We start from the raw sequence: 144179 nt of genomic DNA, 5'->3' as shown, positions 1-144179 counted from the left end.
TAGTCTTTCCTATTCTGTTCTTTTCCTCTATTTCTTTGCATTGATCACTGAAGAAGGCTTTCTTATCTCTCCTTGCTATTCTTTGGAACTCTGCATTCAGATGCTTATATCTTTCCTTTTCTCCTTTGCTTTTCACTTCTCTTCTTTTTACAGCTATTTGTAAGGCCTCCCCAGACAGCCATTTTGCTTTTCTGCATTTCTTTTCCATGGGGATGGTCTTGATCCCTATCTCCTGTCACGAACAATGTCACGAACCTCAGTCCATAGTTCATCAAGCACTCTATCAATCTGATCTAGTCCCTTAAATCTATTTCTCACTGTATAATCATAAGGGATTTGATTTAGGTCATACCTGAATGGTCTAGTGGTTTTCCCTACTTTTTTCAATTTAAGTCTGAATTTGGCAATAAGGAGTTCATGATCTGAGCCACAGTCAGCTCCCGGTCTTGTTTTTGCTGACTGTATAGAGCTCCTTTATCTTTGGCTGAAAAGAATATAATCAATATGATTTCAGTGTTGACCATCTGGTGATGTCCATGTGTAGAGTCTGAAGAACCCAGGGTTCCTCAGGTGTAATTCGGATGGGAGCTTGTGTAGGGACCCCAGGCACACTCAGTCCCAATTGTCTTGAAAGTCTGACCCTGGGGCCTACACCTTGGAGGGCAGCCTCTTCTCAAGTATGGTCCTTTGTAGACCATAGGGCGACCGGCTTAGATGCCTGAGGCAATCCCGCTTGAGATGCCCCTCCTTTCCACAGTAATAACAAGTCCATCCATTTTCACCTGTGTCCCTCTGGGCATTTTTCCTCTGGCTGTTTCAGAGCAGATCTAATAGCTATTGTTGGGACTTCAGTCTTTCCCTGTCTCTTCTTTTTCTCCTTGTATTCTCTACCATAATATACCATCTGAGCCAGCTGCAACAGTTTTCTGAAGACTGATTTGCTCCAAATGCCTGTTTTTGTAACTTAATGGCAGATACCTGGAGCCAACTGAGTGAGAAATCTATCCTTTAAGGTCATTACTCCTTCTGGACTTTCAGGATCAACATCAGTAAACTTGCAGGGAGCCTCCCACAATCTATCTAGGAATTTATCAGGAGTTTCCTCCTCTCTGTTCTATGTCAGCCAACTTAACATAGTCTAAAGTCTCAGTATGCATTTGCTTGAGTGCTTCAAGAATACATCTGGCAAAGTGGTTCTGATCCCACCTTCTTTTAGCCATGTTATAGTCCCAGTCTGGCTCTGTTGTGTGAACTGCTTGGCTCCCAGTAGGGGGAGGGCTATTTTGTGTTTCCTCTTTCCCCTTGTCTCACGCTCAAGCCATTCATCTCCAGAAGTAGTAGCTTTCCCCCAAACTCATGTTTTTGAGTCAGGAGTCAGTATCTGTCCCAAGACATGCATTACAACTCTCCAAGTAAGGTCATAAAGTAGAGTTGGTCCTGTAAAGGCTTCTGTGGACTTTTTCAATCTTCTAGTCTCAACCACAACTGAGACTGTTAGGCTTTCTACCGAGACTGAGGCAACCCCTCCTGGAAGGGTGCCCTGATTCTCAGCCTGTTAAGTTGGGAGCCCTGAATACAGAAGCAAAGTAAGAGGACAGGAGGGAGCTGAAGATTTCACACCCAAATCTGCACCCTTAAGACACAAGTCTGGCATGTCCCACAGAGAGATAAAGAGCAACATATATGGTACTTCTACCCATTCCTCTTGTTTTCTACAGAACCGATCTAATTGTAAAACAGTATTATAATTGAGACCCTTCAACCAGCCAGTGTTCCCCATCTTTCAAAGGATACTGTGGCCATTCAGTATCACAGAAGAATATTGGGCATGTTTTTTTAAACTCGGGGAATCAAACTTGTCCCAGTTTTTAAAATGCATTTTAAAGGAGTGGTTCTGGAACTGCTAGCTCCCACCTGTAAGGGAGAAAAATGCGGGATCCACAGACATGGCTTCTTTCGGTTGGAAGTGTCCTTCCCTGCTCTAGACTGCTGGGGGGCGCAGGCGGTATAGACAGGCTTTCTGCTGAAGTTTTCCTTCCCTGCTCAGACTTAGTCTGTCCCTTACCGATGCAGGTGCAGTGCTCGTCCCTTCCAGTTCTACCACTGAGGTGGGGTGGAGATGCACCAGGGGTAGACCTGATGGCATCCCAGATTTATTTCAAGTTCCATACCACCAAGACCTTTTTTTGATTTCCCCCTTTCCTCTGACACCTCTTGGGGTGGAACAGAGTAGCTTTCCAGGAATGTATCCCAAGCTAGGACTCCTAGGGGAAGCATCTGTCTTACACGTGCCTGTGCACATTCGTGAGTACGGTCTTGACCACAGCAGAAATAGTGAGTCATAAAGGGATGCACAGCAACCAAGATGTCCCTCCTGAGTGTACCCACGCCAGTATATGTGATAGCAAAAGAGGTGGTGGAGGGTCGGTCTGTGAGGATAAAGTGATTTTTGCCCTCAAGCTACTGACACCAATCCTTCCAGTTCATTTCCACAGTTTCCACAAAAGGAATATCTAGGGAGTGGAGACAAAAGCCATCAGGGAGCCTTCTCTGGTCTGCTAAGAGCTGGTACTACCAAAAGAAGAAGCCCATTGCACTTCCAATCTGACCAGATCCTGCAATTCCCAATCTGTGTCCTCAAAAACATCATGGTCACCAGCAGTGCTTCTATCCACATAGATCAGAGGCACAGTCATGACAAAGACTCACTTGCAGGTCACTGGCCCCTGAGGCAGGCAGCCAAGAAAGTGACCTCTAGCCTGAGAGATGTTCCTGGAGTTAGAGCTCCACCTCACTCCCAAACATGCTCTTGTAACTTTCAGCTCCTAGCAAGGCTAGGTGTTTCCGTACATGGAGTCTAAGTAAAAGTACACAGTAATGGCATGAATCACAAATCCCTTGAAAGCCTATGACCCAGATTGGTTAATAGTTCTAATTCCCCATGCAATTACGAAATGGTCAAAGAGACCAGGAAAAGTTGACTGAGAAAGGAAAGTTTGGCCCACACGCTTTCCCCATCTCTGGCCACTCCCCTCGCAGGGATGTTGGGTGTCTCTTGGCTTTAACAGGTCTATATAACCCCCCAACAAGGCTCCATTTTGAAGACTGCCTTCAGTCATTACGAGGCACCCCAAAACCACAGAATAGGGCTCATCATTTTCTTCAAGCAGGGCGTGTCATTCATTTAAAAAAGCACACTGTAGAGTTAGTAAATTAAAACATAAAATGTGTATACTGAGAAGGCAGAGAGGCCAGAGCTCTTGAATGTTCTCATCTTGTCCTGAAAATCCCAGATGAGCTCCCAAAGTGATAACTTATGGTGAACAGTGTCGAATTTGTGATCTCCAAAGAAGAAGATTTAACTTAGGGACCAGGGACCAGGCTTGATCACTCAAGAGTGATAGCAGAGTTTTACTGAAACATGAAAAAGGGACAGAGAAAGCTTCTAACATAGACATCAGAAGGGGGATGGAGAGTGCCCTGAAAGGGTCATTTTTTTTAACCTTTACATTTATCCTCATTATTCTGAACTGTTTATTAATTTAACCTTGCTTAATCTTCAGGAAATCCCTGTAAGATAAGTCAACATTATTAAACTGAGATACAGAAACATTAAATGATTTGCCCCAAGTTCTTGCATAGAAAACAAATGCCAAGAGGCAGACTTAAGAGAAAAAAGTTTCATCTAATGGACCATTTTCTCTCTGGACTTTGAGTTTTATAATAGACTTTATGTTTTGTAATAGACTATCAAGAGTTTTGAAAGTTGATAATGACATTTTGAAGGTATCTTTGCCTTCTAAAAGAATCAAGTAATGAAAGATTGATGTGACTTCACATGGAAGCAATTATTTCTTCACAGAAGGGAAGTGACCAGAGACTACTGTGTTAGGGCCTAGGATAAATGCAATGGAGTCAGAGACAGGGGCACACAAAGGCATCTTTCTCCTTCAGTGATGATCTGCCATTTTCCAGGGAAGATTAAACAGCAAAAGAGTGGACTGCAACATGGTCAGAAAGCTGAGCTGCTGTCATCTGAGACTCTGGAGACTTGAAGAAGAGGGGAAATGGAGTGCAGGGGAAGTGGTTTCTTAAGGCTCTGTTAGTTTGTTGTGTGTGCATGCTCAGTCGCTGGGCCATGTCTGACTCTTTGTGACCCCATGGACTATGGGGTTTCCCAAGCAAGAATACTGGAGTGGGTTGCCATTCCCTTCTCCAGGGGATCTTCCTGACCCAGGGATTGAACCTATGTCTCCTGCATTGTAGGCAGATTCTTTACCACTGAACCACCTGGGAAGCACAAAAGACGTTAGTCTAGATCAGTAAATAGTTAATTTGCCTCTAGGAAGTTTACCTTTTAAATGAACATGAATTTTTGAGTCTTATGAAAATGATTATTAGTTGGAAAAAAATCCTTATCATTGGGTCTATTTTTGGTATAAAGGGAAGAAAGATGGGATTATTGGATACAGAAAGGATTTAGGAAGAAGAACTGAATAGATTTGAAATGGTGTTTTTTCCTTTAGTCTTGATGTAGTGATATAACATGACTTACAATGAAACTGAAAATTGTATTTTTCTTGAAGTAAGTAAGAGAATTGCTTACTTCGTATATATATTCTGCTCCTTGCTTGGAAGTGTAAGGGTTATACTGAAAAGGAGTCACATCATTAAAAGTTTTTTTTAGGGCTGGAGTGGGGTCTGGTGATAGGAGTGAGGATAGGAACAGGACCCAGATGAAGAAACAATAACATTAATGTCAAAGAAAATCATTACTTGGAATTTCTTTGGCTGAGCTCTTGCTGGGAACTACTCAATGGCTGAAAATAGATTAGACATGCTTAACTTGCTTTAGGTCAAAGTCTTCATTAAAATGAGAATTTGCTATTTATTTGCCTTGAGAATTGTGAAATTTTCGATTCAATAAGAAACAGTGATGGTGATGATCTTAAGATACATTGTGATCCATCCTAGAAAGTATAAATACTATTTTCAAAAGAGTAAACAAGCAATTTGGGAAAAGAACAAGATGTAACAGAACCAGGAATGGTACTAATGGTGCTGTTCTCACATTCTTACAGAATCTCTCATTCAAGCATCTAACATATTAGATACAGGAGACAACTTGTTCTGAGGAATCAGCACTATGTAGTAGAGATATTACAAAGCTGCACTCAGTGACTAGCAGCTTTGGGCTTAACCTTCAGCCACCTCATTTGTCTTCCTCTTTATTATCATCATGTCATTACCATCTGCGTCATCATCATTGTCATCACCTCTGTGTAGAGAAATCTCTAAACTTACTCTCTTCCTTTGGCACTAGAGTTTATCGTCCCATGATTGTTAACCCTTTTGCCCTTTCTTAAGTTTTCTCATTATGTATTTAAACATTAGAAATTACATTTTCTGTTCATTTGTTCATTCTAACTACACAGGGAGAGAATGGGTGAAGCTGGATGTCTAAAGAAAAATGTGTTGTAATTCAAATATAGTGAAGACTAGAATCCCATAGTCAGCAGGACACAAGGATCAACTAGGTATTCTGGGGCCATTTATGCCAATGGATGGAATCAGCTATCTTTTTTATCTCCTCCTGGAAGTGGTCTGCTGGTTAGGTTAGGAGCACAGGAATTGGCTTTTCTCTGTGAGACTATATACTTTCTACTATTTGTGTTTTTTTTTTTTTTTCACTGTCACCATTTGCCCATTTTATTTTATTTTTTTAATATAAATTTATTTATTTTAATTGGAGGTTAATTACTTTACAATATTGTATTGGTTTTGCCATACATCAACATGAATCCGCCACAGGTATACATATGTTCCCCATCCTGAACCCCCCTCCCTCCTCCCTCCCTGTACCATCCCCCTGAGTTGCCCCAGTGGACCAGCCCCAAGCATCCAGCATTATGCATCGAACCTGGACTGGTGATTCGTTTCATGTATGATATTATACAGGTTTCAATGCCATTCTCCCAAATCATCCTACATTCTCCCTCTCCCACAGAGTCCAAAAGACTGTTCTATACATCTGTGTCTCTTTTGCTGTCTCGCATACAGGGTTATCATTACCATCTTTCTAAATTCCATATATATGTGTTAGTATACTGTATTGGTGTTTTTCTTTCTGGCTTACTTCACTCTGTATAATAGGCTCCAGTTTCACCCACCTCATTAGAACTGATTCTACTATTTGGAACACTTAAGACAGAATATTGCTATTTCCTGTTTCATTGTCTGACTGATCTGTGAGTTCTTTGAGGACATCAAATATACTACTTCTTGTTTAATATTATATCTATAAAACTTAGGTCAATACCTAACACCAAGTTGTGGAGCTCAATTTTGTTTGCTTGTTGAATTAATGAATCCCTGGTGGCTCAGGCAGTAAAGAATCTGCAATGCAGGAGATCGGGGTGTGATCCCTGGGTTGGGAAGATCCTCTGGAGAAGGGGATGGTAATCCACTCCAGTATTTTTGCTTGGAGAATTCCGTGGACAGAGGAGACTTGTGGGCTACAATTCATGGGTTCGCAAACAGTCGGACACAACTGAGTGACTAACCCTTGATACTTGATTATATAGTCACTAAACATGTACAAATCATAGTTAAGGTGTGTGCATGTGTTTGTGTGATCTTGAGTTTGGTGTTGGCCTTTGTATTTGCATGTTACATCTAATATAAACATGGAGCATGGTTCTAATTCATCCAAGCAAATTAATTGTGAGAATTATATTACAGCAAATGTTGCTTCTTGAGCAGAGTAGAAGCAAACTGTCAAAAGTGATTGGAAGTTTTAAATGATCCCTCTAGCTTTTAATTTTACATATATACCATTAAAGTAGTTTGAATGAGGCAATAAATGTGGCTTGCAATATTCTTGATTATCAGTGATGGTTTAATTTAAAAAGAGCAGATAGTAAATTGAAATACATTTTACCTCCTCCCAAATTTCAGTTAAATTGAATTGCAAAGTTCAAGTTTTATGTGGACAAAAAAGGCCACTGGAAAGGCCAATATAATTAAAATTTAATTAATATCTTACATATTTTTTTGAGCCTACAACAAATCATCCATTGTATTTTGGCAATGAGTAAATTCCCATTTATCATAGAATTAGCCATTTACTTTCTTCTCCAATTTCAAAATCGAGTAGCAGTCTGATTATATTCATTTCTTTCTTGGTTGAATTCATATGTGCATTTTTCATTCATAGTTCTTGTGAGATTCTTTGATTAATATTTATTTACTAAGCTTTTTGAAATATGAACTTTTATAGGTCAGTTCCATTAGAGAAATAATTGGGTTCTTTGCCAACATCAGAATGTAATAAGTGATTGTAAATCAGCCTTTTGAACAAGGAGAAAATTAAGATAAAGTGTCTATTATGGAAAAAGTGATTGAGTTTGTTTTTAGACTCCCCTCCCAGCAGGAAAAAAATTCCAAGACTTTGGTTTCAGTTCCTTTCGGGTCTTGAAAAGACCTTGGGGACTGATTTGGTTTTACATCAACATGTAAAACCATGGTTAGGTTAGCGTGACAACATTTGGATTAATAATTCTTGTTTGAGTAAATTGAGCAATAAAATGCATTTATAACAAAAATGTACATATTGTTCACTCTATAATAATTGTGTATGCTGTCCCATTTAATACTTACATTTAATCTGTGAGAGGTATATTACTTTTCCAATTTTTCAGATTAAGAAACTAAAGCTCAGAGATGTTAAGCAATTTGTCTAGGGTCAGAACATAATTTTGCTGGCAAGCAGTAAACATAAGAGCCATGAAGTTACATAGTTTGAGCAAACCCTGGGAGGTAGTGAAAGACAGGGAAGCCCAGCATGCTGCAGTCTATGGGGCTGCAAAGAGTTGTACACGACTTGGTGACTGAACAACAACAAGTGAAGTTACACACTTTTCATCTGCTTATTGAATGCTATTTTCATTCAACAGCCTTGTTCAATGCACAGTTGTTCAAACTTATTAAGACTGGATCCTAATGAAAACCTTAAAAGACAAGAATACAGTTGCCAACTCAATGTTGTTAGCTCAATTGTTTTAACACTAAATATTTATCCAATTATGCCTTGCACTTCTTGATAGTAATTTTAAATTTTAATTATACTATCATATTGACTAAATTTGGGGTTATTTCCCCCTAAAATAAACATGTATGTGAGTGTAAATCTGTGGACTTTGGGTGGAATATCTCCTCAGGGCCATTGCTTCCTATCAGATGGCCTTGTAAAAAAGGCCTGGTTGCTATGACTGAATTAGTCTCTCGGATCATTCGTAAATTTAAATATGCTATCTGGTATCTATGCGACATAAATTAGAGCTGAGATTTTTGAAAATTAGAAGCATAAGAGAAATTCCTAACCATCAGCCATTAAGGCATCTTCTGATACTGCCCAGCAATCCTTCTGAGTTTCCCTAGTCTATGTGTTTCATTATTCTCCACTGTGACTATTTGAAAATTTCCTCTCTCATCCTAAACCTCTGTTCATAGCAACTCCTGCTCACTCTCAGCATCCTACTTTGCAGAGAAGGTGTGGCAGGCAGACCATGGTATGATGGGCCCCAATGATCACCACCTCCTGCTGTTCATACACTATTGTGACTTGCATCTTGTGGACAGGCTGTATTACTTACTTGGCTACCATACTTTAATGAATCAAATTGCCTCTGGTGGCAGAATTTCTAAACTGGCCCCTAAAAGATGTTGAGTTCTAATCCCCAGAACCTATGAATATAATCAGATATCACTCTCATGATTATGTCATGTTACATGGCACACTTGACCATAAGGTATCTGGGGGGTCTAATCTAATTGGTTCAGTTCAGTCTCTCAGTCATGTCCAACTCTTTGTGACCCCCATGGACTGCAGCATGCCAGGCTTTCCTGTGCATTACCAACTCCTGGAGTTTGCTCAAACTCATGTCCATTGAGTCAGTGATGCCATCCAACCATCTCATCCTCTGTCTCATCCTCTCATCCTAATCTAATCACACCAGTCTTTAAAAACAATGATCTTCCTTTAGCTGATGGCAAAAGGGGAAGTAAGAGAAATCTGAAGCATGAGAGGATTCACCACTTCATTGCTGACTTTGTAGATGGAAGGGACTATGTGATGAGTAATCCAGGTGGCTGCTAGGAGCAAAGACCAGTCTCCAAGTGATGGCCCACAAGGGAACACAGACCTCAGTCCTACAGCCACAAAGAACTGGATTCTTCAAACAACCTGAATAACCTTGGAAGTGAATTTTCCTCTGTCGAGTGGAAGTCAACGGTAGCCTCTTGTCAACAGCTACAAACTAAGCCCTTCCACCCAATAGTCACTGGGGAACTAAACTCTACTAATGACCACATGTACCTGGAAACAGTTTCTTCCAAATCAGAAGTGTTTAAGGCAAATATAATAGTACATTTAAGATGAAGAACAAGTCCTGCTTTTAGATGGGGTCTTAGGGAAGGACTGATCTGGTACCAAAATTAAGATGTCAGACCAGCCAGGATGAAAACAAAGAGATCACAAATGGAGTCAGAACTTGGAGGTGAGAGTTACTTTCTTGCATCTCAAGGAGTTGACCTCAAGCCACAACAAAGTCCTTACCAAGTGAGACAGAGATACTAAAGCCTTAAGGACAATGCAGAGAAGTTGTTGAACATGGAAAGGCCTGGAATCTTCTGCCCTCCTATATGAAAAATGAAGGCCACTACTGATCTTGATTGGCAGGTCACTTAAGAGAAGGTAATAATCAAATCAGTCTGTACAGTCTTGGGAAGAGACTGCAATCCCCTGACCTAGAATATAGTTGGCACACCAAGAAGACCCAAATGCACACCAACAACCAGAGGATATTCCATTACTTCACCGTTAAGTCATTTACACTGCACTGGTTTTATCTCAATATATTCAATGAGAGTAAAGAAGATATGGTGGCTCAGTGGTAAAGAATCACCTGCAATGCAGGAGCCACAGGAGATGCGGGTTGGATCCCTGGGTTGGGAAGATTCCCTGGAGGAGGACATGGCAACCCACTCCACTATTCTCGCCTAGAGAATCCCAAGGACAGAGGAGCCAGGCGGGCTACAGTCCATAGGGTTGCAGAGTCAGACATGACTGAAGTGACTTAGCATGCACACATGCAAAGAAGATATGATATATAGGCCAGATTTTGTCATCTAAATACTAATTCATTCTCATTGTTGCTCTTAACTGTGAGTCTCACCTGCACCAAAACATAACTTCATGTACAAATAAACCATGTTTAATTATTTGATGTGATGCTGATGTACATGATCTTGTACATATGTTGCTGTTCAGTCGCTAACTCATGTCTGACTCTTTGTGACCCCATGAACTTCAGCACACCAGGCTTCTCTGTCCTTCACTATCTCCCTGAGTTTGCTCAGACTTATGTCCATTGGGTCAGCGATGCCATCCAACCATCTCATCCTCCTTCGCCTCCTTCTCCTCTTGCCCTCAGTTTTTCGCAGCATCAGGATCTTTTCCAATCAGTCAGCTCTTCACATCAGGTGGCCAAAGTACTGGAGCTTCAGCTTTAACATCAGTTCAGTTCAGTTCAGTTCAGTTCAGTCACTCAGTCATGTCCGATTCTTTGTGACCCCGTGAAACATAGCATGCCAGGCCTCCCTGTCCATCACCAGCTCCTGGAGTTCACTCAAACTCATGTCCATCGAGTCGGTGATGCCATTCAACCATCTCATCCTCTGTCACCCCCTTCTCCTCCTGTCCCCAATCTTTCCCAGCATCAGGGTCTTTTCAAATGAGTCAGCTCTTTGCATCAGTTGGCCAAAGCACCGGAGTTTCAGCTTCAACATCAGTCCCTCCAATGAAAACCCAGGTCTGATCTCCTTTAGGATGGACTGGTTGGATCTCCTTGCAGTCCAAGGAACTCTCACGAGTCTTCTCCAACACCACATTTCAAAAGCATCAATTCTTCGGTGCTCAGCTTTCTTTATAGTCCAACTCTCACACCCATACATGACCACTGGAAAAACCATAGTATTGATTAGACGGACCTATTTTGGCAAAATAATGTCTCTGCTTTTTAATATGCTATCTAGGTTAGTCATGACTTTTCTTCCAAGGAGTAAGCGTCTTTTAATTTCATGGCTGCAATCACCATCTGCAGTGATTTTGGAGCCCAGAAAAATAAAGTCAACCACTGTTTCCCCATCTATTTCCCATGAAGTGATGGGACCAGATGCCGTGATCTTCGTTTTCTGAATGTTGAACTTTAAGCCAACTTTTTCCACTCTCTTTCACTTTCATCACTTCCAATGAATATTCAGGGTTGATTTCCTCTAGGTTTTACTGGTTTGATCTCCTTGCTCTCCAAGGAACTCTCAACAGTCTTCTTCAGCACCACAGTTCAAAAGCATCAATTATTGCACATTACAGAAAATTATATCCTTACTCTAATTTTGTCTCTCAAAACCAGAGGAAAACTAGAGGAAAAAGAGGAAGATTCCCTGGAGGAGGACATGGCAACCCAATCCAGTTTTCTGGAATCCAAGGATTCTCTAGTTTTTCCTCTCAAAACTAGAGGAAAAGAGTCTACTATTCCATATATGTGGTGAGAATAAATTAATTTTACAAATCTGGAAGTATCCATTTAAAATCAGATCAACCATGGCTCATATCCCAGCATCAACACTTTTCTAGCTAAGTGATCTTTGAAATGTTATTTAATCTCTCAAATCTGTTTTCTCCACAGGGAAATGAGATAATAATGTCTCCGTAAGAGGATGGTTTATACGACCTAGAGGAGGGAATGTGTATAAATTGCTTCTCAGACAATCATAACTTAACAGAGACTAAACTAGGTCAATTTTCCTTCCCACTTGTTCTAATAAGGACTTATATGGAGAGGGGAAGATCACTGAGGGGTTGAAAGAGTGTTATTGGCCAATGAAAATATGTTTTTCATTAAGAGGGATTCACATTTAAGGGGCTTCCCTGGTGGCTCAGATGGTAAAGAATCTGCCTACAATGGAGGAAACTCAGGTTTGATCCCTGGATCGGGAAGATCCCCTGGAGAAAGAATGGTACCCATTCCAGTATTCTTGCCCAGAGAATCCCATGGACAGAGGAGCCTGGCGGGTTACAGTCCATAGAGTCGAAAAGAGTCGGACACAACTAAGCAACTAACACTTAACATACATTTAAAGTCAAGTCTTGATATATCTATGGACCAATCTCCCTAAGGGATGTTTATCATAATGGTGCCCTAAGAAATCCTAAAGGAAATCAGTCCTGAAGAGTCACTGGAAGGACTGATGCTGAAGCTGAAACTCCAATACTTTGGCCAGCTGATGTGAAGAACCAACTCATTGGAAAAAACCCTGATGCTGGGAAAGATTGAAGACGGGAGGAGAAGGGGATGACAGAGGATAAGATGATGGGATGGCATCACCGATGCGATGGACATGAGTTTGAGTAAACTCCAGGAGTTGCTGATGGACAGGGAAGCCTGGCATGCTGCAGTCCATGGGTTGTAAAGAGTCAGACACGACTGAGTGACTGAACTGAACTGAAGAAGTCAAAACATTTTTGCTTGGATGAGAATTCTAACTTATAGATATTAAAACATAGCATTATTTTTACTGAAGTGTGTTAAGTATGTGAAAAATAATTGCCTGGATGTTATTTTTTAATTCTTGAAACAAAGGAAGAGGGATTCTGTTTAAATGTTAGTATTTGTGAAAATGCCTATGAGTTCCCCTTATTTTTAGCTCCTAGTAGCTGACAGTTCTTGCTCCGGGGGATGACTGTGCAAGTGTTTTCAGTATTTACCAAATAAGACTAAATAAACAAAATAAGTGTCTGATAGGAAATCGTATTCACAGAAGTCAAGCCACTGAAATCTGCTGTGTGAGGAAATGGAAATGAATTAGAGAAGAAGACCATTGAACTCGATCAACTATTCAGTTCCACGTAAACCACGTCCATAAACAGTGAGAGTCCCTTGGACTGCAAAGAGATCAAACCAATCAATCCTAAAGGACAGCAACCCTAAATACTCATTGGAAGGACTGTTGCTGAAGCTAAAGCTCCAATACTTTGGCCACGTGATGCAAAGAGCTGACTCATTGGAAAAGACCTGATGCTGGGAAAGATTGAGGGCAAAAGGAGAAGGTGGTGACAGACGATGAGATGGTTAGATAGCATTACCAACTAATGGACATGTATTTGAGCAAACTCTGGGAGACAGTGAAGGACAGGGAAGCCTGGCGTGCTGCAGTCCATGGGGTTACATTAGAGCCAGAGATGCTTAGTGACTAAAAAACAACAACAAACTGCATCAAAGGGAGTCGAGAACCGACATCTCCTGGATGCTGGCACAAGTCCTGTGGGGATGATGCCTATCTGCGAGGGCTCTTCTGCAGAAAACTTCAGTGTCTCTTAGGCCCTATGCTTGTAAGTGACACTCTGCCATTTTCACCGTATCCTAGAGTTATGCATGTTAGCTTGAGTCTATGTGGGAGGGGACTGCACAACGATAAAGTACTAGGATGTGAGGACCACTGGAAGCCATCTCAGAGGCTGTCTCTGAAAAAAACATCATTGTACAATTTATAGATGAAGGTAGGACTATTGAAAAATAGGGGCAGGGCAAATGAATGTAAGAAGAGGCAACAGGAGGGGTCAACTTCTTCAATTTCATAAAAAGCATCTACAGAATTGATTAAGATGTAGCACATGTATACAGTGGAATACTACTCAGCCATAAAAAATGAAATAATGACATTCAAAGCAACGTGGATGCAGCTAAAGATTATCGTACTAGGTGAAAGAAGCCTTGATGCCAGAGGAAAACTGAGAAAGGGTTAAAAACAGAGGGTCCCCAAGAAGGAGCACCTTCCACAAGCGCTCTTCTTAATGACCCTTTGGGGATGAAGGGCACCCTAGTCTTGCAGCTTTAGGCCAAGATTTAGAGGGATGTAGGGAAGCAAAAACACATTCTGCATCTGGCCCAAACCTTCCTGTTATCTAAATAAGTTGCTAGATAATGTCTTTCATATACTTGAAAATCTCTGCTTTGCTTTTCTGTTTTTTTAACTGAAGTATAGTTGATTTACAATGTTGTGTTAATTTCTGTTGTACAGCAGGTGACTCAGTTAAATATATACATATATATTCTTTTATAGTTCTCTTTTCCATTATGGTTTATCAAAAGGTATTGAATATAGTTTCCTGTGCTATACAGTAGGACCTTGTCGTTCACCTATTCGATTTATACTAATTTGCATCGGCTAACCCTGAAGTTCCAATCCATCTCTTCCCCAACCCTTCCCCCATGGTAACCACGTCTGTTCTCTATGTCTGTGAGTCTGTTTCTATCTCATAGATGGGTTTATTTGTGTCATGGTTTAGGTTTCACATATAAGTAGAATCGTATGGTATTTCTCTTCCTATTTCTGACTTTTAGTACAATAATCTCCAGTTCCATCCACGTTGCTTCAAATGACATTATTTCATTCTTTTTTTATGGCTTAATAGTATTTCACTGTGTGTGTGTAGGTGTGTGTGTGTGTGTGTGTGTGTGTATCTTCTTTATCCACAGAATTTCTGCTTTGAATCTCAATTTTGTTAGCCTCAATTTTAATAGAAGCTAGAAGAATTCTAATCTAGTATTTTCTCTGGGATAGTGGTGGGGCGGGGGGCGGGGGGTGGGGTCGGCGTGCCATGGTTCTGATATTTTATGCTGCTGACCCATAGAGTTTTAGGTGAGGTGAACAGCTTGCAAAACATCTCAATGGTTCTTTTTAATGACTTAAAAGACTTGTCTGTTATTAGAATGTATTGCTCCTTTCTTTCTCCTCCCACAGCAGTTTGTATATGTGTATATCTATAAAGTATTTCTAGAGGCTTCTAAAATTATTTGTTTACAAGTCTCTACTCCATTAGAGTGTTAATTCCCTGAGGGCAAGAACCTGGTATTATTCATGCTTAAACTCTCAGCACCTAAGAAATGACTGATATATGGCAGGTCTTCAATATTTACTTGTAGTGAATAAATAAATTCTGGCATTCCTTTACAACACTTGCAAGGATGGAAAGCCAGGAATGCTTGGAAGGGAATTTTACATAATTTGCATATCCATATATAATTGAATATACATTGAGTTTGTTTTTGTTCAATAAATTTTTACTGAATATCTACAGGTACCAGCCAATGTTTTAGGTAAAGGGGACACACAGATGATTATGATATTACCCCTTCTTGAGAATAGTTCAAAACAAATTATTAACTTAACATTTTTTTCTGGATAAAAGAAGTGGCCTGACATATCTTTGGAGCTGATTGTGTATCTGGTGGCAGTTAATCCATTTGTGCCTATGATGCCATTTGAAAGGGTTTTCTTATTCTAATATAGAAACCATTATCAGTATTACCAATAAAATATTAGACAAAAGGCAATGCAATTTTTAAAAAGCCGTTCATTTCTCTGCACTATATAATTTGGTGAAATTATATACTTTGTGTCATGACTAACTTAAGTAGAGTATTGAAGTTTAATAGTTATCTGTTCATGTATTTGATTTTTTGCTTTGGTTCCATTTGATTAAATGGAACTTTCAACAGTACAAGTTGCTTGTCTCAAAACTCCTCTGGTTATTGAACTATTGCTGCCATCTAGTGGGAGAACTTGGTGTTTTGAAAGGAAGACCATGCCTCCAAAAAATTAGTAATATGATCATAATCAAATTTTTGTTACCATGAACCACCAAAATTTAAATCCTTTATAATACTGAATTATAATAAAATTAAGTCCTTTAAAACATTAACCATTCTAACAAATCTTTATTGATATATACATATATTATCATTGTTTGGCATGTTTTATCCTTGCATTGTTCTGCTCATGGTTATACAAAATAGTTCTTTTCTATTCTTTGGCATTTACTACAGTTAGATGATTAAATTGTAATTCTGTATGATTAATTTCACTCTTCCTTGACATTAATCAGATATTTTACAATGATAAAAGTTATCTTTCACACTTAATTATTCAACCTAACAAATCTTTCAAATTCCTTTATGATGTTTCCTCTCTGAACTGTAAAACCAGAAGACACCCATCTGCTTGAGCTGATGGTTCCAATGAATCAACTCTTGCGGGGAGCACTGGTCATCATTGATCCCCACACTCAGGTGATGAAGCTTAGAGGGAGACCAGGACACGTGACAGGGCTGCATGCAGACACTGGAAGTTAAATGTTGTATAGAAAAGCAATTCAATGGTAATGGGAGTAGTTAAAAAATTTTTTAAAGAGGAGATAAAGATAAGTTATATGAGGGCTCAGCTGTAAAGAATCTGTTTGTGATGCAGGAGCCGTAGGAGATATGGGTTCAATCCCTGATTCAGAAAGATTCCCTGGAAACCCCCTCCAGTATTCTTGCCTGGAGAATCTGATGGACAGAGAAGCCTCATGGGCTACAGTCCATAGGGTCACAAAGAGTCAGACACAACTGAAGTGACTTAGCATGCATGCAAAGATTAGTTTCTCTCAAAGATTGTTAGAAAACAGTCAATCTACTATATCTTTTTCTCCAGGAGAGTCATGTGGATGAATTCACATACTGGCAAATAAACTGTCAATCCCTCTGAATGAGATAAAAAATACTAATGTAAAAATGCAGGTATCTAACCAGGAGAGTGAGGACACTACCTTTTCAGCAAACACACAAACAAAAGTCACCAAAAGTCTCTAGGCACAGAACAAGGAGAATTACTCAGAATAGTATCAATTTTGGCAGGCAAGTAAAATCCATATTGATGATTGATTGATTACCTTTTTATAAGACATTGACACGTGCAATTCTTACGTAACTTAAGTAAAACGTAATTGTGATCATCAGAAATCATTATTGAGCACTTACTTTGTGCCAGCAAACACTGAGATGTGAAAAAGGCTGAGATTAGTCTCTATTATCAGAAGTAAATAGATATAAAGAGTGGTGCCAAAGGAGAGTGGCAAAGGCAGAACAGAAAGAACTTTTAATTGACATTCAACTTTGTTGGGCTTTTCTCTCTCTTTGAAATTCAGACTTACAATCAATAAAACTGTATAAATAAAATACAAGGCAGCTGGAAGAAACTGAGTTATAATTTATTCTCTCATATTCCAATAAACATTTGGTTAGTACAGAGAAAAGAATATGTATTAATATTTTAGAATTGTCTTAGGTATAAGAAAAAAAAATCCCACAAAATTGATTCTTGTGTCAATTTCTCAAAATTCTACAACTAGAACTCCTTTAAACATCATCAAAAATGTTTTGAAATTTTAAACCTGCACACTATCTAGAAATTTTTAGTGGGGAAAAATAGCTTAAGTAATTCAAACATGAGAGAAATTTATTCTTTATTGAAACTAACTCATCAAAGCAAAATCTACTCACTTTTAGAAAATGCAGTTCAAAGATGGAATGATACACACTGTAATTGCAATAGCAACATGTGTAAAGAAAGGTACCCTTGGGGTTGACAGCGTTTACACTGAGACAGTCTATCAAATGGGGATGCATGACAGAAGGTGCTTGGTTTGCAAAGTACTATTGAAATGCTATTCAGTTTAACTTGAGTGGATTGACCTTTGTTCACACATGTGAATGAATGTAGTGAGCCAAAATTCATAGGATCCTTGAGGTACATGTCTTAACAGCAGGAGCAACTAGAATAAAAAATCTGTAATCATCCTCTGCAGAAATTGACCAACCACTCACTTACAAGATAGTCTGTTGACGTGCGTAGTGTTTATCTCTGTGTCATTTACAGAAAAGAATTGTGAGCCTCTATGTATGAGTCTTCTTTTCTCAGCTATTTGTAAGGCCTCCTCAGACAACCATTTGCCTTCTTGCATTTCTTTTTCCTTGGCATGGTTTTAGTCTCTACCTCCTATATAATGAACCTCCATCCACAGTTCTTCAGGCACTCTGTCTATCAGAACTAATTCCTTGAATCTGTTTGTTACCCCCACTGTATAATCATAAGAGATTTAATATAGGTCATACCTGAATGGTCTAGTGGTTTTAAGATGTGTTTAAGATATGTTTAAGATCAATAAGATGTGTTTGTTTTCATATGTATACATTATACTTTTTTTCATTTTATATATATATATATATATATATACACATATGTTATAAAAATAACCTCACATGATGATCACAGAACTGCAGCAGTATGTTGGTGTCTCAGGTGAGTCAAAAGGGAAATTCCAGTCAAAGGCCAGAAGGCTCAAGACCAACAAAAAGCTGATGTTTAAGTTCAAGTTCTAATGCAGCGGGAAAAAAAAAAAATGTCTCAGCTGAAACACAATCAGCAATCAGGCAGGAGGAACTCCTGTTGTCTGGGAGAGAGTCAGCCTTTTTGTTCTGTGTTAAACCTAAAAATTGCAGAGATAAAAACATGGAAGACATGATAAGGAAAAGATACGACCTAACACATTGATTTACCAAATGTTTCCTGAGACTCACTAAGTGCCAGTTTAGTTCAGTTGCTCAGTCGTGTCTGACTCTTGGCAACCCCATGAATCACAGCATGCCAGGCCTCCTTGTCTATCATCAACTCCCAGAGTTCACTCAGACTCACGTCCATCAAGTCGGTGATGCCATCCAGCCATCTCATCCTCTGTTGTCCCCTTCTCCTCCTGCCCCCAATCCCTCCCAGCATCAGGGTCTTTTCCAGTGAGTCAACTCTTCGCATGAGGTGGCCAAAGTACTGGAGTTTCAGCTTTAGCATCAGTCCTTCCAATGAACACCCAGGGCTGATCTCCTTTAGAATGGACTGGCTGGATTTCCTTGCAGTCCAAGGGACTCTCAAGAGTCTTCTCCAACACCACAGTTCAAAAGCATCAATTCTTTGGCACTCAGCTCTCTATAGTCCAACTCTCACATCCATACATGACCACTGGAAAAACTATAGCCTTGATTAGACGGACCTTTGTTGGCAAAGTAATGTCTCTGCTTTTGAATATGCTATCTAGGTTGGTCATAACTTTCCTTCCAAGCAGTAAGCGTCTTTTAATTTCATGGCTGCAATCACCATCTGCAGTGATTTTGGAGCCCCCCAAAATAAAGTCTGCCACTATTTCCACTGTTTCCCCATCTATTTCCCATGAAGTGATGGGACCAGATGCCATGATCTTCATTTTCTGAATGTTGAGCTTTAAGCCAACTTTTTCACTCTCCTCTTTCACTTCATCAAGAGGCTTTTGAGTTCCTCTTCACTTTCTGCCATAAAGGTGGTGTCATCTGCATATCTGAGGTTATCACTAAGTGCCAAGCACTCACTATTCTTGGTGTAAGACAGAAGGCAGTGAACAAAGACAGATCTCTTGGTCTCATGGAGTTTATACCCAGTGAGAGAAAGACAGTAAAAAATTAGAGTATATAGACAATATGATTTCCTGGAGAGCTAAGGGCTGGGAGGAAAAGTAAAGCTTACCAGTGACTGAAGGATAACATGTTAATCTCTCAGCCATGTCCAACTCTGGCCTCATGGACTGTAGCTGACCGCTCCTCTGTCCGTGGGATTCTCCAGGCAAGAATACTGGAGTGGGTAGGTAATTTCCTTCTCCAGGGGATTCTCCTTTATCATCTGAACCGGGGAAGCCTCTGGGTAGGTACCCTAAGACAGGGTGGATGAGCAAAGTCTAAAAAATCACATTATAACTTCAGCTTTATGTTTATAACTTCCCCTTCCTTACTACTCATTGGGTTATATTTGCATCCAGTTAACACTTCAGCCGGTTAGGATTACCTAAATACCCCAAACTTTCATTCTTAAAGGATCTAAGTGAAAGTGAAAATGTTAGTCACTCAGTTGTGTCTGACTTTTGCAACCCCGTGAACTGTAGCCCGCCAGGCTTCTCTGTTCATGGGATTCTCCAAGCAAAAATGCTGGGGTGGGTTGCCATTTCCTTCTCCAGGGGATCTTCCCAACCCAAGGATGGAACCTAGGTCTCCTGCATTGGAGGCAAATTCTTTACCATTTGAGCCACTAGGAAAGGATCTAAGTTCTCAGTAATTTTACCTTAATTGAATTGCCACTGTCTTCTTTAATTGTCATGGATATATCAGAGGGTATCCTATAGAATCCTCTAGACTTCAGACACACCCCTCCCTTTCTGTCCTTATACAGCAACAAACAAATTTCATCGTGCTATTTGGGATCTATAACATTAGCTACCACAGTGATCTCCTTTCTAAGTCTATGTGGTGTTTTTGTTTGTTTTTATTTATTTATTTTTTAACTTATCTGGCAGCATGGGATCTTAGTTAAAGCATGCAGGGTCTTTGATCTCCGTTGTGGCATGCAAACTCTCAGTTGTGGCATGTGGCTTAGTTTCTTGACCGGGGTCGAACCTTGGCCCCCTGCATTGGAAACACAGAGTCTTAGACACTGGACCACCAGGGAAGTTCCTCTTTTCTCTGTTTGTTTGTTGTACAGAATGATAACACACAAATGACTCAGTGGCCCTCCCAGTTTCCAACTGGGAAATAACTGTTACATCCTCAGGGGTTGTATCAGAGTTCAAAGCTATGAAGGTGGGAAGTAAAAATTTTGTGACTGAAGTTATTAGGTATATTAGATAAACTCTTCCTGTTTTCATGCTTGGTCTTAGACTCACATATTCTGACTGTGGGAGGAAACAGAATCAAATGGTTGTTGCCGATTTTATGTACACACCACATCCTATTGTACACTATAGAGAAACTTTGCAGAAAATTAGCTCTATAGCTGAGGTCTCAGTAGGCCAATTCTATCTCTGAGAGCTCAGTTGGTAAAGAATCTGCCTACAGTGCAGGAGATCCGGTTTGATTCCTGGGTCAGGAAGATCTGCTGGAGAAGGGATACACTACCCACTCCAGTACTCTTGGGCCTCCCTTGTGGCTCAGCTGGTAAAGAATCCACCCGCAATGTGGAAGACCTATGTTCAATTCCTGCATTGGGAAGATCCCCTAAAGAACGGAAAGGCTACCTACTCCAGTATTCTGGCCTGGAGAATCAATCAATGTGATACACCATATTAACAAATTGAAAGATAAAAACCATAAGATAATCTCAATAGATGCAGAAAAAGCCTTTGACAAAATTCAGCACCCATTTATGATTAAAACTCTTCAAAAAATGTGCATAGAAGGAACCTATCTTAATGTAGTAAAGGCCATATATGATAAGCCTACAGCAAACATTATTCTCAATGGTGAAAAACTGAAAGCATTCCCCCTAAGAGCAGGAACAAGACAAGAGTGTCTTCACTTTCACCACTATTATTCAACATAGTTCTGGAAGTCCTAGCTACAACAATCAGAGAAGAAAAAGAAATAAAAGGAATCCAGATTGGAAAAGAAGTAAAGCTGTCACTGTGTGCAGATGATATGATACTTTACATAGAAAACCCTAAAGATAGTAGCAGAAAATTACTAGAGCTAATCAGTGAATTTAGCAAAGTTGCTAGATACAAAATCAATACACAGCAATCACTTGCTTTTCTATATACTAACAATGAAAAATCAGAAAGAGAAATTAAGGAATCAATCCCATTCACCATTGCAACAAAAATAATTAAACATCTAGGAATAAACTTACGTAAGGAGACAAAAGATCTATACACAGAAAATTATAAGACACTGATGAAAGAAGTCAAATATGACATAAACAGATGGAGAGATATTCCATATTCCTGGGTAGGAAGAATCAATATTGTGAAAATGACTCTACTACCAAATGCAATCTACAGATTTAATGCAATCCCCATCAAATTATCAAAGGCATTTTTTTCACAGAACTAGAACAAAAAATTTCATGATTCCTGAATAGCCAAAGCAGTCTTGAGAAAGAAGAATGGAGTTGGAGGAATCAATCTTCCTGATTTCAGATTATACTACAAAGCTATAGTCATCATGACAGTATGGTACTGGCACAAAAACAGAAATACAGGCCAATGGAACAAGATAGAAAGCCCAGAAATAAACCCATGCAACTATGGGTACCTTATTTTTGACAAAAGAGGCAAGAATACACAATGGGGCAAAGACAGCCTCTTCAATAAATGGTGCTGGCAAAACTGGACAGCTACATGTAAAAGAATGAAATTAGAACACTTCCTAACACCATACACAAAGATAAACTCAAAATGGATAGACCTAAATGTAAGACGAGAAACTATAAAACTCTTAGAGGAAAACATAGGCAGAACACTTGATGACATAAATCAAAGCAAGATCGTCTATGACCCACCTCCTAGAGTAATGGAAATAAAAACAAAAGTAAACCGTGGGACCTGATTAAACTTAAAAGCTTTTACACTGAAAAGGAAACTAAAAGCAAGGTGAAAAGACAACCTTCAAACAGGGAGAAAATAATAGCAAATGAAACAACTGACAAAGGATTGATTTCAAAAATATATAAGCAGCTCATACAACTCAATGCCAGACAAACAAACAACCCAATCAAAAATGGGAAAAAAACCTAAACAGACATATCTCCAAAGAAGACATACAGATATCTAACAAACACATGAAAAGATGCTCAACATCACTCATTATTAGAGAAATGAAAATCAAAACTACAATGAGATATCACCTCACACTGGTCAGAATGGCCCTCATCAAAATGTCTACAAACAATAAATGCTGGAGAGGCGTAGAGAAAAGGGAATGCTCTTGCACCGTTGGTGAGGAATGTAAATTGATACAGCCACTATGGAAGACGGTATGGAGATTCCTTGAAAAACTAGGAATAAAACCACCATATGACCTAGCAATCCCACTCCTACATATATATACCCTGAGGAAACCAAAATTGAAAGAGAAACATGTATCCCATTGTTCACTGAAGCACTATTTACAATAGCTAGAACATGGAAGCAACCTAGATGTCCGTCGACAGATGAATGGATAAAGAAATTGTGGTATACGTACACAATGGAAAATTGCTCAGCCATAAAAAGGAATGCATTGGAGTCATTTCTAATGAGGTGGATGACCTAGAACCTATTATACAGAGTGAAGAGAGTCAGAAAGAGAAAGATAAATACTGTATTCTAATGCATATATTTGGAATCTAGAAAAATGATACTGAAGAATTTATTTACAGAGCAACAATGGAGAAACAGACTTATGGACATGGGGAGAGGAGAGGAGAGGGTGAGACGTATGGAAAGAGTAACATGGAAACTTACATTACCATGTGTAAGATAGATAGCCAGTGGGAATTTGCTGTATGGCTCAGGAAACTCAAACAGGGGCTCTGTATCAACCTAGAGGGGTGGGATGGGGAGGGAGATGGGAGGGAGATTCAAAGGGAGGGGATATATGTATACCTGTATATATGTATATTTGCTGTATATATGCAGCAAAATTCTGTAAAGCAATTATCCCTCAATAAAAAATAAATAAAATTTTAAAAAAATACAGAAAGGTAGGCGGCTAGAAGGAACTTTGTGGAATTGGGTTGGAATTTAGAGGTATCAGTATAAACTGGTGGTTATGGATAGAGACAAATGTATGTTTATATGCATAATTTATTTCTAGCTCTTTCTTCTGAGTTCTTGAAGCAATGATTCAAGAGAGATTGAGAGGCTGAATGGTTCCAGTAGCAATGAGTACACATAAAACCCAGATCTTGGCAACTTAAAACCATTTGTCACTATAAAACATTATTAGGAAAGTCATTGATTAAGGGACTGAAGCAGAGAAGGGACAAGAGGAGCTTGGAATTTCCCACTGGACCTGAAATTAAGGAAAATCTGAAAGAATGATGTACATGCATACTAAGTCGCCTCAGTCACGTCTGACTCTTTGCGACCCCAAGAACTTTAGCCCACAAGGCTCCTTTGTCCATGGGGATTCTCCAGGCAAGAATACTGGAGTGGGTTCCCATGCCTTCCTCCAGGGGATCCTCCCAACCCAGGATCGAATGATGGGCACATGTCAAAAGTGCAGATGCCACCCTAACTGAGAAATCAAAGGTAACCTTCCCAGTAATGTCACACATGATGAGTCTCTTGTTAAAATGCCCTGAACACAGTACAACTCTCTTCTGAACTTTCCTGGCAAATATGTATATCTGCATCAAATGATGAGGAAATGTCAGCTAAAGCTCATATGGAGGAGGTATTCTACAAAATTATCAAGTCAAAGAAAGACTGGAACCATTGCAGGTCAAAGAATATCGTCTAAAGAGACATGGTGACTGTATACAATGTGTGAGCTTTTCCTGTGTAGCTTTGTTTGCAGGGTTTGAGGCGCTAAAGAATTTGGCAACTTCTGTATTGTTTTCAAATGAACAGAAAACATAATAGGGGGTTGGTATCCCAGGGAGCTATCTGGGTGCAAGGCTTGTTATACTTTGTCTTATAGACAAAGCAGATCTGCCTTATGTACAAAGCTTTATATAAACCAAATTATATTTGTTTTAATCAGATTAATCTCCAGAGTATTTGCCTGTCTTATTTTTCGTTCATCTCTATGTTCTGTTACCTAAAAGGATATAATTTTCTTCCAATTTTATCTTTTCTTCATCTCCACGTACATACCCTTCCCACCATGATGTATAAAAAGAACACAATTTTAGGTTTGAAGAATTTTTTATTAATAGTATATATGTGAAGTCAAGTGGGCCTTAGAAAACATCACTACAAACAAAGCTAGTGGAGGTGATAGAATTCCAGTTGAGCTGTTTCAAATCCTGAAAGATGATGCTGTGAAAGTGCTGCACTCAATATGCCAGCAAATTTGGAAAACTCAGCAGTGGCCACAGGACTGGAAAAGGTCAGTTTTCATTCCAATCCTAAAGAAAGGCAATGCCAAAGAATGCTCACACTACCACACAATTGCACTCATCTCACATGCTAGTAAAGTAATGCTCAAAATTCTCCAAGCCAGGCTTCAGCAGTACATGAACCGTGAACTTCCAGATGTTCAAGCTGGTTTTAGAAAAGGTAGAGGAACCAGAGATCAAATTGCCAACATCCGCTGGATCATGGAAAAAGCAAGAGAGTTGCAGAAAAACATCTATTTCTGCTTTATTGACTATGCCAAAGCCTTTGACTGTGTGGATCACAATAAACTGTGGAAAATTCTGAGAGAGATGGGAATACCAGACCCCCTGACCTGCCTCTTCAGAAATCTGTATGCAGGTCAGGAAGCAACAGTTATAACTGAACATGGAACAACAGACTGGTTTCAAATAGGAAAAGGAGTACATCAAGGCTGTATATTGTCACCCTGCTTATTTAACTTCTTTGTAGAGTACATCATGAGAAACGCTGGACTGGAAGAAACACAAGCTGGAATCAAGATTGCCGGGACAAATATCAATCACCTCAGATATGCAGATGACACCACCTTTATGGCAGAAAGTGAAGAGGAACTCAAAAGCCTCTTGATGAAAGTGAGAGGAGAGTGAAAAAGTTGGCTTAAAGCTCAACATTCAGAAAACGAAGATCATGGCATCCGGTCCCATCACTTCATGGCAAATAGATGGTGAAACAGTGGAAACAGTGGCAGACTTTATTTTTTTAGGCTCCAAAATCACTGCAGATGGTGACTGCAGCCATGAAATTAAAAGACGCTTACTCCTTGGAAGAAAAGTTATGACCAACCTAGATAGCATATTGAAAAGCAGAGACATTACTTTGCCAACAAAGGTCCGTCTAGTCAAGGCTATGGTTTTTCCAGTGGTCATGTATGGATGTGAGAGTTAGACTGTGAAGAAAGCTGTGCCGAAGAATTGATGCTTTTGAACTGTGGTGTTGGAGAAGACTCTTGAGAGTCCTTTGGACTGCAAGGAGATCCAACGAGTCCATTCTGAAGGAGATCAGCGCTGGGATTTCTTTGGAGGGAATGATGCTAAAGCTGAAACTCCAGTACTTTGGCCACCTCATGTGAAGTGTTGACTCACTGGAAAAGACTCTGATGCTGGGAGGGATCGGGGGCAGGAGGAGAAGGGGACAACAAAGGATGAGGTGGTTGGATGGCATCACTGACTCAATGGATATGAGTCTGAGTGAACTCTGGGAGTTGGTGATGGACAGGGAGGCCTGGCGTGCTGTGATTCATGGGGTCGCAAATAGTTGGACACGACTGAGCGACTGAACTGAACTGAACTGAACTGATATATGTGAAATCTTAGTTTCTATCTATGTGTGTGTGTGAGCCTGCATACTCAGTCATGTCTGACTCTTTGCAACTGCCTGAACTGTAGCCCTCCAGGCTCCTCTGTCTATGGAATTCTCCAGCAAGAATACTGGAGTGGGTTGCCATTCCTTCTCCAGAGGATCTTCCTGACCTGAGGATTGAATCCACGTCTCTTGCATCTCCTGCATTGGCAGATGGGTTCTTTACTAGCTGAGTCACATGGGAAGCCCATGTAGGGTTAAAAATGTAAACTGACCTTTCTTTCTTTCTTTTTTTTTTTTTACTTCATTTTACTTTACAGTACTGTATTGGTTTTGCCATACATCAACATGAATCTGCCACGGGTGCACATGTGTTCCCAATCCTGAACCCCCCTCCCACCTCCCTCCCCACACCATCTCTCTGGGTCATCCCAGTGCACCAGCCCCAAGCATCCCGTATCCTGCATCGAACCTAGACTGGCGATTCATTTCTTATAGATATTATACATGTTTCAATGCCATTCTCCCAAATCATCCCACATTCTCCCTCTCCCACAGAGTCCAAAAGACTGTTCTATACATCTGTGTCTCTTTTGCTGTCTCACATACAGGGTTATTGTTACCATATTTCTAAATTCCATATATATGTTTGAAACAGACTTCAACGATGTGGATTTTAACAGTGTTTCTCATTAAACATTATGAAGAAATCCTCTGTCTATGTCAGTGTATGTCAGTGACACACAAAAATATGTTTAATATTTGAATCATTCCTCAAAAGGGTGGATATTCTAACTAGAATGCTAAAAGCTTTGGCGGGTGATGGAACATAAGTTGAAGTAGAGCTTGGGACAGATGAATTGCTCTGCATTATAGATGCCTGAAATTGTGAGGAGGTATACAAAATGCAAGGTCGGCTGGCATCCACCAGATGGGGAGGTGAGCTGAGATGCAGGATGTATCCCAAGCGTAAGAAGTAGGGGATTGGAAAGGTAGTGGTCCAAGAGGAATTTTAGGGCAACAGGCTCTTGAGTGTGATTCATAAATCTCATAAAATGCTTAGTGTACTTGGAGCGGTGGTAGAAACTAATGAAGAGGCGTAATTCTGTGATTGACACGGTGTGGAAATCATAAGGCTTTGTGGATGAGGGCACTGTAGACAACTGAGGTCCGTAAGTGTACTTGGGCATCTGGTAATATGCAAAAGAACCCATCTGTGGATATGTTCCTTTATGGGTCTTGGTTTGCGGGGTGGGGGTGGGGGTTCATGTTTTTCTGTAATATAATGACTGGTCAACAGTCATTTCCTGCCTTTTTCTTTACTAAGCCATTTTTACAATGGGACAGTTTGATAAATTTGGTAAATATCTGAGGCTAGTTCACAGGCAAACAAAGTCATAAGAAGATGGGTAACAGACTGTTCACTGGTTTTCTCTAAATAGATACGATGAGTCACATCTTTCCCTTGGTTTACCATCTGCTGTGATTTAGAAAGCAGCCCTCATTTAAACAAGACTTATTTTTTTTTTTCTATTTCTTTGATTATTCTTGCATGTGAGAAGGATTGGGCTGGGACTCACACTTTTATTTATTTCTTATTGTACATGATAAACCCTTGTTGTGCTGTGTCAACCCTTGTTTTGCCAACGTGTACAAATCACTTAAAGGGGGCATCTATAGCAAGAGTACCACTGAACTGTCTCTACAGATGCAGCCGTGAGTGTGAGCTCATTTGCTCAGTTGTATCCGACTCTTTGTGACCCCATGGGCAGTAGCCCGAGAGGCTCCTCCGTCCATGGGATTCTCCAGGCAAGAACACTGGAGTGGGTTGCCATGCCCTCCTCCAGGGGATTTCCCGACCCAGGGACTGAGCCCAGGTCGCTTAGGTCTCCTGCACTGGCGATTCCTCTCTCCCAGGGAGTGTCTGTGATGCTCCCTCGCCATCACTATCTGGCAGAACTGATTTTACTGTTGATTGTCATAGCAGATGTTTGAGATGAGCTACAGGTCACTTGGGATGATTCTGTAAAGAAATCTTCATGACTGGGCAGTTGGGCAGAGAGGTTAAGACAATCTGAATATAGGAAAGTCCTATCCAGAGCTGTCATATAATTTTCTTCCATATGAGCTTACCCTCTATTTTCTACACACTATGATGAGAGAGCCAGTTCTTACAATTTGATCATGAGTTTCGTTTCATTCTGAGCTTTTCTAGTGGCTCAGATGGTAAAGTGTCTGCCTGCAATGCGGGAGACAATCCCTAGGTTGGGAAGATCCCCTGGAGAAGGAAATGGCAACCCACTCCAGTACTCTTGCCAGGAAAATCCCACAGAATGAGGAGCCTGGTAGGCTACAGTCCATGGGGTCACAAAGAGTTGGACATGACTGAGTGACTTCACTTTCATTCCAAAGTTTTGTAAAGGGACTTCCCTTGTGGTCCAGTGGCTGGGACTTCACACTTGCAATACAGGGGGCCTAGGTTCAATCTGAGCACTGAGGAATTGAAGTTTTTGAATTGTGGTGTTGGAGAAGACTCCTGAGAGTCCCTTGGACTGCAAAGAGATCCAACCAGTCAATCCTAAAGGAAATCAGTCCTGAATATTCATTTGAAGGACTGACGCTGAAGCTGAAACTCCAATACTTTGGCCACCTGATGCAAAGAACTGACTCATTGGAAAAGACCCTGATGCTGGGAAAGATTAAAGGCAGGAGGGAAGGGGCCGACAGAGGATGAGATGGTTGGATGGCATCACTGACTCGATGGACATGAGTTTGAGCAAGCTCCAGGAGTTAGTGATGGACAGGGAAACCTGGCATGCTGCAGTCCAGGGGGTCACAAGGAGTCAGACACAACTGAGTGACTGAACTGACTGACTGGGTTCAATCCCTGGTCTGGGAACTGGATCCCACATGCCACAACTAAGGGATCATGTGCCACAACTAAAGATTCCCAATGACACAGCAAAAATCGAGGGTCCTGCGTGCCTTGACTAGGACCCGGTGCAGCCAAATAAATAAATATATATATATTTTTAATTTGATAAAACTTTTGAGCATCTACTGAATACAGTCATTGAATAAGATAAATTCCTTGCTTTTAAGCAGCTGAGTGAGCAAACAAACAATTTTAATTGCAAAGACAAAGACATACAAAGAACCTGAGTAGGGTGATGTGTTCTAACCTGGGAATTAAAAAAAGAAGTGTCTTAGAGGAAAGGGTGCCTGAGTTGTGCCTGAATAAGGAGGAAATAGTCAGGTGGGGTGTGTGTCTGGGGGTAGGGGTGCCAGACCAAGGTCCTAAGAGTGGGAACATTATGAATAAATCCTCAGAGGTTTGAAAGGAAAGAAAGGAAATGCAGAAAGGTGTTCAGGGAGGAACAAGCATTGCAATCATGGCAGGACAAAGCGTGAGGCCAGAAGGAGAGGAGTCAGGGCTGGATGGTTAGTGCAGTGGGTCATGGAAACATTGCAAGACACAATGCAAGAGGCTTAGCGTTGATCCTTAGGCAACTCGGGAGACATTGGAAGGTATAAATGGAGAAGCTGTCTTTTAAAAGACATGGTTATGTGGAGGAAGGGTTGCAAGTGAACAAAATAAGGAAACATTGAGAAGGTTGCTGCTATGGGAGAGAGATGATGAAAGATTGGACAGGGCAGTAAATACAAAGATGGAGAGAAGGGAGTTGGGTTTGAAAATTATCAGGAGCTAAAATTAGTAGAACGTGGGGATTGATTACATCATGGAACAGTGTGAAGGAGCCCAGTACCTGCCGTGGTAACTGGTTGGCTGTAATACAGTCTATTTGAAGAGCCCACTTAGTGGAATACAAATTTAGCTTTGAGTATTTTATCAGAGCTCCCCAAGTGGAGATATCCACTAGCCAGGGGTCCCTAATCACCAGGCCGTGGACCAATCCTGGTTCATGACCCGTTAGGAACCAAGCTCTAGAGCAGGAGGTGAGCAGCAGGCCAAAGAGGGAAACTTCATCTGTATTTACAGCCACTTCCTAACATGCTTGAATCATTCTGAAACCATACCCCTTCCCATCACTGGTCTGTGGAAAAATTGTCTTCCATGAAACCAGTCCCTGGTGCCCAAAAGGCTGGAGACTGCAGCACTAGGCAATCATTTGCACTGAGAGGCATAGCCAGATCAGGGGTGCTGCTAGGGATTAAGAAATCAACAGCAGAGAAATAGGAATTAAAGCCCAGGGAGAATGTGTAGAACACAGAAGTCAATGGTCAGAAGCAGCAAATGGAGGGAATGACCGAAGAGCAATAACAACAACAGAGAAAGTCCATCAATATAGACAAGTAGGGAGGCAGGGACTGGGGGACGATGTGGTGAACTTTAGAAAGAACCAGAGGGAACTCCAGGAATATATCTAGAGAAAACTCTAATTTGAAAAGACACACGCACCCTAGTGTTCACTGCAACACTACAACAGCCAGGATATGGAAGTAACCTATATATCCACATGCAGGCATGCCCAGTCACTTCAGTTGTATACGACTCTTTGCAACCCAATGGACTAGAACCTGCCACAGGCTCCTCTGTCCATGGGATTCTCCAGGCCAGAATACTGGAGTGAGTTGCCATGCCCTCCTCCAGGGGATCTTCCCAACCCAGGGGTCGAACTTATGTCTCCTGAATTGGCAGGGAGGGTTCTTTACCACTAGTGCCAGCTGAGAAGCTCAGGTAAAGAATGTGGTATATTTATACAATGAAATACTACTTGGACATAAAAGAGAGTGAAATAATGCCATATGCAGCAACGTGGATGGACTTAGAGAATGTCATATTAAGTCAGGAGAAAGACAAATCCCAAATAATATCACTTGTATGTGGAATCTAAAAGAAATGACACAAATGAATTCTTTATAAAACAGAAATAGATTCACAGACATCTGAAAAAAACTAAGGTTACCAAAGAAGAGTGGGGAGAATAAATTAGGAATTTAGACTTAATATATACACACTACTATATACTGACGAGATAAGCAACAAGGGCCTACTGTATATCACAGGGAACTATACTCAAAATTTTGTAATAACCTATAAAGGAAAAGAATTTGAAAAAGAATATATATCTACATATAACTGAATCAATGTGCTATATACCTGAAACTAACACAAAATTGTATATCAATTATACTTCAATTAAAAAAACAATATTGTAAAATAGTTTAATTTGGAGGCAGTCTTTTCTGACTAACTGAACTTAAGATAGTTGCTGCTGCTACTAAGTCGCTTCAGTTATGTCCAGTTTTTTGCGATCCCATGGACTGTAGCCCACCAGGCTCTTTTGTTTATGGGATTCTCTGGGCAAGAATACCGGATGGACTGCCATGAGCAAGCTTTAAACCACAAAGTAACATTGATCCGTTTGATGTCAGGAGAAAAGTTTTGATCATTTGACAAACTCACTTGTGCCATCTAGAACTGTATTCTCCAGGAGGGTAGCTACTACCATAAAAATGAATTCATAGTAAGTCAGAATAAAAATTGAGTCCCTCAGCAGCACCACACACTTACCAGGAGTGCTACCTACTAGTAGTACGAACAGCATCAATGCATTTAAAGTGCTCAAAGGCCACATGTTTTGGACAGAGTAGGTTCCCAGGTGGGTCAGTGGTAAAAAGCCAGCCTGCCAATGCAGGAGACACAGGAGACATGGGTTCGAGATCTGGGTCAGAAAGACCCCTGTAGGAGGAAATGGCAACCCACTCCAGTATTCTTGCCAGGCTCTTGAGAAGAGCCTGGTAGGCTACAATCCATGGGGTTACCAAGAATCAGACATGACTTAGGGAATGAGCATGCAAGATATGATATTACCACCATGGTAGAAAGTTCCGCTGGATGTTACTTACCTAGAAATAACTCCTTGGTCTGTTAGTGCCCAAGGAAGGAGCCAGGTGCTAATCAAAATGCCATTCACTAGTAGAAAAACTGTAGATGTGGTTACAGTGACGGTGTAGTCCTTTGTTCAAAACACAAATCAATACAGTATTAGGATTAGAAACCTTTGAGGATCGGAATTACATGGAACAAAATACAGTATTTAGGCCTACTGAGTAAGTGGAGGTGAATTCTTTTCCTACAGTAAAATCTGGATGCGCTGCCATCATCTGGGGGGTTAGGAAAAATCAGCTAAGTCTAAGCATTTGAAATTTTGCATTTACTTTCTCAAAAATGGCCAAATAAAACAGTAGATGCCTATTGTGTATCAAGGCTACTTTGCTTTTAGGGGAAAAAAAAATCTTTCACAATCTCTAATTCAAACAATGATCTAAACTGTTTAAATTTTCAAAATATAAAATGGGAGGTCAAGAGAGCCCCCAAATACTGTTCCACTAGGGGGGAAAGTAGTTCAAACATTTTAAATATGTTCTTAAATTTGTACTTTTTTATAAATTATCCCTCGTATTGGAGAGCAGTAATGCTAGCTTCTACTGAGAAGCAATCATTAGTAACAACTAAAGTATTATAAGGAAATCAATATTTATTATGGTAATGGATTAGAGGATAAAGGTAAGAGTTCACTAAATAGCTTATTTACTATTATATTGATACTATTTTTAATAATCAAACCATTATCCAGGAGATGCTGGCCAAGTAGAAGATGCTGGCCAGTCTGGATGACCGAATCATGAGGGTTTGTGGTGAATAGTTACTGCCTGATTAACAAACAGCGGACTCTAAAAGTTTAATTGTGTTTTTGTGTGTGCGTTTGACATTAAATTTTGTATCTTATTGCTCAGGAAGGACAGAAGAAAACCAAGAGGCAAAGGAAAAGCTTTGTTCCGAAGGTGTCCAGCAGGTGGCATCAGTGCTGCAGCTACAAGCCTGCTTTCCAGGACCCCAATTGAAAGAGATTGGTTTATGATCAACCTTCATTAACCATTTCTCTTTCTGACACGAAGCAAGAAGCGCAATCTAAATATCGATATCTTCAGGATAAATCTACTTTCATCCTGGGAATGACTGATTTTAAACATAACTTACAGAAAGCTTACATACAGCACCAGCTTCAAAGTCTTGAGCGAATGTGGGGGGCGGGGCTAGAATAAGCACAGTCCAAACAGGAGATAAGACGATGGACCACTTTCCACTCTAGGAGAAGCCATCTGGGAAGAGCAACTCTTTTCTTTTCAAACTCCCCTTTACTGTCAGTTCCATCTCCTCAGCATGTCAGAAGAGAAATACATTTCCATTCTAAAATACAAAATCTGCCCAACCTCTCTTGACCTTTGCTCCCAACCAGCCACCATCCAATTTACTTCTCTCTCTATAAGCCCCAAACTTCTTGAAACCATGATCAACACTTCCTCATCTCTCATTCACTCTTCAGCTCCCCTTAATCTGTTTCCCATCCTTGTGTCTTTCAAATAATCCTCCATGGAGCCCAAAGGGAAATTTGCCCAACTTCAAATCTCCTTGTGGTTAAACCTCTAGTCACTTAGGAAAGAGTCCAGCTCCTAAGCAGAGAATTAGGGTTGCCTCCCTCCCTGACCTTCTCTCTCACTAGCAGTTCCCAGCTGCCTCAGTTCACAGCACACACCATGCCTTGTCTCATTTCTGTGCTTTTGTTCACACTCTCTTCTCTCCCTGGAATGCCTTAACATTCTCCTTTCCCAGATTTGTCTGAATTTTCCTACACATTATTAACACCAAGTTCAAATTCTTGGAGGAAATTTCCCTAACTGGAGGAATTTCCCTAATTCCCCTGGTCCTACATGAGTAACTGAACTCAGATCCAAATTTCTTATAATCCCCTCTGTATCTATCTGGGGATATATTTATTAGTGAATATGTTGATTATCTGTGTCTGTATTATAGTATTTTGCTTGTATGTCTGTCTTCCCTTTCAGACTGAGAATTGCTTTAAAGAGGAGGTTTGGGAGTTCAATGATTCACTGAAGACTCCAAACAAAAACAATATTACAGTAAAATACTTTGCCTTGTACACATTATTGAAAACTTTTTTAAAACATCTGCTACCTATGTAAATACAGACATTTATGGTTATTTCCAAAAAATTACTGTAATGGAAGAATCATGGAATTACTTAATCTAGGAGCCAATTAGGAAAAGGCAGTGGCACCCCACTCCAGTACTCTTGCCTGGAAAATCCCATGGATGGAGGAGCCTGGAAGGCTGCAGTCCATGGGGTCGCTGAGGGTCGGACACAACTGAGCGACTTCACTTTCATTTTTCACTTTCATGCATTGGAGAAGGAAACGGCAACCCACTCCAGCGTTCTTGCCTGGAGAATCCCAGGGACAGGGGAGCCTGGTGGGCTGCCGTCTATGGGGTTGCACAGAGTCAGACACGACTGAAGTGACTTAGCAGCAGCAGCAGCAGGAGCCAATTATTTAGAAAGTAATGGAATATGGTTTGGGGGGAAAAAAAGCAGGCAAACTTTGGAAAATCTAATGGTGAAAAGATGGAAAAAAACAAAGAGAGCATGACAAATATGTAAATAAGGCCACTACTATGGTTACTACTATTACAAAATATCGTGCCCATTGGTATGCTAAAAAAATTTTGGAAATACGGTAAAATAAATATTTTCTGGAAAACTACCAAATTGCTTCAGTATGAAGTATTTATTATTAATGGACTAATAAGGATCAAATTTAAACATTTATCAATTGCCTGCATAAAATACTTTTAATTTTTACAAGTGAATTATCTAAATATTTCCTAGAAAATTTATGTGCCATTAAATTGTTTCAGAACATATGAAGTGGTAAAATTCACAATTCAGCCTAACAAAGTAAACATAACACATACCCAAAACCCAATCCTTAGCCCTCAAACAAAACAGGGAAGATTCATTATCTGGAAAGTCATTAGTATTCAGTATCTCAAACTTGAAGAAAAAATTATACAAAATTTTCAACTTTATCATAATGATATTTAATTAACTTAGATGACCATTTATAAGAAATTTTCTTTTAATAGGATAATTGTCCTTAAATATAATAAAGAGCTTCAAGTATGGATTTTGATAAATTTATCATTTTTTCATTTTTAATGAAAGATCCAATTGTTTCAACTTTGTATCTTGAAAAGAGAATGTGGTAAGATGTTTTGAAATCCAAGTTGTCTACAGTTATTTGGTGAACAACCCCATGTTACAGCTCACAGGACATTTATGCAGACAGTTATTATGCCTGGTTGTGGTTCTCCCACAATAGGTCTAGATGACTTCAAACTTTGTGATTCTTTCCCTGGAAGCTATGTCTACATAATTTTGGAACTAAACAATATGTCTATAAAGTATCCTTATATAATTTGGTGAATATTTTCCATACCATAAAAAGAAATTATATGAAATACTGATGGAACAGTTTGTTTAAAAAAAGATTCAAAGAATTAGAAATATGAATTTTCTCTTTGTCAGGAGTAATCCAATAGTAATTATGTAGCTATGTTATCTTTGCAGCATGATGCTGTTAATAAAAATGAATTGGTAAAATATCTTAACAAAACGTGATGGGCCGCCCCTCAGCCTCTTATTGACCTTTGTTCTTAGAGTTTGAGGGTGGTAAATAAGCATTCCTAGACGTGAGTCAGCCCCAATGCCCCAAATTAAAGCTGACTAAGAAATAAAACAAACTCCTCCCTCCATGGGATTCTCCAGGAAAGAGTACTGGTATAGGTTGCCATTTCCTTCTCCAGGGGATCTTCCCTACCCAGGGATCGAACCCCGGTCTCCTGCATTCCAGGCAGATGCTTTAACCTCTGAGCCACCAGGGAAGCCCTAAAACAAACTAGTGGAGGCGAAAAACATCAGTTTACATGTTGATAAAGCTAGATGGGAGATGTGAGGCCAGGGGAGGCTGCCAAATAATTTCCTTGCTGAGACTTACTTTCTCTCCGTGACTGTATTGCTCTCCTGCTGTGGGCAGAGCCAACCACGGTAAACTGACCTCAGGAAGAGCTGGAACTGCCTCGCCTAAAAGAGACCTGTGCCTGCTGTCTTTGTCCCCTGCGTTCACCAGTGAGATCAGCTATTCTCTTTCCAAGTGAAAGAATGAGTGAGGTACACCTCTAAACACTAGACAGAAGGTGTAAGTTCCCAATTTGTAGAGAACAGTTGCTTCTACCAAGCATATTTTCAGTAAGTTCTTAGAGAAGACACCATTGATCATTAAATTATTTCATGTTTTAAGAAAACATTTAATTTATAAGGTTAAACAACTATGGCTTAAGCAAGAAGGAAGCCAATGTTCCTTTTATTAAAAAGACATCAGACACCGGTAGCACAGTTACTTTAGCAGCTACATAATCATCCAAGGTCCAGCCTTCTTTCTGCTATTTGCTCTACCAAACCACTTCCTCATGGCACAAGAAGGATTCCAGAGCTCTGGCCATTATATAAAATCCACATTGAATATGGAAGGAAGAAAGAAAGAAGAGAAGTGAAGAAGAGTATGTTCTGTCTTATTCAGGAAATTTTCTCAAAATGACACATGACCACATAACGCTTTTGTATTTGATTTCTTTGCCAAAGCAGTAACATGACTGTCCCTGTTGCTAGGAAGGCAGGAAGGTTATTTATCTGTGCCCAGTTAATACTGGGGCCTTATTACAAAGCATGAAGGGGTGGGTGTGTTTGGGAAGCAACCAGCAGAATTTATCATGTTGATCAAGCAACATGGAAAAGAATCAGTTCAGTTCAGTTCAGTCACTCAGTCGTGCCCGACTCTTTGCGACCCCATAGACTGCAGCACACCAGGCTTCCTTGTCCATCACCAACTCCCAGAGCTTACTCAAACTCATGTCCATTGAGTCGGTGATGCCATCCAACCATCTCATCCTCTGTCGACCCCTTCTCCCGCCTTCAATCTTTCCCAGCATCAGGGTTTTTTCAAATGAGTTAGTTCTTTGCATAAGGTGGCCAAAGTACTAGAGTTTCAGCTTCAGCATCAGTCCTTCCAGTGGATATTCAGGACTGATTTCCTTTAGGATGGACTGGTTGGATCTCCTTGCTGTCCAAAGGACTCTCAAGAGTCTTCTTCAACACCACTTTTCAAAAGCATCAATTCTTCAGTGCTCAGCTTTCTTTATGTGAAAAAATAATGGCAGCTAATTTCCTCCACTGAAACGTTTTAAATCAACTTCTCTAATTTATTTATTTATCTGCTTATTTTTGGCTGTTCTAGATCTTGATGGCCCTGCGCAGGCTTTCTCTAGTTGTGGCAAGTGGGAGCTCCTCGCTGTTGCAGTGCGTGGACTTCTCACTGGAGTGACTTTTCTTGTTGCAGAGCACAGGCTCTAGGGCACATAGGCTCGGTAGTTGTGACACAGAGGCTTAGTGGTCCCGTAGGCCTGTGGGATCTTTCCAGACCAGGGATCAAACCCATGTCCCCTGCATTGACAGGTGGATTCTTAACCACTGGACCAGAGGGGAAGTCCCTCAAATCTTTTTAAATTAAGTTTTTACTTTTACCTTGTTTTAATAGTGCCAACAAAGGTCTGTCTTGTCAAGGCTATGGTTTTTCCTGTGGTCATGTATGGATGTGAGAGTTGGACTGTGAAGAAGGCTGAGCACCGAAGAATTGATGCTTTTGAACTGTGGTGCTGGAGAAGACTCTTGAGAGTCCCTTGGACTGCAAGGAGATCCAACCAGTCCATCCTAAAGGAGATCAGCCCTGGGTGTTCTTTGGAAGGAATGATGCTAAAGCTGAAACTCCAGTACTTTGGACACCTCATGCGAAGAGTTGACTCGTTGGAAAAGACTTTGATGCTGGGAGGGATTGAGGGCAGGAGGAGAAGGGGACGACAGAGGATGAGATGGCCGGATGGCATCACTGACTCGATGGATGTGAGTTTGAGTGAATTCCAGGAGTTGGTGATGGACAGGGAGGCCTGGCATGCTGCAGTTCATGGGGTTGCAAAGAGTCGGTTGGACATGACTGAGCGACTGAATTGAACTGAACTGAATAGCATATAGTTATGTGGTAGTTTCAAGCTGTCAATCAAGCTCTTTGTAAAACCAAAATTCCATGAACAGGGGAGCCTGGAGGGCTGCAGTCCATGGGGTTGCAAGGCGTCAGACATGACTGAGCGACTGAGCACACACACACACAACCATTTTATTCACATGATATTTGTGCCAGTTTCTCAAGTCCAAGAGGAAGAGAAAGTGAAACAACAGTTTATATTTCAGTAATGGAAAAGCAATCAGACCCACGTAAGTATGGCAGCTTCTTTCTTTATACTTAGAAACAAGTGCCCCTTTTTAGGATCACTATGCATTTCAACTGTATATGCCAGGTCAAGATCAAACACTTGAACCTGAGCCAGTCCAGGCTCCTATAGGGTTAAATTCAGGTTCTACCCAATCCTAGGAAACCAGTTCTAACTAACTACCCTATAGATGGAAAGAGAAGAATCCTAGAGGTTAATATGCTCAAATCCCCAAGTTCTTCCTATCTCCATAGTGACTTAGAGCTTCATATTCTTATTTAGATTGGACACACTCAATGCTCAGCAGACAGCCTGGGACTAAGCTGGTGTGCATTCAAAATCCAGTGAACTCCAGGAATCTCTGAGCCTCTAAAGAGGCAAGCAAGGAACACTTTTTCCAAATGTTGCCCTCTTCTGTTCAGTCAAAGTACACATTGCAGTTCTCTGCTTGGGTGACTGAACAATGTCATTCCTGACAAGGGGGTGCCATTTGTTTTATTCCTCTGCAAACACAACATTCTTGCTCCCACAGGATTCCCACCTGGAACACCAAATTTCAATATCCTTGACTATAATCTAATTGCATCTGCCACCTACCACTATGAGCCACCTTTGGTTACTTGCCATTCCAGGTAACTAATTAAATAATAGCTTCAGTTGGCAGCAGATGAACTCAGACTTTCCAGTAAATATCAACTCTCATGCATTCTGGAAAAGGAAAGAGAACACAGGAAGCTTTCATTTCTCTATGTGGTATCTGACTGGTGCGCAGGTCATGGCCTTAATGATCCCTAAGCACTCTAAGTGCTGATCATTCTTGTTTTTCCATGACTCAGTCTTTTGCTCAGTAAACCCAGCAATAAATATGACTTGGATTTAAGAAATCTGGATAACAATCCCTGTTCTACCAACTAGTGATGTACTTTGTGCAAGTTTCTAAATTTACTTGTCTGTTTCATTTTATTAAAAAAAATCCAAAAGTTGGATTCTAATCTTTTCAATTCAAAAATTCTGACTTGAACTTTTTGAAATTCATTCCTTGCATGATGTCTAAGAGAAATGTATTTCAACATTTTCACATTTAAAAGAGGCGATCTGCTTGAAAGGAAACAGATGTAGGTGCAACATGGATTTCATTAACCTATTTGTAAATCCCCGTTAAGTAAGAGCTGTAACTTGTTGATTTCCAAAGTAGGAAAGAATTTTTCATAATTCAGGTTGAAATATTGTATCCTCAAAGGAAATTTTGGCAAAAGATTTCTTAACCACATAGCTGATGTGATCATGTAGCCAATGGCTTTCTTAATTTTATAAATCTTAATGCTCTCACTGCTACAGCACACAGTTGTTAGAGGCAAAAAGGAAAATACATCTGTTGAGAAAGAACAAGCATTTTTTCCAAAGGTAAATAAAATCTGATAAACTTGGAATAAGGTTAGAAAGAAATTAAACTGTGTAACAGCATCACCCCATGAACTCTTTCTTGGATGAGTATGTCTGAAAACAAGCAAAGTGAAAGCAAAGTTGCTCAGTCGTGTCCGACTCTGCGACCCCATGGACTGTAGCCTACCACGCTCCTCTGCCCATGGGATTTTCCAGGTAAGAGTACTGGAGTGGGTTGCCATTTCCTTCTCCAGAGGATCTTCCCAACCCAGGGATCTAACCCAGGTCTCCCGCTTTGTAGGCAGATGCTTTACCATTTGAGCCACCAGGAAAGATGAAGAAAAGAAAGTGAAGTCGCTCAGTTGTGTCTGATTCTTTGCAACCCCATGGACTGTAGCCTACCAGGCCTCTCCGTCTTGGAATTTTCCATGCAAGAATACTGGAGTGGGTTGCCATTTCCTTCTCCAGGAGATCTTCCTGACCCAGGGATTAAACCTGGGTCTCCCACATTGTAAGCAGATGCTTTACTGTCTGAACCACTGCTGCTGTTGCTAGGGATATCCAAGTGCTAGTTCTACCCAAATGTGGTACACGGGCACCAAGGATGCAGAAATATCATCATTCTTAGTGATGAAGTATCCTTAGTAACAAACTGAGAAGTGTTAGGCTGGACTTGTAGGTTAGGGGAGCAGAACCCTGACCACAGAGGAAACTCCAGTGAAACTAAAGGCCATGATAGTGGGAATGGAGGGGTAAGGAGAGATGAAGCCGAGAGTGAGTGCACAGGGCGGCTTAGGGCACTGCCTGATTTGCATCTACTTGCACCAGAATTAACTGTAGCCCCCGCTAAGCATGATGGGGAAAGGATGAAAGTGTAACTGAAACTGCTATGTTTGGGAAAAAACACACTTGAACCCTCTATTAGGAGAATGAATATAAACAGACAGATTATTTATTTTTTAGTTGAACTCTAGTTGATTTATATAAGGTGTTAACTTCAGGTGTATGGCAAATTGATTCAGTTATATATTTATATCTTTTTTTCAGATTCTTTTCCATTATAGGTTATTACAAGATAGTGAATATAGTTCTCTGTGCTACCCAGTAGGTCCTTGTTGTTTATCAATTATATAATGGTATACATATCTGTTACAAAATACACATTTTTTAAATTAAAACTTTTTTTAATGTGGACCATTTTAAAACTCTTCATTGAATTTGTTATAATATTGCTTCTGATGTTTGTATTCTGGTTTTGGGGCCATGAGTCACTTGGGATCTTAGCCCCTGACCAGGGATCAAACCTGCACACCCTACATTGGAAAGCGCAGTCTTAACCACTGGACTGCCGGGGAAGTTTCCGTAGACTCTTTATTGAGAGGCAATTAATGATACACTATTATACTTCAGGCACTGTGGTTCCTCCCCTAATCTTCTCCCCAACCCTTACCAAGGTGCATTTCTTAGGACTCAGTATTAGGCTCTCTGCTTTCATTCCTCCTGGCCTACTACCAAGAGCTTTTTTGGATATAATTTCATCTGATTCCCTGCTCCCCAGAGAGGGATCTCATCTTGCCTTCTCTTCAGTCCCCTGGGGACAGGTACTTCTTTCCTGGTTAATTTCACCCATGTGCCACTCTATTTAATAACCTATAAACAATTTTGGGGCTCCAAAATCATTGCAGATAGTGATTGCAGCCATGAAATTAAAAGACGGTTACTCCTTGGAAGGAAAGTTATGACTAACCTAGATAGCATATTCAAAAGCAGAGACATTACTTTGCCAACAAAGGTCCGTCTAGTCAAGGCTATGGTTTTTCCAGTAGTCATGTATGGATGTGAGAGTTGGACTGTGAAGAAAGCTGAGTGCCGAAGAATTGATGCTTTTGAACTGTGGTGCTGGAGAAGACTCTTGAGAGTCCCTTGGACTGCAAGGAGATCCAACCAGTCCATTCTAAAGATCAGTCTTGGGTGTTCATTGGAAGGAATGATGCTAAAGCTGAAACTCCAGTACTTTGGCCACCTCATGTGAAGAGTTGACTCATTGGAAAAGACTCTGATGCTGGGAGGGATTGGGGGCAGGAGAAGAAGGGGACGACAGAGGATGAGATGGCTGGATGGCATCACCGACTTGATGAACGTGAGTCTGAGTGAACTGCGGGAGCTGGTGATGGACAGGGAGGCCTGGTGTGCTGTGATTCATGGGGTCTCAAAGAGTCGAACACGACTGAGCAACTGAACTGAACTGAAACATTCTATTAAGGTCTTGAAATGTCCACTTCTTTGTAAATGTTCTCCGTATTTTTCATTAGGGTGCCTTATGTAGTTCAACAAAACTGTGAACTGTTTGGAAATTGGAGACAGTATTCTCAGGAAAGCCTGATATAAGAGCTGGGTTCAGAGAAAAATTGATCATGTAAGTTAAAGTGCACTTGTGATTGTTGATTCGTAGGATGGTGCCTTGCCTATCAACAACTCAGATGTTTGGAAATCTCCGATTTCTGGGGACACAACTAACAGAAATCAAGCTGAGAAAAGTACTGAGAGAATCCAAGAAACCCAAATAAGTGTCAAGGCATCCAAACACCAGTACTCATGAATATTTCACCTGTGGTGTTTAATCCCATTTCTGCTTATTTGCAGAGGAATCAAAGAAATGTGAGTGCCTGGTTTCTACAGTAGATTAAAAGAAGCAAAATAGTTAAAGTATGTACAAAGCAAGAATAGGTTAATAAGGATATATGCAAAGATACAACATCTAGGGAAAAGGCAGAAAAAAATGAGATTCTTCCATGTCCTGGCCATTGTAAATAGTGCTGCAACGAACACTAGGATATATGCATCTTTTGGAATTATGGGTTTCTCTGGGTTTATGCCCAGGAGTGGGATTGCTGGGTCATATGATAGTTCTATTTTTAGCTTTTTAAGGAACCTCCATATGTCCTCCATAGTGGCTGTACCAATTTACATTCATACCAACAGTATAGGAGAGTTCCCTTTTCTCCACACTCTTTCCAGCATTTATTGTTTGTAGATTATTTTTTGATGACGGCCATTCTGACTGGTGTGAGGTGATACCTCATTATAGTTTTGATTTTACTTTCTCCAAAGAATTATGATATTGAGCATCTTTTCATGTGCTTTTCAGCCATCTGTATATCTTTGGATAAATATCTGTTAGATCTTCTGCCCGTTTTTTAACTAGATGATTTGCTTTTTGATCTTGAGCAGCATGAGCTGTTTGTGCATTTTGGAGATTAATCCCATGTTGGTTGATTCATTTGTAAATATTTTCTCCCATTCTGAGGGTTGTCTTTTTGTTTGGCTTATAGTTTCCTTTGCTGTGCAAAAGATTTTAAGTTTAATTAGATCCCATTTTTGTTGTTGTTGTTGTTTTCTTTGGTTTTATTTTCATTACTCTAGGAGGTGACTCAAAAAGGATCCTTCTGTGATTTATGTCAAACAGGATTCTGCCTATGTTTTCCTCTAAGCATTTTATAGTGTCTGGCCTTACATTTAGGTTATGGAAGAAACCTAAATGTTCATCAACAGAGGAGTGGATAAAGATGTGGTACATAAATACAATGGAATATTACTCAGCCATTAAAAAGAACAAAATAATATTTGCAGCAACATGGATGCATCTAGAGATTGTCATACTGAACGAAGTAAATCAGAGAAAGATGAATATCATATGGTATTACTTATATGTGGAAGCTTAAAAAAGGGTACAAGTGACTTTATTTATAAAACAGAAGTAGTCACAGATGTGGAAAACAAAGCTGTGGTTACCAGGGAATAAGCAGGGGGAGGGATAAATTGGGAGATTGGGTATACACACTACTAGATATAAAATAGATAAACAATAAGAACCTGCTGTATAGCCCAGGGAACTCTGCTCAGTACTCTGTAGTGGCCTATACGGGAAAAGGATAGGGGGGGAAAAAGTGGCTCTGTATATATGTTGGCCTCCCAGGTAGTTTCAGTTCAGTTCAGTTCAGCCGCTCAGTCATGTCCAACTCTTTGCGACCCCATGAATCGCAGCACGCCAGGCCTCCCTGTCCATGACCAACTCCCGGAGTTCACTCAGATTCATGTCCACTGAGTCAGTGATGCCATCCGGCCATCTCATCCTCTGTCGTCCCCTTCTCCTCCTGCCCCCAATCCCTCCCAGCATCAGAGTCTTTTCCAATGAGTCAACTCTTCACATGAGGTGGCCAAAGTACTGGAGTTTCAGCTTTAGCATCATTCCTTCCAATGAACACCCAAGACTGATCTTTAGAATGGACTGGTTGGATCTCCTTGCAGTCCAAGGGACTCTCAAGAGTCTTCTCCAGCACCACAGTTCAAAAGCATCAATTCTTCGGCGCTCAGCCGAACTCTTCACAGTCCAACTCTCACATCCATACATGACCACAGGAAAAACCATAGCCTTGACTAGACGGACCTTTGTCGGCAAAGTAATGTCTCTGCTTTTGAATATACTATCTAGGTTGGTCATAACTTTCCTCCAAGGAGTAAGTGTCTTTTAATTTCACAGCTGCAGTCACCATCTGCAGTGATTTTGAAATCCAAAAAAATAAAGTCTGCCACTGTTTCCACTGTTTCCCCATCTACTTCCCATGAAGTGATGGGACCAGATGCCATGATCTTCGTTTTCTGAATATTGAGTAGTTTAGTGGTAAACAATCCAATCCACATGCCAATGCAGGAGACACTGGTTGGATCCCTGGGTCAAGAAGATCCCTGGAGAGGGAAAAGGCAACCCATTCCAGTATACTTGCCTAGATAATTTCATGGACAGAGGAGCCAGGTGGGCTACAGTTCATGGGGCTGCGAAGAGTTGGATATGACTAAGTGACTAAACAACAATAACAACAAATACGTATATGTGTGACTGATTCCCTTAGCTGTATACCTGAAACTAACATGACATTGTAAATCAACTATATTCCAATAAAGATTGTTTACAAAACCAGACTCTCATGTGAGATTCCAAAAGAACAATTTGGGGCTATTTTAGTGACTTTTTAGTGTAGGGACAAACCATCATATTTTTTGACAGAGTCTCTGGTAATGGCAATAACAAAATCAGAACGAGAGGTTTTTTTATACTGATGAACATATTTTCAACAGAAATTAAAGACAAATAGCTTTTAAAGTAAGTTGCAAAATACAGACTTTAGTTGGGAAAAAATTATATCCAAAGGTTGTTTATTGATAAATAACCTTTTTAAACTTTTTTTTTGTTTTTTGGAGTATAGCTGATCAACAGTGTTGTGACGGTTTCAAGTGCACCTCAGCCATACGTATACATGTATCCATTCTCCCCCAAACTCCCGTTCCATCTAGGATGCCACATACATTGAGCAGAGTTCATAAGCTATAGAGCAGGTCCTTGTTGGTTTTCCGTTTTAAATATAGCAGTGTGTATATGTTCATTCCTAACTCCCTAACTGTCTCTTTTCCCCCACCCTTCCCTTCTGATAACCCTAAGTTAATTCTCTAAGTCTGTTTGTCTGGTTCTGTTTTGTAAATAAGTTCATTTATATCATTTCTTTTTCCATTCTGCTTATAAGAGATATCATAACATCTTACAGAAAAACCCAAAAGAACGTTTTGGCCAACCCAGTAATTACGTAGTTAAGATGAGTAGGATGAGTCCCTAATTCAATGACTGGTGTCCTTATCAAAAGGGGAAGTTTGGACCCGGAGACAGATGCATTCCGGGAGAACATCATATGACAAGGGAAGCAGAGACTGGGACAAGGCTTCTATCAGCCAAGGAACACCAAAGATTGCAGGCAAACCTCCAGGAACCATGACAGAGACCTGAGGCAGATTCTCCGTCACAGCCTTCATCCTGGACTACTAGCCTCCAGAACTGTGAGGCAATACATTTCTGCTGTTTAAGTCACACGGTTTGTGGCACTTTGCTATGGTAGCCCTAGCAAACTACTAGAACCATTGAGCCAGTTCCTTAGGAAGAATTAAAACTCATTACCAGGCTTCTCTGGTGGTTCAGATAGTAAAGAATCTGCCTGCAATGTGGGAGATCTGGGTTCAATCCCTGGGTCAGGAAGAGCCCCTGGAAAAGGGAATGACAATCTATTGTGGTGTTCTTGCCTGGAGAATCCCATGGACAGAGGAGCTGGTGGGCTCAAGTCCATTGGGTCACAAAGTGTCGGACACAACTGAGTGACTAACACCAGAACACTGCTGTATTGCACTTACAATAATTGTATTCCTAGAACAGGATAGATGGAGAGAAGGAAAAAGAGTAGGTAATTAGGCTTTCATTAATTTCAATTGTTTTATTTCTACACACTTATACCTACCTGTCTACCTAATCTCCTTCCATAATGTAGATAACTGCAGAGAAAACTGTCTATCGGTCTTATTCCACACAGTGGGGTCAGTCACTCTCAACTGCTTCTTGCTGTTGCTGTAGTATGTTCTAAGCACTATTAGAGATATTCATCTTCAAGATTCTGTTGCCCAGGGGTTTGGTCAATTAAATGGTGTGCCTCATGGAGAGACACTTTAACTACATTCCCGCTGGGGGTGCCGCGAATCAGGTCCAGGAAATTAAAGAACTGTCTCTTAAGCAACTATTATGTAGAGGGCTCACTGTGAGGCATTTGGGGACAATACATATATTAATAATTAACTACTGAGCTGGACATCAATGGGGACACATATATCATATCTGAAGCTTTTCTTTAATAATATGCTGAATGGAAAAAAAGACCCTGAATCATAGAGCCAAGTCATGGGCTGCCTACCTTGAATTTATGATGGGTTTTATACTTCCGGGTTTTGGCAGACCCAACTACAGCACTTCTGTCCTCCTCCCAATAAAGAGGTCCATTCTCTGGGGTCCCTACTTCCTGCCCAGTGAAGCCCTATCCCCTGGAAACATAATGATAATAAAGGTAATTTATTATTGTACAATTAAAACAACTCATTTACATATACCTCTTCCATTGACGAAGGGCCAGGGTATCTTCCCAACCCAGGTATCAAACCTGCATCTCCTGTGTCTCCTGCATTGGCAGATGGATTCTTCAACCACTGAGCCACCTGGGAACTTACCTTCATATATATTGTGGAAGAATATTTATTCATTTATTCAGGGATAATTTTATTATGAAATAGTCATTTTCCTACTTGTTTTCTTCTATTTTTTTCAGTGACTTGCTGGAAGATGTTTTATGAAACGCTTTAGATGTCATATCTACTCTTCTGGGTTCAAGAGGCACTCGGGTGATAAAAACTTCCCATACATGATATTTGATCTTGCCAGATAAAATGGTTTCTTTTTATGCTCCAAAATAGTCTTCTATTTCAACAGCATCATTTAACTACAATTAGAAGGGGCTTCTGGACTTGAATGCTGATGAAGCTACCTTCGGCAGGAAATAATTTGCTTTATTGATGCAAAGAGATATCAAATGCAATTATAGAAGCAGAGAGCAAAAATTATTAAGATTTTGATGGAAAGATTATTCAATCTGAATCTGTTCATTAGAGTCCACTGTTTTGTTATATAATGGGTTTGTTATATAAATGGGTTTGCATAGAATGTTTTCAAAGTAATGAGAGCCCCTTATATGAATGTATCTGGATCAAGCCATGGGGGAAGCTCTTGATATATGTTATCCCTCAGTTATTCAGCATGATTAAATGACCGCTGTATTCAAGAAATTGCATGATATATGAAGATGAATGATAACTGGAAGTCAAAACAAAATATTTAATTCAGATTTTATAAAGATCCTTAGTTATACTATTTAAAATATAAATTTGTGTGTTGGTCGCTTAGTCGTGTCCATCTCTACGTGACCCAATGGATTGTAGCCCACCAGGCCTCTCTCTCCATGGGCTTCTCCAGGCAAGAATACTGGAGTGGGTTGCCATTTCCTTCTCAGAGGATCTTCCCAACCCAGGGATCAAACCTAGATCTCCAGAATTCCAGGCAGTTCTTTCATTCTTTACCATCTGAGCCCCCAGAGAAACCTCAAATATAAACTTATTGCCTCCATTAAGATAGTCATAAATTCTGGATCCTAAAAATATATTATTAACTTCTACCACCCAAACCCTTTTATTCTCTTTGCTTTCCAATATAACCTAATTTACGTAACAGCGTTAAATGAGGTGCTTTTCTAACTAAAAATGGATAGAAATTATATCTGAGAAAAGCTTAAATGGAGATTTCTGTAGAGTTGGACCTGACATCAAGGTGGACTGAGAGAACATTTTTTCTAATGGGCTTCATTCCAGGAACTCAGCTGATAGCTGATTCCCTTGTTATGGGTGCCACACCCAAAGGAAAAGTGTGCAAATGATCTGAACCCAAGAGAGCAGGGGATGCTCTTGGAAAGCTAATGAGTTTTAAAAGCCTCATCTCCATCTAGTGAGAACCCTGATGGGCAGCATTAAGCCTCTAGAAGATGAATAGTGCTCTCTGAGAGCATAGTTTTAATATTATTAACCCTCTTATAGTGAATTGAAGTTTCTTGTTCAGAGAAGTGCTGAGGAAAACCTCAAGCCTGTTGGCCTGTTGAACTGTAACAATGTAGATACTTGAGGGTGTGGGAGCTGTAGGCAGAGCCTCAGTAATTGGAAACTGATGCAGCAGAGAAGGAAATGGCGCCCACTCCAGTATTCTTGCCTGGAGAAGCCCATGGACAGATGAGCCTGGTGGGTACAGTCCACGGGATCACAAAAGAGTTTAACACAACTCAGCAACTAAACAACTGCAGTAGCAAAATGTAAAGGATTCTCCTAACAGAGTTCAGCATATTGATAAAGGAGAAGGAGGTTGTCCAAGGTCCTCAGAAATTATTCGACAAATCCCAACTAATGGAGGTCATTGTGAGCCACTGTTGGTACATTGTGTCATTTGAGGCAAATCAAAACTTTTAAGACACTAGAAGCAGAAGTCCCTTCTTGATATGTTCCAATGCTTTAGGAGATAGAATATTAACTTTCTTTGGGAATAAAGAAATATTATTATATAATAATTATTATTATACAGAAATATTTATTATTAATAAATATTAATTTTCTTATATCTGGGAATAAGAAGCATTCCCAGAAGGATTCTGTAATCATGTAAGATGAAGACATCCTTATCCAAATGATGTTTGTAGTTTGAACAAGCCAGAGCATTGAGAGTCTGGATACGATGATAGGGTCACAGGTGCAGACCTGGCCTCCAGCTTCCTGCTTTTTGAACCCATGCTAAGAAAGCATCTCTTGACTCCTAGAGTGCCTTTTAATCCTGTTGTTGTTGTTTAGTAGCCAAGTTATGTCCAACTCCTTTGTGACCCCATGGACTGTAGACTGCCAGACTCCTCTGCCCATGGGTCTTTCCCAGCAAGAATACTGGAGTGGTCTGACATGCTTTCCTCCAGGGGATCTTCCCACCCAGGGGTTGAACCTGTGTTTCCTGCATCTACTGCATTGGCAGGTGGATTCTTTACCACTGGGCAACCTGGGAATCCCAAAAACACTTCTAAAAGAGTGTAAAAACAACCCACGGAGTGGGGGAAGATATATACCTGGAAAAAAAAAACAAAAAACAAAACTTTATACCAGAACATACAAAGAGCTCTTACCAATCGATTAGAAAAACATCAGTTCAGTTCAGTCGCTCAGTCGTGTCCAACTCTTTGTGACCCATGAATTGCATCATGCCAGGCCTCCCTGTCTATCACCAGCTCCCGGAGTTTACCCAAACTCATGTCCATCGAGTCAGTGATGCCATCCAGCCATCTCATCCTCTGTCGTCCCCTTCTCCTCCTGCCCCCAATCCCTCCCAGCATTAGAGTCTTTTCCAATGAGTCAACTCTTCGCATGAGGTGGCCAAAGTAGTGGAGTTTCAGCTTTAGCATCATTCCTTCCAAAGAACACCCAGGGCTGATCTCCTTTAGAATGGACTGGTTGGATCTCCTTGCAGTCCAAGGGACTTTCAAAAGTCTTCTCCAACACCACAGTTCAAAAGCATCAATTCTTCAGCGCTCAGCTTTCTTCACAGTCCAACTCTCACATCCATACATGACCCCTGGAAAAACCATAGCCTTGACTTGATGGACATTTTTTGGCAAAGTAATGTCTCTGCTTTTGAATATGCTATCTAGGTTGGTCATAACTTTCCTTCCAAGGAGTAAGTGTCTTTTAATATCATGGCTGCAATCACCATCTGCAGTGATTTTGGAGCCCCCAGAAATAAAGTCTGCCACTGTTTCCACTGTTTCCCCATCTATTTCCCATAAAGTGATGGGACCGGATGCCATGATCTTCATTTTCTGAATGTTGAGCTTTAAGCCAACTTTTTCACTCTCCTCTTTCACTTTCATCAAGAGGCTTTTTAGTTCCTCTTCACTTTCTGCCATAGGGTGGCGTCATCTGCATACCTGAGGTTATTGATATTTGTCCCAGCAATCTTGCTTCCAGCTTGTGCTTCTTCCAGCCCAGCATTTCTCATGATGTACTCTGCATATAAGTTAAATAAGCAGGGTGACAATATACAGCCTTGACAATATACTCCTTTTCCTATTTGGAACCAGTCTGTTGTTCCATGTCCAGTTCTAACTGCTGCTTCCTGACCTGCATACAGGTTTCTCAAGAGGCAGGTCAGGCGGTCTGGTATTCCCATCTCTTTCAGAATTTTCCACAGTTTATTGTGATCTACACAGTCAAAGACTTTGGCATAGTCAATAAAGCAGAAATAGATGTTTTTCTGGAACTCTCTTGCTTTTTCGATGATCCAGCAGATGTTGGCATTTTGATCTCTGGTTCTTCTGCCTTTTCTAAAACCAGCTTGTGGCTCACGGTTTGCTGAAGCCTGGCTTGGAGAATTTTGAGCATTACTTTACTAGTGTGTGAGATGGGTGCAATTGTGTGGTAGTTTGAGCATTCTTTGGCATTGCCTTTCTCTGGGATTGGAATGAAAACTGACCTTTTCCAGTCCTGTGGTCACTGCTGAGTTTTCCAAATTTGCTGACATATTGAGTGCAGCACTTTGACAGCATCATCTTTCAGGATTTGAAATAGCTCCACTGGAATTCCATCACCTCCACTAGCTTTGTTCGTAGTGATGCTTCCTAAGGCCCATTTGACTGCACATTCCAGAATGTCTGGCTCTAGGCGAGTGATCACACCATCGTGATTATCTTGGTCATGAAGATCTTTTTTTGTACAGTTCTTCTGTGTATTCTTGCCACCTCTTCTTCATATCTTCTGCTTCTGTTAGGTCCATACCATTTCTGTCCTTTATCAAGCCCATCTTTGCATGAAATGTTCCCTTGGTATCTCTAATTTTCTTGAAGAGATCTCTAGTCTTTCCATTCTGTTGTTTTCCTCTATTTCTTTGCATTGATCGCTGAGGAAGGCTTTCTTATCTCTCCTTACTATTCTTTGGAACTCTGCATTCAGATGCTTATATCTTTCCTTTTCTCCTTTACTTTTCACTTCTCTTCTTTTCCCAGCTATTTGTAAGGCCTCCCCAGACAGCCATTTTGCTCTTTTGCATTTCTTTTCCATGGGGATGGTCTTGATCCCTGTCTCCTGTACAATGTCATGAACCTCCGTCCATAGTTCATCAGGCACTCTATCTATCAGATCTAGGCCCTTAAATCTATTTCTCACTTCCACTGTATCAAATAAGGGATTTGATTTAGGTCATTCCTGAATGGTCTATTGTTTTTAAGGAGTTGCAAATTCAACCACAATATACCACAGTATTCCTGTTAGAAATATAAAGTGAAGAAAGGCAGAAAATATCAAGTGTTGGCAAAGATGTGGATAAAGTGGAATACTTAGATAATGCAGGTGTGAATATCAATTGGTATAATCCCTTTGGTAGGCCATCTAGTGCTGTCTGTTATAAATGAACAATACACATCCTATAGCCCAATTCTTCTCAACAACAACAAATATAATCAACAACAAAAATATGAGTATACGTTCCTCAGAGGACTTGGCACAGAACTATCATAGTGGCACTAATTTGTAACAGTAAACAACCTGAAAATTTCAAATGTCACTCAGTAGTAGAATGGACCAGTAAATGTTGGTATATTCAGACATTGGAATATATTTGTACAGCCGTGAGAATGAGTGATTTACAACTACCTAAAAAATTTCAAAATAATTCCCAAATATTGAAAAATCCTCCTAATATTGAATTAAAAACCAAGCTACATAGAAGTGTTCCATTTATATAAATTACATAAATTAGCAAAGATATGATGTGAGAAGCCAGGATGGTGATCACTCTTGGGAGAGTGGGCATGGGGAAAGATATTCCAGTAGTAAAAAGGGACCCAAGTGGGGTCTCTTGAGATTCTGGTAACATTGTGTTTTTCCCTTTGGATGCCAGTTTCTCAAGTGTGTTTAAGTCAAGGAAAATGAGATTTCCCTTACCAAGTTTTTTAACAGTAAACCAAACCTGGTAGGCTGCAGTCCATGGGGTCGTGAAGAGTCAGACATGACTGAGTGACTTCACTTTGACTTTTCACTTTCATGCATTGGAGAAGGAAATGGCAACCCACTCCAGTGTTCTTGCCTGGAGAATCTCAGGGACAGGGGAGCCTGGTGGGCTGCCGTCTATGGGGTCGCACAGAGTCAGACACGACTGAAGCGACTTAGCAGTAGCAGCAGCAGCAGCAGCAGCAAACAGCATAATGAACCATTATGTATCCATGTAATCATACTCAGCTACAATGATCAGTTTATGATTAATTTTGTTTCAAAGATACTCCTACTTCCCACTTCCCATATTGCTTTGAACCTAATTCCAGACATTATATCATTCATTTCATCTGGAAATATTTTAGTTAGTTTCTCTAAATCACAATGACTCTTTTAAAATCAGACCTATGGTAACATTACCATACTGAAAAATCAGCAATAATTCCTTGATATTATAAAAAAAAATCAGAATTCAAGTTTTCAAACAGGGCATATACATAATTTGTTTTATAGCTAGAGAAGTTCACCCTACTTGAAATTCACTCTTCGTGAATGAAGTCCATTTCAAATGGGATCTGATTCTCACATTGTTTTCCTGATTTTTTTTTTCATCTATTAGTTCAACCCTACCATCATTTATGGGGCTTCCCAGGTGGTGCTAGTGGTAAAGAACTCGCCTGCCAATGCAGGGGGCATAAAAGACACAGGTTTGATCCCGGGGCCAGGAAGATCCCCTGGAGAAGAGAATGCAATCCACTCCAATATTCTTGCCTGGAGAATCCCATGGACAGAGGAGCCTGGTGGGCTAGAGTCCACAGGGTCACAAAGAGTCAGACACAACTGAAGTGTCTTAGCATGCATGTACCATCATCTATATACCTAAAAGCAAGCTTGCTGCTGCTGCTAAGTTGCTTCAGTCGTGTCCGACTCTGTGCAACCCCATAGACAGCAGCCCACCAGACTCCCCCGTCTCTGGGATTCTCCAGGCAAAAACACTGGAGTGGGTTGCCATTTCCTTCTCCAATGCATGAAAGTGAAAAGTGAAATTCTAAAAGTGATGCAAGTGAGCAAAAGTGATGCAAGTGAGCAAATAAATTAGAAGAAATTGCTTTTTAAAAATCAATATTTGAACTTACAATTAGAAGAGGGTTCAGAAGATAATCAAGGCAGAAAATGAAATTTTTGCTTTCTGTAGAAAATTATAGGGCTTCCCTGCTGGCTCAGATAGTAAAGAATCTGCCTGCAAGTTAGCTTTGTGGATTCAAGTGACATATAATAATACATGGGACATGTTTATTGCTGTGGTTTGGACATTTGTATAAAGGAATTATGGTTCTTGAGTACAGGATGTTTACACCAAATATACTCTCCTTTATGATGGAAAAGGTATTTATATTACCATGACCTGTATTTACTCCACAGGTCGTGATGTTGGGAGCTGTGAGTCATCATTAAGGAAGCTGGTCTAAGCCCTGGAAATATAGTGATGCTTTGCTAGATAATGTTTCCATCAGCAAACTTTTGTGGTGACAAAAGCGGAAGAGTGCTTTGGCAGAGTTGTCAGTACTGACTCTTCCCTCATTGTAACTGGCCCCGGCAAAAAATAAGCAGGGCATGGAAGAAACTCCAGCCAGTTGATTTTATTCTTGACAATATGGGTGAGTTCTCCTGTCCCGAATAAAAAATGAAACCAAAATTTGGGAGCTAATCTCTTTTTAAATTTTAATTGCTTTCTTCTTCTTCCAGCACCCAAGAGGCATCTTCTAAATTTGTGTCATTTTTAGTATGGGGGGGATGATAATGATAAGGGCTTTTTGATGTTGTTCTTTTGTTTTTAGAATGAGTTACTAGTATTCTTCCTGTGTCTTTAGTGAGAAATTGAGAGAGGCTATGTATTAGGAGATGTGATATTATGATTTATTATATATATATTATATATGTATATTTGGTCTTTGTCCCCTTTTCTGTCGGAGAGCTCCTAAAACCATTGGAATTCCCTACTTGTTGAGACCCACAGAGGTATCTTTTGTAGTGTTAATGTGATTTTGGGGAAGTGGGTAGGTAACTTAAGGATGGAGGATGGTGTTCAGTGGAGACAACCACATTAATAGAGGGTTAAAACTTTCAGTTCCACCCCCACTGACCCTAAGGAAGAGGAGGGGAGGTCAAGTTCAATCACCAGTAGCCAGTGATTTCATCAATCATACTTATGTGGAGTTTCCATTAAAACCCCAAAGGAGAGAGTTTGGAGTACTTCCACACTGGTGTACACATGAAGATCTGTGGAGAGTCTAGAGAGGGCATATAAGCTTCACACCCTTTCCCCATAAACTTGGCTTTGCCTGTCTTCATCCAGATGTTCCTGACTTATATCCTTTGATAATAAACTGGTCATCTAGTAAGTAAATTTCTCCTCTTGAGTTCTGTGAGCCACTCTAACAAATTAATTGAACCCAAGGAGGAGGTAGTAGGAACCTCAGATTTATAGCCAGATGGAAGAACAGATAACAAGCTGGACTTGTAACTGTCATCTGAAGTCAAACAAGAGGGTCATTGGGACCTCCAATCTGTAGCCAGTGGGTCAGAAGCACAAGTGACAATCTGGGCTTGCTACTGGCATCTGAAATGGGAGTGGAGGAGTACTGTGGGATTGAGAGCCTAGCCTGTAGAGTCTGATGCTACCTACCAGATGGTGTCAGAATTGACTTGTAGGGCACCCTGATGGTGTCTGGAGAACTGTTTGTTAGTGTGCAGAAACCTCTTCTGCCAAACACTGATACTGGATCCAAGAATCTAAAGAGAAGAACTGTTTTTAACTGCAAGGAAAGGTCTTTATTGTTATACTAACAAAAAGTACTGCTGCTGCTGCTAAGTCACTTCAGTCGTGTCTGACTCTGTGCGACCCCATAGACAGCAGCCCACCAGGCTCCCCCGTCTCTGGGATTCTCCAGGCAAGAACACTGGAGTGGGTTGCCATTTCCTTCTCCAATGCATGAAAGTGAAAAGTGAAAGTGAAGTCATTCAGTCGTGTCCGACTCTTAGTGACCCCATGGACTGCAGCCTACCAGGCTCCTCCATCCATGGGATTTTCCAGTACTCTTGCCTGGAAAATCCCATGGAGTAGACCAGTTTCAAAGTTGCCTCAGTAGCTCAATGATCATGTCATAGACACAGATTCTGTTCCTCCTTTGGTACCATTCATGTCCCAAGCTAACAAAAGGAGGTGGCAGAAAGCAAAGGGCCTTTCATATGGTCCTTCTTCAAACAAGGAGTAAAGTTAGTCTCAGAAGCCCACCACCCCCAGCCAACCTTCTCATGTTTCAAGTTCTAGTTGTTCATGGGCAAACCAATCACTGGCAAAGTAGAACAGGATTATCTGTTCAATTCAGTCACTCAGCCGTGTCCGACTCTTTGTGACCCCATGGACTGCAGCATATCAAGCTTCCCTGTCCATCACCAACTCAGGAGCTTCTTCAAACTCATGTCTGTCAAATTGGTGATGCCATCCAACCATCTCGTCCTCTGTTGTCCCCTTGTCCTCCTGCCTTCAATCTTTCCTAGCATCAGGGGCTTTTCTAATGAATCAGTTCTTCATATCAGGTGGCCAGAGTACTAGAGCTTCAACTTCAGCATCAGTCTTTCCAATGAATAGTCATAATTAGACCTATTATGGTTCAGTCCCTGGGGCTTATCAAACAAAACTCAATATTATCAAAGATAAAGATGGAATGGAATGTCCTGGGTTGCCTCGTGGTTTTCTGCCATGCACCATTTTGAACAAAGTCTTCACACAAAGTTTCCAACCTCGTTAAGTGTCAACATATGTTATATACCAGATGTAGAACAACAGAAATCAACATGAAAAGAAAGAAAACCCAAAACAACTTATTTATTGAAACTTTTCATGCACAGACACAACACTATACTTTGTCTATCTATTTTATGGAAGGTTTATGAGCCATGTCACTTTAGTAAACTTATTCTAGATCAAGCATGAGTTGAGAGGTAGATAATATTTGAGCAGACATTTTCAATCCTACAACACTACAAAGAATTGATAGAAAGGAGTACTAACAAATGAATGCAATTTTATCACTACCATAAAAAATAATTAAACTATTCAGCTCTGATGATATTTCATCTTTAGACACCAAGTCACCAAGACGTTTTCTGGAAATCAAAATAACACTGTAAAAATGTATCAAAGAACTCAAAAGATAGCCCGAAAATCCCCTGAAAGAAGGAAAAATCAACAAGTGGAGTTAGAGATTTTATCTTGGTTACTATTCCGGAAGGAACACATCTGAGCTTATGTTCTCCCCAAATACGTATTTCATTTGCTATGATAGCTCTTCTGATGTTTAAAATTTTTTCATGTGTCTAGTCACCCTTGTGGCTAGGCAATAACCCTGTGAAATAGTGATGAGGCAACTTTACAGATAAGCAGGCAACATTTGGTAATATAAACACCAGCTCTATTAATCCTAATGGAAGATTAACATCGGCACAGAAAGAAAATTAGTAGTTCAAACAGGGAGCATCAAAGCAGGAGGTGTGCAGTGCATCCTTGGTGCCAGATTGGCCAGTATTTTGTGTGACTGCAGTCCATAGGGGAGCAGAGTTTTGCTGTTGGAACAGATGGATGGAACTGGATCAGATTATGCCATGAATGTGACTGAAATTCTCATTAAATGCTCTCTCAAGAGGAAAGAAGAAAAAAAAAAAAACAAACACATAAATCTAGAAACGCAGGGTGCAGGAGAGAAAGTGAAAGGAAGATAGTACTGGGGAGCAACTGGGGGATAAGAAGAGATGAACAGGGCTGCCATTTGCAGTTCTACTGCCCCCAGTCAGACTCTTCTGATCCCCTGCCTGTTGCATGCATGCATACTCAGTTGCTTCAGTTGTGTCTGACTTTTTGCAGACTGTAGCCCACCAGATTGCTTTGTCCTTGGGATTCTCCAGGCAAGAATACTGGATTGGATTGCCGTTTCCTTCTTCAAGGGATCTTCTGACGCAGGGATGGAACCCCGGTCTCCTGCACTGCAGGCGGTCTACAGCATTGCAGGCAGATTCTTCACTGCCTGAGCCACCAAGGAAGCCCTCGGATATATACAGTATATATATACAGTAGGGCCTTGCTGTTCATCTATGAAGTGATTTACAAGGAAAGAGGGTAATGATGGTCACCTTGACTCTCATTCTGATCTTTATTAGAGATTAACTGGTTATCTCCCTTGGGTCTGTGCTTGAAGTCTCCCAACAAGGACAGTACACAGTTTGTCCAATATTCACCCTAACTTGGATTGATTCTGTGCCTTCCCGAGCAAGAACGTACTTTTACTTTGTTTCATTTTCTTAAACCACAACACAGGAAATTTATATCTGGAAGGATTGGCTCTTGGGCAAGCAATTTGTCTGGGAAGATTTTATTGAGTTGAGTCAAGATGAATCAGACTATGAAATTTCAGTGTTTACAGCTGAAAATAACAATTGCATGATTAGAGGGATGAAAGGAGTAGATGAGGTAACTTGTTGATGCGTGGAGATTATTAAATGTTGGAGTTGGCAGTTAAGGATGTCAAGGAATATCTATCCCTGCGTGCATGCATGCTAAGTTGCTTCAGCTGTATGTTGCGACCATATGGACTCCTCTCCCACCAGGCTCCTCTGTCCATGGGATTCTCCGGACAAGAATACTGGAGTGGGTTGCCATGCCCTCCTCCTGGGGATCTTCCCTACCCAGGGATAGAACCCGTGTCCCTACATCTCCTCCTTTGAGAGGCAGGTTCTTTACCACTAGTGCCACCTGGGAAGCCCATCTCTGTCCCTAACAGTCCTTAAAAGTCATATGTTGGATTGGCCAGAAAGTTTGGGGTTTTTGCATAGCATCTATGGACTTTGGGAAAGGCAATCTACCATTATATGCCTGTTTTCTCATTTGTAAAATGGGAAAAAATTAAGGACCTATTTTCATAAGCAGTCATAAGAATTCAATGACATAATAAATCTAAAGTACTGAAATGAGATAATAAGTATGAAATCCCTCTCATTGTGATCATTAATAAATGTTAGCCATCCGTCTAGTGTATACCATCCAGTAATTGTGGTAAATATCCTGTGACTCTGGAATAAAAATCATCAGGTATTGCTTCACTTTTGTTAGAATGATTCAATTAAAAAAATTATAGTCATTTCCTCAATGGTTTATCTTATTCCCAAGAACCACAATAAAGCACCTTTGACTTCAGAAGAGTCCAGAGGAGTCCAAGATTAAATGTTTCTGCATCTGAAAGGTTCATAATGGTCTGTCTTGTATTGAACTCCTAATGCTTTCTTCTGTTACTAAAAGGATCATCAGCATAATAAATAAGCATTTTTGTAATGCTGCTCATAAAACGCAGATTAGGCTGCACAGAATTGTGTAGTTTGAGAGCATTTTCTCATACACTGTCTAATTTGCTTTCAACAGAATGTTAGTGCGGCTGGCTTTACTTCTGTGCATAAAAAATCAGAAAATCAGAGAAATTAACAACCGAGGATTATGGAATTGCCAGATGGCATACTGGGACTCAGACTTTGGTTTTCTTACTTCAACTTCCATGTCATTGCATGACCTTTGGTCTCCTGGCCTGGAAAAAGCTGGATTAATAGAGCATGTGGGGGATCTTCTATGGGTGGATGGCATTTTGGCCGTGAGTTTGCTTATTTCCTACTGGGGCCATGGACCAACTTTTGTAGTGTTCTGTATACGGTCTCAAAGAGTCAGACATGACTTAGTGACTGAACAACAACAACTATACTGGTCTATAGTTGTTTTAATTTTTAAAATGAAATTACTGTATTCATTTCATCCCTGGAAAGTCCACAGAAAAACAACACCAAAACAACTAAATGTGAAAAACAGTTACTTCTTTTTTTCCCCTCTGTAATTGTTGTTCAATCTCTAAGTTGTGTCTGGCTTTGCGACCCCATGGACTGCAGCATGCCAAGCTTCCTTGTCCTTAACTACCTCCCACAGTTTGCTCAAATTCATGTCCATTGAGTCAATGATGCCATCTAACCATCTCATTCTGTCATCCTCTTCTCCTTTTGTCTTCAATCTTTCCCAGCATCAGGGTCTTTTCTAATGAGTGGATGCCTCGCATCAGGTGGCCAAAGTATTGGAGTTTAAGCTTCAGCATCAATCTTTTCAGTGAACATTCAGGATTGATTTCCTTTAGGATTGGCTGGCTTGATCTCCTTGCAGTCCAAGGGACTCTCAAGAGTCTTCTCCAGTACCACAATTCGAAAGCATCAATTTTTCATTGCTCAAACTTCCTTACGGTCCAACTCTCACATCCATACATGCTGCTGCTAAGTCACTTCAGTCGTGTCCAACTCTGTGCAACCCCGTAGACGGCAGCCCACCAAGCTCTGCCATCCCTGGGATTCTCCAGGCAAGAACACTGGAGTGGGTTGCCATTTCCTTCTCCAATGCATGAAGTGAAAAGTGAAAGTGAAGTCATTCAGTCGTGTCCGACTCTTCGCGACCCCATGGACTGCAGCCTACCAGGCTCCTCCATCCATGGGATTTTCCAGGCAAGAGTACTGGAGTGGGTTGCCATTGCCTTCTCCACATCCATACATGACTACTGGAAAAACAGTAGCTTTAATTACACAGACCTTTGTCAGTATAGTGATGTCTTTGATTTTTAATATGTTTTCAAGTTTTGTGATACCTTTTCTTCCAAGGAACAAGCATCTTAATTTCATAGCTGCAGTTATCATCTGCAGTGATTTTGGAGCTCAAGAAAATAAAATTTGTCACTGCCACTTTTCCTCCTTCTATTTGCCATGAAATGATGGGACCAGAAGCAACAATCTTAGTTTTCTGAATGTTGAGTTTTAAGCCAACTTTTTTCACTCTCTTCTTTCAGCCTCTTCAAAAAGAGACACAGATGTGTAGAGCGGACTTTTGGACTCTGAGGGAGAGGGAGAGGGTGGGATGATTTGGGAGAATGGCATTGAAACATGTATGCTATCATGTAAGAAACGAATCACCAGTCTATGTTTGATGCAGGATACAGGATGCTTGGTGCTGGTGCATAGGTATGATCCAGAGAGATGATATGGGGTGGGAGGTGGGAGGGGGGTTCATGTTTGGGAACTCATGTACACCCGTGGTGGATTCATGTCAATGTATGGCAAAACCTATACAGTATTGTAAAGTAAAATAAAGTAAAAATAAAAATTTAAATTAAGAAAAAAACTTACCATAGTAATAAATTGATCTATCAGGCAAAAAAAAAAAAAAAAAAAAGGCTCTTTTGTTTCTCTTTGCTTTCTGCATTCAATGTGGTGTCATCGGCATATCTGAGGTTGTTGATATTTCTCCAGGCAATTTTGATTCCACCTTGTGATTTATCCAGGCCAGGATTTCACATGATGTACTCTGCATATAAGTTAAATAAACAGGGTGACAATATAGATACAGCCTTGTCTTAACTTCTTTCTCAAATTGGAACCATTGTTGTTCCATGTCTGGTTCTACCTGTTGCTTCTTGACCTATATACAGGTTTCTCAGGAGACAGGCAAGGCAGTCTGGTATTCCCATTCTCTTTGAGAATGTTCTATATTGTTATGATCCACACAGTCAAAGGCTTTAGCGTTAAAGAGAAGGCAATGGCATCCCACTCCAGTACTCTTGCCTGGAAAATCCCATGGATGGAGGAGCCTGGTGAGCTGTGGTCCATGGGGTCACTGAGGGTCGGACACGACTGAGCGACTTCACTTTGACTTTTCACTTTCATGCATTGGAGAAGGAAATGGCAACCCACTCCAGTGTTCTTGCCTGGAGAATCCCAGGGACGGAGGAGCCTGGTGCGCTGCCGTCTATTGGGTCGCACAGAGTCGGACACGACTGAAGCGACTTAGCAACAGCAGCAGCAGCAGTCAGTGAAACAGAAGTAGATGTATTTCTGGAATTCCCTTGCTTCTCTATGATCCAACAGATGTGGCAATTTGATCTCTGATTCCTCTGCCTTTTCTAAATCCAGCTTGAACATCTGGATGTTCTCAGTTCATGTACTGCTGAAGCCAAGTTTGAAGGATTTTGAGCAGAACCTTGCTAACCTGTGAAACAAGTGCAGTTGTGTGGTAGTTTGAACATTCTTTGGCATTGCCCTTGTTTGAGATTGGAATGAAAACTGATGTTTTCCAGTCCTGTGGCCACTGCTGAGTTTTCCAGATTTGCTGGCATATTAAATGCAGCACTTTCACAGCATCATGTTACAATTTTAAGTAGCTTGGTTGGAATTCCATCACTTCTACTAGGTTTGTTCATAGTAATTCTTCCAAAGGCCCACCTGATTTCAGACTCCAGGAGTCTGGCTCTAGGTGAGTGACCACACTATCATGATTATCCTGGTCATTAAGACCTTTTTAAAAAATATTTCTTCTGTGTATTCTTGTCATCTTTTCTTAATCTCTATTAGGTCCTTACTGTTTCTGTCCTTTATCGTGCCCATCCTTGCATGAAATATTCCCTTGATATCTCCAATTTTCTTGAGGAGATCTCAGCTCCTTAGGACATCTTAATATACTACCTAGTATACATTTTCTGCACAAAAATTGTTTCTGAGTTAATAATTGACAGACAATGAAAATGCATTAGAAACAGAAAACAAAGGACATAGCAGCTGGACCATCTCCAATCAAGTTGTCATATTTGATGTACAAAGCCAGTGTAACTTAAAAGATACTACAGCTTTCACAAAGTATCTTGGTAATTACTTTCTTAAGAAATTTATTTTTTCTTAAAATAATGGCAGACTCAAATACATGCTTATGGCATGAGGCATTTGGCATATTCTATCTTGGATGATTTTCTCTTGAATAACTCAGTTTTGTCCCCATTTTACTGGTATATAGCACATTTTATACGTGAATGACAATGCTGCAAACTTTTATATTCTTTTCTTGGTGGTCCGTCTTTTATTCAGTAGAAGGATGGTGATTAGTTTCCTGCAGAAGCTAAACAACTCTCCTGAGGGTACCACTTTTAACTAGTTTGATTTGTGATATTACATTATAAGAGTAAGTGAGATAAACTTTAAGCAATAATAAATCAGGTGACTCCTTTTCAGTAGCCAGTAATCAAATTTCAAAGCTCAAAGTATGAAAACTTTGTGTTCACTCATCATTTATATAAGGTAGTCTAATAAAAAGACACAATATTGACTCCTAGAATGAACCACCCCTTGTGTAAATATATACGACTATAAATGTGGGTGCAACCTATGGACTCTGAGAAAAGGAACAGCTCTTTACCTGGGTAACACCAGGTACAAGACGTCAATTTCCATGAATAAAGGTAAGCATGATTTTTATTCACTATCTTGTAACTTTAAGATTTTTAAATGTCCTAACATTTCAGATGTTAGGTGAGTCAAGTTTTCTGATATAAGAAATTAACATAATGATAATACTAATTATATACTTCAAAGGCTAGTTGGTGTTTCAACTCTAAGGAATGTAAGTTCTCATTTTATATTTGATGTTGCTGCTGCTGCTGCTGCTGCTAAGTCACTTCAGTCGTGTCCGACTCTGTGTGACCCCATAGACGGCATCTGGCCTAGTTCCCATCATGAATTGGATGAAATAAAAACTTCATTTTTACATATAATATTATTCAAATTGTTTGAGCTATGGTTGTCCAGAATTACTGAGAAGCTTAATTAAGACCTGGAAATCTAAAAAGTTTTTCTCTTTACAGACTGGGAAATTGAATGTATTCTTAAAACAATAAAATTTTTATATACTGAAAATACATTGAACTACAGATATTATTTGTGTTAACAGCTTAAGATAAATTCAATAAGACATTTTCATGTATTAGTTTATTAAGGTAAGTAGCAGAGGTGCTTTCTATTGTACTTTTACTGCCCCAGTCAACAGTAACCTTGGTATAAATGAATTAAGTGTATAGCAGGTAAAGTTGTACCACAGAGGCTTTTCATAATCATCAGGGAGCTTCAACTGTACTTTTCAAATCCTATAGAGTAACAGTGCTAATATGAGAAATGTACCATTATCTCCTTCATGGGAGACATCTTGGAAATGTATTTTAAATTTTGACTGTTGCTTCAGGTTAAATAGTTAGAAATAAAAATTCAGAACATGAAGATTAACCCACCATCTGATTAAGCTTTATAGAATACAATTTACAGGAATAGAATACAAGTAAAATAAATTTATATATCTTACTTTATTCTAAAATTTGAATTACTATTTCCCAAACACAATTGACTCTTAGCAAGGTTTTCTTGGTCTGGGGGCCAACTTAATTAGCTTTTTAAAAATATCTCACCTTTGAAATAACCTTATCAGATTTGCATTTTTATTAATTGTGCTAATAATCTCTCTAGATCACAGTTGCCAAGGGCCCTGGAATGGGGCTGGTTTGGATAATCTGTGTCTATCAGTTGGTCTTCTGGGAGGCAGAGAGGGAAGAATCTGCTTCAGGCTTCTCTGTATCGAAGCTCATGGATAGTCTCTGATTCCTGATAGAGATGACTATTTCACAGGTGTCCACAGTAATATGTGTATGGTGTGTGTGTGTCTGTGTGTCTCTGTGCTTGGGCATGTATGTGTGGCTCAGACAGTAAACAATCTGCCCACAATGTGGGAGGCCTGGGTTTGAACCCTGGCTGGGGAAGATCCCCTGGAGAAAGGAATGGCAACCTACTCCAGTATTCTTGCCTGGAGAATTCTATGGACAGATAAGCCTGGCGAGCTATAGTCCATGAGATCGCAAAGACTGAGACACGACTGAGAGACTAACACACACACACATATGTGTATAACATCTATATATCTGTGTTAAGCAAAATTTTCCATTTGAGACTTTGCTGTCACCAAACTAATGACATGGTCTAGTGAGAAGTAGAATTTTATTAAATATTAGTTTCTCCCCTTCCTCCCAAACCCAACTCTTTTCTAATATAACTTAATCTTTTCAAGATGCACTATACAAAAAAAAAAAAAAAAAGGACATTTCCACACAAGTTTGCAGACACAGGATAAAATTTTTTAAATTACAGAGAAAATAAGAGAAAGTGATTGAATTAAGATAGTTGTCTGAGACACATCTACTTTCTTTCCTATCTGAAAATGTGAAATAATAAAAAAAACTTTTTTAATAAAGAGAAAAGCCAAATGAAAGCAAGAAAAGAAAAAAATGCATACAATCAACAGTTTAGAAATGTTAAAGGATTCTGGAAAGGTGGGAGGTCAAAACTACATCATAAAATTTTATAGAGCTGATGGAAAACTCAGTGATCATACCAATCGTCATAAACTTGAAAGAGTGGGAGCTTTCAAACGGTAGAGAAATTTCTCTTTCTTGATGAAAAAAGAGATAGAAGAGGAGAGAGAAACAGCTTTGATGACATTCAGTCGCAGATCAATCTGTCTTACACTGCTGCTAAGTCGCTTCAGTCGTGTCTGACTCTATGCGACCCTATAGATGGCAGCCCACCAGGCTCCCCCGTCCCTGGGATTCTCCAGGCAAGAACACTGGAGTGGGCTGCCATTTCCTTCTCCAATGTCTTACACTAGTACACTACATTAACGCAGACTTTTTAGTTCTATGAGCCAATCAATTCTACTATTGGTTAAGCCAGTTTGGGTTGTGTTTTTCTATTATCTGCCATGAAAAGATACCTAATGTTGTAGATACAAAAGAAAAGAATAAATAAAATGGAAGACAATTTTCCAGGGCAAAGAAAATCATTAGATTAGAAGTACCACAGAGTTCAGAACAAGGCAAAATAGAACTGCCTCACTGAGTTACATACTGGTGAAATTTCATAACACTTAGAATAAGAGCAAAATCCTAAAACATTCCAGAGAGAAAAATAAATTACCAAGAAATGAATGATAAACAGATTGATATAAGATACTTTATCTGTAAAAATGAATGATGAAAGAGAAAAATAAAGTCTTCAAATTTTTCAGAGAAAATGACTTTGAAATAGTTTTATATCTATTAAAACTATCATCCAATCAGTTCAGTTCAGTCACTCAGTTGTGCCCGACTCTTTGTGACCCCATGAACCACAGCACGCCAGGCCTCCCTATCCATCACCAACTACCGGAGTCCACCCAAACCCATGTCCATTGTGTCATGATGCCATCCAACCATCTCATCCTCAGTCATCCCCTTCTCTTCCTGCCCTCAATCTTTCCCAGCATCAGGGTCTTTTCAAATGAGTCAGCTCCCCACACCAGGTGGCCGAAGTATTGGAGTTATCGTCCAATAGGAAGCCAAAATAAGGAAAGTTTTAGACATGTAGGGCCTAGAATTTTTTACCACCAATTTCTCTTCAACAAATGTTTCTTCTTTAGAAGAATCACTTATATATGGAATCCAGGAAAAATTCATATGACTCTAAGAAAAGGAATGATAAGGATTGTGAGAAACAGTAATATAAAAAATAATGATACAATTTACAATTGTCTAAATACTTTTATAAAGCTTAATTTTTACATCTGAAACTAAAACCCTGGATATATTAATATGGGTTACAGGGATAGTCAGCAAGAGAGAAATGTACGCTGTTGTATTGTAAATGGGAAGATATAGACAAGCATTAACTTTTGAGATTGACAAAAACCTTAAGTGAGGAACAACAATAAAATTTTTGATTATTTCCCATCAGAGACAATGGAGGTCAATGCAATAACATTTAAAGTGCTTGAAAAATCTTTTGAATAAAAGTTATGCATCCAGAAAAATTATCCATTAATAATTTTTTTTCAAGCAGAACAGCCTTACAAGAAATTCTAAAGGAAGTTCTTCAGATTGAAAGGAAATGATACCAGACTATTATGCAAATCTACTGGAAGAAATGAGGAGCACTGAATATGGTAAATATTCTAACACTTTTATTTTGAATTATATAACATACATAGATATAGTATATATCCATAAATGCATTACAAATAACAATAATAGTATAAAGATGGGAGGGGAAATGGAGGCGTATTGGAACAAAGTTGATATAGTTTACTGGAATTAAATAAGTACCAACCTGAAGTAAACAGTGATAAGCTGAACACTGTAATCACTACACAAAGAAAATAACTTATTAAAAAATCTACCAAAGAATAAAAATAGTTTGCTAAAAGAATTGTTAAATACAAAAGAAGTCAGTAAAAGAGGAATAGAGTAGAAGGGAAAGATACCAGACATAGAAAACAAATATCAAAACAGCAGCACCATAGAAACAATTACAGTTAATATCATGGGTTAAACATTGTAATTAAAAGACAGAGATGGAATTGGATAAAAGAGCAAGATTTAACTTGACACAATGTATTAGAAACACTTTAAAGATACATAAAGGATACAAAAAGGTCTACCATGTAAACAATAAATATAGGTGATCTGCAATAGCTATCTCAGACAAAATAGACTTAAACACAAAAAAATTACTAAACACAAGGAAATTTCATAATAATAAAAGGGGAAATGTAACAGATTAGCAATAATTACAGATATGCATACATTTAAGAACACACAGCTACCCCAAAAGAAGTAAATCCTGAACAAAACTGAAAGAATAAACCAACAATTAACAGTTCTAACTGGGGGCTTCCTAGGTGGTGCAGTGGTAAAGGCTCTGCCTGCCAGTGCAGGAGATGTGGGTTCAATCCCTGGGTTGGGAAGACACCCTAGAGGAGAAAATGGGAACCCACTCCAGTATTCTTGCCTGGAAAATTTCATGGGGAGAGGAGACTGGTGGGCTACAGCCCATAGGGTTGCAAAGAGTTGGACATCACTGAGCACGCAGGCACACACACAGTTATAACTGGAGATTTTAATACTCCTCTCTCAGCAACTGATAGAAGAGCAGACAAAAAGTCACAAGAATATGGGAGACATGAACATCGCTATGAGCCAAATGGACTTTAAAGCGTGCAAAACGCTACCAAAAGAGAGAGAAAACACACTCTTTTGAAGTATACATGAAACAATTTCTAGGAGAGACCGCATGACATCCATAAAACAAGTCTCGGTGACTTCACATTTGAATTTAGATGCACTGAAATCATACAAAGTATTTCTCTGACCACAACCAGATTGTCAAAAACAACAGAAAGAAATCTGGGAAAACCCCAAATACTTGGAAATTAAACACACATTTCCAAAAAAAACCTTATGAATTAAAGAAGAAGCCACAAATGTAAACACAACAAATCATGGGATTTATTGGATGCAACTAAAACAATGCTTAGAAAGTATCTTGTAGCTTTAAATGCTTATATTCAGTTCAGTTCAGTTCAGTTCAGTCACTCAGTCCTGTCCGATTCTTTGCTACCCCATGAATCGCAGGACTCCAGGCCTCCCTGTCCATCACCAACTCCCGGAGCTCACCCAAACTCATGTCTATCGAGTCGGTGATGCCACCCAGCCCTCTCATCCTCTGTCGTCCCCTTCTCCTCCTGCCCTCAATCCCTCCCAGCATCAGGGTCTTTTCCAGTGAGTCAACTCTTCACATGAGGTGGCCAAAGTACTGGAGTTTCAGCTTGAGCATCAGTCCTTCCAAAGAACACCCAGGACTGATCTCCTTTAGAATGGGCTGGTTGGATCTCCTTGCAGTCCAAGGGACTCTCAAGAGTCTTCTCCAACACCACAGTTCAAAAGCATCAATTCTTTGGCACTCAGTTTCTTCACAGTCCAACTCTCACATCTACACATGACTACTGGAAAAACCATAGCTTTGACTAGATGGACCTTTGTTGGCAAAGTAATGTCTCTGCTTTTGAATATGCTGTCTAGGTTGGTCATAACTTTCCTTCCAAGGAGTAAGTGTCTTTTAATTTCATGGCTGCAATCACCATCTGCAGTGATCTTGGAGCCCCCCAAAATAAAGTCTGCCACTGTTTCCCCTGTTTCCCCTGTTTCCCCACCTATTTCCCATGAAGTGATGGGACCAGATGCCATGATCTTCGTTTTCTGAATGTTGAGCTTTAAGCCAACTTTTTCACTCTCCTCTTTCACTTTCATCAACAGGCTTTTTAGTTCCTCTTCACTTTCTTCCATAAGGGTGGCATCATCTGCATATCTGAGGTTATTGATATTTTTCCTGGCAATTTGATTCCACCTTGTGCTTCTTTCAGCCCAGCGTTTCTCATGCTTATATTAGAAAGCTCTAAAATCAACTGCCTCTAGGTTACATATCGAGGAAGTAAAGAAAGATCAAGTCAAATCCAAAACTATCAGAAAAAAAAAAATTGAAGAGAAAAATCTTTAAAACCAGTGAAACCAAAAGTATCAAAATTATAGAGAAAAATCAATGCAATTAATAAGTTTCTTCTTTGAAAAGATCAAAAAATTTGATAAATTATTTCTGAAAAGAGACAGATGACACAAATCACCAAAATCAGGAAGGAAAGAGGGAACTCTACAAGAATTAAAAGGATTATAAGAGAATTTTATGAACTTTACAGCAAGAAATAGGCAAGTTAGATAGACAAATTTCTGAACAGAAACAAATCACCCAAGTTTACTCAAGCAAAAATATAAAATAAAAAAAATCTATAAAATAAAAGTGAATTGGTCATTAAATATATTCCCAGAAAGAAAATGAAAATCCCTCATGGACTACAGTCCATGGGGTCACAAAGAATCGGATATAACTGAGCAACTAAGCACAGCATAGCAATAAAATACTTAAGGATACATTTAACAAGAATAGTGTATGATTTGTACATGGAAAACTATAAAATGCTGCTGACAGAAATTAAGAAAGATCTAAGTAAATGGATAAAAACACCACACTATGGATTAGAAGATGATGGTAAGGTGGTACATCTCACCAAGCTCATCTATGGACTCAGTGCAATCCCTATCACAGTCTCAGCAACCTTTTCCACGAAATTGATGGGCTGATCCTAAACTTATAGGGCAAAGGACTTAAAATAGCCAAAACAATTTACAGAAAAATAGAGTAGGATTTGGAGGACTTACAACATCTGAGTTCAAGTTTGCCATGAAGCTATGAAACCAAAACTGTATGGTATGGACTTAAACACAAATATATCTATCAATGGAATAGAACAGAAAGTCCAGAAACAAGTCTCTATACTTAAGGTCAATTGATGTTTGACAGTAGTCTACGGTTAAACCTATGAAGAAAATACAGGTTTTTTTTCAACAAATGGTAACAACTGAATATTCATATGAAATAAAAAGAAACTTTCGATTCTCACAGCACACACAAAAATTAACTCAAAATGAATCTTTGTACAAGCTAAAATCATAAACCTGCTGGAAGAAAACACTGAGGAGGACCTTATAATCTTAGCAGACAAACATCTCTAAATGTGACACACAGTGCACAACCCATGAGATGAGCAAATTAAATTTTTATCAAAATTTAGAAGTTTTGCTTTTTAACAGACAGCATTAAGAAAACAAAAAGAAGCCGCAAGGTCTAAGACTATACTTGCAAATAACTTGCTTAATAGAATTTTTGGATATAAAGACTTCTATTAAGTAAGAAGTCGTTCTTAGAATAAAGAATTTCAGTTCAGGTCAGTTGTTCTGTCACATTGCCGCTTTGTGACCCTATAAACTGCAGCATGCCAGGCTTCCCTGTCCATCACCAAATTCCGGAGCTTGCTCAAACTCATGTCCATAGAGTCAGTGTTGCCATTCAACCACCTTATCCTCTCTTGTCCCCTTCTCCTCCTGCCTTCAATTTTTTCCAGCGTCAAAGTTTTTCCAGTGAGTCAGGTCCCATCAGGTTCCCATCAGCTGAAGCTGGAGCTTCAGCTTCAGCAACAGCATCAGTCCTTCCAAAGAATATTCAGGACTGATTTCCTTTAAGACTGACTGGTTTGCTCTCCTTGCATTCCAAGGGACTCTCAAGAATGTTCTCCAACATCACAGTTCAAAAGCATCAATCCCTCAGTGCTCAGCTTTCTTTATAGTCCGACTCTCACATCCATACATGACTACTGGAAAAACCATAGTTTTGGCTAGACAGACCTTCATCTAGTAATGTCTCTGCTTTTTAATATGCTGTCTAGCTTGGTAATAGCTTTTCTTCCAAGGAGAAAGCATCTTTTAATTTCATGGTGACAGTTACCATCCACAGTGATTTTGGAGCCCCCCAAAATAAAGTCTGTCACTGTTTCCATTGTTTCCCCATCTATTTGCCATGAAATGATGGGGCCAGTTAGAACTGGACATGGAACAACAGACTGGTTCCAAATTGGGAAAGGAGTACATCAAGGCTATATACTGTCACCCTGCTTATTGAACTTGTATGTAGAGTACGTCATGCGAAATGCTGGGCTGGATGAAGCACACGCTGGAATCAAGACTGCTGGGAGGAATATCAATAACCTCAGATGTGCAGATGACACCACCTTTATGGCAGGAAGTGAAGAAGAACTAAAGAGCCTCTTGATAAAAGTGAAAAAGGAGAGTGAAAAAGTTGGCTTAAAGCTCAACATTCAGAAAACGAAGATCATGGCATCTGGTCCCATAACTTCATGGCAAATAGATGGGAAAACAATGGAAACAGTGACAGACTTTATTTTGAGGGGCTCCAAAATCACTGTGGATGGTGACTTCACTCATAAAATTAAAAGACGCTTGCTCCTTGGAAGAAAAGCTATGACCAACCTAGACAGCATATTAAAAAGCAGAGACATTACTTTACCAACAGAGGTCTGTCTTGTTAAAGCTATGGTTTTCCCAGTAGTCACGTATGGATGTGAAAGTTGGACAATAAAAAAAGCTGAGTGCCGAAGAATTGATGCTTTTGAACTGTGGTATTGGAGAAGACTTTTTTTTTAATTAATTTATTTTTTATTGAAGGATAATTGCTTTACAGAATTTTGCTGTTCTCTGTTAAACCTCAACATGAATCAGCCATAGGTAAACATGGAGAAGACTCTTGAGAGTCCCTTGGACTGCAAGGAGATCCAACCAGTCTATCCTAAAGGAAATCAGCGCTGAATATTCATTGGAAGGACTGATAGTGAAACTGCAACTCCAATACTTTGGCCACCTGATGATGGGCAGAAGTGATTCGTTTGAAAAGACCCTGATGCTGGGAAAGATTGAAGGCAGGAGGAGAAGAAGCTGACAGAGGATGAGATGGTTGGATGGCATCACCAATTCAATGGATATGAGTTTGAGTAAACTCTGGGAGGCGGTGATGTACAGGGAGGCCTGGTGTGCTGCAGCCCATGGGGTCCTAAAGAGTTGGACACGACTGAGTGACTGAACTGAATTGAACTGATGGGACCATATGCCATGATCTTAGTTTTCTGAATGTTGAGTTTTAAGCCAACTTTTTCACTGTCCTCTTTCACTTTCATCAAGAGGCTCTTTGGTTCTTCTTCGCTTTCTGCCATAAAGGTGGTGTCATCTGCATATCTGAGGTTATTGATATTTCCCTGGCCATCTTGATTCCAGCTTGTGCTTCATCTAGTCCAGCATTTTTCATGATGTACTCTACATATAAGTTAAAGAATCAGGGTGACAATATACAGCCTTGATGTACTCCTTTCCCAATTTGGAACCAGTCTGTTGTTCCCTGTCCAGTTCTAATTGTTGCTTCTTGACGTGCATACAGGTTTCTCAGGAGGCAGGTCAGGTGGTCTGGTATTCCCATCTCTTAGAATTTTCCACAGTTTGTTGTGATGCACATAGTCAAAGGCTTCGACCTAGTCAATAAAGCAGGTGTTTTTCTGGAACTCTCGCTTTTTTGATGATCCAACAGATATTGGCAGTTTGATCTCTGGCTCCTCTGTTTTTTCTAAATTCAGCTTGGACATCTGGAAGTTCACGGTTCACGTACTGTTGAAGCCTGGCTTGGAGAATTTTGAGCATTACTTTGCTAACATGTGAGATGAGTGCAACTGTGCAGTAGTTGGCACATTCTTTGGCATTGCCTTTAAATTCTCCGCAGTGTAGCCTGCAGGGTAAGCAGTCAACAACCTTTATTCAGGGCCTGCTCTCTGTCAGGTCTTGGGTTCACAGGGCCCTTATATTAGGCTCTGGAGATTACAGGTGACTATGACAATCCAGAGTGCTTAAAAGAGCGCGAGTGCTCAGTCATGTCTGACTTTTTGGGACCCTATGCCTCCCAGGCCCCTCTGTCCATGGAATTTTCCAGGCAAGAATACTGGAGCAGGTTGCCATTCCCTATTCCAGGGGATCTTCTGAACCCAGGGATCAAACTCCTGTCTCTTGCGTCTCCTGTACTGGCAGGCAGATTCTTTACCACTGTGCCACCTGAGAAGCTCCCCAACTGCTGAAAGAGTGTCAGTTAAATTCAAGGCTGTGCAGAGTCATTAGCTTTGGAAGGAAGTTTTTTCTTTCTAAACTTGTGGCCCAAACATAGTGGCAACATATGGCAAACACAGTTTCAGTGGCTATATTATTTGTAGGTAGATGTAAAACTAACTTCTCTCACAGAGAGTAGACACCTTCCACTCCACAACTACACCAGCTCTGTTGATTAATAAACTCAGCACTGGCCCATGAAGATAAGCCTCTTCAAACAGTGCTGAGGGTAAACAAGTGGACACTAGTCATCATGATTTCTTGTATAATCTAACAGTCATTTTATTAGCCCTGCTGAAACACCAATCCCTGAGGGGATTAGTATTGTTATGCACAGGAAATGGGGCCAGAGGTTCAAAGTGACTTCTAATCCCTCAGCCCACTGCTAGGATTTAATCACTCCCCTTTTCTTCCCTAGTAGCTCAGCTGGTTAAAAAAAATCTGCCTGCAATGCAGGAGACCAGGTTCGATGCCTGGGTTGGAAAGATCCCCTAGGGAAGGAAATGGTCACCCACTCCAGTACTCTAGCCTGGAGAATCCCATGGACAGAGGAGCCTGGCAGGCTACAGTCCGTGGGGGTCACAAACAATCGGACATGACTGTGCGACCAACTGTCACTTTCTTTTCTTTTGGAAAGCTAAGTTTTTCTAAAAACCTCTCCAGCTCAAAGAGCCTTCTACAATGGTGCAGACACAGTAAGCTGAAGCCTGGTGACTTTTAGCTGGGAAAACAAATAAACCTATTCATTTATTTTTAAAATTAGGTTTTGCCACATGGTATATGAGACCTTAGTACCCCCACCAGTGATCAAACACAGGGCCCTTGCATTGGAAGCCCAGAGTCTTAACCACTGGACTGACAGGGAAGTCTCAAAACAAACTTTTTTTTCACTGTGTTGAAATAGGATTTATTTGAAACAGTTTTTTGTTAAAAACAAAATAAAGCAAAATGTTAAGTTTGGCTTTCAGCAGATATCCAGGTCACTGTAATGGCCTTTAGAAATATTAAAATCTTAAACATCAATGAACACTCCAAGTCTTCCTTAAACATAATATGACAAGTTTCACAGTCTAGTACTCTTGAAAGCAAAGCTGTCAGATCTCACAATCTTGACATTTTGTAGTGTTTATAACTTAAAGGATCTATGAAATATTCCCCCTAAACCTGTTGTAAACATCATCATTACTTCAAAACTGTATGTAATACTATGTGCCAGGAAGAGAGAGAATACAGAGGTCTGTCAATACTGCATTGCATAGAAATAAGACTCTACTAAAAGCCTTTCGTTAAAAAGTGTAACAACATTCTGCTTTAGTTTCCAAGAAGCCAGGACTGATCTCAAAATTGGAAGCCTTAGAACACAATGCCTCAAATTCTAGGGTATTCTTTTGATTTACACCCATTTTACATGAGTTGACTGTCCCACTTTAAGAATGGTCTGAGTATTGTGATTTTCTTCTTTTTTAAATAAATATGTGAATTAAAAAATATTTCAATAATAGGAAAATAAACATCTTCCCAGTGTACCCAGCCACCCTCTTGTCATTCCCTCCCCCATCCGTCCCCCTGCTTCCCCCTTCTTTTCTCTCTGATTGCAGGCAGGACTGGGCTCTCAGGGTTTTTATTACAAGTCTAGATTCCGTGGAGACACTCTGATACGACACCTAGACTCAAGGGTGCGCTGCTGCAGCCGGGACGGGCCAGTCGCGCTTACCGCCCGGGGGACACACGTGGCGCGGCCTCCCCCTGGCCGCGCGTGGACACGATGGCGCGTCCCCACCCTTCCATGCCCCCCTCCTGCTTCCTGCCCTACAAGTAGCCTGAGCCGGGCAACTCTGGGGAGAAGTCCTCCCGGCCTCACGCAGAGCAAACCTCTTTTCTCCCGGGGACCGCCGGGGGCGGAAGAGCTCGGAGCTCCGGCGCGGACCCCAGCGGCGCGCGCGCCCCCAGCGCCCAGGCCGCGCCCGGCGCCGGCTCACCGCGCCCGTCTCGCCCTAGGTGCCCGCGCCGGTGGGGAGCAGCTGCCGCAGGTGGCGTCCGGGGCGTGGTCAATGAGGCGAAGCCTGAGGAAGATGCTGCGCCCCGGGGAGAAGGAGGAGCCCCGGGACTTCGTCTGCCTGGGCGTGGAGGACCACAAGGACAACAGCAATGACTTCAAGGTACCCGGGCGGGCGCGCTCTCAAGTCCGGGCGCGGGTCGGCTCTTCCTAACTTTACTCTCCTCGACTCGAAGTTCCCTAGCGGGCAGCCCCGGGATGGGAGGACCCGGCCAGGTGAGGGCTGTCTGCATCGGGGTGTGCGTGCGGTCCAGTATGGACCTCGGGAAGTGGGGAGCTCGGGGAGTCGGGTTCTTAAAAGGCGCCCGCCGGTTGGTGCCGGCTTTATCCTTCCTGTTTGCTTGTTTGTTCACCCTGCTTTTGCTTGTGATGGGCAGCTGTAGCGTGGGGAGACCTACCCCCAAAGTACCGCTAGCGTTTGGCCGCAACTGCCTGGTTCCAAAATCGGAACCAGTTTTGGAGTGTGTGCTGTTCTCCTTTTTATAGATTTTATTTAGAACCAAAAAGCTCGATGGCTGAATCTGGCGGTCGGAGAGCTAGGTACTCAAGAGTCTGGGGTTCAGAAGCATGCGTGTCTCGCGGAGGGAAATGGAAGCAGAACCTAACAGTGAGGTGTTGCAGGGATTGGGAGGACGGCCCTCTCCAGGGGCGGGGGCAGTCAGGGCAGTCAGTCGGAAGGGACTTTGAGGGAGGAGACCCTTCGAAGCTAGGTAGGTGGTCTTCCGGGGTCCCAAGGGCTGGAATGGGGCTTCTGTTTCTTTTGCGGATTCCAAAGTCGCTCTGACCAAAAGGCTGCACCAGGTCAGGTTGCTGGCTGATGGCGCTGAGGGCAGAGGCTGTCGGATGCTCAGAAAACTCATCGTTGGATGCCTCACGTTGTCAGTAGGAGGAAGCATCTCTTTTTAAACGTTAAAAGAATTAAAAGCTCTCTCCAATGCCACCACAAATCTCTTTGCATGGTGAAACCATTTACACTTTGATTTGCTCATGGAATATATTTTAGAATACTTTCAAAATCAGCTGCTGGAGATGTATCTCATTATTCTTAGCAGCTTTCTAATATTCCCTTGTATGAATGTGTCATGCTTTACCAGACCAGCACGTGTGTGTTTGTTTTGTTTGGCTATTACACACACACGTGATTGAGTGTCTGTGGGTGTAGATATGGCTTCCTCTGTCTACAGTACCTTAATGAGTATGTTAAAGGCCTAGTAGGATCAAAAGTCACCTATGGGCTTAATTTTGGTAGAAATTGCCAAGTTGCCCTCTAAATAGGTTAGGTGAATAGACAGTGTTTTTATCCTGCTTGTGAGTCAGGCATGCATAGAAAATTACGTAAAACCACAAACCAGGCCTCCCAAGGTGCATTCAGATTAAATCCAGATTAAATACTTTTCCTCCTCTTTAATATTAGTATAATAACTATCGTCTTTTAGCTTAATACAAAGAAATGAAGTTCTAACTGAAGTTCAAACACTAGGATAGCATCTTTGGAATTAATATTAAGGGACTGGAAAAATTTTTTAAATTTTGAAAATCACACCGAATGTGCTTTCTTTACTTATCAATGTGGTCTGTGTTTTCTAGAGATAATTAGTGAAGGAATTCTGCAATACAGTGTCTCAAACTTACCTTCTTTGTGTTTTGTCTTTGTTTAGTTTTCTTGCCTAAATCGAGCAGAAGCATTTATGTTATCTAAGGCTTTTGAAAACCACAGTCAAGCTTGTAGATTGAGGGATTTATATATTTTATTTTGTTCAGTTCAGTTCAGTCGCTCAGTCGTCTCCGACTCTTTGCTACCCCATGAATCACAGCACGCCAGGCCTCCCTGTCCATCACCAACTCCTGGAGTTCACTCAAACTCATGTCCATTGAGTCGGTGATGCCATCCAGCCATCTCATCCTCCGTCGTCCCCTGCTCCTCCTGCCCTCAATCCCTCCCAGCATCAGGGTCTTTTCCAGTGAGTCAACTCTTCACATGAGGTGGCCAAAGTATCGGAGCTTCAGCTTTAGCATCAGTCCTTTCAATGAACACCCAGGACTGATCTCCTTTAGGATGGACTGATTGGATCCCCTTGCAGTCCAAGGGACTCTCAAGAGTCTTCTCCAACACCACAGTTCAAAAGCATCAATTCTTTGGTGCTCAGCTTTCTTCACAGTCCAACTCTCACATCCATACATGACCACTGGAAAAACCATAGCCTTAACTACACGGACCTTTGTTGACAAAGTAATGTCTCTGCTTTTCAATATGCTATCTAGATAGGTCATGACTTTCCTTCCAAGGAGTAAGCGTCTTTTAATTTCATGGCTACAGTCACCATCTGCAGTGATTTTGGAGCCCCTCAAAATAAAGTCTGACACTGTTTCCACTGTTTCCCCATCTATTTCCCATGAAGTGATGGGACCAGATGCCATGATCTTCGTTTTCTGAATGTTGAGCTTTAAGCCAACTTTTTCACTCTCTTCTTTCACTTTCATCAAGAGGCTTTTGAGTTCCTCTTCACTTTCTGCCATAAGGGTGGTGTCATATGCATATCTGAGGTTATTGATATTTGTCCCAGCAATCTTGCTTCCAGCTTGTGTTTCTTCCAGCCCAGCTTTTCTCATGATGTACTCTGCATAGAAGTTAAATAAGCAGGGTGACAATATACAGTCTTGATGTACTCCTTTTCTTATTTGGAACCAGTCTGTTGTTCCATGTCCAGTTCTAACTGTTGCTTCCTGGCCTGCATACAGATTTCTCAACAGGCAGGTCAGGTGGTCTGGTATTCCCATCTCTTTCAGAATTTTCCACAGTTTATTGCAACCCACACAGTCAAAGGCTTTGGCATAGTCAATAAAGCAGAAATAGATGTTTTTCTGGAACTCTCTTGCTTTTTTGATGATCCAGTGGATGTTGGCAATTTGATCTCTGGTTCCTCTGCCTTTTCTAAAACCAGCTTGAACATCTGGAAGTTCACAGTTTACATACTGTTAAAGCCTGACTTGGAGAATTTTGAGCATTACTTTGCTAGTGTGTGAGATAAGTGCAATTGTGTGGTAGTTGGAGCATTCTTTGGCATTGCCTTTCTTTGGGATTGGACTTTAAATCATCCCGTAGAAATCTCAGCAGTGAGACTAATTACAAATGAACACATGTAGCACTCTGGAGAGTTCTTAACTTTCCTCATTAAGAAGACATGGTGTATAATATTTTCTCCAGCATGCACACACAATATCTTAGGACTCCTGACAAAATCGAAGTATGGCAGAAAACTTAGAAGATTAGAAATGTAGAATATGAATCATCTGACTGATGCTTTTAATCTTTTCCAATGACTTTCTTTCAAGGGAGTTAATACGTCAGCATTTGGCCTTAATTTCTCATTGATATGGGCTTCCCTGGTGGCTCAGACAGTAATGAATCCACCTGCAATGCAGGAGACCTGGGTTCATTCCTTGAGTCGGGAAGATCCCCTGGAGGAGGAAATGGCTAACTACTCAGTATTCTTGCCTGGAGAATTCCATGGACAGAGGAGCCTGGCAGGCTACAGTTCATTGGGGGATTGCATAGAGTTGGGCACGACTGAGTGACTAACACTTACCTTACTTACTTACTTCTCATAGTTATAATCTCCCATTTGTTAAAATTTCTCATTGTAATAATTTCCTTCCTTTTTGCCCCATACTGCATATATATATTTCATTAAAACAACCTAAAACAGGTGTATTTGATACCTCCAGTTTAAAGGACTCAGAATTAGCTTCTTTAAACCTAATAGGAGAACTAACCAATCAATCCTAAAGGAAATCAACCCTGAATATTCATTGGAATATTGAATAATCATTGATGCTGAAGCTGAAGCTCCAATACTCTGGCCACCTGATGTGAAGAGCCAACTCATTGGAAAAGATCCTGATGCTGGGAAAGATTGAGGGCAGGAGAAGAAGGGGGAGGCAGAGGATAAGATGGTTAAGAGAGTGTCATCTACTCAACGGACATAAATTTGAGCAAACTGTGATACCGTGAAGGACAGAGAAGCCTGGCCTGCTGTAGGCCATGGGGGTCACAAAGAGTCAGACACAACTTAGCGACTGAACAACAACAAACGTGATCTAGTCTGTTACATTCTGTATCTAGTCATAGAGTTCAGAAGCTGAAAGAATCTGAAGTGGCCCTGTGACAGTAGAAAACTATATTGACTGAATATGTAATAACTTGTCCAGATGACATCCTTGACTTTCAGTACTTTCTTTAAAGAAATCTCTTTGAAGCCTAGGTAACATGCCATGAACTAAATTCACACAGCACATCTGATGAGCTTGTATAAAATATTTAGATGCTTTGTTATCACTGTGAACTCAGCAGTACCTCATGAGCCTCTGAACCCAGGCCTGGCTGTCAAACAGTGTGTAATTGGGTTTGTGTTGACTGCACATCAGTGAGTAGACCTGTAAATTGCTCTTTTTGACACTGTGGGGTAAATGAGAGAATTCCTTTATTATTACTGGAAGAACGTATCGATTTCAAGTGCTATAATACTTCCTAATGGAGTCAGGTAAACACTTCCTTTGATGGGGTGAGACATTGAAAAAGAGCCTACTTCTGTGAAGAGCTCATTTTAAACTTATTACTGAATATGTGTAAATTTGGAAATTTCATACCTTGTGAGAATGAATCAAAAGCAGAATATCAACACCTTGAAATTTCACAAGGAAGAGATATACTGTCATCCAGGATAAGTCATCTTTAGTGCAGTTATAATAAAGAATATAAAGAGCATGAAGAAAACAAACCTTAGAGAAAATTTACATCTTCTAGAAAGTTCTTGCTCCTCCCCTGACATCAGTGGACATTAATGTCTGTTTGGAATCATACTTTTCCAGGCCAGTGACAACTGCCAACTATGCCCAAAACTTATGGAACTTATCCTGCAAAGTTTGTTCTTATGATCTGGAGACTTTATCACAGTTTCTCCATCACAACTTCAGTCTCCACTGTATGTTGGATTTTTGGCATTCATCAGTCAGACAAAATCTGCATTCCATGTACCTTCCATTCAAATTCTAACTTCGTTCCTTACTGTGTGCCTTTGGGCAAACAATGTAACCTCTCAGTGTCTTGATCTCTGGTGGTAAGTAAGTACACAAATAGTGGAAACAGTGAGAGAAGTTAATTTTAGGGGGATCCAAAATCCCTGCAGATGGTGACTGCAGCCATGAAATTAAAAGACACTTGCTCCTTGGAAGAAAAGCCACGACAAACCCAGACAGCATATTAAAAAGCAGAGATATTACTTTGCCAACAAAGGTCCGTGTAGTCAAAGCTATGGTTGTTCCAGTAGTCATGTATGGATGTGAGAGTTGGACTATAAAGAAAGCTGAGTGCCAAAGAATTGATGCTTTTGAACTGTGGTGTTGGAGAAGATTCTTGAGAGGCCCTTGGACTGCAAAATCAAACCAGTCCATCCTAAAGGAAATCAGTCCTGAATATTGATTGGAAGGACTGATGCTGAGGCTGAAGCTCAAGTTCTTTGGTCACCTGCTGTGAAGAACTGACTCATTGGAAAAGACCCTGATGCTGGGAAAGATTGAAGGCAGGAGGAGAAGGGGATGACAGAGGATGAGATGGTTGGATGGCATCACCAGCTTGATGGACATGAGTTTGAGCAAGCTCTGGGTGTTGGTGATGGACAGGGAAGCCTGGCACGCTGCAGTCCATGGGGTCGCAAAGAGTCAGACACAGTTGAGCGACTGAACTGAACTGAACTGAACTAAACTAAATGCTAGCCCTTCCTGCCTGCAGAGAACCATGAGGCACTGTACCTGACCTGACTTGGCCTGGCTTAGAATCCCAGTGGTCAAAAGAGGGGAGATAGTTCATTCCCAGAGGAGATTGGGCAGCTGTTCTAGATAACTGACCAAGAGACTTACATGACCATCCTTCAATATGATCCTATCTCCATTACCTAGGAACACATTGGGTGGGAATTGACTATCGGCAGGAAGGCCAAAGAAAGGACAGTAATTTAGTTTCTACTTTTACTCCTTGCATTCATGAAAATCTTTTTTTATCAACCAGAATCCCTTATGCTGTGGTTTCAGTACATTTTTCACCTGGAAGAAACAATGCCTCTATGTTTTCACTCTAGTTATTTTCTTCTCAGCTCACATCTATTACATTTACTTCCAAACTCTTCTCAAGGCCTTTATTTCTACAGCATATACAGGTTTGGGATCAGAAAATCAAATTATTTATTTAATGTGCTTATCGATGTGAAAGCATTTGTAGACCCGGCTTTGATCCTTGGGTCAGGAAGATCTCCTGGAGAAGGGAATGGCTACCCACTCCAGTGTTCATGCCTGGAGAATTCCATGGATAGAGGAGGTCGTGGACTACAGTCCAGAGGGCCTCAAAGTCACACATGACTGAGTGACTAACACTTTCACTTTCTTTCTACATGTCTAAGAATCAACCAGCCAATTAAGGAGACACAGGTTCGATTCCTAGGTTCAGAAGGTCTCCTGGCGTAGGAAATGGCTACCCACTCCAGTATTCTTGTCTGGAAAAACCCATGGACAGAGGAGCCTGGCGGGCTACAGTCCGTAGGGTCACAACGAGTCAAACACAGCTGAGCATGTATGCTCTGGGGCATGCTCTATATGTCTAAACATTTTGTGTTCTTCAGAAAAAAATTTGTTTACTTTATCATAAGCACAAGAACTAGTTTGGATGAAAATCTTTTGACAATGAACTTATCATACTAATAAGTTTTATATATGCTTATTTAAGGTAACAATTTTGTATATACTTCTAGGTGGTGTTCGAGGGAAACAAATGCGGTTTACAAAACTTTGTGAAGAAACACAAGAGATTAAAAAAATATGATGATGTAAATGCCTCCTCTTTGCACCATGCTGCAGAAGAAGGTCAAGTGGAGCTGATGGAGATGATTGTCAATGAATCCTCCTGTGAAGGTAACAGAACTTTACAGCTAGTGCTGGGTATTCATCATCTCATTAGACTCATTTGGAAAGAGTGGAATGAAGTGATTCTGGAGCGTCAATTAGTTCCAGATTATAAAGGGCCTGAATGTCTCACTCAGGAATGTGGTCTTCCCTCCAGCCAATGCCCTTCAATCTTTTCCGCAGAAATACTGCGGAGGACGGTGCAGGAATCTGGGACAGCCCACTGCCAGTGCAGATTTTCTTTGCAATTGCATGATAGATCATAAAAAATCATGTATATTTCATGTATTCTTATATACTGTTTCCACTGAGGTCATCACATACTTAAATTGCTTGCTTGCTGGTGCGCATCCTAAGTCACTTCAGTTGTGTCTGTCTCTTTGGGACCCTATGGACTATAGCCCACCAGGCTCCTCTGTCCGTGGGATTCTCCAGGCAAGAACAGTAGAAGAGCTAGCCATTTCCTTCTCCAGGGGATGTTCCCAACCCAGAGATCGAACACGCATCTCTCATGTCTCCTGCATTGGCAGGTGTGTTCTTTACCTCTAGTGCCACCCTTATCGTGTCAATAAAATTGACACCCCAAGAAGATGTCACATCCTCCCCAGCCTTGTGCCCCCAGCCTTCTTTGAGAAACTCAGCTGTAGTTGATAAGGAAGAGGGGTGACACAGAGATTTAAGCAGTGAGGTGGTGTAATAAGACCTTTATTATTGACGGTAAGATGAAGGTCAGTTAAAAAGCTGTTTTAGTAGTAAAGAGAAGTTGACCATCTACTCGGGTTTTGAGATTGGAATAAGGAGAAAGGGAGAGATTCCGGGGCTATTTCACATGTAGAGTGGAAAGTGCTTCATAAAGACTGAGTGCAAGGAGTAAGTGATGAGAAGGTGGACTGATGTTGACATTCTTAATTTAGGGATTAGATGAATAGTCTAGCCATCTGGAAAAGAAGGTTTATAAGAAAACAAGAAAAGTGAGTGTGAGGAGATAATTTAAATATGGTCATACTGAGTTTAAAAGGCCCAGGGGACATCCACTTGAAAATTTCTAGTAGACTTGTAGCCTAATACCTTGTATCTAGTAGACCAAAAATATAGAAGGAAAGGGTCACACCACAGGGCCAGTATTGCATAGGAAGTAGCTCAAATTGTGTAAATGCATGAAAATCCTTTAGAAGACCATAGAATTGCCAATGAAGGTGGCAAAGGGTCAAACACCAATGTTCAGGGTCAGAGGGCAGAGGAAAAGCCAGAAAAATGATGGTGAAGACAGTGATGCGTGAGATTGATGGCACATGAGCCAAGGGAGAGATTAGTCAGAAGGCTCAGGTACCACAAAGAGATCACATAGAAAGGAGACACAATAACCTTGACATTAGAAGGCCTCCTAACCTCTGTAAAAGTGATTTATGAAAAGCAATGGTGGTAAAAGCCAAATTCAAGTTATTTAATTGATGAGTGGGAGTTTGTAAGTTTTGGCCATGGTTTCATGAGGTCTGGTGCTAAATAAAATGTTGAGTGTGGTGCTTTATCTTGATCAGACAGAATGGTCAAGGGATGTGTGTGAGTATGTGAGAGAGAGAGAGCGAGACTGTGTGTGTGTATGTGTGTGTGTGCGCGTGCATGTGTGTGTGTGTGTGTGGTTGAAAATGAGGCACTGGCGTGACTGAGAGAAGATAGTGGGGAGATAAATGTTAAAAAGGAGAGAAATGAGAAATATGGCTGCAGCATGATTCCAGGCATTGTAGGTGGTCCTTAAGTCATATTTATGAATGAGCTCTTTTCCCTTCTCTTCAGACATAAAAATATACTACCACCAATTTAAATGGTTGATAAAGCAGACAGTTGTGTCTATTTTAGAGCAGATATAAAGTAAATCCTGCAGTGTCAAAGGGCATGCTAATCACAGGGTAAATAATACAACGATATATTGTAGAAATATGTCGAAACCATGTATGGCATCAAGGTGCACAAGCTCTAATTCCAGTCTTATGTTTGTTAGTGGTGCATCTTTTTTCTCATTAACATTTTTTTGAACCATTGCTAAAGGCCAAACACTCCATTAAGATATTTAAGGACATAATTTGATATTCTTCTCCTAAAAATATTGCAAGGTGTATCTATGTTAGGCTCCCTCCTCTTCTTCCCTCCGCTCTTTCCTTCCTTCCACCAAATTTGAATATGAGAAAACGGAGATTCAAAGAGCTAAGTCAGCTTACAGAGCTCCTTACTGGCTGCATAATGTTGGCAGGATTTTGAACCTCTCTAGTCCTCATCTTTCTGAAAAAGGGTCATGGCCCCTTGTGAGCTATCAGAGGGTTGGATGAAATAATAGTTGCATGGAACTTAGAGTTGCCTGGTGTAAAATTGTTACTTTTATATAAACTCAATGCTTTGCAACAAATCCCCAAATTCATAGTACAGATAAAAGCATGTAGCAATAGGAAGACCTATTTCCTATGGATCCTACAGATTGACAACTAACTCATTTGACATAGTGCCGTCACTGACATGCATCCCCAAAGGTGTCTGTTAGATGTTTTTGAGAGCTGAAGCTATCTTTTTATTTCTCCTAAAGAAGGTGAAGCCTCTACCATGGCACTTGGCACCGAGCTTTGCAGTAAATAGGCATGCAGTAGGTGCCAAGTACAATCCAAGCAATATCTCACCTTTATTTTGGTGTCTTTTTCTAGTACTGAATGTGATGGATGATTATGGAAATACCCCGCTGCACTGGGCCGCAGGAAAAAACCAGGTGGAAAGTGTTAAGTTTCTTCTTCGCAAAGGAGCCAACCCAAACCTCCGAAACTGCAGCATGATGGCCCCGCTGCATGTGGCTGTGCAGGGCGGGTACAACGACGTGATGAAGGTGAGCTTGCTGGTGGCTCCCCAGGCCGAGCAACGTAGCGTGGGCCGGGCCTTATGTCCAGTTATGTCTGCTTTGTCCAAAAGGCCAACCTTGGCCACCAGGGCCAACAACGCGTGATGATTTTAAAGTTGGCTTTTCTTCTGACCAAAACCATCTCCATAGTGATCGTGATGATGATGATGTGAAGAATAATAAGCACCATCTTATTTTCCTGATTAGTTCTTATGTATCCGCTACCAGCCTTTTTCTGTGTTTAGAAGCCTTCTGTGTTTTTGGTTTTTAAATCCCCATTTTAAAAAATCTATAAGGTAAGACCATTATTATCCCCATTCCATTGCTGAGGAAACTGAGGAAGAGAGAGAATAAAATAACGTGCTTAGTTAGTGCGTAAGAGTTAGGAGGAGAAAGCAAGAATTAGGAAATTTGTCTTCATTTTTATGTTTCTCAAGTCAGGGTTTTACTGCTTTTACCTGGCTGATCTAATGCTTCAAAAAAAAGGAGGTGACCAGTGCCTCAGTGAAGAGACGAAATATAATTAGGATTTAGTGTTTTTGTGAGAGTCAATGACATGCCTCAGTGGGTGACATGTCTTAGCAGAAGACATAATAATAATATGGGGAAATTTCTTAATATTTTTTTAAGAGAGTGAATTGGGTCAGTTAGAGGAAACCTTGAGAAATGCAGTTTACAAATGAATTATATTCTAGAAATTCATTTCTGAGGTAGGTAATTTGGACCTTGCAGTAAATTTTCCTGTAGGAAAAATGTTGCGAAGGATGACATGGCTGTTGTGTCATAGTTCCGGCTGCTATCACAGAAAACCGCAGACCCAGTGGTTTGAACAACAGCTGTCTCTCACAGTTGTGGAGGCTGGGTTGACCGAGATTGAGGCAGTGGAAGATTTGGTATCTGGTAAGGGCCTGATTCCTGGTTCATAGGTCACCTCTGTCTCTCTGTGTCTTCATATTGAGGAAGGAATGAGAGCTTTCTGGGCTTTCGTTTATAAGAGTGCTAATCCCACTCGTGAGGGTTCTGCCTTCATGACCTAGTTCAGTTCAGTTGCTTAGTCATGTCTGACTCTTTGCAGCACAATGGACTGCAGCACACCAGGCTTCCCTGTCCTTCACCAACTCCTGGAGCTTGCTCAAACTCATGTCCAGTGAGTCAGTGATGACATCCAACCATCACATCCTCTGTCAGCCCCCTCTCTTCCTGCCTTCAGTATTTCCCAGCATCAGGGGCTTTTCAAAGGAGTCAGTTCTTCCATCAGATGGCCAAAGTATTGGAGTTTCAGCTTCAGCATCAGTCCTTTCAATGAATTTTCAGGACTGATTTTCTTTAGGATGGACTGGCTGAATCTCCTTGCAGTTCAAGGGACTCTCAAGAGTGTTCTCCAAGACCACAGTTCAAAAGCATCAATTCTTCAGCACTCAGGTTTCTATATAGTACAACTCTCACATCCATACATGACTACTGGAAAAACCATAGCTTTGACTAAACAGACTTGTTGGCAAAGTAATGTCTCTGCTTTTTAATATGCTGTCTAGGTTGGTCATAGCTTTTCTTCCAAGGAGGATGCATCTTTTAATTTCATGGCTGTAGTCACTATCTGCAGTAATTTTGGAGCCCCCAAAAATAAAGTGTCTCACTGTTTCCCCATCTATTTGCCATGAAGGGATGGGACCAGACGCCATGATCTTAGTTTTCTGAATGTTCAGTTTTAAGCCAACTTTTTCATTCTCCTCTTTCACTTTCATCAAGAGGCTCTTTAGTTCTTCTTTGCTTTCTGCCATAAGGGTGGGGTCATCTGCATATTTGAGGTTATTGATATTTCTCCCAGAAGTCTTAATTCCAGCTTGTGTTTCATCCAGCCCAACATTTTGCATGACGTACTTTGCATATAAGTTACATAAGCAGGGTTACAATATACAGCCTTGACGTACTCCTTTCCTGATTTGGAGCCAATCTGTTGTTCCATGTCCAGTTATAACTGTTGCTTCCTAATCTGCATACAGATTTCTCAGGAGGCAAGTCAGCTGGTCTCATATTCCCATCTCTTTAAGAATTTTCCATGGTTTGTTGTGATCTACACAGTGAAAGGCTTTGGCATAATCAATAAAGCGGAAGTAGGTGTTTTTCTGGAACTCTCTTGCTTTTTCAATGATCCAACAGATGTTGGCAATTTGATCTCTGGTTCCTCTGCCTTTTTTAAATCTAGCTTGAACATCTGGAAGTTCACAGTTCATGTACTGTTGAAGCCTGGCTTGGAGAATTTTGAGCATTACTTTGCTAGCATGTGAGATGAGCAAAATTGTGCAATAGTTTGAACATTCTTTGCTATTGCCTTTCTTTGGGATTGGAATGAAAACTGACTTTTTCTGGTCCTGTGGCCACTGCTGAGTTTTCCAAATTTGCTGGCATATTGAGTGCAGCATTTTCACAGCATCATCTTTTAGGATTTGAAAGAGCTCAGCTGGAATTCCATCATCTCCACTAGCTTTGTTCCTAGTGATGCTTAGGCCCACATAACTTCGCATTCCAGGATGTCCGGCTCTAGGTGGGTGATCACACCATCGGGGTTATCTGGGTCATTAAGAGCTTTTTTTGTATAGTCCTTCTGTGTATTCTTGCCACCTCTTCTTAATGTCTTCTGCTTCTGTTAGGTCCATACCATTTCTGTCTTTTATTGTGCCCATCTTTGCATGAAATGTTCCCTTGGTATCTCTAATTTTCTTGAAGAGATCTCTAGTCTTTCCCATTCTATTGTTTTCTTCTATTTCTTTGCATTAATCACTGAGGAAGGCTTTCTTATCTCTCCTTGCTATTCTTTGGAACTCTGCATTCAGATGGGTATATCTTTCCTTTTCTCCTTTGCCTTTCACTTCTCTTCTTTTCTCAGCTATTTGTAAGGCCTCCTCAGACAGCTATTTTGCCTTTTGCATTTCTTTTTCTTGGTCTTGATCACTGGCTACTGTACAATGTCATGAAACTCCATGCATAGTTCTTCAGGCACTCTATCTATCAGATCTAATCCCTTGAATCTATGTGTCACTTCTACTATATAATTGTAAGGGATTTGATTTAGGTCATACCTGAATGGTCTAGTTGTTTCCCTTACTTTCTTCAATTTAAGTCTGAATTTTGCAATAAAGAGTTCATGATCTGAGCCACAGTCAGCTCCTGGTCTTGTTTTTGTATAGAGCTTCTCCATCTTTGGCTACAAAGAATATAATCACTCTGATTTTGGTGTTGATCATCTGGTGATGTCCATGTGTAGAGTCTTGTCTCATGTTGTTGGAAGAGGGTGTTTGCTATGACCAGTACATTTTCTTGGCAAAACTCTGTTAGCCTTTGCCCTGCTTCATTTTGTACTCCAAGGCCTAATTTGTCTGTTACTCCAGGTATCCCTTGACTTCCTACTTTTGCATTCCAGTCCCCTATAATGAAAAGGACATTTCTTTTGGTGTTAGTTCTAGGAGGCCTTATAGGTTTTCATAGAACCATTGAACTTCAGCTTCTTCAGCGTTTCTGGTTGGGGCATAGACTTGGATTATGGTGATATTGAATGGTTTGCCTTGGAAAGGAACAGAGATCATTCTGTCATTTTAAAGACTGTACCCAAAAACTACGTTTTGGATTCTTTTCTTGACTTATGAGGCTACTCCATTTCTTCTAAGGGATTCTTGCAGACATACTAGATATAATGGTCATCTGAATTAAATTCACCCATTGCAGTCCATTTTAGTTCACTGATTCCTAAAATGTTGATGTTCATTCTTACCATCTCCTCTTTGACCACTTCCAATTTGCCTTGATTCATGCACCTAACATTTCAGGTTCCCATGCAATGTTGTTTTTTATAGCATCGGACTTTACTTCCATCACTGGTCACATCCATAACTGTGTGTTGTTTTTGTTTTGGCTCCACATCTTCATTCTTTCTGCAGTTATTTCTCCGCTCTTCTCCAGTAGCATATTGGGCATCTACTGACCTGGGGAGTTCATCTTTCAATGTCCTATCTTTTTGCCTTTTCATAGTGTTCATGGGGTTCTCAAGGCAAGAATACTGAAGTGGTTTGCCAGTCCCTTCTCCAGTGGACCACATTCTGTCAGAACTCTCCACCACGACCTGTCTGACTTGGGTTACCCTATGGCATGGTTCATAGTTTCATTGAATTAGATGAGGCTGTGGTCCATGTGATTAGTTGGATTCATTATCTGTGGTTGTGGTTTTCATTCTGTCTGCCCTCTGAGGGATAAAGATAAGAGGCTTATGGAAGCTTCCTGATGGGAGAGACTGACTGTGGGGGAAACTGGGTCTTGTTCTGATGGGCGGGGCCATGCTCAGTAAATCTTTAATCCAGTTTTCTGTTGATGGGTGGGGCTGTGTTCCCTCCCTGTTGTTTGACCTGAGAGCAAACTATGGTGGAGGTAATGAAAAAAATGGCGACCTCCTTCAGAAGGTCCTGTGCACGCACTGCCACACTCAGTGCCCCCAGCCCTGCAGCAGGCCACCACCGACCCACACCTCTGCCAGAGACTCCTGGGCACTCAGAGGCAAGTCTGGGTCAGTCTCTTGTGAGGTCACTGCTCCTTTCTCCTGGGTCCTGGTGTGCAGAAGGTTTTGTTTGTGCCCTCCAAGAGTCTGTTTCCCTAGTCCCATGTAAGTTCTGGTGGCTCTATGGTAGAGTTAATGGCAACCTCTTCCAAGAGGACTTATGTGATACCCAGGTCTGTTGCACCTAGAGCCCCTACTCTGGTGGCAAGGCACTGCTGAACCGCACCTCCACAGAAGACACTCAGACACTCAGAGGCAAGTATGGCTCAGTCTCTGTGGAGTCTCCTGGTGTACACAAGGTTTTGTTTGAGCCCTCCAAGTGTCTCTGGTAGGTATGGGGTTTGATTCTAAACAGAATTTCACCCCTCCTACCATCTTGCTGGGGCTTCTCCTTTGCCCTTGGACACGGGGTATCTTTTTTTGGTGGGATCCAACATTCTCCTGGAGAAGGCAATGGCACCCGACTCCAGTACTCTTGCCTGGAAAATCCCATGGATTGAGGAGCCTGGTAGGCTGCAGTCCATGAGGTCACTAAGAGTTGGACATGACTGAGTGACTTCACTTTCACTTTCATGCATTGGAGAAGGAAATGGCAACCCACTCCAGTGTTCTTGCCTGGAGAATCCCAGGGATGGGGGAGCCTGGTGGGCTGCCGTCTATGGGGTCGCACAGAGTCGGACACAACTGAAGTGACTTAGCAGCAGCAGCAGCAACATTCTCCTGTCAATGGTTGTTCAGCAGCAAGTTGTAATTTTGGAGTTCTCACAGGAGAAGATGAGCGCCCGTCCTTCTACTCCATCTTGTAGACCTAAGCACTTCCCAAATGCCCCTCCTCTTAATACCACACTGGGGATTAGGATTTCAATATATGAATTTTGAGGGACAAAAACATTCAGTTTATCACACCATACCCAAACCTACTCAGCCTATAATACACCAACAGTACCTCAGGGGTGTCCATGAACGCCAAGCTTCCTTAGTTCAGACCCCTTTCTCTCAGCCTCCTGAGTCCTTGGCTCCTGTAAGCCAGGTAGAGAGGGTGTGAGAGGAGCCCCCTTTCCACTCTCCCCTTGTGCCCTGTATGTAGCTTTGCCATAATCCTTAGCACAGGGTACAGCAATCAAATGTTCACACACTCATCTCCCACTCTGACTGCTTATATTGGAAGAAGACACTGTGTGTGACTAATGGAACATCTCCAGTCCTCAGCATTGCTGCTAAATGATGGCTCTTGAATGAATAAATTAGTAACTAGGTGTTCTGGCTGAAGGGGAAGGGGAGAATTTAAGTATCTGTTCTAAGTATCTAAGAAGGCAAGTCAGAACAGCCCCTTGCAGAGGTTATTGGAGAGGCCTTTGGCAATAGTCTGTCAGTTTCTGTCGATGTCTGCATTATTCATGAGCCTGATGCTACTTCTGTATCATCCGTGCTGGGCCACCAGTGAGTGCAGACCCCTCCCCCCGAGAGATGCCACATTTCCCCAGTGAACTCTTATGCTTCCTCTGAAGGCTCTTTTCAAGAACAAATGCTCATTGACTTAATTAATCTTACGTCTGAAAGTGTGATTTGGGAACTCACAGGCAGGTAACAGTTGAAATCTACTGTTAACAGAAATAAAAATTTCAGGCTAACAAATACAGAAGGATAGGTATCACACTGAAATAGAAGAAAGTCTAGAAATAAACCCATAACTGATTTACAAACTAGATGGTGGGTGTAACAGATTTTCCTTTGTGACACCAGAACAAGAAAAAAAAAAAATAGGGTTGTAAGGGAACTGAAATTAGTTGTCTCTCCTTTGCTTAGTCTTACCAACCATCACTTCATCAAAAGATGTTTTCAAGCCCTTTTGCTTCACCAGAGAAGAAGGAGAAGGAATTTAGGAGGGTCTCTCTGTGTTCTTGCATCTTCAGGGCCTGCCTCTCCCGTTTATTTATACCACCTACAGTCCACCAGGTTCCCTCTGTCCATGGAATTCTCCAGGCAAGAACACTGGAGTAGGTTGTCATTTCCTTCTCCAGAGGATCTTCCTGACCCAGGGATTGAACCTGGGTCTTCTGCATTGCAGGCAGATTCTTTACCTTGTGAGCCACAGGGAAGCCCTATTTATAACACCAGCTTTTGCCAATTTCAATCTCCATTATCCAGCCTTCCCCCAAACCTTCCACTGCTGCCTTGTGGTTGTAAAGTAAAAAACTGTTACCCATGTGTGACCTTGTGTGACCTCAGTTCTTACACAGATACCACTGGTGTGCACAGTGTTTCCTGGGGCACATTGGACCGTGGCTGGGGGCTGGCCTTGCTTCTCAGTAGCCTGCAGGTCTTAGTTCTTGGCTTAACCCCAAAGTATACAGTTGGACCTCCCATGAGGCTTCCTGGATTCTCATCACAGGGATCTCTGGAGGTCTCACCTGCCAGCCTCCAGACTTGTCTGGTCATGACTGAGCTTGAACTAGACACACAGTTTATTGGTTTTTTTTTTTTAATGTCTTTATCATTTTATTAGGAATAATTCCAAATGGGTTATGAAGAAAACGTATTCATTGAGTTTGATGAGTTTTCCAAAAACTCTTAATGAAGATATGTTCACCAATAAACAATAAAACATCAGCAGAACTATCATATACTGGGCAAAGAGTCAGGCTGATACCAAAAGCAACATGCAGCATAAAAGAGATACAATATAAAGGAAGACAATCTCTAAGGATTAAAAATCATCTTCATATGCACTCTTTGCATCTAGCACAGAACTAATTTTCAAATCCAAACCACACCAAGGAAGCCTGGCTGATGGAAGCCAGGAGTCAATAAAAATGGGGGGAGAAATAGAAGTTCCTCAGTGCAAGATCTGAATAGTGTTTTGGAGCATTTCCCTGGCTGATATAAGCAGTATTAAAAAATCTTTTTGGCAAGGGGGGAAAATAAATACAAATGGAATGCTACATTTTTTTTTAAATCAGCAGACTGTCCCAGGAATGATAAAGGTATTATTAAAGTAGCAGGGGGTAACTTTAAAACATTATTCCTTGTGGGCTCAAAAAAAAAAAAAAATTCAAAATGGATTTATTTAAAAGGTGTCACATTAGCTACCTCCAGGCATCATTTAGGCTTAAGGGAAGTAAAATTAAAAGAGGATACTTTTTTTCCCCCCAAGTTAAGGAGAATCTCTAAAACCAAGCATATTGCTAAATGGCAACATTATACTTGGTAAACAATACTTGGCAACAAAATAAGTTTAAATGCAGTAATATTCTGCCCAAACCAGTCCCAGATACTGTTTAATAACCAAGATGCAAACTAATTTTGTTGTAACAAGCCTAGACCAATTCTGTCAAACATGTCCTTGGTTAGATATCCAGCTTCATTTAACGTTTTGAAAGCTCATTTGACAGCCAGTCAAGTCCCTCATACAGACCGGTTCCTTGTGCAGCACAACAACCATGTTCTGTTACGAGGGGACTGAAGGCCTAATTTATCTGTCATTTCACTAATGGCCACAGCATTCGGCAAGTCCTGTTTGTTTGCAAAAAGCAGCGACACTGTATCACAACTCATCTTCCTGAAGCATTTTCTGCAGCTCTTCTGCTCCTTCCTGAATTCTTTCACGATCATTGCTATCTACCACAAAAATAAGACCCTGGGTATTTTGAAGGTAATGCCTCCAGAGAGGCCTAATTTTATCTTGACCACCAACATCCCATACTTTGAAACAAATGTTCTTATATTCTACTGTTTCCACATTAAAACCAATGGTAGGAATGGTGGTGACTATCTCCCCTAACTTCAGTTTATACAGAATGGTCGTCTTGCTAGCAGCATCCAGTTCAACCATCAAAATGCGCGTCTGCTTCTTGCCGAAGAGGCGGGAGAAGAGGGGAGGAGATGGCGAGGCCCACGGCGGTAGTGGCACTTGCAATGGGCAGGAGCATAAGGGGTTTGGGGCGTCCCCGGGCCGTCTCCTTTTACGCTCCCAGAAAACTCAGCGAGGAAACAGCTGCTGAGGAAGAAAGACGGCTGCGGGGACGGTTCGCTAGCCGGCGTGTCCGCAGAAGCTCCCGGACAGCGGGGTGAGGGCCTGCTCCGCGACTGGCGGGGCAGCTCCGGCTCCGGCGTTAAATCTTCGGCTCTGCCACGTCGCGAGGCAGCCGCGGCGACTGGGCAGCGGCCCGGCCCCTCCAACGCGGCCAGATTCGCGTCCCCGCCGCCCCATCCCCCTGCGCTTCCGGCGCTTCCCCGGACACAGTTTAGTTGCTGTCTCTGGGCCCCCTGCCACCTACAATTTAACACAGCTTTAGGAAAGACTGTGCTAGTGGCAGTGAGAAGAAACACCCTAACAGATGCTCCAGATCTATGAGCTGTGACTCTAAGAGGGCACAGATAAAAAGCCTCTCCTTGTAGACTTGGGTAGATTACTTCACGCGTGAATCAGTCCAGACTGTTAAGAACAGAAGGCGATGCCTCAAGTCCGTTGACTGAACTGTGTGTTCTTATTTTCCTTCATCCATAATCTTCTTGTGTGTTCTTATGGTCTAAAATTCCAGTGTAATTTTCCTTTATGAGAAGAGCTGATTAGTAAGCCTGACTCATCTGCTGACACATCAGGACACATTCTATTAACTAGGAGCTCTGTGTTTTTAGGGAACAGCTTGTTTAATAAATTCTGTCTTAATTTAGTGTGAGCACATGATATAATTTTATCAGAGTCTTGCTGCGAAAGAATAGGCCTTTAGCAGGCTAATTCAGAGATTTCTCTTTTGAGGGAGACATTTATGTAAGAAAAATTTTGTTAGAAGAAAACTAGTTCAAGATCAATAGACTCTTAGCCAATAATCAGCTGTAAGTCAGCCAGATGAAAGGGTAACAGGTCTTCAATTAAATTCCATTAGAAAAACTGCTTAACCATTTTAGCAGGAATTCTCATTTCTTACATTGGAGAAAGAGTTTCTGGTTCCAGACTAAGTTTGAACCAATTGAATTCAGCTATATCTCTGTTACATGAGACTCTCTTCTTTCCTGGAAGGAACGGGGTTTTAATGGACATTTCCCAGAATACTTGCAATCTGGGTCAAAGACAAATGTCAGGATGGGAAAAGGAAACAGTTCCCTCCCATGTTTGCTTCCCCTTCCCTCCCTCTCTTCTCTCTCTCTTTCTCCTTTCTTACATTCCTACCTTATCACCACCCACACATTCTCAATTTATTTTTTGGCTCCATCAATTTATTTTTGGTAGATATTAGTTAATCTCATATATTAAAATCACATATCTGAAATCTAGAAAAATCTATTTGCAAAGCAGAAACAGAGATGCAGATGGAGAGAATAAAGGTATGGATACCAAGAGGGGAAGTGAAAAGTGAAAGTGAAGTCGCTCAGTTGTGTCCGACTCTTTGTGACCCCATGGACTGTAGGCTACCAGGCTCCTCCGTCCATGGCATTTTTCAGGCGAGAATACTGGAGTGGGTTGCCATTTCCTTCTCCAGGAGATCTTTCCGACCCAGGGACTGAACCCAGGTCTCCCACATGGTAGGCAGATGCTTTACCATCTGAGCTACCAGGGAAGTCCAAGTGGGAGAAGAGGGTAAGATAAAGTTGGGAATTAGGATTGATACACTATTATGTATAAAATAGATAACTAATGAGAGCCTGCTGTATAGCACAGGGAACTCTACTTACTGCTCTGTGGTGACCTAAATGGGAAGGAAAGCCAGGGGAGAGGGGATATATGTGTACAGCTGATTCACTTTGCTGTACAGCAGAAACTAACACAATGTTATAAAGCAACTATACTCCAATAAAAATTATATATATATATATACATATATAGCTAACTTAATACAAGTGAAAAATATTTAGTGAGCAATGTTAACTAGTATTTACAATTTTTAGTCAATTTTCAATTCTACAACTCCATGTTGACTTAATTAATGAGCTATAGAAATTGCCATTATTTCATCTACATGAGAAATTTTTGTAGTACCCACTAGGTACAAGGTTTCATGTCAGATCCATGGGAGAGTAATGGAAAAGATGAATAAGGACATGATTCCTGGTACTGAAAGCTTAACATCCAGTGGAAGACAAATACCCTATTTGAAAACCTGCAGGTTAACTTTTGACTGACTATTCCCTCTTTTATGTAGGTCTTGATTGAGCACAGCAGTACCGATGTTAATCTGGAAGGAGAAAATGGAAACACAGCTCTGATAATCACATGTTTCACAGATAACAGTGAAGCCATGCAGCTTTTGGTTTGTATTTTATTTATATTTTTTCCTGTTTTCTTTATCCTTTAGTTCAGCATGAATTTTTGTTCTTTAAAACAGCTTTTTGGGACTTCCCAGGTGGTTCAGTGGTTAAGACCCCATGTTTCCATTGCAGGGGACACAGGTTCGATCCCTGGCCAGGGAACTAAGGTCCCATGTGCCATGTGGTGTGGCCAAAAAATAAAAAATAAATAAAACTATTTTCAGTTTCTCTTTTAGCAAAATATAAAATGTAGAAAGTGTGTCAGAAAAAAACAGTTCTATGAGTTTGAGTACATGTTCACACCCCTTAGGGCTTCCTTGATGGCTCAGCAGGTGAAGAATCTGGCTGCAATGCAGGACACTTGGGTTCAATCCCTGGGTCAGGAAGATCCCCTGGAGGAGGGCAACACAAGCCACTCTGGTATTCTTGCCTGGAGAATCCCAGGGACAGAGGAGCCTGGTGGACTGTAGTTCGGTCACACAGAGTCAGACACAACTGAAGCAACTGAGCACACACCTTAAATCTTAAATGAGTCTGAAATTTCCTCCAGAAGACAAATAGGAAAGCATTACAGAGAACATGAGATGACTGAAGTGAAAAGAAAATATCAATAAGAAAAATTAATGTGAGACTGGTGGTCAAACCTAGAATGAAAGTGAATGTGAAAGTCATTCAGTCATATCTGACTCTTTGTGATCCCATGGACTACTGGAGTGGGTAGCCTTTCCCTTCTCCAGGGGTTCTTCCAAACCCAGGGACTGAACCCAGGCCTTCCGCATTGCGGGTGGATTCTTTACCAGCTGAGCCACCAGGGAAGCCCAAGAATACTGGAGTGAGTAGCCTATCCCTTGTCCAGGAGTACTTCCCGACCCAGGAATCGAACCGGGGTCTCCTGAGTTGCAGGCAGATTCTCTACCAGCTGGGCTATCAGGGAAGCCTAGAATACAAAAAAACAAAGCATAATGGCCAGTATGTGCATTAAGGTGAATCACACTTGGGACTCTGAGCTTCTGAATTGTCAAAGGAAAGATGAAGATTGTTATTTGCAAAATTATTGTTGGGCCCTGAAATAAAAGCCAGGAGAAACAGCCATATCTGTTTCCAAGATGAGAAAAAACAGCTGCCCTGGGTTTTCAGAAAGGGACCCTTGCATGATATAATGACTGAGCTCCTCAGCCATAGCCCAACACGAAGAGCCAGGCTTCTCTCCGGTGAGATTTCTCGGGATGATCCAGTCCAACTCTTCAGGAATCTGTCACCATGGCTGAGTCCTGCTCCACGGAGTGCCCCTTCTGAGGGTGGTATTAGAATTTCATCAAAGAGCTTTCTTTAAAATATTCCTCAAGCACTTGTACATTATTCAGGCCAGATTTTCTATTTTTAGCACTTGCTTTTCCCTCTCCACCACCTCCAGGGAGTAAATAAAATGAAACAAAATAATTTCAGACTATCTGTGGGATATTACAAATTACAAGTACCTTTTAACATATTTACTAGATATACTTGGATGAAAATATATATTCTTATAAGCTTTCATGATTGGACCAAAAAAGAATTTAAAAAGATTTAACTTTTTTTGGTCCAATCATGACAGCTTATACTGGGAAATTCCACGGACAGAGGAGCCTGGTGGGCTAGTCCATGGGGTCACAAGAGTCAGACACAACTTAGCAACTAAACCAAGAACCAGCCAACCACAATGGAAAAACCTCAAGCAAAAATCAACAAAATTAGAAATAGCAAAAGGATTTAATTGAATATAAAGGAGAATTTTTAAATGGCAAAAGATCAGTATGCAATCCTATCCTGAAAATTTGAAAATTATTTTTAATGGATACACGTGCTGTGCTTAGCTGCTCAGTCATGTCCAACTCTTTGCGACCCCATGGACTATATATAGCCAGCCAGGCTTCCCAGTCCATGGGATTCTCCAGGCAAGAGTACCATTTTCTACTCCAGGGGATCTTCCCAACCCAGGGATTGAACCTAGGTCTCCTGCATTGCAGGCAGTTTCTTTACTATCTGAGCCTCCAGGGAAGCCCAATGGATAAGTAACTGAAAGTAATTAAAGTGTTAAAATAGACTACAAAATTAAATATCTGTAAGGAACTATTAAAGTTTAGGGAAAAAAGCATTGCTAATACTTTGTTAAAGCTCTGGAACCAGCTAATATATGCTTTTATAGATTTTATAGTTTCTTTCAAACTTGCAAAGAAGTTTCTGTTTCAGGTAATCTTCCTGTAACACAAGAAAAGAGTGACATTGTGCAGATTAGTTTTATAAAGTTCAGTTCAGTTCAGTCACTCAGTCTTGTCTGACTCTTTGCGACCCCATGAATCGCAGCATGCCAGGTCTCCCTGTCCATCATCAACTCCCGGAGTTCACTCAGATTCATGTCCACTGAGTCAGTGATGCCATTCAGCCATCTCATCCTCTGTCGTCCCCTTCTCCTCCTGCCTCCAATCCCTCCCAGCATCAGGGTCTTTTCCAATGAGTCAACTCTTCACATGAGGTGGCCAAAGTATTGGAGCTTCAGCTTCAGCATCAGTCCTTCCAATGAACACTCAGGACTGATCTCCTTTAGGATGGACTCCTTAGGATCTCCTTTAGGTTGGACCTCCTTGAAGTCCAAGGGACTCTCATGGGTCTTCTCCAACACCACAGTTCAAAAGCATCAATTCTTCAGCACTCAGCTTTCTTCACAGTCCAACTCTAACATCCATACATGACCATTGGAAAAACCATAGCCTTGACTAGATGGACCTTTGTTGGCAGAGTAATATCTCTGCTTTTCAAAATGCTGTCTAGTTTGGACATAACTTTCCTTCCAAGGAGTAAGCGTCTTTTAATTTCATGGCTGCAATCACCATCCACAGTGATTTTGGAGCCAAAAAAATAAAGTCTGCCACTGTTTCCATTGTTTCCCCATCTATTTCCCATGAAGTGATGGGACCAGATGCCATGATCTTCGTTTTCTGAATGTTGAGCTTTAAGCCAAATTTTTCACTCTCCTCTTTCACTTTCATCAAGAGGCTTTTGAGTTCCTCTTCACTTTCTGCCATAACAGTGGTGTCATCTGCATATCTCAGGTTATTGATATTTCTCCTGGCAATCTTGCTTCCAGTTTGTGCTTCTTCTAGCCCAGCGTTTCTCATGATGTACTCTGCATATAAGTTAAATAAGCAGGGTAAAGTTATATACAGCCTTGATGTACTCGTTTTCCTATTTATAAAGTAGACATAATAATTCCAAAACTTGAGAGCTCCCCCCAAAGAAAAATGTAGATCAATTTCACATAGATGCTAGTCTTAAAATACTAGCAATTAATTCATCAAAATAATGAAAAGAACCGTGTAATACCACATAGGCCTTATCTAGGGACTGTATGGAGAGTTCAGTATTGGATTAGATTATAATCTATTGATTGACCTGAGCCAACAAAGCATATGATTATATTGATCTGTTTATCTTTAAATGGATATAAAATTATCTGTATTTTCACAGATTTATAAGAAAAAGACAGTTCTCCATAGAAAATTGGCAAGGGGCACATAAAGTTTATTTAATTTCTCTAGTAATCAAAGAGTAAGATATTAAAACAATGAAAATTTTTTTAATCTCTTAAATTGAAAGGACAAAAATTCCTTCTTGATTGAAAATGTAATGAGTGTTAGAAAATGTAATGAGTTGGGGAATTTCATTCACTGTTGGCACAAATGTATTTTGACTCATCAATCCCAATTCTTGGAATACATCTCAAGGAGATAATTAAAGATATCACTGATATTAACACCAGTGTTATATATAGTAGAGAAAACTGAGAAAAAGTTTAAATTCAGTAATAGGGATTCATTGTATGTACCCCCAAATGGAATCCATTTTGAAGGAGATCAGCCCTGGGATTTCTTTGGAGGGAATGATGCTAAAGCTGAAACTCGAGTACTTTGGCCACCTCATGGGAAGAGTTGACTCATGGGAAAAGACTGTGATGCTGGGAGGGATTGGGGACAGGAGGAGAAGGGGACAACAGAGGATGAGATGGCTGGATGGCATCACTGACTCAATGGACATGAGTCTGAGTGAACTCCAGGAGTTGGTGATGAACAGGGAGGCCTGGCTTGCTGCGATTCATGGGGTTGTAAAGAGTCGGACATGACTGAGCGGCTGAACTGAACTGAAATGGAATATGTATTTAATAAAATCATATAATTTAAGAATATTAAATAAAATACTTTTTAAAATGGTGTGATCACATAGTATACACATAAATATCACTTACTCAAAGAAGACAGAAAATATTGTCTTCTAAAATGTAAAACAATGCTGCCCCTAGAAAGCAAGATGATACATATATTTGCTTCTTCACACTTTTTTGCTTTTTCAAAATCTCTCATTTTGTGGTGAGAGATACTTAAAACTGAAATCCAGTGTTCTATAGAAAATGATGATTGAGAATGGTTGACTCAGAGGTGAAGGTAATATACCATTCTGTTCATTTTAACAACTTTTTAGTAGAGAACATTCATTAGCAAAAATGTCTGATTTTCATGATTTAATACAAGTGCTGGTCTAATCATTTGTTAATTGCACAAATGAGAGGAAAATGATCTGGGAAATATTATCACTTTATTTGTATAAGGAAATGAGAAAGGGTATAGGAGCAATCGTGATAATGTTTTTTAAAATCTCTTTAATTTCACTAAAAACTGTTGACTTTGGTGGAAGATCAAGTTGACATTTTTGTATCTATGTTGTTACTTTGTCATTAGAAAATTTAAAGTGTCTCTAGTTCAGAATGTTAGCCTAGGTCCAGAATTACTTTTTTGTCCAGATTTCATACCATACAAAGCTTTCCTATGTGAATAATTTTACATAGGCACAGAGTAACAAAAAGTTATGGGAGAGGCATATAAATTCTTGTCCATCCTTGTGACGGGTTTATCTTCGTCATTTGACTTCTTTTTTGTTCTTTCTTTTGTTCCAGTTAAATAAAGGAGCTAAGCCATGTAAATCAAATAAATGGGGGTGCTTCCCTATTCACCAGGCAGCATTTTCGGGTGCCAAAAAATGCATGGAAATAATATTAAAGTTTGGTGAGTAGAAGCTTTCTTCCATTATGTACAATAAGGAAGCCTATTTTGGCGGATGCTATTGAGAAATAACATAATTTATCCCTGGGCTTTTAGGTAAGTCTAAAAGTCCTTTCTTCTTTTTTTAAAAAAATATCTTTTATATATTCATAGCATTTATTCTTTTGAATTTTATTTTCTCCTAAAGGTGAGGAACATGGGTATAGCAGACTGTCTCACATTAACTTTGTGAACAGTGGGAAAGCCAGCCCTCTCCACATGGCAGTTCAAAGTGGGGACTTGGACATGATTAAAATGTGCCTGGACAATGGTGCACAGCTGGACCTGCTGGAGGTAACTGTTCAGATTCCTCTCGTAGAATTGCTCATGTTCTATTTGCCAAAGTGCCCTACAGCTCTTTCACAGTTAATTTGGATAGATGTTACTTCCTGCTATTCATGCAAAAGCAGAAAAAGAGATTCTCTCAAATTTCAATCTATCTAAAGAATTTTGAGAGCTACCAAAGACAGTTGCAAACACAGATACAGCTACAGTAGAGATAAAGACACTGATGATAGAAGCTAAGTACAGTCGGAGCTGTCAAGAACTGTTGCCTTGCAAGGAAATAAAGTTGCTAGCTATGACTTTTATGTTGAGGCTTCTCAATAGATGAAACTGATTACTCTTTGCCATCTTAAATTCCATACTCCTTGATTTTGTTGGACTGGGAAGAAAAAAGCAACTGAATTTAGGTTTGATCCTTAAATTGGGATGGAATATTGACTGATGCTGATATCAAAACTCTTTACAGAAAGGGAAGTGCACAGCCCTTCATTTTGCTGCCACGCAGGGAGCCACTGAGATCGTTAAGCTGATGGTATCTTCCTATTCTGGCAGCAGCGATATTGTTAATGAGGTGGATGGAAATCACAAGACACTGCTTCACAGGCAAGTTTTCTTCCTATCATTCTGACTACAGATTTTTTGTCTTCATGTGTTTAATTAAGAAGACAAGACAAAGTTATTACTTATGGTAGCAGAGAATCCATTGTTCAAAAGAAAAGAGCAGAGATATCAAAGATCCTGTGGTTCAACTGCAATCTCTATGTTCCTCTGGAATCAAAAATAGAAAGTTGAACAGATTTTCATAGGATAAACTCTCCAGTGGAATATTCTGGATCAGTTCTTTATCCAGTGGCTATAGGCTCAAGATTCACTTCCTATATGCTCAGGAGGTCAACATACATGGCTTTTCAAAACCTTTCTAACCTGTTTCAGGTCCTCACATGTGTGTTATCTTCATTCTCAGTGGGGATAATGGAACAGGTACATATGAGTGGTCCTCTTTTCCCACTTGATTTCCCTTTCAACGTAGTCCCACAATTACATGTAAAAGTTCTCAAAACATATATGTACTTAGTTTTAAGGAATGATAGCCAAGCTCCAAAGAAGATAAATACTTCTGTTGAGTTTAACAGAAATACACATCAGATAAAAGCATCTGAAATTATAGGCTTACTAGCTGCTAAAACAGGAAACAGGCAGTGTAGACTGAGTGTTCAATTCCTTGCGAAGACAAAAACTGGCTGTTCCCTATGTGAGTGAAAGAAATGGCTGAGAAGGGGCTTTGCTGTCTCTCTGTCTCTATCTCTCACCATCTCTCTCTGTCTCTGTCTGTCTGTCTGTCTCTCTCTCTCTCTCACACACACACAATATGCATGGAGGCAGAGCTAGAAGCTTGGAATGGCAGAAGAAGAGCTGAGATAGTCTCAATAAGTAACTGAACCAAGAAATATACACTATCCCACAGTGAAAAAGAAACTCTAGCTACCAATATAAGATCTGGTTCTAAACTGGGGAGATGGAGGCGTGAGTGTACACATTAGCAAAACCACTAGCCATAATGGCTATGCATGAACAGAAGGAACTCCAAGGAACTTCCATGCAGGATGAGTTTGCAAACTAAAATTTCATAGCATAAAGGAAATTCATAAGATTATGACAGTCTAATCGACAAAAGGCTAATTTACTTCCAAAGAAATAGAAATAACAGGGCAACTTATAAATAATTTCATAATAAAGGTATTTAAAACTTTCAGAAATTTAAAAGAAGGAATGGTCAATTTGTAAAGTAAATGTATTAAGAGAAGGCATTATGGAAAACAAATTGGCATTTATGAATCAAAGATTGGTGATGTGAAAAAGATGCAGTTGGAAACCCTAGACAGGAAAAAAAACACAAATATTGAAATAAAACAAAAACTCAGTAGACAGATTAACTGCTAGACCAGATATTTTTCAAACTACTACACGTTAGAATCCTGTGAGTAATTTATAAAATCCCAACATTAATTCATACTCAAGATTACATCAGAATTCCTGATGACTCTCAGGAATTTTTAAACACTCTTTGTGATGCCAATGTTTAGCCAATTCAGAATCCACTCCAGTATTCTTGACCAGAGAATCCCAGGGATTGGGGAGCCCGGTGGGCTGCCGTCTATGGGGTCGCACAGAGTTGGACACGACTGAAGCAACTTAGCAGCAGCAGCAGCAGCAGTGATCTGAGTGTAGTTAAAATGTGTACATTTACAGTAGAGCTTTAATATACAAATATGCACAAGAAGGAGTTATTTTAGGATAACAGACCCATCTACCTGACCAAAAAATATAGTTAGCCTGGACACTTTCAACTTGAGTTGGCTGAAGATTTCTTGGACTAGTTCAGTCCAATTCTGATGAACCTAATGCTGATCTATGATCCTGGAATGTCCTTTTCATAGCCAGTGACATTGGGGTTCATCTTGAGCTTCAAAGGAAGGTTTGTTCCTTGGTCCACAGCTTCTTTTGCTGCTGTAGTGCAAAGATCTCAGTGGTGTGCAGGCCACACTTGGAGTACCAGAGCCCTAGACTGAGAAGATACAGAACAAATCAAATGGGGCCTTAAATTAACATTATCTGACTCTTAAAATTGCTCAATACATCTAATAACATTTAGAATGCAACCTCTTGTGAATTTTGAATGAAAATTGGCAAGCTGATACTAAGACATACACAGAAAGTTAAGAATAGAGGAGATAGTCTTGAGTAGGAACAAAGAAATAAGATTTGCATTAGGAAACAGACTTTAAAATAATTGGTATTAACATTTGTTATGGTGATGCTTTAATATAGATTAAAAATCTGTATTTTCTGTATTAATTAACATTATCCTTATGGCTGCTTGTGAGATGATACCAAGTGACTTCAGTTATATCCATTGGGGTTTTTTTTTTTTTTTTTTGGCTTCCTAAAACTTTAGGAATGCTAACACTGCCTTGTTAACTTTTGCCAACAAAGGGACATTGTGAACCCTGCAGGTAAATCTTAGCTGTACCTTGTATGCAATTGTTGCTATTTCTCATGGTCACAGTAGTAATAGCCAGTTATTTTGGCCTTTTATTTTAAACTCTTAGGACAGATTTTACTGTTCACTTCAGAACATGTTCATGATGGTTTTTTACAAGGAGAAAATAGGTTTGCAGAAAGATGAGGAAGAAAATCTTGTGATGTATTTGATCTTTCACTATTACTCCTACTTGAAAAGTTACCCTAATCAGAATCCAATTGTAGATTTTGAAAGGTTATTAACTCCCTAGCCTTTTATCATGTTATTCAATGATCCTTTAAATTCACTTTCTGAATATATTGAATAGTAGCTTTATGTTGTATATTTATGTCAATAGTTCCTTAATATGTTTATAATTCTCTTTTTGCAGAGCCTCATTATTTGATCACCATGAACTCGCTGACTACTTAATTTCAGTGGTAACTATTTCTTTGACAGATTTATTTTTTATTACTATTTACAGTTGAAAAATCATATAATTACATACCATGAATCTTCAAAATTCAGGCAAATTTTTCAATTTGGGGTATACTTGCTTCACAATATTGTGTTAGTTTCTGCTGTACAATTAAGTGAATCAGCTACGAGTATACACACATCCCCCTCCTCTTGGATCTCCCTCCCACTCCCCCATCCCATCCATCTAGGTCCCCACAGAGCACCAAGCTGAGGTTCCTGTGCTATACAGCAACTTCCCACTAGCTGTTTTACACATGGAAGTATATATGTCTATCCCATTCTCCCAGTTCATCCACCCTTTCCTACCCCTGTGTCCACACATCTGTTCTCTACATCTTCATTCCTGCCTGCAAATAGGTTCATCTGTACCATTGCTCTGTATTCCACACATATGCATTAATATACAATAGTTGTTTTTCGCTTTGATTTCTTGCCTACAAGCAAAAGAGTTTACAAAAAGATGATTGATACATTTGCAAAACATTTTGAAAATTTTTTCTATGTCTTTAATTTTGTATCTCTGAGATGAGGGAGTACACTAAGCTTACTGTGATAATCACTACATGATATCTGTAAGTCCAATTATTATGCCACACACCTTAAACTTATACAGTGCTGTATGTCAGTTATGAAAGTGAAGGTGTTAGTTGCTCAGTCATGTCCGACTCTCTGTGACCCCGTGAGCCCACCAGTCTCCTCTGTCCATGGAATTTTCCAGGCAATACTGGAGTGGGTTGCCATTCTCTTTTCCAGGGGATCTTCCTGACCCAGGGATCAAACCTGGGCCTCCTGCATTGCAGGCAAATTCTTTACTGTCTGAGCCACCTTGGAAGAACTGATGCTAAAGCTGAAGCTCCAGTACTTTGGCCAACTCATTGGAAAAGACCCTGAATGCTGGGAAAGATTGAGGGCAAAAGGAGGGTGGTGGAGGATGAAATGGTTAGATAGCATCATTGACTCAATGGACATGAATTTGAGCAAACTCCAGGAGATATTGGAGAACAAGTAGTCTGGCATGTTGCAGTCCATGGGGTCACCAAGAGTTGGACATGACTTAGCGACTGAACAACAACACGTCAATTATATCTCAATAAAACTAGAAGAAAAAAAATACTTGATACATTCACAAATAGGGTATATTGTATATGAATGCATAATGGCCAAACCTCATTGCCAGGAAGCTAGAAGTACCAGAGTGTACTCTTGATGCCCATATCAATGCATTTTTTTGTGGGGAATTGATAGGTTCATGGCAAGGAATGCTCTCCTGTGACCCAGTCCTGGGAAAGGGTCAGGCTTGTTGACTCTGTCAACCCCTCTTCAGTACAAGTGGCTTGCAGGTGGACAGAAAGCACGTGCGCCCTTCACCTTCCATTATAATCTTCTACCCCTGCTGCCTCCGTGCCAGCTTTCAAACAATGAGAATGTGAAGAACTAAAAATACTGTCCAAGGTTTGTTACAAGTGAAAGCACAAGACCTTTCTCACTCGAAGAAATGCGATCAGGCAGCTTTTGGGTTCAATGTAAGCCCTTTCTACAGATGAGTCTATGATGTATTTATTTAAGCCCTATCATATCAGTAATGAATGGAGTCTGGCCTGGAGTATTTAACATGTGCTTGTTGTCAATAGCAACTATTGAAATTGTGGTATTTACATAGGAGAATCCCTGGAAGACTCATTATAGCCCAGATTTTGTTATTCACATTTCCTGCAAATACAGCCCTCTCTTCACCTGTAAGAGCATGGCAGGACCTCACTGATCACTATCAGGCTGCCCTTGTCTGTATTCAGTGGGTCCCAAAAGAACAGGATCCTAGCCCCAGTCGGAGTTTAAGCTATTTTTATTACCCTGTGCAAAAGATAGAATTCTTTCCATGAACTTTTAAAAAGTTTTTGTTTCTTGTCATACCAAATATTATAACCATAATATGTAATGGTAAATACCAACTTATTCCCTTAAAATATATACATATGAGATGTGATTTCCCAAATGCAAAAATTTTTTAACATTTGACTAAAATTTTACTTTAGGATTTGAATGATTTCAATTCAGTTATTTCAGTTCATCTGTTTCAGATGAAGTAGAGTTTTTAAAAAGAGAACAGTTTTTTTTTTTTTCATGAGTTACAACTAACTCATACTATTATGTGAATTTCAGGTGTAGAGCATGATTCAATATTTGTATACAATGAAAAGTGACCACCACAGCAAGTCCAGCTACCATCTGTCACCATGAAAGTTACAAAAAAATTTTTTTCCTTATGATGAGAGCTCCCAGAATCCACTCTCTTGGCAATAGAAGTGAATGATTTCTTGTGAACGCTTGTAAAATGACAAATGCAATCAACTTAGATTTTTTTAACCACAGATATTTAATAATCTTTTCTTACAGTGGGAACTAAACTACTGATATAGGTCAGCATTTTATAATTTCAGCAGGAAGATAGATCTACTGCCAGATGTCAGTCAAAAGATTAACATGTGAGAAGGACTTTGGTTGTTGAAGTTATAGAATAAGGCCTTGATTTTCCCTATGATTCATACAACGTGAATTACAGGGAAATGTCGAGCAGTCATGTGCGTGAGTGCTAGCTATATTTTGGACATTCTGCCCCAGTGAATGAACATTAAGTTACAGATTGCAGTGTGAGCTGTTTTGTCTGTTCACAGGCTCTTTGTTAAACGACTTGTTTTATTTTAGGGAGCAGATATTGATATCACCGATTCTGAAGGACGGTCTCCACTTCTATTAGCAACTGCTTCTGCATCCTGGAATACTGTAAATTTGCTCCTCTCTAAAGGTACTAAGAGGGACTGAGCCAGGCCTTTAGAACTTCTGCTCGGTTTGGTTAAACATTCAGTGTACATTTATTGTGTGCCAGGCTGTGGGCCAGGTGCTATGAACACAAATGGGATACTTCCCATATCTAGAATAATTTTCAGCCCAGTAGGGCATAATACTTGAAAAGATAACTTCAGAACAATAATTGATAACCTTTTACTAAACACTTTATCTGCATCCTCTCAGTGAACCAGTCCACCTGATTTAGATGCTATAACTGTTCCCATTTTAGATACTAACCCAGTCTGATAATGAAGAAAAGAGATACCTTCACCTCTTCTCTCTTGATCTCTAATCTCTCTATAATTCTATTTTATGTTTTAAAAGATGAGACCTCATATATTAGATAATGTAATAAATCACACATTCTCTACCCCTTTGTACACACACATGCAGACTGTAAGATAAACACAATTTAAACCATGTTTAGTTTTTGTACCTAAATAAAGTTCCCTAACTTAAACACTGGCAAAGTTTTAAGTCAATCTTTTATTTTCTTACATTGAAAATCCACCATAGGCTATGCTTTAAATAAATGAGTAGGAGTTATATTTATATTGTGCTTTTTAGGTGCCCGTGTGGACATAAAAGATAATCTTGGACGTAATTTTTTGCATTTGACTGTTCAACAGCCTTATGGATTAAAAAATTTGCATCCTGAGTTTCTGCAGGTAATACATATGTGTGGATTTCCATAAAGTGAGTTGAGTTCAACAGAGAGTAAATTGATTTCATTTATTATGATTTTTATTCCTTTGAAGGCTGAATCTGGAATTTAAATTTTATTTTTAAAGAAAGATGTCATATTTGACATATATATATCTTACAATATAGTAGTGATGATTATGATAATGATAAAAATAAATTACATTGAGATTGTTTTCTAAGTTATGGAGAGTTTCCATATATCCTTATCTATGATAGAATGCCTTTCCTTCACTCTTGGACCATTACGAATTGTGTATCAATTGAGAAGTCAAGTACATGAATGAATTAGCAGCACTTCCTAATCAATGAAGAAAAACTACTCAACATGCTTATTGACAACTTGAAAACATTATCTCTATATTTATATTCACCAACTAATACTTACTGAGTGACTATTAGGTACATTTGAAGTGCGTCATACTTTTAAATAAATATATAAATAAATATAAATATAGTCTGTGTCTTAAAGAATCAAGTATATTTGAATATCTAAAATATAAAATGGTTATGGATTGATTTAAGCTGCTCATTTGCCATTTGATTTTTATTTAAAAAGATCAAGTGATGTTCATTTCATTTTATTTTATTCGTTGTTTTAAAGTGATACTAGTTTAACAGTTTTGCTAATTTTGACGAACAGAGCACATTAACATTAAGCTGTTAAGTATTACTGGGCCGGGCGTGGGGGGTGGAATGAAGGGAGAGATGAGAAGGTTGGTTTGTGGTCAAATACATTTGGAAAATGCTGGGTTTAAAATATTAAATAATTTTATATTGTTAGGATTTCTCAGCACCTTTAATACATAATATGCATTATACGGAGACAAAGCACCCATCTTCATCTGCATTTATTTTACTCTGGTATCCTTGTTTTTAGTTGTTGAGTTGTGTCCAACTCTTTGACCCCATGGACTGTAGCCTGCCAGACTCCTCTGTCCATGGGATTTCCCAGGCAAGAATACTGGAGTGGGTCGCCATTTCCTTCTCCAGGGGATCTTCCCGACCCAGGGATTGAATTCACATATCTTGCATCTCCTGCATTGGCAGGCAGGTTCTTTACCCCTAGCATCACCTGGGAAGTCCCTGGTATATAACCCTTAAGGTTATTTATACTTTCCACTCAAGGTGTATATATTGGTCCTTGTTAGAAAATACTCTCCTACAAAATAGGTTGAAAAACACTCTGTTAGCATCATCACAGAGTTATATTTAGAATATCCATCTTTCCCATAGATGCAACATATAAAAGATCTGGTGATGGACGAGGACAATGATGGGTGCACCCCTCTGCACTATGCGTGTCGACAGGGGGTCCCTGTCTCTGTAAACAACCTACTCAACTTTAATGTGTCCATTCATTCCAAAAGCAAAGATAAGAAATCACCCCTGCATTTTGCAGCCAGGTAAGGGTCACTTTAAGTGTCTTACGAGCATGCCCTCTTTCTGTTAAATGTTTGCTTTGAAAATATCAAACTTTTTTTTTTCCAAGTTATGGGCGTATCAATACCTGTCAGAGGCTCCTGCAAGATATAAGTGACACGAGGCTTTTGAATGAAGGTGACCTGCATGGAATGACTCCTCTCCACCTGGCTGCAAAGAACGGGCATGATAAAGTTGTTCAGCTGCTTCTGAAAAAGGGTGCATTATTTCTCAGGTGAGGATATAAGATTGCAATATTTACATCTTCTCTGTAACTGGCTAGACTTGTCAGGCTGTTTTTCTTATTTATTTTTGATTATGATATCTCACTTTCAATCTCACTAAGTACTTTTACCCATTTCACTTAATCCTCAAAACATAACATGATTTCTCAAATATTGAAAGGGAAGTCAGTATTATTTCCAACTGAAAACACTGAGGTTCATAGAGCTGAAGGCCTTGTTCAAAGTCACAGAATAAGTGGCTTTGTGTAGTTTCCAGAGTTTTTGAGATATCCCTTCTCCTATATACCTTCATCATGCTATTGGCTGTTTTGGCAGACACAAGGCAGTGTGTTTTTACAGACACACACACACATGCTATACAAATCAAAGACTCTACATCTCATTCAATATGATGACTGACGGACATGAAGAACTTCCTTTAAGCTACAAAATGAGACATAAAAATTTCCTGAATTTCACTACAAAAGAAATCTAACACATGAAACAAAACCAAGTTAAAATGTGCTGTGCTTAGTTGCTCAGTCATGTCTGACTCCTTGTGACCCCATGGGCTGTAGCCCGCCAGGCTCCTCTGTCCATGGGGATTCTTCAGGCAAGAGTACTGGAGTGGGTTGCCATGCCCTCCTCCAGGGGATCGTCCCAACCGAGGGATTGAACCCATGTCTCTTGCATTGCAGGTGGACTCTTTACTGTCTGAGCCACCAGGGAAGCCCAAGTTAAAATAATTAAGTACAATAAAAAGTGGCATCATTAAATGACATCTTTGTAAAAATAAAAGGAAAACCCAGAAGCATTTCATAGATGTATGATGGGCTAATTTCTAATTGCACCAATGTGGTAGCAGAGAGTTTATTAGGCTAATGTTAAAAAACACATCTATTTATCAGAGTACCAACCCCAGCACAGCAATGATGCAGCCGTGAAATCAATGTTCTGCTCAGTTCCTTCCTGCTTCCAAATGAACACCAGGCAACAGACTTGCAAAGGGGACCCCTGGTGAACCCAGAAGACAAGAGCTCTTGCATAACTGTGTCATAACTGTAATAGTGAGGTGTCTCTTGCACCTAATACGGTTATTCACTGGCCCTGAAATTAAATTGTGTCAGTATCTCACACATTTTTTTCTATGTCTAATTTGGAAAAAAGGCAAGTGTTCACTGTATTCATATCTTGAATTTCTGAGAGAAAAGACAGACATTTCCCTAAAGGATCAAGTAAGAATTTTTGAGAGCATGAGAGGAACAATCTCTTTAGACCTGAACTCTTAGAAAAAATAAGTGGCACTAAGCTAAGCACCTTCTATCCATGTTTTGTATAATGATATTATTATTATAATGATCATCATTATTATTAGCCATGAATGGTAACCACAAGGATTAATAACACCATCATGGAAAAATTTTTGATACAATATTGAGTGAAAGAATAAAGCAATATTGAAAATAGTGTGTATAAGTACATTACAGCCTTAAAGAAAATGTGTATGACACAGACATGCTAGCTCTAGTTTCACTCACCCAAAGTATTTGATAATGTGTTTATAGACTTTATTTATTTTCTTTTACAATTTTATTGAGATTATAATTGACACTGTGTAAGCTTAAGAGGTAAAACATATGAAAGGGTTACCACAGTATGTTCAGCGAACACCCTTAATCTCATACAGATACCAAGAAATGGAAAAAGAAAAAAAAAAGAAAAAAATTTTTCTTTGTGATCGGAACTCTTAGGGTTTACTCTGTTAATGTTCGTTTATAACAGACAACAGTTTTAATTATATTTATTCATGTCATACACCACATCCCTAGTATTTATCTTATAACTGAGAGTTTGCAACTTTTACCCATGGATTGCAGCCAACCAGGCTCCACTGTCCATGGAAATCTCCAGGCAAGAATACTGGAGTGTGTAGCCATTACCTTCTCCAAACGATCTTTCCAATCCAGGGATCAAACCTGGGTCTCCTGAATTGCAGGCAGATTCTTTATCGTCTGAGCCACCAGGGAGGCCCTCACCCAATTAAGCTTGAAATTAACTCACGTTTAATTAACCAGGTAATACATATTTGGGCTTCCCAGGTGGCTCAGATGCTAAAGAATCCACCTGCCAATGCAGGAGATGTGGGTTTGATCCTTGAGTCGGGAAGATCCCCTGGAGAAGGAAATGGCAATTCACTCCAGTATTCTTTCCTGAAAAATCTTGTGGACAGAAGAGCCTGGTGGGCTCCAGTCCATGGGGTTGCAAAGAGTCTGACACAGCTTAGCAACACAGCAACGACAACACAGAATTACTTGCTAGAACTCAAATATCTCAGATATGGCTTATTTTCTCTGATCACCAGACCCACTTTCAACTGGGAGGTGTCCTTCCCCTTTTCATCTATGAGGTAAATGCACAGCTTTTCTCTTCTTTAACAGTGACCACAGTGGCTGGACTGCTTTGCATCACGCTTCCTTGGGCGGGTATACTCAGACCATGAAGGTCATTCTCGACACTAACTTGAAATGCACAGATCGGCTAGATGAAGAAGGGGTACGTACTGTGTTCCGCATACCTCCCCAAATCTTGGCATAGAGGAACCTTCCAACATTGCCAGAAACCTTCTCAGCTACCCTCTTCCCTTCTTGCCCTATATTGGGTTCTTCTTTTTTTTTAAACTTTTTATATTGGAGTACAGCTGATGAACAGTGTTGTGATAGCTTCAATTGGAGAGCAAAGGGACTCAGCCATATATATCCATGTATTCATTCTCTCCCAAACTCCCCTGCCATCCAGGCTGTCACATAACACTGAGCAGAGTTCCCTGTGCTATACCGTAGGTCCTTGTTAGTTATCCATCTTAAAGATAGCAGTGTATACATGTCCATCCCAGACTCCCTAACTATTCCTTATTATGCAGACTATTAGTGAGGAAAGAGTCAAAGGGGAACAGAATAAGGAGACAGCCCCAAGGGGTGGGTGTATGTTGAGGACAGCTGGTGAGTCTCGTAGAGGCCTGTTACAGGCCCATGTGAATTGATGATAAAATTTTCACCATTCCCTGGGGGACCAAGGGAAATGAAGAGGGCAGGGGTAAGTTTTCCCTAAAACTAAGCGTATTTGATTTGAGAGACTCTCCTTCAGTCCACTATAATGTCCTTCATTCTTTTTTGGAGAATGAGTATTGAAATGTACGTTCTTTCACGAAATGACAGAGCCTAGAGGACTATCATTGCTTTTTAAAATGTCTTTTATGTGGCAAAACTCAAGACCGGCAACCTTTTATCAACCTCTGATTTTTTTTTAAATTTATTTTATTTTTGCCTGTGCTAGATCTTTGAAAGAGCATGGATTTTTTCCCTCTAGCTGTGGCAGGCGGGGGCTGCTCTGCAGTTGCGGTGCACAGGTTTCTTCTCACTGTGCTGGCTTCTCTCGTTGTGGAGCACAGGCTCTAGGGTGTGTGGTTTCTGTAGTGGTGGCTCCCAGGCTCTAGACCACAGGCTCGGTAGTTATGATGCAGGAGCTTAGTTGCTCCATGGCATGTGGGATTTTTCTCCTACCAGGCATCAAACCCAGGTCTCCTGCATTGGCAGGTAGATTCTTTACCACTGAGCCACTGGGGGAGCCCCAAATTTTAACTCTTTGTCATTAAATAGTTTTGTTAATAATATCTTAAGCAATTCAACAGTGAAACAAAGCTGTAAAATAGCCAAATGATGAGTAGCCTTTGTCACTGGATTTTCTGGGTTCTGTTTTCTCTGAAAGAACACCGCGCTTCACTTTGCGGCGAGGGAGGGCCATGCCAAAGCTGTCTCCCTGCTCCTGAGCTACGATGCCGATGTGGTCCTGAACAAGCAGCAGGCCTCCTTCCTGCACGTTGCAATTCACAATAAGAGGAAGGAGGTGGTCCTCACAACCATCAGGAACAAAAGGTACGCTGCCGTCCTGCCCACAATTGTCTAGTGTCCTTTGGCATTGGGGATAATCCGAGAGGAAGCAGGAAGAGAAAAAGAATAAAAGTTTCAGCTGTCGATCACCATTTTTATCTATTTTTCCTTTTTTCATTCAGGTTTAGTTGATGTGCAATATATTATGTAAGTTCCAGGTGTATAACACAGTGATTCACAATTTTTAAAGGTTATATTCCATTTATAGTTTTCTAAAACATTGCCTATATTCCATGTTGCACATTATATCCTTGTAGCTTATTTGTTTGATACATAGTAGTTTGTACCTCCAATCCCCTACTCTTACTTTGCTCTTCCCCTCTTCCTTCTCCCTCCTGGTAACCACTGGTTTATTCTCTATATCCACGAGTCTCTCTTTTTTTAAATATTCACTAATTTATTTTTAGTCCACATATAAGCGATGCCATAAAGCATTTGTCTTTCTGTCTGACTTATTTCTCTTACCATAATACCCTCCCAAGTCCATACATGTTGTTAAAAATGGCAAAATTTCATTCTTTCTTATGGCTGAGTGATATTCCATTGTATCTATCTATCTGTCTATGTATATATATGCACACACACACACATATACCACATCTTTATCCATTCATCTGTTGATGGACACAGGTTGCTTCCATATATTGGCAACTGTAAATAATGCTGCTTTGAACACTGTGGTACATGTATCTTTTTGAGTTAGTGTTTTTATTTTTCCTTAGGATTATATATCCTGTATACCTATATACCCAGGAGTGGACTTACTTCATCATATGGTAGTTCTAGTTTTAGCTTTCTGAGGAACCCCCATAGTGACTGTACCAATTTACATCCCTACCAACAGTGTTATGAGGGTTCCCTCTTCTCCACATCCTTGCCACCATTTGTTATATATGTTCTTGTTGACAATAGCCATTCTGACAGGTGTGAGGTGATATCTCATTATGGTTTGAATTTGCATTTCTCTGATGATTAGCAGCATCTTTCCATGTGCCCGTTGGCTATCTATTTGTCTTCTTTGGGAATATGTCTATAGAGGTCTTCTGTCCATTTTTTAAAATCAGGTTGTTTGTTTTTTTGATGTTGAATTATATGAGCTGCATCATATCATTTGAAAATATTTTCTTCCATTCAGTAGGTTGTCTTTTTGTCGATGATGTCCTTGGCTGTGCAAACACTTTTAAGTTTCATTAGGTCCTATTTGTTTATTTTTGCCTTTATTTCCCTTGCTTTAGAGACAGATGCAAAAAGTCAACATTTTAAAATGTCAGTTGTTTCCCTAACATTTTTAATGAACTCTTTGAGTGACCACAGACACCTGAAGAGTTGCTTAAACTCTCTGGTCTCCAGCTCCCATTTCTAAGTGGCGGGAGCACAGACCCACTTCACAGCACTCGTGTGAGGCCCCCGGGGGTCAGGCGTCTGTAGTCTGTGGCACCATGCTCGTTGTCAGGCTAACTCTGCCCTGACTCCCCTGAACGTGCCCGAAGCTCTCCTGCCCAGTGGAAACCCCCAAACTGGATGTTGGTGAAAATATTCTTCAAGGTAAATCCCTGTTGTTACCAGTACCAGGAAATGGAATTTCCTTTAGCCCATGATCTTGTGTGGCTGTGAGTGTTTTTTAAACCGTACTCTAAGGAGTTTTAATGATGAAGTTGGAGGGTAGTTTGTCCCATGTCTCAAACATAATCTATTCTATATATTAGTCATCACAGATAGATTCTCACCAAGGCCCAGTGTCCCCCGGTAGTGGACTCAGAGATGAGCAATCTCATATTCATAGCAGACCAAGCCTGTGTTTTGGAGCATGGGAAGTCTCCAGGTCCTCTGGCCCATTCTTCCTTAGAAGCACTCACCAGTGCAACCTGGAGTTTTCTATTGATGGTACAGATATCCTGGACGGACTTTACTGATAGGGTTAACAGAAAATTTGCCTGGGTAGCTTTTAGAACTAGCCTCCTATTACAAAGATAGGATCTTGGCGATAAATGGGCTCTTTTTTACTTCCTGTTGTAGATTTCTTTCATTCTTGGTGTCATAAACATTTGTCCAATCAGATGGCAGTGAAGAAAGATGCAAATCTGCGATGTTCTCACAGAGCCCGTGGTTATTAATGTACTTAATACATGTTGTTGTTGTTTAGTTGCACAGTCACGTCCTGCTCTTTTGCAACCCCGTGGACTGTAGCCCACCAGGCTTCTCTGTCCACGTGATTTCCCAGGCAACAATACTGGAATGGATTGCCATTCCCTTCTCCAGGGGATCTTCCTGGCACAGGGATCAGACCCACTGTCTCCTGCTTGGCAGGCAGATTCTTTACCACCGAGCCACCCGGGAAGCCCTGATACATGTTACTTTGTAGTTTAATTCAATACATGATGTATACCTGGGTTAAAGGTAAAGTGTCATGTGACCAGTACTATGTTGTTGTTGTATGTTTGTGAATGTGGATGTCTCCATACAGCATGACCAGATTTGAAAGTAATACCCCTTCATGACTTCAGGGGGAAATCAAAGTCAAAACCTACCTTCTTGAAAAGGCATTTAGATAGAGTCAGAACAGTGATTATAACAACCATCCTTGAATTTGCCCACATTTCTAATTTCCATGAATGAATAAGGACTCTATTGGATTGATTTCAGTTCACATATTGATTCCATTGGAACCAATCAGTTTCTCCTAAACACAATAATCTTGAATTTCAGCTAACCAATCAATTTCTCCTAAAGATCGTAATCTTGAATTTCAACTGGTAGTTCTGTTGTTGCACACAACAGAAAGTTTAAGAATTGTGTTTATTATTTTTTTACAGATGGGGAGAGTGTTTCAAGGTTTTTAATCATTGTTCTCCTACGAATAGATGTCCAGTCATAGAACTGGTAGAATACCTCCCTGAATGCATGAAAGTAAGTTCTAAAAACAAAATTCCTCTGGGTATATGCTTGGCATGTAATAAAATGTGAGGATTTATTGTTGTAATCACAACCTAAACATAGTAATTTCCATCTCTAAAATTAAGCGTTTAGTTTTATATAGGCTACAAGGGAATCTAGCCAACAAATTTAAGAAGGACCTACTTGGATTAAAAAATCTTATTAGTGGTTATGTGCAATGTAGGAAAATATGTTAAACATATTTTTTTTATTCAAACAATCCAAGTCTAGAGCAGAGAGCACTAGAGGAGGTTGCCAGCTGAATAAAGCCTCTAGATGTAGGGGTTTGGGGGCATGCATGTTATTGTTTCAAATTTGCATTTATTAGTTGTGAACATGATTTCAGATTTTCTCACTCAGTAATTCCAGTTGTTTGGATCTGTCCTAATGAATAATCAGATGTATAGACAGATTTATGTGCAATGATGCTTCCTGCAGCATTATTAATAATAATAAAAAGTTATAAATATTCACATATGGAAAACATAGAAATTATTCCAAAATGCTAATAGGAATTACAGTTGTGATTATGATTTGGTTTTTCTTTTCTTTTTCATGTTACCATATATTTTCTAGTTCATTTTCTATAATGACTTGGTATTATTTTAGTATTATGAATATTTTTTTTTAACTAGGGGGAATTAAAAGTCTTTTAGTTTATTCTCACATCACACATTTGTGTAACATACACAATTCTTCCATGACCTTCCCCTTTCTCTGGCAGCCCAGCCTTCAGTTTGCCGGTGCTGGCTATTACAAATCTTTCAAACTGTAATTGCCAGGCCTGTGTCTGGTTCTTCCCTGCACAGCACAATTGACTGGACTTGTCTTTCTTTTTCATGATGTCTGTTATGACTCCTAGTACTGCTGCTGGGTCATCAACAGAGACTGCCTCAAAATTTTTAAGTTGCCTTGGTGCTTGAGACCAGCCAGGACAGGCATGCCCTCTCAAGGGGGCCTGAGTTCCTATGTCTCCTCTTCAGGGTGCTGTCTAACCCTCTACCCTTGTGTGCTGCAGGTAGGGTTGACCAGATGTCCCAGGAACTCCAAGGGACCTACTGATGGGGTTACCTGGGGCCTTGTGTCCACATCTGGTTTCAGGAGGGCAGACTGACTGGGCAGAATTTCTTTCTCAGGATCATGATTTGGGGCCACCAGAAAGGTCGCAGCACACAGATTTGGGGTTACTCAAATTGTTTATGTAATAGACAGGAACCCCCACAGAATATCTGTCCCTACACTTCCCAGGGGAGGATCTAATGCTTAACTCTTGAGTGATTTCTCCCTTAACTGAGCATCTCGAGGGCCTCCAACTGTTTGTCATTGTAATATCCATGGTCTAACATTCTGTCCACACCACTTTGGATGTGAACTTTGTCACTGTTGCTCAGTAAGCCAGGTACAGAAGCAAACACAATATTCCAGGATCAGGTGATACAGAAGAAGCAACCTAGACTGTGGGAAGAACTCAGGACTCAGCTGAAAGGTCTCAGTTAGAGACAATTAAGTTACCACTAGAAGATGCCAAGCAAAGGAATCCTCAATCATCCACATATTTTCTAGGAACCCAGAAAGACATCAAGTTTTAGGCAAAGCAAATGGAATATTTCTCACCTAAAATTTAGTCGATGCAGTTTCATTCTGAGGTGTGTATTTTTCTATATCACTTGGTATTGCTGAGGCATGCAGTGGTACGTGTTAATACTTCATGTTTTAGACTTTGTTCCTGAATGACTTAGATCATAGTGTACAAGTCTTTGAGGTACAAGAAGCAAAGGAAGGGGAAAGTAATATCATGGATATTATTTTAGAAATGGGACCAAATACCATCTTGGATATAGTCTCCTGCCCAATAGCTTTGTCAGTCTTTCTCTCTCAAAGGTACTTTTAGATTTTTGCGTCATGCCCTCCACAGAAGACAAGTCCTCCCAAGACTACCATGTAAGTTTATTTTATCATAATAACTTGAAATGCATTCTAACTCTTTAAGGAATAGTAAAAATAATGTTACTAGAACTCCAGAATCTCAAAAGACGGTAATTGTCTTCATTTCTCATATTATTATATTATCTACTTACGAGATAATTTTTCCCTCGGATCTTCAGTTTTTTCTCATGGATTAATTGTTTCTAATAGTTTTATTTAGCCTTATTATTTATATCTTTATATTTTCTTGTGTAATATTGCCTGAAGAATGAAATTCTAAAAGATCTAAGTGGTCTTTCTAGAAGACATTTTTTTCCCACAACTAGAGAGTTATTTAGAAAGGAATCAAATACCCTGTTGGCACATTTATTTTTTGAAATGAATATAGAATAGCTTATTTACTTTTCTTCAGGTTAAATGGCTCAACTTTATTTGAATCACTTAATTTTCAGCAGAATGATAGGGTTGCATATTTGACGTGTTAAGAAGGACTTTGGGGGCCTATGCTAGACTGCAATTTTTAAAAATTGTTATCTTCTACAGATCGAGTATAATTTCACATATCTTCAGTGTCCATTAGAATTCACCAAAAAAGGAACACCTGTACAGGACGTCGTATATGAGCCTCTTTTAACTCTCAATGTAAGTCCACTATTTTCCTTAATCAGGTAGTTTCTACATGAATTCTGTAATGTTTTGGTATGATAGTTCCAGGAAGGAGTCTAGAGAGAATTCCAGATTTACAGTTTGATCTCTGTGTATGCCATGCAGCCTAATTCTTTATTTGTTAGTAAAGAAAGCAATCATACAAAATGATTGTAACTTGGTGCCCTTAAAGTTCCACACTGTTGATCACCTTAGTCCTAATGGTCATGCTAGATCTGCCCAACCCAGAATCCAATAAACCATAAACAACACAGGCTGACCATCAGCGTCTGCTCCCGCCTCCATCCACTTCAATGCAGACATACATATATAAGAGTTTCCAATAGTGTAAAACCCCAGGAAAATGCAGGGGGTGACAGTTTACAGTCATTGATTCCAAATTCAGCTAACCACTGGCCTCCAGGGTAAGCGCAAACCTCTCAGCAGCTCTTACGTCCTTCTGGAAGAGTGAACCCAATCTGAAAGCAGGCACTAATCACACAGTTTGGACCCAAATTTCCCAAGAGACTGGATCCAAACCAGTTCTTATTCCAAAGAGTGCTTTTACATTTCTTGTAAGTGAGGTCTTGAAAGCCATGCAGACAATCTGCTTCAGGGTAAACCAGGAGTTTCAAACTCAAATAACTGCAGAGGAAAACAGGTATCAGATGAGTGGGTTTCTGGTCTAAAAGGACAGCAGCCTCTAGTTTCAACAGATTTTAGCCACGTGGAGCAGCAGACTTGTGGTGTAAATATTGGCAACACAAAAGCTTGTGAGCATGTGGAAGAAAACATATTTGAAGGCTGGATGGCAAATGGTGGTGTAGGATCCAGATCTACTTTCTCTATTATAGTAACTGAACCACATGTGACTGCTTAAATGAAAATTAATAAAAATTAAAATAAAGTTAAAAATTCATTACTTTATTTGCAGTAGCCATGTTTCAAGCCCTCAGAAGCCTATGTGGCTTGTAGCTCTTTTGCTCAACAGCATAGATATAGAAATTTTCGTCACTGCAGAAAGTTCCATTGGACAGCACTGTTCTAGATCAATTAAGAACTTTCATTTACTTTAAGTGAGTTCATTTCCCTACGTGGAAGGCTTTGATACAGACCATGGTACCAGCCATCACCTAATGTGAAATTTAAAAGGCTGGCTGATGGGAATCCCTGGCTGTCCAGTGGTTAAGACTTCCCCTCCCAAGGCAGGGGGTATGCCGGTTCACCGGTTCAATCCCTGGTTGGGGAGCTAAGATCCCACATGCCTCATGGCCAAAAAAAGCAAAACATAAAAAAAGAAACAATATTGTAACAAATTCAATAAAGGTTTCAAAAATTGTCCACGTCAGAAAGAAAAAAAATATCTTTGAAAGGCTCACTGAGGACTTGGAGTGTGAAGGAAGAGGAGACATGTGGATTTAATGCCCGTAAGACTGGTGATGACAGCTGACTCTCACATCTGTTCCATGCAAATCATTTTAGCATCTGTAGGAAATGGTTCTCTCTAGCTTGTGTTTTTTTTTTTTTAAAGAAACATATTCTTGATAGAATTTTTGATTTTTCAAATTTTCTAAAATAAGCAAGTGTTGTTTGGATAAAATCAAAATAAAGTTATAAAGCCAGCAAACAAAAAGCTGAGTTTATACTCAAGAGTTCAATGTGATTGTATTTTTATTGATCTTTCCTTATTTCTCAGGCAATGGTGCAACATAACCGCATAGAGCTTCTCAACCACCCTGTGTGTAAAGAATACTTACTTATGAAATGGTGGGTATTAAGTAGCGTTTCTTTTGAATGTTGCTCTCATTAAATTCATTAAAAATCTTGCAAAACAAAAAATAAACTGACCCAGTAATATTTGATTGTTAAAAAATCTTCTAAATAATTGTTTAATGGTATCAGAATACTTTATATTTTATTACTTTTAATGTTCTATACTTTAAAAAAGAAATATGTCAGGCAAATTTTGGTATTAAAAATGTTGATATTAATTTATCTTTAGCATTAAATGAAATATTTGGGGGTATCATTATATAAAACACAAAGAAGCATTCCTGGGCTCTGCAGTTTAGCAGACAATGAAGTAACAATAGTATTCCTGGGAAGAGCATTCAACCTGGAGTCAGAGCTAAAGTTCCTTCCATTAATTGGTGAGAGATTTTAAGTAAGTCATAATTTCGTAGGAAGTTGTGATTCCTTTTCTGGAAATGAAAAAGGTGAATTCCAAAATCTTTCAAGTTCAATGAACTTATCAAATACATTTCCAGAAGAGACTATAACCCCTCTTTCTGCAGGTATCTCAACTGAATATTTGTGGTTGAAACACTCAGTGTGGTTTGCTTATGTTTTGTAGGTTGGCTTATGGGTTTAGAGCCCATGTTTTGAACCTAGGATCTTACTGTCTTGGTCTGTTTCCCATGACCTTTCTTGTTGTCAGTATCAGACCAGGTATGGCTTTCAACTCAACTGGAATCATCAATGAAACTAGTGACCATTCAGAAATTTTAGACACCAAGGTATCTTCAATTGGTTTTTATATTCCAGCTTTTTAAAACAAGAGATTTTCAGAACTGTGGGCATTTTTTCTTTAGAAAATACTTTAACCTCAGAATAAATCTGAACTATCAAGACTTTGTTTAATACAAAGAGTTTATAGAATTCATATATGTAGCAACTTCTAAAACCCTTTGTAGAATGAGAGGGAATGTAAATAAATAGATCAATAAATGAGCTTATCAACTAACAAAAGGAATTGACATGTATGAGAGCCTATGCACCTCACATGTATAAGGTACATTGACATGTACCTAGCTTAGATGGGTGCTGAAGTATAAAAATTTAAAATAAGATATACAAGGAAGTAGGCTTCCCTGGTAGCTCAGCTGGTAAAGAATCTGCCTGCAATGCAGGAGACCCCGGTTAGATTTCTGCGTCAGGACAATCCCCTGGAGGAGAGGTAGGCTACCCACATCAGTATTCAAGGGCTTCCCTGGAGGATCAGATGGTAAAGAATCTGCCTTCAATGTGGGAGACCTGGATTCGCTCCCTGGGTTGGGAAGATCCCCTGGAGGAGGGCATGGCAACCCACCAGTATTCTGGCTTGGAGAATCCCCATGGACAGAGGAGCCTGGCAGGGTACAGTCCACGGGGTCGCAAAAAGTCGGACAGGACTGAACAACTAAACATATACAGGGAAGCAGATTTCTAGCTGCCAAGGATACTGGGGAGGGGGAAGTGATGCTTAGCAGGGATAGGATATCCATTTGGAGGTGATGAAACAGGCATGGAACTAGGTAATAGTTGTATAACATTGTGAATGTACTTCATGCCACAGAATTGTATGTGTTAAAAGGTAACTCTATATGTAAAATGTAACATTTTTGAAATGTAAACTTTATGTTATATGTATTTTACCACAGTTAAAGACAATTATATAGATCTATAGATTCGTTTTCCTTTAGAATTCAATTGGCAACCTCTATTAATAAAGACATTATGAAATGACTGTGTTGTCTTTATATTGGCATCACAAGAGTTTTCTGTTTAAAGAAAAAATGGACAGTACCTAGAAATAAAAGCAGATAAAAACAAATGTTTAATAGTGAAAATGATGAAGAAAAGTGTTGTTTTCTTTGATATCCTTTATAACTTTGTCTTTTTTGTTTCAGAATTCCTATGCTATAAATTTCTGTATGATTTTAGTTTTGCTATCAAGTATATTAGGATACTGCAAAGAAGTGGCCCAAATTTTCCAACAGGTACATGATATGTTTTATATCTTTACAGTTGCAAATATTTTAATATGCAAAATATAGACTAATTGCTAAACTATTATTGAAGCAATTTATGTCAGAATAAAACCACATAGCTGGATGAATGTATAAATCAGATATACCAAGTATAAATTCTTCAAAATGTAGAAATTACATGATTTCAGATAAGGCTCCTGCATTGGATGGTGCCTATTTGATTTATCTGAAGCAAGTGGTTCCAGTTTTATTAGTATGTATGTGTCTACCCAGCTCTGATGAACTTTTGAAAGACTTTTTTCTCTGAGATATATTTCATATTTTGCTAACACAGATTTTTTCAATTTGATAATTTTAAATGTCACTCTTCACAGAAGTAATTTTAGGTGTAACTGTTTATTTGGCTTAAGACTCCATTTCAAATGGATCTTTGAATTCCTTTCCTAATAGAAATGCTTTACTTTATTAGATAAAATTTCAAGTTACAATGAAATTGGGGAACCTTTTTATTGCATAATTTTTACAGGTGGCTCAGTGGTAAAGAATCCACCTGCCAATCCAGGAGACTCAGGTTTGATCCCTGGGTAGGGAAGATCCCTTGGAGAAGGAAATGGCAACCCACTCCAGTATTCTTACTTGAAATCCCAGGGACAGAGGAGCCTGACTGGCTACAGTCTGTGGGGTCACAAAGAGTCAGACATGACTTAGCAACTAGACAACAACAACAACAATGTCTTTTTAAACAGGTGAACACACATTCAGATCAGACCCAAGGTTTATATAAATTATGTGTAGGTCTTTGATGCAGTTGATAAATGGCATCAATCATTTATCTCTCAGTGTGGAAGCTTAAAGTCTTTCATTATTCATTTTTTGGTATAATTTTGTGTTCTTTATAAGTCATATAGCTTTTATACAATGCCTCATTTTCTGAAAGAATTTGCTATGTTACATGATATAAACACAAGGATATTTGCATTAAAGAATGTTAGTAGTAATAATAGTACTTTGGATTTGTCTGATATTATACATCGCAAGTAGACACACACACATACATACATACACATTTCCACTAAATTGTCACAATTCTGAGAGTTAAGACTATGTTGTTCCACTATTCCTTAAATGATTTCGGGCATATTATTTATTCTCTCTTGTCATTATTTTTATTTTTTAAAGACGAGGATTACAAATGATAGTTTATATTGAACTGTAAAGTTGTGTGATTTCTCTATTAGTTTTGGTCTCCACAATTCCTTATTGATATGTAAATTGTCTACCCTATGGGAAATCTGATGCTCAAAACATGAAATATTTAAGAATAGATGACAACAAATCATTATGGTAATGAAGTCTTAGCACTGGCCCCAAACCTCCTTAGAAGCAGCTTTAGTTCATTATCCTGAGAAATCCACATGCATGTCTTTATATAGACAGAAAGGAATGACTAAAACAACTTGCAGCCCCCCGGGAGTTTCCTTAAGATGGAGTGAACTTTATGAGTAAAGCCACAAAACTTATAGAATTGCTTAGGCTCCCAAAATGCCAGGTCAGCAGGAGAGGCCGGGGCACCTCTAATACTGATCTATACCCAAGACTCTGAGTTAAGTTCAGGACGGCAAGAGCTGGTGGCCCCTTGGTCATAAGCTTCTCACCAGCTGTAATGCCAAACAAATGTTGTTACTGGTTACATATATATAACCATCCATAAGTTTCCAGGTCTCAGGCTCTACATGTGGTAATTCTTTACTCTTTTCAACCCCAGAAAAGGAATTACTTTTTGGATAAGGACAACGCAGCTGAATGGACCATCTACACAACCAGCATCATATTTGTGTCGCCCTTGTTCATCAGGATACCAGCATATGTGCAGTGGCAGTGTGGAGCGGTTGCTATTTTCTTCTACTGGATGAACTTCTTATTGTATCTTCAGAGGTAAACCAGCTTGAGTGACTTCTACATCCTTCGTTGTTGTTGTTGTGTAGTCACTAATTCATGGCCGATTCTTTGCAACCCCATGAACTGTGGCCCGCCAGGCTCCTCTGTCCATGGGAATTCCCAGGCAAGAATACTGAATGGGTGGTCATTTCCTTCTCCAGGGCATCTTCCCGACTCAGGGATAGACCCCACGTCTCTTGCGTCTCCTGCATTAGCAGGCAAATTCTTTACCACTTCACCACCTGGGAAGCCTGTAAGCAATTGGTAGCATTGATACTGGGAAGCTGTGAAATAATTTTCAGTGGCCAAGTGGTAAAACAATTCAAGATAAACATTAGGAAGAAGTAAAACCAAAAGAAAACAGAGCAGTTTGACAGTTTGAAAATAAAAGGCTTGACTCTTCACAAATTCTCGTGTCCCTCTCTGAAAGTAGATGGCCTCAATGATCTCATCTATGAAACTTAGTACCTGGTGCCTCATAACTATTGACACTGAATGAAATTCAGTTTCAGCAGAAAAGTGAATAAATGTTGTAATTTTCAAAACGTCCGTAGATTTGAAAAGTGTGGAATTTTTATCGTGATGTTGGAGGTGATCATGAAGACTCTGTTGAAATCGACAATTGTGTTTGTCTTCCTTCTTGTGGCTTTTGGACTCTGCTTTTACGTGCTCCTGAATATCCAGGTGAGGTATTTGCACGAGTCGTTGATTTTGTTGCTGTGAATACTGGGAATACATATTTATACTTAAATCTTAATGGTGTACAAAATTCATAGTAACCTCACAATGTTTGAATATTTTTTATCTGATATAATAGCATTCACATGATTTTTATCACAGGGGAGAGTAAATGACTTTTTCCATTGTCAGAAAGTTTATGTCTAGCGCATGGTGATTTGTTATATGTGCAGAAAAGATCTTCCTGAGGACTTTTGTTGTTGCTGTTGTTGTTTAGTCACATCCGACTCTTTCACGACAATATGAACTGTAGGCCACCAGGCTCCTCTGTCTATGGGATTTCCCAGGCAAGGTTAATGGGGTGGGTTGCCATTTCCTCCTCCGGGGGATGTTCCCAACCTAGGGAATGAAGCTGTGTCTCCTGTTTGGCAGGCAGATTCTTTACCACTGAGCCACCAAGGAAGCCGTTTTGATAACTTTACCACCAGTTTATTAGTATTGATAGTTCTTATCACTGTATTTCAGTAGCATACTCTTATGACTTTTTAAAAAAGTACTTTAAATGTGATTTCTATCATTTTACTCTCTAGGGAATATTTTTTTTTTAATATACGCATTGTGAATTTCATTCTCCCCTTACTGTCTTTTCCCAGGATGCTTTCAGCTCTCCGTTCCTTTCTATAATGCAGACCTTCAGCATGATGCTAGGAGACATCAATTATCACGATGCCTTCCTAGAGCCATATTTGAAGGATGAATTGGAGTATCCACTTCTGTCCTTTGTACACCTTATCACATTCACCATGTTCGTCCCAATTGTCCTCATGAATTTACTTGTAAGTAATTTATCCTTTTGTTTGCTGTCAGCAGATCACTTGGGACGTTTAAGAATGATAATGCTTTGTAGCCTCTTTTGTCTCCTTTCACGAAGGGAGAAAAGGAACTGCTATAAAATTCATTCATTCAACATTCATTAGTACTTGGGGCGAGGTAGGCAGTGTGAGGTTAGGGGATGCTAAGATGCATCTATTTAGCAAATATTTACCAAGAATCTACCAAAATGCCAGACACTGATTCAGGCCCAACAGTGAACAAAACATACCAATACTGAGCCCTGACATGATTATAAACTTGTCATGAAGATGAGTAGTAAACAAATAAATATGTAGCCTGACATCACCTCTAAATGCCATGAAGAAGTACAAAGTATCAACAGAGTAATAAAGAAATGATGAATGGTGATGCTGCTTTGCAGCTGGGCTGAGGGTCAGAGGTTAGGCAGAGACCTTCATGGAGTGGAAGATTAAGACCTCATCTCTGCCCTAGAATTTCTCATTGACCCTCTGGAGATTCAAGCAGGGAAGAGTCGCTCATGCAGAGGGCATCGGCAGCATTCAGCTGCCACCTCTGAGCCAGTCAGAGCCTGGATGCCCTCAGCAGACACAGGTGTTCTCTTCCACAGGGAGTCTGCTCCAGCCACGGGCATCTTGGTTGATGTAGACAGAGATACATCCCAATTCCGGGTCCATGGGGAGCCTTCACTGGCAAAATTGTTACTGAATTTGTGACTGTCCATAGAAATAAATATTTATAGATAAATAAATGGACAAGCACACGTTCAGTACGGTTTGTCTGAATCTGACTGTACAGCAGAGACTGTGCTAGGCAGTGTTGATGGAAAAAAATAAGAATACAGACTACGTAATGTTTTGATTCATGCTGTTGTTGAGTCACTAAGTCATGTCTGACTCTTGCAGTCCCATGGACTGTTCTAAGCACTGGGCATACGGTGGTGTCCTGGGTAGCCAGAGTCCTTCTCTCATGGAGTTCAGTTGACTCTGAGCTCCTTGAGAGCATGGACTGGTTTTTTCTCTCTGGCTACCGCCTATAGAAGGCTGATTTGGCATAGACATGTATGAAGTTCCTAACAGGTGATGAGAGAGTGAGTGAATGTAGCTGATTTAATTCAGGTTCAATAGAACTGAGCTGACAGCTTACCTCACTTAATTCTACCTAGCTGTGGATTTCTAGAGGAGATTTTATCAGATCCTCACTCACCTTTAAAGTGAACCTTTTCCTCCCCAAGTATGGAAGATATAAATTCCTTCCATTCCCTCAGTTTAATGTTTTAGCTTTTCCATGTTGTCAGGTCACTCTTGTTTCCCTCAAGTGCTCAACTCCTGGAGTTTGCAACCATTTTGCATGGCTACACCAATCCCAGGCTTCCCTTGTGGCTCAGCTGGTAAAGAACCTGCCTGCAATGTGCGAGACCTGGGTTTCTATCCCTGGGTTGGGAAGATCCCCCGGAGAAGGGAAAGGCTACCCACTCCAGTATTCTGGCCTGGAGAATTCCATGGTCTATATGTAGTCCGTGGGGTCTCAAAGAGTCGGACACAGCTGAGCAACTTTCACTTCACCCCTGTCTTGTCCAAAAGTAACATATTTTCATTTTAAGTTAAGATGAAGTGCAGGTTAATCTGTGTGCCCTCACTTTTCATGAGAACACTTATGACTACTGGACCCACTGATGTGACCAGCATTGTTACAAAGGTCTACAGGCTTTTGCAGGTTTCTGTACGGTGTGTAAGCACAGTGTCTTGAGGCCCTGCTAGTAAATTGCAAGCCCACTCTGACTGTAGCCAAAGGGACAACACACACACTTTTAGATGAGTCATTAAACCAATAGTGGTTCGCTGCCCTGTTGTCCTTCAGATTGGTTTGGCAGTTGGTGACATTGCTGAGGTCCAGAAACATGCACTGTTGAAGAGAATTGCCATGCAGGTAAGTGTTATATTTATTTATTTCATTATGACTTACTGAACTCACTAATGACTTCCCAATTATTCAGGTATAAACACTGCTGATTTCTGAGAACACAGTTATTTAATACAGGTATTGTCTTAGCCCTGAGAGGTACCCCACCCTGCCAGTTCTTTGCGTCAGTGTAGCGCTCCTGCTCTGGTCTGAGAGTCAGTAATCATGACAAAGATTTTCCCCAACAATCTCAGCAGAGAAACTGGGTAATTGCCTGAGCCTCTTTCTATGTTGGCATTTGGCCAGCCAGGTAGTTAGAGGCTGGACCAAGAACGTCAGTGATTCTTATCAATAAATCCCAAACGTACTTTAGGTGGAACTTCACACCAGCTTGGAGAAGAAGCTGCCGCTCTGGTTCCTACACAAAGTTGATCAGAAATCCATCATCGTGTATCCCAACAGACCCAGATACAGCAGAGGGATATTAGTAAGTACATGTGATAAATACTGTCATCAGTCACATGATATTGGCATTCATTCATTGTGTTATCCCTAAGGGTGCCCGTTTATGGGCAAAGTTTCCGTCTTCCAAGTGGCTCATCCATAGCCTCCGTGTTAAATACGTACCACATCCCCCAGTGAGAGTAGGGAGTGGGTGGACCAGTGTAGGCATACTTCATTTGTTCTTCCTAGTCACGTGTGACTTACATATGTGTGCAGATATGTGTGTACATATATAGAATACATGTGTATATATAAACAGGTACTTACACACACAGGGAGAGTGTACATTACAGAAAATACAAAGTGTCAAAGACTGAACAAGGCTATTGCATTATAATGGAAAAGAAACTTATACTAACAGTCAGAAGTACTGGATTCTAATTCTTTCTGAGTTCTTCGTATGTTGAGTTTCCATTCAGTTCAGTTCAGTTCAGTCACTCAGTCGTGTCCGACTCTGTGCATTTCCATTATGTAGTTATAAATGATAAGGTCAATCTCAGTATGGGCTTAGGCTTTATTCTGCACTACATTATTTTTGTTTGATTTCTCTCATAACTGCAGTTGCCATCACCACTGAAACACAGAAAGCTCAGCAGCTGATTCTCTGGCCTGGAGCTTATTGAGTTCCAGGCCCCTGTAGCCAACTGTCTATATGGCATCTTCTCTGGTGTATCTCCAAGGTACCTCAAATACTGCTGTTCAGAACAAACTCATGTAAAGCACACTTGTGATCTCTACTCCTCTTGTTTCACCTCCTCTCAACATCCCCTACAGGGAGAGGGTGAAACCATTCCATCTTTTTCCAGACCTTCATGTTTCATTGGATGTCAGCACCGTTCATTTGCCTGTGAGAGATGTTGTCCATCTCCTTTCCCTTTCTCACCTTCACACTCAATCGATCCCATGTTTGGTCCACCTGACTTCCCCTGTGGCCTGTGCAAGTGGCCATCTTCTCTTGCCTAGATGACTACAGTTACCTCATTCCTGGTCATTTCACACCTGCCTTTGACCCTTTGCAGTGCACTGATGGTTTAAAAGACATTAAAAAACTAACACAATATTGTAAAGCAATTATCCTCCAATTAAAAATAAGTAAATTTTAAAAATATTTAAGAAAAGCAAAAAATCCTATGATAAACCATTATGGAGAAGAATATTAAAAAAGATTGTATATATAGGTATAATCAAATCACTTTGCTGTACAGCAGGAATTAACAACATTGTAAATCAACTACATTTCAATAAAAATAAATAAATAAGAAAAAAGACACTAAAAAAAAAAGGTCTATTCCAGAAATTTCCCCATGTGACATTAAGTTGTGTTGGATAATGGTACAAAGCAGTTTGAAAGAAATAACAACCAATCATGTGTGGAATACCACTATTTGTGTTGGATGTTTTTAATGAGAAAATATGGTTCAGTCACACCTTTTCCTAAACAATCTCCTATTCCAGTTTATTCCATCTTCTATACTAACTATACATCTTATACATCCCTCAGTTACATGTGTGACTTCATTTTATGGCTGTTTATATTTGTCTATTTCTATCAAGAGGCTGTGAGCTCCTTGAGGGCCATGATGGTGTCTCTGAATATTTGTGCTGGCATGCCCGCCTTGTAGCTGACTGATGGCACCTGTTCAGGAACAAGTTCCTGAATGGAGTTCTACCTGAATAACTATTAATCTCTTATCCCATAGCGTGGTGTATTTCATTATATCTTTTGCCCCCATGAAACGAGACAAGAAATACCAAATGTTGATACATCTTTAGAAACAGAAATAATGAAGCAAAAGTACCGGTATGTATTTTTCCTTTTATCTGTATTTTTAAAATTTAACACTCTAAATAATGATGAATAGTAAAAGTCTATATTGTCTAATTGTGTTTATCTATATTGTCATGCTTTAATTGATGATGTGGCTAGTATACCGAGAATTTTGAGACTGTTTCTTTTTAGACCCAACAACTGATTTGCTGCTACTGACAGATCATTTTGCCCAACAGTATCCTAAACTGCGTTCTTCATCAGCTGTCTGAATTCTTACAGCAAAACTCTAGAAGCTTTGAGGATCCCTGGAGAAACTATGCAGTGTTCAGTGGTGAAGCCTGAGGGCTTCAGGGCTAATTTACCTGCTTTCAAAGACCTACTCAACTGTTTTCTAACTGCATGACCCTAGGCAAGGCGTTTAACCTTCCTGTGCAACTAATTGTTTTAATCTCTAAAATTGGGATGAAAATTAAACTTGGGAGAACCACTTAAACTTTTAAAATATGTATTCATTAAGAGGATCATGACTAGTGAAAGTGATAGTCACTCAGTCGAGTCCAACTCTTTTCTACCTTATAGACTGTAGCCTTCCAGGCTCCTCTGTCCATGGGATTTCTGTCCATATTCTTTCCAGGCAAGAATACTGGAGTGGAGTGCATTTTCCTTCTCCAGAGGATCTTCCGAACCCAGGGACTGAATGCAGATGTCCTGCACTGCAGGCAGATTCTTGACCATCTGAGCCACCAGGGAAGGCCTTGGGACAGTTAATTGGATCTAGAACCCAGTAGGCTTTCTGTACTCAAGGACTGAAAGGATGATTGGAAATTAACCCATGAAATGTGTCTCCTTTCAGGCTGAAGGATCTCGGTTCTCTTCTGGAAAAACAGCACGAGCTTATTAAACTCATCATTCAGAAGATGGAAATCATCTCTGAGACAGAGGATGAAGATTACCACAGTTCTTTTCAGGACAGGTTTAAGAAACAGCAGTTAGAACAAAGGAATAGCAAATGGAATTGTGTTTTGAGGGCAGTAAAGGCAAAAACACACAGCCCTTAAGTATTAGTTGTCTAACTGTGCAACGGGTTCCTGATGGTCAGATGGGGGGTTATGTGACTTACTGGGTCTACATTCCAACTTGACAAGAGTGAAGAAAAAGCAGAAATGTGATTCTGATTTCACTATTTGTGAAATCATGGTTCCTGTATTCTATATTAAAGGTAGACTCTCTGTTTCTCTTCATATTTTCTGCCAGTCACCATGTACAGGGATTATCCTTGCTAATAAATTCAGGTTGGACTTTACCTCGAATTATTTGAGTGGGTAGAAAGCTCATTTACTAGAACACACATTGTAATGATAAGGAGTAATATGTGTAATAACTATTAAGCTAGAACACAAATATCAATACTGGGCCCCTGCTTAATAATTTACAGCAGGGAAATGCATTAGGCAATGAAGTACTGTATTAGATCCTACCACTTGGTGTTAAAACGCTTGGTTGAAGAACTCTGTGCTTGGAACCCTGTGTGCTGTGTTCCCACCAGAATAAATTCCCCACCTTCAGGCTGCTCCTAACACACCTGATGTCACTTTGAGATGAGGCTCCAATTAATAGACCTTCTGTTATACATGAATTTTACTATATGTAGCATTTGTTATTTCTGTATATTTTGTTGCTGCTGCTGATAATAAATGTAAAATCTATATAGTCACCCCAAGGATTATTGTGTAAGCCTTCTATTATTAATACGTTTATTTTTGTGGTTTGCAAAAACACCTCCATCATCTATGTCCTTTTTCTTTTGATGTCCAGTACAAAGTATGATCAACGCCTCAGCATTGATCTTTCAAAGTCCTTCTCTTGTTTCATTTTCCTCTTCGCCTCAAGTCTCATGGTACTCTCCACCCAGGAAACACCCTCTTTAATGAACGTACTTGACTGGGTATGCATTTTTGTGTTGTGTTGAACAGTGTTAAGTTTGGGGTGTGTTTTTACTTACATAGGTGATTTTCTATGCTCTCTTTCTTACCTCTTGTTCTTACTTGTTTCTTGTCCTCTTGCTTACTTCTTTCCATTGGACATTATGTCTGTAGGACATAACTGAGTTGCCCCCTGTCTAGTTAGTAAGAACTCCTAACAGCTGCTCACTGTCATGGTGTACACCCCCACAGAGGACTCATCTCTGCTCCAGAGATGGACACAGTGGTGTCCTCCCCCGTCCTCCAACACACACATTCCCAGACACTGTCATACAAACAGGTGAGTGCTGAGTGACAGTATATATTATGAAAAAAAACAGACCTAGAGAACAGACTTGTGAACACAGCAGGGGAAGGAGAGGTTGAGACGAATTGAGAGAGTAGAATTGAAACATATACATTACCATATGTAAAACAGATAGCTAATGGGAAGAGCACCAAAGAACTGATTCTTTCAAACTGGTGCTGGAGAAGACTCTTGAGAGTCCCTTGGACAGCAAGGAGATCAAACTAGTCAATCCTAAAGGAAATCAACCATGAATATTTATTGGAAGGACTGATGCTAAAGCTCCAATACTTTGTCCACCTGATGCAATGTGCCAACTCATTGGAAAAGACCCTGATGATGAGGAAGATTGAGGGCAGGAAGATAAGGGGGAAACAGAGAGTGAGATTGTTGGATGGCATCACTGACTCAATGGACATGAGTTTGGGCTAACTCAGGGAGATAGTGAAGGACAAGGAAGCCTGGTGTGCTGCAGTCCATGGGGTCATAAAGAGTTGAACACAACTGAACAACAACAACAATGGGGAGAAGCTGTATAATACAGGGAGCTCAAGCTGGTGCTCTGTGACAACCTAGAGGGGTGGGATGGGGTGGAGGGTGAGAGGGAGGTTCAAGAGGGAGGGGACATATGTATACTTATGACTGATTCACAATGTTGTACGCCAGAAACTAACATAACATTGTAAAGCAATTATTCTCCAATTAAAAAATAAATGGAAAAAAAAAAACCTTCATGGTTTCCCATCTCCATACCTCTTACTATCTTTTCCACCCAGAATGTCCTCTGTCTCCTCTCTCCAACTTTTTCCTACTTCAGTTTAAATGCCACCTCCACGTAGAAGTCTTTCCTAATGCCCCAAGATGGTGCTCCCTGCCTCCTTTGAACTGGAGACTTTATTTCTCGTTTGCCACTTCTGTCTGTTTCACTGGCCACTAGGGGGTAGACTCTTGAGGTCAGTGACTGACTATCATGAATAGTCTCAAGCAATCTAAAGAATTCCATCTCCAGGTTCGATGCATGATACTGGATGCTTGGGGCTGGTGCACTGGGACGACCCAGAGGGATGGTACAGGGAGGGAGGAGGGAGGGGGGTTCAGGATGGGGAACACGTGTATACCTGTGGTGGATTCATGTTGATATATGGTGAAACCAATACAATATTGTAAAGTAATTGACCTCCAATTAAAATAAATAAATTTATATTGAAAAAGAATTCCATCCTGTTTCTTTTTTCTTTTATCTTGTGTAGTTTCTGGCACAGGGCCTTGAGTAATAGATAATAACAGATGTTCAATGAACATAAATACATAAATAACAAAAATCAGGGAAAATAATAAACACTATAAGCCTGAGAGATACTAAGAAAACTGGTCCAGCCTGCCTCTGAAAAGCAGTTTAGTGCCCCTTTTCTGTTGATACTTGTCCTAGAGAAGTTGAATGATTTTCCTCTAACTGGTGGAAGAAACACTGAAACACCACTTTTCTGCCTGTTTTTCACTGTGTCAATCTGCATTAATCTTGTATTAATAACTTCCCTGGTAGCTCAGCTGGTAAAGAATCCACCTGCAATGCAGGAGACCCCAGTTCAATTCCTGGGTCAGGCAGATCCCCTGAAGAAGGGATAGGCTACCTACTCCAGTATTCTGGCCTGGAGAATCCCCATGGACAGGAGTCTGGTGGGCTACAGTCTGTGGGGTGGCAAAGAGTTAGACATGACTGAGTGACTAAGCACACATGTTGAGAAAGAAAACTCTAGGAAGAGAAATTTACAACTTCAGTTGTTGTTGAGCTGTTTTTAAAAATTGGTAGAGAAGGGAAGGAGGAGAGGGGTGATTATGGCTTCTGAAAAGGAAGGACAGTGTGTCAGTACAAGCAAAACCTGAAGGGAGGGTCTCACCAGAACTTTCTACACAAGCTGCAAGAATCTAATTGTGAAGCAATCCTGAAGCTCAGGACTCTGTGAGAATAACCACCAACTCTGCTATAGCCCCTCAGACAGTTGTTCTCAGAACTCGAATTCTTCATCAGGGCCTTCTGTGGATGTAGTCCAGGGACAAAGCAGGATCCTCAGTTTAATCCCCATTAAGGACTTGGATAAAAAAAGGAACATATGGGAGACAAGTAGCTGCAAATTGACTCAGTAAAGGCCAACACTGTCCAGTTCAGTCAAGAACCACATTCTGTACAGACACAAAGCTTTGATTCTGAAGAAGCCAAAGTTGTCTGAGGAAACCGTAAGAGACAAACCCGAAGTGGGGTTGAAGAGTGCAGACATCTTTGCTTTCAAAACACCTCAGCAGACGCAAGAGCTGTTGTGCTGTGTGCCCAGTGGCTTCAGTCCTGTCCAACTCTTCTGCGACCTTATGGACCACATGTTCCTTATGGACCACAGCCCCATATGTTCCTTATGGACCACAGCCCACCAGGCTCCTCTGTCCATGGGGTTCTTCAGGCAAGAATACTGCAGTGGGTTGCTGTGCTCTCCTCCAGGGGATCTTCCTGACCCAGGGATCAAATCCACATCTCTTATGTTCACAACCAGATAAACCAGCAAGTCCCAAATTTACTGTCATGCAGGGTGGTGTCCTCAGCCTTTGAGATACAGATTCGGTCCTCAGAAGGAAGGAAACCAGCAAACCCAACTGCAGTTTTCAGCTAGGGACTCAAAGTCTCTTCCACCCCAGCAGACACAGTTGGTCATCAGAAACCTGATGGCCTGGAGGGTTTTGCCTCAAATGCTGAGTATGTCACAGAAACCAGGGAAGTCCCCAGAACTACAACACTGAACTGCCTGTAAGAACCTCTGCAATTCCCACCATGCAGTGTCACTTTGAAAACCTTACCAAATATAAATCTGTAAAATATATGTAATCTTCCAAATTTAATTAAGATGAGAAATGCATTAATCCAAATTGGCCCTCTACTCAGGAGTGGAACCCCAGTTCTGCAGCAGGTACAGTGCTGCCTAGAGTCTAATGGTCAGTGCTGTCCTTCCTTCTTAGTCTTGAGGAATGAAGGGGCCCTTTTTCATTCAAATCACCGTTGTCTTACCACTCAGCACACAAGCCCTGTTTGCACATTTTACCTTCCTACAATTGCTGTGCTGCCTTAAAATGGATTTGACCCAAGCTGATAAGTGACACTGCCAAAAAATGGGAGAAAATCAGGGATTTTGGAAGTTTCCATAAACTGATAAATGACAATCCACAGAACTTTGAAACATGGACTATGTTAATTTTATAAGATGAAGTGTAGAAGTGTACCACCTATGTGACTGGCCTAATTTTTCAAAATGCTACATTTTTTAAGTAGTTTTCATTTAAGTAGCTTTTAAGGCAGTGTTTTTTTTTTTTTTTTTAACTCTGAAGAAAAGCCAGTGAGAGAAAAAGCTAAATTCTGTGAAAATATTTTTGACATATGTTTGTTACTAACATTTTAAATCCTAGGGTTTCCCAGGTAGTGCAATGGTAAAGAATCTGCCTGCCAAAGCAGTAAATGAAAGAGACAAGGGTTCGGTCCCTGGGTTGGGAAGATCCCCTGGAGGAGGAAATGGCAACTCACTTCAGTAGTCTTGTCTGGAAAATTCCATGGACAGAGGAGCCTGGCAGGCTACAGTCCATGGGGTCACAGAGTCGGACACGACTGAGGCACACGAGAGAGAGAGAGAGAGAGAGAGAGAGAGGTTTACGATAAGAAACATAAAAATGTGGCAAGTTCCTTGCTATGAATATAATACCCAGGGCTTCATTGCTGTTCTTTGCACATGGTGATTCAGCAAGAGAAGTTAACTGTGAAAAGCTGAATTGGTGCTTCTTGTTTTTCCCAAGACTGGTACACAACTATCGAAATCCACATTGAAATAGAATAAAACAGTGCCAAAAAAGTGTTAAGTTGTTTGAAACATTATTTTTTAGCTTTTAAGGTTGTTTATAATTTGAAAAGCAAGTAACTAAAGTAAACAATGCGGGGAAGGCCTCTGTGGTTGGGCGCAGCTCTACCGCTTGGGTAAAATGTTTCCTATCCTTTCCTTTCCTGCTGGGAAAGGATGAATGAGGAAAGTCAAATAGGTGTTTTGATTAAATCATCCATTTAAAAATGGCATTCACAAAAATAAGTACAATTTTAAATGTTTTTGGTTATTGTTAATATTTTCTTTTAAAAAAATATTTAAGGAAACTATAATCATAGAAAAATATTACATTCATAGAGTAAGACTTCCCTGGTGGCTCAGGCAGTAAAGAATCCATCTGTATGCAGGAAATGTGGGTTTGATCCCTAGGTTGAGAAGATCCCCTGGAGTAGAGCATGGCAACCCACTCCAGTATTCTTGCTTGGAGAATCCCATGGACAAAGGAGCCTGGTGGGCTACAGCCCATAGGGTCTCAAAGAATCAGACACAACTGAATCGTGACCGCATGCACACATACACAGAGTATCAGAAGTAATTGGCTGCAGAATTTGAGCTCACATGGATATATATACATATCTTCATATTTTGAAAAATGACATTCTATGAATTATTCACAAGTGAATATATTGAGTTACTACTGAAGATAATTTCTGAAATATAAAATCAGATTTAAACAGCACATTTCAAATGATACAGATCAAGTGGGTAGAGAGCAAACTATGACTATACACTGAGGCTCTTGTGCTCATATACAGCATTCTATGTGTGTAACTTGAAACTTTTTATTGAGATTGAATCAGATGCTTTTATATTAAACAAAAAAGTGTCACTGATTAAAAAAAAACTACTTAGTCATTTAGCAGCTATCATACCCTTCAAAGAAGAAGATTTAAGGCAACACAAACAAAAATACACTTCCAGCTTAACCTGACCATGTAAATATTCTAGAGTCAGCCCCAGACAGGGGCTTCAACCCTGCACAGCTAATGACACTTGTGACCCACAGAAATCCCAGCTGGAATTAGCCTGTCTGCACTGCACTTTAAAAACAAGTCAGAAAAAGGCAAACTTTCTGTTCTTCTGGTGCCGTGTGTATATATTTTGGCTATTTCAGGATATAAGGTAATGGAAAAAAAGCACCTTTTGTTTCATTTTTCACCATAATGAGGAGTATATTTGACGTGTACGACAATTTCACTAGATAAGACAGGAACAATAAAACACAGGGTTGAAACACAAAGAAAAGAATGCTTTCTGAGGTCCTATTGGGCACACATAGTTGTTTTATGATGTTTTAAAACTCATTTTTAACTGATTATGCCTAAGTGTGTTCCATACTTTGGAAAAAGGGACATTTATGAATTCTCACTTATCAACAAATGTTTCAAGAGATCAAGAACAGCGTAACATGTACATAACGTGTATGTATACAACACAGGACACAGATGTTTATGGGAAAGTGACAAACCTCTTTGTAAATTTCCATTGTACAGATTTCAAAGACCGAGCCAGTGCAATATAACTGTAGATTATATCAATATCTTCTGTATTGACCACTGACAGCTCTGATAACTATAAAAAAGGTCAGATCATTTGCATTTCACAGCTATGCATGGTGATCAGGGGATAGTAAACATACTGCATCACTCATTATTTTAGCAAAGAGTTGATTCTACTCAAATAAAAGTTAAAGATAGTGCATCATTTGTGACTAAAGTGCCACATTTGAAACTAAAGAAATATAGGTTAGATTATTTTTCAAAAAACTTTAAGTAACTACAAACATAATTTAAACAGAATAAATGCATGTCAATGCACTAAAATAGAGAAGAAAATAAGCAAAAAGAATCAATATAACCAAAGCATTAAAAACAAAAAGGAAAACATTGAGACCCACAAAAATCCAAAGTCATAAACAACAGAAAAATAATAAAACCTATCAATTCTGACAACAAATATAAACATTAGTAAAAGCAAAAATACTCTCCATTTGGCTTAAGAAATTTAATCAACTAGAGAATAATCTAAACCAGCATTACAGAAAGATGAGCAAAGGTAAATGTGAAAATGTAAGCAACAGGAGTGACAAAATGAACTTAACACAAAGAATTCAAGGGAAAAATTTAAAATTAGAAAAATATATCGCTTTACACTGATAAAAGTTTTGATCTATTAAGAAGTCATGAGTTATTAACCTTTTTGTTTCAAGTAAGTTATCAAAATGTGTCAAGCTATACCTGGTAGTCATGAATCATTGATAGAAATACTGCGGGAGAATCTTATCACACCTCCATTAGCCTAATCCCAGCTCTACGTTTATGAATTGTGTGACCCACAAAGGTTATTAAAACATAGTTGCTGAGGAACCACCAGAGAAGAGTCTGCTAGGCTGTGGCAGAGAGTAGCAGCTGCTGGGGTAATGCAGGTGCCAAAATTAGGTTCCCAGACTAGAAGAGGACCTGGTCAGAAAGATGGGTCTTTGGAGACAGGAGGGTTTAGGAAGCCTTTAGACTCTTGATTATAATTTTAGTATTACTTCCTCATCTGACCCAAGGTTAACCTCTTTTGATCCCAGCCCACTTTTTCCCCCTTCCAATTTCTGACATTAAAATCCCATTTTCCCTAATAAATCAAAGTTTTAAAAGTTTAAAATAGTAAAGAGTTTATGACCCTTGGAATTTGAATTTGTGAGTAGAGAGAGAAAATAATAACTAAATCTGAACCATTACTGGGTCTGGCTTTCTTCCTCTTTTACCTGATTTTTATTGACAAAAATGAAGCTGTTTTAATCCATATGCCAATTGAAAAGATACTGATTCCTCCCTGTGTCCCTTCCCCAATTAATCTGCTATCTAAACTTTAGTTGAATGAGACCTGCCCTATTCATGCTACTAAAATTTAGTCTTGCCCTCTGCTCTCTCCAAATCTTGCTCTTCATATGGGTTTGTCCCATATTCCCTCGTGCATGCGTGCTTAGTCATTTCAGTCATGTCCAACTCCTTGCAAACCTATGGACTGTAGCCCATCAGGCTCCTCAGTGCATGCGATTTTCCAGGCAAAAATACTGGAATGGATTGCCATGCCTTTCTCCAACTCAGGAATCGAACCCACATCTCCTGCATTGTAGGTGGATTATTTATCGATTGAACCACCAGGGAATCCCCCATATTCCCTCATCTGCCCACCCCAAACAGGATACTTGTTTCAACAGTTGGTTCGCATGGTGAATAGCATATGTTCCAGGGATGTCACCTGCTCTTTCACTGAGACTCTAGATGACTCTTGATTCTGGAATGTTTTAGTGCCTTGCTGTTAAAAGCATGGCCTGCTGGACCAGCAGCATGGGCTTCCTCTGGGAGCTTGTTAGAAATGCAGAGTCTCCGGCACCAACCTAGACCCACTGAGTCAGAATCTGCATTTTTAACAAGGTCCCTGGTGATTCAGGGGCTTCTCTGATAGCTCACTTGGTAAAGAAGCCGCCTGTAATGCAGGAGACCCCAGTTTGATTTCTGGGTCAGGAAGATCTGCTGGAGAAGGGATATGCTACCCACTCCAGTATTCTTGGGGTTCCCTGTGGCTCAGCTGGTAAAGAATCTGCCTGCAATGTGGGAGACCGTGGTTCGACCCCTGAGTTGGGAGGATCCCCTGGAGAAGGGAAAGGCTACCCACTCTAGTGCTCTGGCCTAGAGAAGCACTGCTCTGGTGATTGTTTCACACTATTATTACAGACATGATTTTAAAACCTACAATCCAATACAGGAAATGCTCATACTCAACCACCCCCACTCCAGTTTCACAATGCACACTGACTTAGTAAGGGCTCTGATAAAACCTGTAGTGAACAAACCAATATATTTTGGTTTTATAACATAGTAAGTTTGATATTTACTACCCACGGATCCCCTGTCACATGGCAACTATTAACATCCTCCAAAGTTCACAATCTATGGGACATATTTTGGGAAATGCTGAGCTAATGGACCTAATGTGATGAAAGAAAGCAAAGCAGCAATCAGGCACTTCTTGGGATTTCAGTTTCCTTACCAGGCATTGGGGATAAATCTTGACTTATTGACAGCTAAGAAAAAGATTAAATAGACGTGAAAGCCCTTTGAAATTTTAATTCATTTATTTATTCATTTAGAAAATATTTGAGTGCTTTCTCTGTTGGTAGGTGTGGGGGCTACAGCAACGAGAGGAGCAGATGCAGTTCCTACTTCCATGGAGCCAAAAATCAATTTCAAGTGAATTAAGGATTAAGATCTAAAGACCACAAATGTATGTAATTATTCCCTTGAGGTAATCAACTTCTAAAGGAATCCTATAAGTGTTAGTTTAACTCAAAATTATTTATTTACTTAGCAGAATGCCTTCTCAAACCCACAGGGAATAGGAGTACCTACTGGCTAGTAATAATAATAATGTGAGCATTTATATAGAACTTACTAATAGGTAGTTTTTAATCAAAGTCATGCTGGCCAGCCAGCCTCTGATGTATAACATTTGCCAGTTTCCATGGTGTAAATATTCTCCCCAAGGCCAATTACTGCAAGCTACTAATATGACATCACCGAATATGGGGATGGGAAGATTTGTAGATTTGAAAAAGATGTAAACTATCAGTCCTTGTGAGCCACTACAAACAGCACATCATGGCAGGAACCATTCTAAGTAGTTCACGTAAAATAAATCGTAACCACTTGGGAAGAAAATAACTATTATGTTTCCCCCATTTTACAGATGGGGAAATTGAGGTATGGAATGATTACAAAATGTTTTCTAAGATGATGTGACAAGTAAAAGAGAGCTGGGATTTGAATCCAGGGACATATAACTTTAGAAGTCCTACCTTTAGACAATATAGCCAGTGCTTAGTGGAAAGTTCTGATGTATAAAAGTTCCTTCAGTTAGTGTCAGTCAGCTCCATCTCACTCATTCATGTATTCATTCTACCAGGAGGAGTCAATGATGGGAAATATAACACTTTTGACTTAAATGCTGATAGCTGCTCCACTGAAATGAGAGTATTCTATGTGGGAACTAAAATAAACTAACATTTGGGTGTGGCTAACACACTCCTTGGAGAAGGCAATGGCACCCCACTCCAGCACTCTTGCCTGGAAAATCCCATGGATGGAGGAGTCTGGTAGGCTGCAGTCCATGGGGTCGCTATAAGTCGGACACGACTGAGTGACTTCACTTTCACTTTTCACTTTCATGCACTGGAGAAGGAAATGGCAACCCATTCCAGTGTTCTTGCCTGGAGAATCCCAGGGACGGGGGAGGCTGGTGGGCTGCCGTCTATGGTGTCGCACAGAGTCAGACATGACTGAAGTGACTTAGTAGCAGCAGCAGCACACTCCTGGTGATAGAGTACTTGTACTTTCATGGGACAGTCACTAGACTCCTTTGGTTTGGCATGCCACATAAACTGAGAATTGGCCGAAACTGTTCTTTGGTAACTGCTAAGAGATTATGATGGGAGAAGGCAATGGCACCCCACTCCAGTACTCTTGCCTGGAAAATTCCATGGATGGAGGAGTCTGGTAGGCTGCGGTCCATGGGGTCGCTATAAGTCGGACATGACTGAGTGACTTCACTTTCACTTTTCGCTTTCATGCACTGGAGAAGGAAATGGCAACCCACTCCAGTGTTCTTGCCTGGAGAATTCCAGGGACAGGGGAGCCCAGTGGGCTGCCGTCTATGGGGTCGCACAGAGCTGGACACGACTGAAGCAACTTAGCAGCAGCAGCAGCAGCAGCAGCAGCAGCAGCAGCAAGAGATTATGATAGACATTCAAGTGGGCATGCAGATCATGTTGTTATTATCTGAATGGTAAGGCTATTGTCCTGGTTATTTCATACAGACTTTGGTTAGGATAGTGTATTAGTTTGCTAGGGCTGCCATAACAAACTACCACAAACTGGTAGTTCAACAACAGAAAAATTATTATCTAACAATTCTGGAGACTAGACGTCCAAGATCAAGGTATTAGCAGAGTCAGTTCTTTCAGGGTTATGAGAGATGATCTTCTCCACGCTTTTCACCTAGTTTCTGAAGACTGGCATTCTTTGGCTTGTGAAAGCATCACCCAGATCTGTGTCTTCATTCTCACCTGGGATTCTCCCTCTGTACATGTCTGTGTCAAATTTCTCCTTTTTGTAAGAACATCAGTCACTTTGGATTAAAGCCCACCTTATGACCTCATTGTAATTACATCTGAACGACTCTGTTTCCAAATAAGGTCACATTCCGAGGCACTGGGAGTTAGAACTTCAACATATGGATTTCACAGGGGATACAATTCACCTCGTAACAGATCTGCTTACAAGAGCAAAACTCAATAACATACATATAAATGAAACGTTTAAAGTTAAAATGATATAAACCAATGGTTGCTTTCTCTGTGTCATCATAACGGCTAGAGGTAAGGAGTACAGGGCTAATATAGCCACCTTGGTCCATAGAATCCTTTGCACATCATCCAAGCATGTGCCCTGTGTTCAAGGTCCAAAATGTTGGCACCTAAGGTTCTAGACTGTGGATAGCAGGAAGGAACAGGAAAAAGGACTGCAGCAATGGTCTCTTAAAGAAGATTCCTAGTATCTATATGTATTATACCACATATATACTATTATATTTGGATTTAGCAAAATGACTACATTTTGCTTTGAGAGAAGTTGAGAAATACAGTTCTTACTCCATGCAGCTGTGTGCTATTCTTTGAAAGAATGGATTAATGGATGTTGGTGGTCAACCAGCAATCTCCACCACAAATTAGAAGAGAAAAATCACAAAATTCTAACACCTGTTTGAAGAAGGCAGCTCCTTAAAGTGTTGAGCCATTTCTGATGCTAGGCACCTCACCTGGGGAAGACATGGAACTTACACCAGAAGCATTCCCAGGAGGCTATTGTTTAGTCACTAACTCTTTTGTGATCCCATGGACTATGTACATGGGATTTTCCAGGCAAGAATACTGGAACAGGTTGCCATTTCCTTCTCCAGGGGATCTTCACAACCCAGAGATCAAATCCTTGTCTCCTGCATTACAGGTGGATTCTTGATCACTGAGCCACTGGGAGGCTGTCTTAGTTAAAAGGCAAAGACAACTTGGCTTAATCAGGTTTTTGAAATGGTACAACGCTGTGCAAGAGATTAGGTGTTAAACAGAAAAGCAGTCTTGAGAAAGTACATTAGAAACTAGTTAATTCATATCCCAGGAAAGGCCTTCTTTTTCTTCCTGGCTGTCTATGGGGGAATGGGATAATAGCTGAAAGCCCATGGTGAGCAGCACAATTTTCTGGAAACCAAATTTATTTAGCTATAAATTCTACATGTTTATTTCTCTTTTTACTCAAGAATTTACTATGGTTTATTTTCAGTCATTCCATTCCTCTTGCAACTGTGAGCCAGTTATTGAGTCAAGGGATTTTGCTGACACTTAGGTCAGACTGTCTAAATGACGGAGAGAAGCCTGCCTAGGGCCCTATGGTAAAGGTAGCGGCAATTTTTCTGACTGCAGGTGTGATATGGTGTGGCCCATCACCACATCCTTTCCTAGCACTACAACTTTCTTTAGAAAGAACTTTGGAAGTTTGAAGTGCGTGATATAATAAAGAAGGCTTGGGATTTCCCTGGTAATCCAGTTGTTAAGACTCTACACTTCCAGTGCAGAGGGTATGGGTTCAATCTCTGGTTGGGGAACTAAGATCCCACATGCTTTGTGGCCAAAAAATGAAAAACACAAATAAAGGCTGCTTTATCTCACTCT

General features: G+C 40.2%; 1 protein-coding gene across 1 annotated transcript; it reads left to right on the top strand.

Moving 5' to 3' along the window:
* Window positions 1–66095: 66095 nt before the first annotated feature.
* Window positions 66096–131284, top strand: TRPA1 (transient receptor potential cation channel subfamily A member 1). The gene is made up of 28 exons (XM_052651765.1): window positions 66096–66150; window positions 74591–74751; window positions 81449–81608; window positions 84290–84465; window positions 95164–95271; window positions 100254–100362; window positions 100547–100692; window positions 101150–101286; window positions 104097–104145; window positions 106889–106988; window positions 107600–107700; window positions 108971–109140; window positions 109227–109391; window positions 111819–111933; window positions 113146–113312; window positions 116141–116234; window positions 118143–118202; window positions 118731–118829; window positions 120529–120599; window positions 121186–121348; window positions 122501–122590; window positions 124347–124516; window positions 125074–125203; window positions 125851–126033; window positions 127910–127978; window positions 128325–128438; window positions 130156–130256; window positions 131080–131284. Exons 1-28 carry the CDS (start codon window positions 66096–66098, stop codon window positions 131282–131284), a joined length of 3468 nt encoding a protein of 1155 aa, XP_052507725.1.
* The last annotated feature ends 12895 nt before the right edge of the window (window positions 131285–144179 follow it).

Source organism: Budorcas taxicolor, chromosome 14 (genome assembly GCF_023091745.1).
Source record: "Budorcas taxicolor isolate Tak-1 chromosome 14, Takin1.1, whole genome shotgun sequence".
Taxonomy (NCBI): Eukaryota; Metazoa; Chordata; class Mammalia; order Artiodactyla; family Bovidae; genus Budorcas; species Budorcas taxicolor.
The sequence above is the reverse complement of the archived record's forward strand: the minus strand, read 5'-3'. Positions and strand labels throughout refer to the sequence as shown.

Bases quoted from the DNA above. Each gene is read 5' to 3' on its own strand.
- TRPA1 (XM_052651765.1), top strand. From the start codon at position 66,096: ATGATACCAGACTATTATGCAAATCTACTGGAAGAAATGAGGAGCACT. The intron at 66,151-74,590 runs GTAAATATTCTA...GTCTCGCCCTAG, and splicing joins AATGAGGAGCACTGAATATG to GTGCCCGCGCCGGTGGGGAG. The intron at 120,600-121,185 runs GTGGGTATTAAG...TATGTTTTGTAG, and splicing joins GAATACTTACTTATGAAATG to GTTGGCTTATGGGTTTAGAG.